Source organism: Silurus aristotelis, assembly GCF_946808225.1.
Source record: "Silurus aristotelis genome assembly, chromosome: 10".
NCBI lineage: Eukaryota > Metazoa > Chordata > Actinopteri > Siluriformes > Siluridae > Silurus > Silurus aristotelis.
The window spans coordinates 25,868,558-26,012,736 of NC_139583.1; the positions used below are offsets into that span (position 1 = coordinate 25,868,558).

Sequence of the window (144,179 nt, forward strand, 5' to 3'; positions counted from 1 at the left end):
TATTGGATTCTATTGGATTTGTACAAATTATCACCTGACATCATATAATCCTCATATAGTGTAACCCTAAAGAAAAAATAAAAGGGCAAACAAGATAAAAGGTAATATAATCCATGAAGATTTTTTTTTCTGGTCTATCCAGAATCTAGCCTCCATCTTTTCAATCTCCCCATTCCTTAAACCTTACCTCAGAATACATAGAGCTCACACAGATGTGTCAGCCTCATTTAAATATGTGTCCAAGTGGAGTGCATCTCCATCCAAACTGAAAAAGTACTTCTGTCTGCTGCTTGGCCAACCGGAATGGAACATCTCGGTTCTGTCTGGCTTTGGAGGACAAGGCTCGAAATATCTACCTTTTGTTTCCAGCAAGGTGAACAGAAATCTAATTACATTCACAGCATTCACACCTGGTGCCTGATTAAAGTTATATGGGGATTAAATTATGTTTGTAAGTTTTCTTACCTTAGTCCAACAGTGGCAGCTCCATGCCCAGAGAGAATGGTCAGCTTTCCTTAGTTTGGTTTGTCCTCTTATGTAATTCTTAAAGAGTATTTCTCTTCCAAATGGTATGTAGAGACCCCCTGCCTGTATCAAACAACAAAATTTGTCTTATCATTCTCCATAGCTGAGGTGGCCCTTTTTGTTTCTCCTGTTTAAAAATTCATTTGTTTCTCAACCCCCCCCCCCCTTTTTTTTTTAACTCACCTCACAATTTACTCTAATTGCCAGAAGGCACACTGTCGTCAGGTCATCTATTCTCTTTAGCCTTGAGAACTCTATTGCTCAGATCCCGACATGCAGCGAACAGCCAATTGACTTTCACACAAAACTTTGGGTCGTCCCATAAAAAAACACAAATTTTTTCCCAAGCAAAACATGCACATGAACACAGACAGAGTTGATAATTTATATTTATGGAAAGTTGCAGTTTAGTAGATAAGGCATTAGACTTTGGATGGAAAGGTCATGGTTTAAAATGTTAGCACCACCAAGCTGCCACTGGTGGACCCTTTAAACAAGGCTCTTAACCCAGTCAGCTCATTCTAACATATCAACTTTGAGGACAAAATGTTTACTTGCTGCCTAATACAGATGGTCCAAGAGTTACGATGGTTCAACTTAAGATTTTTAGATCTTACTATGACGATACGACAAAATTGTAACAATATTAAAAATTCCGCGCAACAGGCACAGGCGTACGGTGCACGATATTTTTGTATGTGTAGCTGGGATGAGCATATCTCTGGCCCTGTGAGATGCTTCACTCTTGCTAGCGGTAGACGGAGTAAAGTTGTCTCAGTGTGACTTTTTTCTGTTTCTAACTGTTGCAAACAGCCATTTCAGTGATAAAAGCGTGTCTTCCCAGCGCCAAGTATGCCTTCTGCTTGTAGTAAAAAAAAGAAGAAAAAAGTCCTAAGTTTAGAGCAGAAAATGTAAATTTTATTTCTCACAGGCATAGTACCATCTTCAACTTACGATATTTTTGACTTACGATGGGGTCATCGTAACGTATCTCTATTGTAAGTAGAGGACTACCTGTATATCCCACCTACTAACAGGTGCCATGATAAAAATCTAATCAATGTTACACTTTACCGCTCATAATGTCATAATGTTAAGCCTGGTCGGTGTATGTTATACAAAAAATTATAAATTGAAAAAGTTCCATGCACAACTAATAATAAGCATGAAGGATTAATATTTCTGTTAATAAAGAGCAGACTTTGTTTGTGTGTTTTTGATTATATTTCTCTTAATTTGATCAAATAGACATTTGAAATCTAGATATGTAAATTACTCTTCTTCTTCTTTCAGCTTCTCCCATTAGGGGTCGCCACAGCGAATCCTCCATCTCCATACCCCTGTCCCCTACATCTGCCTCTTTTACCCCAACTACTTGCATGTCTTCCCTCACCACATCCATAAACCTCCTTTAAGGTCTCCATCCTTAATATTCTCCTACCGATGGATACCTTAATTATTCAAATATAAATAATTGAAATTACTGCCTGTCTATAGTGCTCTACCAGGTTCCTGTAGAAACATAACTGTTTTTTTTTTTTTTTTTTGAGCTTTACTTATGCATTTGTAAAAGTCAAGGGATTAGTCATAAGCCTAAGATATGATCCTCTGCCTACCGAAAACACCAATCGGTTAGTCATATGGTCATAAAGTCTTTTAGTCATAAGCCAACATTTTTAACTGTAATCAGCATCAATACTGGCAGTGTGACATGATCTGTTATATAACACACAGCTGCGAGGTCAGAGGGACATGAACCAGTGGAACATTAAATGTTATGGTTTACAGTATGAAAGAAATATTAGAGCAGTGTATACCATCTGTCTACCATCTCTCTCTCTCTCTCTCTCTCTCTCTCTCTCTCTCTCTCTCTCTCTCTCTCTCTCTTTCCCTTTCATTTAGTCTCTTTTGTCTAAGTGGTCATTTGACATTTGCACCACAGAGATGTTTCCCTTCTTATTTCAAAACCATTTCATTTGTTCTCCAAACAATGGAGAGCTTGAAGCTTGTTGATTGTATGTTAATGCATAGGGACACGTGTACACCTGCTCATTTATCCCGTACAATGCATAAAACTATGCCAAGATTCAGGATTATGCTTAAAATGTCAAAAACCACAAGGATCCATATCCCAGCAGCTCCAGCATTTTACATAGCTTAGTCACATGCCACTGATTCCTTGCACCTGATTCCAATTCACAGCTGATTAGCACTCTTTTAGCAAATTTTGCTAATGCTCAGGTATATGTTTGTTTCTTTTGTTTGTTTGAACATTTTCTGCACTTGCATCCTCTTTACACCTTATCACATGATGCATGTTACTTATTGTTCATGAACACAAACATCTGAATAGCGAGATAAGATCATCCAATGCGAGGTGGTATCAAAAAGTTTGAAAACTAGCTTACAAGAAAGTACATCATTTAACTATGTTTGCACACAATTACCTTCAGAATAGTCCACTTGCACAGGAATACACCGATCCCAGCGTTCCTGCGACTTCCGGAATGTGTTCTGGAAGTCTTCGATTTGCCCTGGTGTCAAACCAGGAGCCAAATCTGGCGAGTAGGGTGGGTGTGGAAATGAGATCACGTTACTTCCGGCGACCAGAGGTCGGTGACAAAGTGCACAAGGGGTCAGAATAGTAGACGTGGTAACGCACATGGTCAGTCTAGCACCAGTTGCTCTCGAAGTACACAGTGTCTCTTTTGGCACATTGACTTATGAAGGTCAGTGCTCCCTGTGACTGTGCGTGCAGCTTTGAGCTGCCATCTCCCGGCGTGTTACAAAACTATTATTTTTGATAGTACTTTATATGTGTTGGTTCCGTATCAGAAAAACTGCTCGTCAAAAAAAGTAAAAAAACTGCTGATTTCCTAGGATTTTCACACACAACCATCTGTAGCGTTTACACAGAAAGGCTGCTTGCACACTGACATGAATTTCAATTAAAATAACCACTTATTATAGTCAAGCATCTCAGAACACAAAACATGCCAAACCTAGAAAAGACTAATAACTAAATCCCACCAATAACTGAAAAGAAAAGGAAAAATCCTGCAATGACTTCCTACTGCTTTTCACTGCCGGATGTATAATATATTTCATCTGATTTAAATATATTACACATAAACACATTACCTTGCTGTTCCAAGAAATAATATTTAATGAGATTACGCACTATTCATCTTCATTCCAAAGTTTCAATTCACTGCTAGCAGGTTGTAATTCTGTAGGTTCTGTAGGATCTTGTTTTATTTAAATATGTTTATCAGGCTTATTTTCTCTAAACCTAGGGTGATTCTTTTGTAGCATTTATCTTTAATCATAAACCATGCATATGAATTTATAAAAGGCGAAAAAAGGACGCTAGCGAGTAGCTAGCAAAAAAAAAAAAACTATCAAGTGTGTTCTATCCTTAATACTTAAAGTATTGTAAGGAGCAAAAGGGATAAAGTGCATAGCATTAGTGATGATAATGTTAAATATTTAAAAACCGTTCTGCCTTTTTAAGGGTTTTTTCTTTTCTGTATTATGATCCGCTGAATCAGGACTGGTGTACCAATAAAATGTTAATAAAATTCTAAAAAGTTGCAGTATGACCTGTGGCATGGACTAGTGAAACGGTTTTCTACTCTTATATCCAGATCCCTCCATGGTACAGAAACAAGATTAAATATGGGAGCCCTGAAGGTTTGAATATCCTTGCCGTCGAACTGCATCCAGAATAAAGCAGAGTCGAAAATGACAGGTAGATAATATATAAAAAAAAGAGTCAGAGTTTGGCTTACAGTTTAGTTCAGTTTTTAAATCTGGTCAGCTCTTTGCAGAATGTACTGTACATATTCTTCATGGAATTAGCTTGTAATGAAGAAGCGCTACTTCATAGGTCATAGGTTCACTAGGTTATATGCTATATGACAAATGTTTGTGGACACCTGACAGATTTGTATGTTACTTTTAAACATTCAGGTCTACATTTAGTCCTTATTTGCTGTTATAATAACCCACTTTTCTGGGAAAATGTTCCACTGGATTTTTGTCCATTTTCCATTAGTAATTTGATGTAGCATCTGGAATTTGATACAAAAGATAACAAAGCTAAGCCAAAGTTCGAAAGAAAGAAAGCAAGAAACAACCAAGCAAAAAAGAAAGAAAGAAAGATTGGTGCTTCATCACATTTACAGCACAATGATATTCTTTCTTTGCATATCCCAGCGAATGTAGGACACTGGGCTGACCACAGCGCCCCTGGGGCACAGAAGGTTAAGGGCCTTGCTTAAGGGCCCCAAGAGTGTCAGCTTGAACTCCAATCTAGCTAGTATTGATTGACTAGCCTAGCTTGTTATTGGGATTAGATTTCTTAGATTTACAAAAACAAGGTTATAGTAAGATTGGTAAAGAAGAACAAGTATTAAAAGAATTTGAGCAGCTACAACTAAAGTGGAACATCAAATCATGGAATATGAGAATCATCTAAAATTAGACGTTATAATTTTTAATTGTGTTGCAAAGATGGTAATGAAATAATCAGCAAATTGTAAAAATTATTTTCAATCAGCACATATTCAGGACTTCAGCCTCCATGTTTATTTTTTCTTAATTACAACCTGATCGGGACATAAAAAAAGTGTTCTTTTAAAAAGAGATTGCATTCGTAAATAATGATACAAAATATAAATGCACTCTATGTGAAAAAAATTAAAGTAGCAGGACACATGACATTTCTAGCCATATGTGCTTCTTCTACATAATGTTACCTTAAAGTTGGAAGCACACGGTTGTATAGGATGTATTTGGTTGCCATTGCATGATTTATTCCTTTACTTGAACTAGGAGACCGAAACCTGTTTCAGCATCACAATGTCCCTGTAGATCTTCTTAGAAGAGTGGGGTTGGAGAGGAAGATCTCGAATGGCCTGCTCTAAAGCTTTGACCTCAATCCTACTGAACACCATTGGAATAAAATGGAATGCTGACTCACCTCACCTACATCAGTACCTGACTTTACTAACATCTTTGTGGCTGAATGAGCACAAATCTCCACTCCAAAATCTAGTGGAACATCTTCCCAGAAGAGTGAAGGTTTAAATGAAGACTAATGTGGAATGTGATATACAAAAAGCACATTCAAATCATATGGTCAGGTGTCCACAAACTTTTGTCCATATAGTGTATAAACATAGTTCGCACTTAATATAACTAAAGATCTGCAAACCCTTTGATTTGCCATTTACATTTAATTTCATAGAATACGATGTTTGTAATAGTGCTTCCAGACAACGCTTAAGAAAAGGATTTCAGATATTTGGTGTCTTTGCTTTAATCTCTCCTACACGCCCAGCCTACGTAGCAACAGTTATTAGTCATTCCAGGTGGTTTATCCATTGATCTGTTATTTCTCTCTGCGTTTGGCTAGGCAGTATCTTGTGAGTGTATTCTGTATCTCTCCCCACACATACATCAGCGTGTACTCCATGTGCCGAGTAGTGGAGAGCAGTGACTAATGTGGGGATTGTATCAGTTTTTCCACAGTGCTGAGCCTGAATCTATTCTCACTCTTTCTCGCTCTCTCTCCCTCTCTCTTCCAGCTCTGCTAAACTTCATGCTCCCAGAATGGAGTTCTCATCCTCGAGGGGAGCGGCTGCATGGCATAATGTTTTTGTCTTGAGAATGAGTCCTCTCCCGCTGTGAGCAGGCTTGTGAGTGCGTATATGTAATGTGTGTATGTGTGTATGTGTGTGTGTCTGAGAGAGAGTGAGAGAGATAGAGAGAGGGAGCACCCATGCCCGAGACTATGGACATGGCCTACTGGCTTTGGGCTAACAGATATGAACCTGCAGCAGGGATGACAGGCACTGAGAAGGCCTTGATGAGCTTATGACTATGACTTCCTGCTGTCTGGGTGATGGGTAATGTGGCCCTATCCTTTAACAGACAGATGAGAGAGGAAAAAAAGGGCGAGAGAGAGAGAGAGAGAGAGAGAGAGAGAGATCTGGCAGATCAGCCTGATGACCCAACACAGTCTCTAGGAAAGAAACTAGGATCAGTGAAATACAAACAGCACAGTGGTGAACTACGGTGAGGCATTTCAGCACTACCAAGCTGCCGTTGCTGGGCCCTTGTTGCTTAAACCTCACCTGCTCAGTCTGTGACTGTGTCAAATCAAAGAAGAATTACTTCACTACCTATATTTAAGCTGGCCTATCAAGCATTAGAGACCCTAACCCTAGTGTGTCTATACAGAGTAATACTATAGTGCACAGTATTGAGTGGGAATATACAAACAGAAGTCAATACCTAGCCCCAGGCATTTAAATGAGCAAAACTCGCGTACAAACAGGGTTTTTAACCGCCAACCATTCCACCACTCTGTATGTCATAACAACCCACTTTGGCTTTGGTGACGGAGCGTCAATTCCAGACACAAGACAGGTGTGATGCCAGCATCTCTGGTGCGATTCTCTATAACCCACCAATGAATGACCTGCATTTAGAGAAAGCCAAGATGAAGGTAAGGCAACAGGGAAACTCTACCACTGTGGCAGGTAACATTTCACAATTGGGTTGGGTGTACTCTCAATAATAAGACATGGATTTTGACAAGCCAAGAGAGTTTTGGAGAGCTCCTTTGTTCTGGTGGGGTGGAAATTTGCAATAATGCTGTCTTGTCAGGTACTGGCAGAACTGTATCAAGTATATTCTAGTGGCCACAGATTTTAAAGCAAGCCCAGGATCTGCTGAAGAGATTATATGCCACAGTTGGCTAAGAAACATCTGTGGAACATGTTGGTTGTGATAAAGAAGTCTGGACTGACAATTTCAGTTTGTTGACAGTATGACCATCACCATGAAAAACAGAAGCACCAATGCCAAACACAATATTGCATTGGTGCCTTGCAGCCTCCAGATTCCTGGTTCATCCCTGAGCTTGGTGTTTTGATGTTTTAAAGTTAAAATGTTCTCCCTGTCTCCTTCTCTGTAATTCGATTGGGCATTGTAAGTTGCTCATTGAATAAGTATCTCAATGTGCATGTGTGTATGGTTCGCTGTAGGGTATCCCTGTGTATGAGGTCCTGCATTACAAACATTCTTCCAAGGCAAGACACTAGGTCTTCTGAGAATTAATGAAGATTAATAAATAATGCCACAAATACAAGCAAATACAAGCTTTTCACAGGCCATAATCCTATTTAACAAGAACCACATCGCCTTTCTTTACCCTGACATTTAAAACTTGCATTTAACAGCCCATTTCACTGTAATTATACACAACGATTGCGATGTACTGTACATTATTGTATACTGTATATATTATTTTGTCAATTAAGTTCTTTGGTGATGACTGCAGCACAAACACAAGTCATGAACCAACTGATGTTTACATCTAAGTAATTCTTTGTTTCAATAACATTCTCTTACACATTAGTTATTTGGTCTTACACCAAATTTGGTACATATACCAGGTCTTCTTATTTACCAAACATTAGGAGGTGGTAGTTAAGGTGTTAAGGCTCTGGGTTCACTGTCAAAAAGGTTTAGGGTTCAAGCCCTGGTATTGCCAAAGCTGTCACTCTTAGGGCCCTTTAGCAAGGCTCTTAACCTTCCTGACCCTGTGCTCTGCCCCTGCTTCCTGACGTTGCTGGGATTTGCAATGAAAGTGTTTTACTGTGCTGTAGAGTAAATGTGACAAGTATAAACCACCTTTCTTTTTCTTTCACAACAAATACCAGCCAGGTATAGTTAATGTACATGAAGCCACCCAACGTTATTTGTTGCTCATGTTAAATTCCTACCTTTGCATGCATGGGATTACAGACTCTCAATATTGTCTAGAGTTACTTTGGTTGACAGGGAAGGGAGGCTGTCCAGCAACAATGGACAAATCTTTCTCTTACTGGACATAGATGGAATTGTCATAATTTGAACTGACAAGACAGCACACACATTTTCTTTGCACATAGCATAGATTATGCCACCAAACCACCAGGGTTTAAAAACAGACAAAGGTCAAAGCAAAAAAAAACTGTCACGCTAGAAGAGAACAAGCAAACAAACTCTGAAGCTAGACACATGCGTGATTTCTTCTAATATAAATAAGACAAAATATATTGTCTTGATACATGTACAATACAGAGATTTTTTTCCTTTAGATATCCTGGTTGGTTAGAAAGTCAGGGTCAGATCATGCTGTCAGCCATGATATGGTTTCCCTGGAGCAAAGAGGGTTAAAGCCTTGCTAAAAAGTTGTACAGTGAGGCTTTGTGGTGCCAGAGCTTGAACTCATGATCTTCTGATCAGCACAAGTGAGTCACCACTGCCCTTTGTGTGTGTGCACAGACGAGATTAGAAACTACAGTGGAAGAGATTTTGACATGAAAGATTTGCTTTGTCTTACTGCACAGAAAGGTTCATATCTCCAAACTTAGCTTATCACTAGAAATTAATGTATAGACTTATTTCTGAATGCGTTTTAAAAGTAGTATGTCTTTTTAGGATAAAATTGTGTACAGTCTGTATTTCCTGATGACTCAGAATAAATTTAGCCAAAATGTGTCCAAAATAATTTCCTAAACTTAAGTTGAAACACAGTAAAAAACAGTTGTTGGTAAGCGAATGCCTGAAATTACACTATATTGCCAAAAGTTTGATGAATCCTGGTCAGAAGTTTGGTATGTGCTTTTTGAGCATCGCATTCCACATTTAATTCCAATTTGCTCTTATAATTCCTCCACTTTTCTGGGCAGATGTTTTACTATACCGTGTGTTTGTGTGAGCTTGTGGAAATTTGTGCTCATTTAGATAGTCTCACTTTGTTATTATGGGGTATGTAGATGTGAAGTGCTGTCAACCACATATGGCTGGTGTTTCAGTACTTTGTCCATATAGTGTATATTACACTTTCCTTAATGAAATGTTTGCTGTATTTCACTGTATCTTTATAAAATAAATCTTCCAAAATAGGAAATGAATAAATGGTGTAACATTCAAGAAATACAGCCTACTTTTGATGCACTCTTGACACTGTAGCATTGCTATTGACCATTGCTATTGACCAATGACAAAGTCCAAGAGGGACCTTCTTGACCTTTAAATGTATTAACATTAACATATGATTGAAACCACATTCTGTATTGAAAGCTAGCTGACTTTTTCACATCACATCTTTCATTTGAATTTAAATGTATTCCCTGCCTTATAAAGCTCAGCTACCACTGAACAAGTTACAAAATATTGATGGAAAATCCTTTATATATATATATATATATATATATATATATATATATATATATATATATATATATATATATATATATATATATTACACAGTTCCTATGTAAGCAATATTAGCTAATGCCTCATTGATAAGCTTTAAAAAAAAAAACACACAAAAGAAAGAAAAAAAAAAAACCTCTTAGAATTTGACCAGCTGTGGTGAAAGACAGGAAGAGGCTAAGAGAAAGAGAGAGAGGAGTGAAGGATGAGAGCAGTGCTGTGATGACCCACATTGGAGCAACTGGTTCTGAATACACAATGACGCATTTTGCCCTGTTAGCACCCCACTGGGGAAGCGAAAGGGGACTGGGGATGTGCAGTTAGTCGACTAGCGTGGCTGCTAATTCCACTCTGCAATTCTATTACACTTGTTTATGGCTGCTGGCAAACACTGCCACAACAATACTTCAGCACTTTAGCTCAGGAATAAAGGGTGTGTAATGTGTTAGCACTTTAGCTCTGGGAGGAAGTGTGTGTGTGTGTGTGTGTGTGTGTGTGTGTGTGTGTGTGTGTGTGTGTGAGAGAGAGAGAGAGATTCAGGACTGTACAACGAGACCGAGAGGGAGCGCAAAGGAAAGCGGATAGTGATTACATAGAGCTGGAAGGAACATGGAAATAAAGAGTGAGCGAGGTAGCAGGGGAGTTAAAAAAAGAGCGGAAAAGAGTAAGAGAAGAAAAGGATACACAACTACATGCACTTTCTTTTTTCCTTTTGACCGATCTTTCCTTTCTTTCTTTTTTAAATTTTTTAGACACAGACACAAACCTGAGGCACACCCTCGAGTGCCATACTGTAGGTGAAATTGAATAAAGGAGTACATTCATAATGCTGTGGCTGAGTGTATGAACATGAGCACTAAGGCCCCTGTCTTAATATAGATGGGTATAAACTTACAGATGACAAAAAGGTAATATATTTCATCTTTTGATTTCAGTATGGTAATTCTAGCGCATACTGTACATACAGTACATGTAGTACAGGAAATACAGCTGTATATGCAAATGAAGTGGAAATGGAAACAAAAGTGAATACAAATAAGGTGAAATTAATTTTTTTAGCCTTTTTTTTCATGTGATTGTTATAGTACTGATTCATTTTTTTTTTTAACATACATTATTTTAATCATTTAGCAGAAACCCATATCTAATGCAACATCTAAGCAATTGAGGAGCTCCTTCGAATAGTAGCGGAGCTGGGATTTGAACTCACAACCTTCTAATAAAAAGACAGCCATCTTAACCACTGAGCTGACACTTTCCTTAGGGGAGTGTTGCTAAAGACACAGTATATAAGGCAGCATTTACATCTCCAAAACTAAGACTTAAGACTAACCATATATTTAAAAGGCACTGTACCATTGAGTCATCTAGGTTGCCAGGGAAGTTATAGTTCTGTGGTTATGATGCTAGCCTTTGTATCGGAAGGTCATGAGTTTGAACCTCACAACCACAAAGCTATTCCTGCTGGGCCCCTAAATAAGACCCTTACCTCTTAAATGCTCAGTTGTACAGTATAAACAAGATAATGCCATAAAGGTTGTAGTAGTTTGCTCTGAATCATTCCCATCAATGAGACCTCATGATATAATGCATAGCTCAAGACTAATAGGTTTTATTGACAAGGTATTGATAGATTTTCCCTCTCCTATCTAATATCGAGCCATCACTGTGCATGAAAAGGAAAAAAAAGATCTAAAGAGATAGGTTGTAAAAAGAGCGAACTTGAATTGAAAGAGAGAGAGAGAGAGAGAGAGAGAGAGAGAGAGAGAGAGCACACATTTCTGTATTTACAGCTACATTCACACTGAATATGCAACATCTCAAGCTACAGTTCCTTAATCTTTCAGAATTTTACAGCATGATTATACAGGCTTATGTATAATCTATACACCACTCCAAATACACCATCAAACACGTGCGGTTTATTATTCGGCACTTTCATTTCCCATGATCAAACCCCTTTCTCCACATTTAACCCTCTAAAGCCCCTAGTAGCCATGAGCAGATCTAGATCTAATACCTATTCTGCTTTTTTGGTTATAGTTCTTGAGTTAGTTAGAGTTTATGATGCATAATATGGTTCACGCTGAGGCTTTGGGTTAAAAGAATGTACATGGTGTCACAGAATGCATCTGATCTTCCTGCACTTGTAATGAACACTGTTTTGGAGAACTGTTTGAACGCACTAGCTCAGTGGAGTATTTTGGATCAGAGGCGTTTTTACACCACAGTGCCACATGGTGTTATGTAGCAGAACAACAGTCTTAAAAAAATAATAATTAATTGATGCAGGTTCATTTACACTGAAAACCAGGGTTGTTTCTAGCCTTTTTGACACACTAAGCCACATTCCTATTGTCACCCCCCCAATGTCTCTGGCCTCAAATCGCAATGCTCCACCCCCACACCATACAATTAATTCACATACTTTCATAAAAAAAGGGTTACAAAGATTTATAATTGCAAAATTACCCGAATTCAAGTATGTGAACATACACTATAATAAACTCCAGCAGAAAAACAGGCTAATAATTTAAATGCAAAAATAGGATTAGTTTGACACAACAGTCTCTTGTTATCAGCTATTAAGTGTTATAAAATAATGCCTGTTCTCAGTTTTCAATTAAATAACTATGCATATCCAGGAAGTAACTGGTAACTTGAAGGACGTATAAAAAAAAAAAAAAAAAAAAATTGCATATTTGAGGGGGCAAGGGCAAGGGCTTTCTGCACTCTACTGTAGGCAACCGCCTAGTTAGCACATAATGCACAAATAGTGCTGCTGAAAACAAATATTTACACAGAAAACTTACATATGGCTCAGAAAATATTCAATTCATTATATTTATTATAAAAGTCGTATAAAAGAATGTATATGTTAAGCGCCTATAAGGTTTATCGCTAATAAAACCTTTCTTTCGGCTTCTCCCGTTAGGGGTCGCCACAGCGGATCATCCGCATGTTTGATTTGGCACGTTTTTACGCTGGATGCCCTTCCTAACGCAACCCTCCACAGTTATCCGGGGTTGGGACCGGCACTAAGAGTGGCCGGGGTTGGTTCCCTGACTGGGGATTGAACCCGGGCCACAGCGGTGAGAGCGCTGCATCCTAACCACTAGACCACCAGGGGACCTCACGGCTTATCCCTAATAATATCCCTAATAGACGACTGTGGCAAGGAAAAACTCTCTGAGATGGCATACGGAAGAAACCTTGAGAGGAACCAGTCTCAAAAAGAGAACCCTTACCTTATCTGCTTTAAAGCTGCTTTGGTACAATGTCCATCATTGTTGAATGTGCTAAACTGAACTAAATTGAGAACCTTATTTATAATAATAATAATAAAAACAATATGTGGTGTTGGAGTTAGATCCTTCAATTGACTACTGGACAATTCCAGACATGGGCTCTCTGTTTAAAGGTACGGTCAATAATCTGAGCAATTAGCTAAAGCTAGCTGTTTTGTGCATCCAGATTCAGATTGTCATTGAATCTGCTAAAACGAGAGATAAATTTTACCTAATGTTGGAGTGGTCTTTTTTTTTTTAAAGGCTGAGGTCACCTTTAAAGGTAAAAAAGTGCAGTATGTCCCTCCTCTTCTCTGTTTTTAGTGGTGGTTACACTTAACCAAGCATGATTGTTTGTGCCCCAAAGGCTTCATTTAATTGGCTGCTGGCAGTTAGAGTAAGAAAAAAAGCAGACAGACTGAAAGAGAGCTAAAGATTAGCAATGCAGCTGCAATGAAAACATCAACACTATTGATTCGTATTTTTTCAAAGAATTAACATGGCTGAAACACATTTCTGTGGATGCTTAGGGTGGGCTAAGTTTACAGGGGTTTGCATTTTCTGTAGTGTTTCTCTGGCAGTGCTAATGATGTCATGTTGTGCGAATCTGTTCACACCACACCATAGCTATCTGTATCTGCATGTGTTTAGTGTTCCATGCAGATGCAGCGATCGGATTATTTCGGAAGTGGAAAGTCGGCGATTGGAATGATATAATTTCAGCCTCTGTACAGTCAATCTACAAAAGGGGGCAACATTTTAGCCTGCTAAATGAGTTAAGTGGCATATGTTCTCCTCAACACATCATACCATATAGTCAGTGTTACAGATTTAACCATCAAATGTCTGTTTTAATAATGCCTTGAGAAAATATTTGTCTAGACACCCTAAACACATTTTAATGTAATTTGTGCTAGTTTGTTTACTGCGAATACTATGTGCAGCCCAATCAATTTGACATCTTGGGTAGAAACTAAAAGTCGAGCAATTTCAATGCTTTGTTTACTTCAGATTAAAGATTGGAATTCTGAGCTACACAAACCAAGACAAAGGTTTTTGGACACCTAAACATAAGATTTTATGTGCTTTTTTAGCATTTTATTCAACATTTAGCCCGTAATTTGCTCTTTTAATAACCTCCACTTTTCCGGGAAGATGCTCCACTACATTTAGGGATTTGAGCTCATTTGCCACAAGGGCATTAGTGAAGTCAAATGCTTGTGTAGGATGTCCTTGGGTGTGGTAGCATCACATTTTCTCTTCAGTTAAACTACAAGACCCAAACCTGTTTCAGCATTCCAAAGCAAGCTTCATGAAGATACGGTTTCCATGAATTGGAGTGAAAGATCCTGAGTTGCCTGTTCCAGAGCTCTGACCTCAACCCTATTGAACACCATTGGAATTAATTGAAATGTTTAGTACTTGATTTTGTGAGAAAATGAGCACAAATCTCTACAAACACACTCCAAAATCTAGTGGAACATCTGACAAGAAGAATGGAAAGATAAATGGGGACTAAATGTGGGATGGATGGTCAAAAAGCACATGGATCTCAGGGTCAGGTGTCCCCAAACCCTCGTCCATATATTGTAGATTGTAATTCCAGACTATCAATCTAAGTGAACGCCATCTTGAAACTTGGAATTTCTATGAATTCATGGAAACAGGTACATGTATGTAGAAAGAGAGAGAGAGAAATTGAAAGAGACAGAAAGAGAGAGAGGTGTAGAATACTGAATACGCACACCATAATTTTAGTTACATTGGCACCCTTTGGCGTGATAAAAAAACAAAAAAAACAACAACTGACATTTTGAGTACATATTAGATAGCAAACTGTGCCAATCAGGCTCGCTCAAAATGAATAATAAAGTGACTGCAATTGTCTGTAAATAAATAAAATAAAATAAAACCAGGATGTACATAAGCAGCAAGTCAAAGACTCTCCCAAGGACATCCGAACTCAATTTCTGTGTTTTGTTCAATAGCATTGCCTGAAAGAACCACATCTGTTCAACGTAGCTTAGCGCTATGAGTGAATAGGACTGATTTTTTCCTCTTCCTACACACATGAGAGTACGAGAGTGTGTGTAGATATCTTGCTCTCAAATGCACGCACTCACGCGCAAGCACACACACACACACACACACACACACACACACACACACACACACACCTACACATACACAGTCACGCACCCTTGCATTGGCTTAGAAAAGCTGATAGGCTTATTTCACAGAGTGCCAGAACAAAGCCACTGGGACACATTTCCCTTTGGTAATGGAGAATGAACCCTAGAGATAAATCTTTGTTGCTGATCAATAAAGCTTTAATTAACAGACATACAAACACAAAATATCCACAATGATTGTCTATGTGTAGGACACACATTTTCAACACAACAATAAAAAAATATATAGTGAAAGTACCCACAGATATAGTGTGTTGTGTATTACAAGACAATACTACATAACCTATATAATGTTGGTTATTTCCTTTTAACAGCAGATCCTGAAATCCTGAGCTTTCCACTTCTTACACTACGGCAAGGATTTTATTATTATTTTTTTTCTTACCTAGGTCATTATGTAACACTTTTTAACCATGTGTATTGTTGTGCAACATTTATAAAAAAATTTAGTTCCTTGTATTGCTTATGTTGTAGCATCTATAAACAACTATAAATTAAATATAATTTGTAATAAACTGTGTGGAATGTCTAAAAAAACTTAAAGTCTTGAAAATTATGAGTAATATCCATATTCCATGATGTAAAATGTGGCTTAAATTATATTGAATATTTAGGTCATAGATTATGTGGAATGTCCAGGTCTTAAATTATTGGAATATCCAGTTTTCGATTATGTGAAATGTCCAGTCTTAGATTATGTGGAAAGTCTGGGTTTTAGATTATTTAAAATGCTCAAGTCCAATTTTGTGTGAAATATCGGGGTTTTAGATTATGTGGAATGTCTGAGTTAGAGATTATGTGTAATAGGTCTTCAAATATATATATATAATGTTTGTTTATTAGATGATGTAGAATGTCTGAGCCTTAAATTACATGTAATGTCCAATCTTAAATTATGCGGAACTTTCAGGTCTTTATATTCAACTATGTGGAATGCTCTGTTGTTGGATTAAGTGAAATGTCCAGTCTTAGGTTATATGGAATGCCCGAGTCCCAGATCATGTGGAAAGTGTAGGTTTTAGATTATATGTAATATATGTTTTTTCGATTATATGTGGATGTCTATGTCTTAAATTATATATTTTCTTTCAGATAATTATTATAGTAGTAGTGGCTCATCCCAGCTTCACCATGTATATTAGGCATTCAACAGATTTTCATACAATCTTCATAGTCTACATAGTCCTTAACTTGACTCCATACATGAATTCCACCAGGATGGCAATTATTCCTGTATATATGTCTATTTGAAAGCCCATTGGGGAGGGAATCACGCTGCCCCACACTGTTTGTTGTATAAACATTTGTAATAGAAGATGATCTGTTGACGGAAGTTTTAGAATTGTCTTTGCCTTTATTATTTATTTTTTTTGTCATGCCATTATTCACGATTCATGTCATTCGGCTTCGCCATAATCTATAGTCATTGTGAATTGATTCAATTGTTTTGTCCATGGATGGCCAATAAGACGACTGTTGTATTATAACTCCAAAGTAAACTATGTGGTAGGAATAACTGACAGATTCACCAAAGAGCTTGAAAGTGTGTACTACAGTGGCTTGTCTTCTAGGTGGTTTGGATGTTATTATGCTAATATGGATAATATGATGTAAGGCATGAAAGAGAGCTTGTCATTTAAGATGTACCGAGATACAGATTGGGAATTCAGAATAATGGGAGGCAGGAAAAGAGGCAGAGAGATGGAGAAAGAGAGAGAGAGAAGGAATAAGAGAGGCTGAGCTCTCAACAGATACTGTTCGCCGCTGCTGTCTTTTTAAACTCTCTGGCTCCTCCCATCACGACTGGTGAAAGAAGGAGAGACAGAGAGAGAAAGAGAGCGAGAGTCATTTCTGGCAGTCACCTGAGCCACTCGATAAACTCCTGCTCCTAGCAACCCGCATCCGCCAGTGAGTGAGGGGGCGAGAGGAGGGGACTGAGGGAGAGTGTCGAGCAAGAGACAGGGAAAGAGAGAGGGGGAGAGAAAGAGAGAAAAAGAGGCGATGATTGTGTGTGATTGCATGTGTGTGTGAGCTACAGGGCTCACACATAAAGACAGAGGGACCATATCTTCTTCAGAACCAGGCTGTCGTCACGGACAAGGGGAGGCGTCGCCGTAGAGACGGAGGCAACGGCGGCAGCCTCAACACCCTGGATCAGCCGTCAACGCAGCAATACAAGCTTCCTGGAGGAAGGGATTCCCAGGCTTGTTCTTCTTGTGCCTTGTCGTCTTCTTCCTCTTCTTCTTCTTGCTAATGGATGGAAATTCTCCTGCTGGCTGGAAAGTCAGAGAGGTATGGGAGGGTGTAGAAAAGACACATTAAAAGAGAATGGAAGAAGGAAAGAGCATGAGCTTATGCGTGTGCATGTGTGCGAGTGTCAGAACAAGACAGAACAAGGTTGTCGGCAACAGTGCTGGCAGGATGAGGGGTAAAGCACTCCGTTACTGCCTCATTGGGAGCCAAAGACAAAATTAGTCTTCGCTGCTAACCAGTCCAGGGACCAAGTTCTCTGTCTTCACCTGCAGTCGTTGTCTTAGGTCACTATCTGTCTGAGGCCAGGGCAGTGTTTTGTTCTTTTATTTTATCCTTCAGTTTGCCAATCACAGTCCTTAAAAAAGTTAGTTGGAAAAGATAAACAGATACGTGAGATTGTGTAGGTGAAGGTATGGCAATGATAGATGGGTATATAGACCGGAGGGGCAAAAGAAAGAAAGCAAGAGGATGAACCATTCTCCTTCGTGTCTCCTTAGGTGCCATGTGACGAGTGAATGGTCCTCTCCTCTTAATCACCCTTGGGGAGCAGATATGGGATTTACCACCTCTGGCCACTTCTGAAAAAGAAAAAAGAAGGAAAGAAAGAAAGAAAACTGCATTTCTCCCCTGGGAAACAATTTCCATGTGGCCTGGATGCCATTCGCTTTCAAACGGAATTGAATCAAAAGCAATTTTCGTGAAAAAGCGTTTTTATTTATTTATTTATTTTTTTTAAGCAATTTGGAAAAGCCACGGTTCTATCACCATGAGGAGAGGCAATAGACTCGATTTGGGATCAAGGACATGTTAATGGTGCTCAAGGCTGGAGAGGCTGGATACACATGTCACTGTCCAAAAAGTCTTCATCGTACATGTCCTCCTAGGGCTGCCATTGTAAGTATAATTGTCGTTATGTCTTGCTGGTAATATGTAGATGAATACGGTTTTGCAAAAAGGCACACCTACACAGAGACAAGCATGCTATCCTTTCTTCGAACGAGGAAGGACACATCTGAATGATTTGGTTGAAATGGTTGCATGCTGTAAAGCCTGACTAGCTGTTTTATTTATTTATTTATTTTTTATGTAAGCTAACCTTGAATATGTCTGCCAGTTCTCTCTGTTTGGTTTAAACCCACACTCTGCTTAAAGAAGGTGTGCAAAGGACATCTTGGGAAATCTGGTCTACTGAAATCTGTTGCCTTTTCTTTCCCTTTTCAAAAAGATTTACAAAGCAGAGATCTTTGGCACATTTTTTTAAATCTTAAAAAAGCCTCTGCAGTTTATTGAAATCAAAATTAATCTCTGAAGCATTTTTTTTCTGGGCAGGATTTTGCATGGATGCAGGTGATAAAAAGGACCTTAGACAATCATAGAGCCTCTTCCTTGATTAGCAATATGAATTCTTTCAAACAACTAGACAGAAAGTAATGTCATTATATAGAAAATTGCAGCAGATGTCCATATATAATAAGTCACCCATCAGAAATAAATGCTGTAACCAAACTTTTTCCACATGACCCCATTTTTTTTGTCTTAGATTCCATGTACTTGGATCGCACCATTCAGGACTTATCTCGGATTTAAGACCTTTTATATGACCCCCATATTGTCCTCTCTACTATCCTCTTCCTGCGAAGCTCTTGGACGTCCCACAGTGCTGTGCAGGAGGAGGCTTGTGCCCAGGCCCCACCAGCTTTCCTGGCTCTGCGGGTGTTTTTAAAATGTTGGAGCCTGCCTGCGTGGCCCGAGCCCGAGATCGGATCAGTGATCGGATCAGTAGCACTGCGGCTCCTGGCGGCCCCAGACATGGGCCACGGCTCGGCCTGCCCCCGTGCTCAGCCCTCCGCCCACCCGCCCCTGCTCCGCCTGTGAAGGATGTCCAAGAGTCGAGCTCCTGCCCAGGAACCCTCTGAGATCCCCAGCCAGAGAGAGCGCATCCGCAGCCACATGAAGATGGTGATCGAGCAGCTGGAAGGCATTCTCATAGAGCTCAAAGATGTGGCCAAAGAGCTGCGGGAGGTAAGACTGCTTCCAAGTTGTAGGGGACTTTGGGAGTTTTCTGAGTAACATGGGGTTTGATTTTTAAGCTGCAAAATTGATGTGGCACTTATATACCCTTGTCCTAAGTATATGATTAGCTTAATCGAAGAATCTGGAAGTCGGATGCTTAAGGGCTTTGAGACTTTAGTCTATTTGGGCGAAACGGTTTTGGATTTTGGAGGCAGAACGTGAGGCTGAGAAATATGTGCAATAGAGGAGAGGGAGGTAGAGCACTGAGGTGTACTAGGTAGGATTTGGCCCAGCAATCGTTATGTAAGCACTTTGCTATCAGCTGGATTCCTACTGTATTCTACCAAGTGCCATGGAAACAAGATCAAAAGATTCCATTGTGCGTGTTTGTGTGTGCGTGTGTGTTTGTGTATCTGTATGTGTCGGATATAACTACAAATAAGTTGTGTGTATGTGTCAATGTTAGGCTTCAGCTGAATAAGAAAGTGAAAGTGTTACATGTGTGTGTACGTTCACGCATGATAGAAAGCGATAAGAAGATGAGAGAGTGTTTGTTTAGAGCTGTGATCGAGGTGCTAGAATAACATTAACGGCTAGAGGATGTTCGTATGGCTTATGTGAGAAGGAATAATGTGCATATTGAAGTCTCTTGTGGTGTACAAGACATAAAAAAATGAAAGGCAATGAGTCCTCCTGTGTGTGTGTGTGTGTGTGTGTGTGTGTGTGTGTGTGTGTGTAGGTGTTTGTCAGCTCCTTAGTCTATATGAAAAAGGAGACTAGTGTGTGCATGTCTGCATGGAATAACAAAGCAAGTCTGACCCTGAATGTCAGAATAAGATCTGCTTGTCCTAGACTCTGTCCTATCCTTCGCAGCAAGGGGCTGGAAACCTTAATAAAAACGACCCAAAGTTGAAAGAGAGAGTGTGTGTGTGTGTGTGTGTGTGTATGTATGTGACAGACAAAAAAAGGCAAACAGAGAGCCGCGGGGGAACACATTCTCAAAGATGTATCTCTATCTACAATTTCATTTTCAATTCATCACTCATTCTATCTCTGCGCCCCCGCTCGCTTGATCACCTGCAACACCTCTCTGTATTTGGCCTCATGTAGGATCCCCCCAGAGGCAGCCGGACCTGTACTCTGTCACGCTGATCCCCCTCTGCATCCCATCATCCCTTTTACAGGAGTGTGTCTCAGTCAAGAGAGAAAAAAAGGCCGCACTACGGCGCATTGTACAACGCCGCTTGCTCTCCAGACGCTAACGTGATTGATGATCATCGGAGGCAAGCGCTGCAAAGATCGCTAGCTCCAGCTATTTATAAACACCACAGCTAGCCACTGTCCTGCACATGCACCCACTTCCCATATGCATACACCACTATAAATAGATGCCGGCACATGAACAATAATTATGAAAAAAATAATAATTAAACAAAATTTTGCACGCTGAGAAACAGTTGACGAATACCACCTTCTGTCGTGGTGATGACATCGTAACATCATCCTGGTTGCAGTGATAGCCACGTGCTGATTTTTCAGAGCGTATTTTCTCATCCTGTGTAATATTGTTCCATAAAATCTCTAATCTTTTCTAATGCAAGATTGGGAATTAGATATATGGCAGGTGTCTGCCAAATTACTGATAAACGATTGTGTTAGATGGTATTGCTTGTATACATTTAACGATATACATGTGATGTGTCCATGAGGTAGCAGGTAAACCTCACTTGGGCTTCCCAGTTACGATATTGTCCATTTTAAAGACGTGTTGCTCGGTCGCTGGCCAAATATTGACCCGATGCCTGGCAGAACAGCATGACTGGATTGTTGTTGACCTAGATGTCCCATCAGACAATTAAATAAAAAGTAAGAAAAATATGTGTGTGTGTGTGTGTGTGTGTGTGTGTGTGTGTGTGTGTGTGTGTGTGTGTGTGTGTAGGAGAGAGCAAAAGTGCGAGAGAAGACTTATGCAACTCAGCCGGTAACTTACATAAAATAACACAAGCAGTTGGGAGTTACAGTAGTCATCAAGCCTGCCATTCTGGAAGAGTGTGCAATCTTACACATTGCAGAAATCTACTCGTATTGCTACTTTGCTAGCGCAACACACAGTACGAGAGCTTAATTTGGCCATTGCCTTTCAGCCACTTGCAACACAAATTTCTAAAGGTCACGACTGGATCTTCTATTATTATTCATTGCCTAGATGTAAAAAAACAAAAAAAAAACAAGCGCTTGCTAAATGAGTTCGGTATATTTGCTCAAGTAGTTCACCTAAACACAGTGGATTCACTGTTGTTGAATATTCTGGATTAATTGCAATTCTAAATTATATATACTAAAAGTATTGTGACACCTGACTTTCCCAGCCGTATGTATTTCTTCCCCAAATTGTTTGCACAATGTTGGAAGCATACAATTGTATAGGATGCCAGTGGATGCGGTAGCATTACATTTGCCCTTTACTTGAACTAGGAGACCCAAATCTGTTCCAGCATGGCAATACCACTGTGCATAAATCCAGCTCAATGAAGACACAGTGTACATGGGATGGAGTGGAAGATCTTGAATGGGCTGCTATAAAGTTAATAACCCCTAATTGGATAAATTGAAATACTGAATGCACCCCAGGTCTTTGCACCCTACATCAGTCCTTGACTTTACTAACACTCTTGCTGAATGAGCACAAATCACTAAAACAACACTACAAAATCTAGTGGAACATCTCAGATGACTGGATATAACTGCAATAACAACAAACTATGAAATGGGATGTACAAATAACACATAGAAATCTTATGGTCAATAGTGTAATGGTAAATAATGTAATAATACACCGACTAGACATAACATTATAAGCAGTGAAGTGAATCACACTGATTATCTCTTTATCATGGCACCAGTTTGTGGGTGGGGTATATTAGGCTACAAGTGAACATTTTGACCTTAAAGTTTGTGTTAAAAGCAGGAAAAATGGGCAAGCATAAGGATTTGAGGGAGTTTGACGAGGGCCAAAATGTGATGTCTAAACGACTGAGTAAGAGCATCTCCAAAACTGCAGCTCTTGTCAGCTTTTCCCAGTCTGCAGTGGTCAGTATCTATCAAAAGTGGTCTATGGTAGAAACAGTGGTAAACCGGTGACAGGGTCATGGGCAGCCAAGGATCACTGATGCATGTGGGGAGTGAAGGCTGGTCTGTGTGGTGTGATCCAACAGATGAGCTCTGTAGCTCAAATTGCTGAAGAAGTTAATGCTGTTAATGCTTGACAGGTTACAACTGTTTTAGCAGCAAAAGGTGCTCACAATTCTCTCTAGAGTCTTGTTATCCAAGACGATGCAGTTCCCAAACCAGGCAGTGATGTAGCTGCTAAGGATGCTCTCAATGGTCCCTCTGTAGAACATAGTTAGAATGAAGGAGGGAGATGGGCTTTCCTCAGACTTCTCAGGAAGTAGGGATGCTACTGGGCTTTCTTGGTGATGGAGCTGGTGTTGAGTGACCTGGTGAAGTTCTCTGCTAGATGAATACCAAGGAATTTTGTGCTCTTGAAGATCTACATGGAGAATCCATAAATGATCAGTGGAGAATGGCTGCTCTGTGCTCTCCTAAGGTCAGCAACCATCTCAATGGTTTTGTCAATGTTAAGAGACAGGATGTTGACACTTCACCAGGCAGTTAACTGTTTCACCTCCTCTTTGTATGCTGACTTGCCGTTCCTGCTGATGAGACCCACCACGATCGTGTCATCGGCAAACTTGATGATGTGATTTGAGCTGTGCATTGCTACACAGTCATGAGTCAGCAGAGTAAACAGCAGTGGGTTGAGCATACAGCCCTGAGGAGCCCCAGTGCTCAGTGTGGTGGTGCTGGAAATTCTGTTTCAGATTCAGACTGACAAGTTGTCTTATAGTTCTTGATCGCCAGGATGCCCTGTCACATGCGCCGGGTATTTCCACTGTCCTGGAAGTTGCAATATATTCTTTTGGTTGGAGCGTGTCATAATGGTCTTTGGGATGATCAAATCATCAATGCACTTGCTGATGTAGCTGGTCACTGATAATGTGAACTCCCCCAAGTTGATGGAATCGCCGTTGGTTGCAGCTTTTCTAAACATGTTCCAGTCAGTGCACTCAAAACAGTCCTGAAGAGCAGAGGTGACTCCTGCTGGCCAGGTTTTCACCTGTTTTAGAACCGGTTTAAAGCGTCTGACGAGTGGTCTGTATGCTGGAATTCTGTCCTGAGATTTGCATGGTTGAAATCTCCAGCGATAATAAACAGTCCGTCGGGATGAGTATTCTGCACATTGCTAATAGCCCCATAGAGTTCACACAGTGCCTCCTTAGCATTAGCGCTGGGGGGAATGTACACTCCGACAATGAAAGCAGTGGCAAATACCTGTGGTAAATGAAATGGCCTGCATCTTCATCATCTACAGTCACAAACTTCACTAGCAATACCTGGAGACAAGCACAAAGTTCTTGCACCTTTCCATGTTAATATAAACACACATGCCACCACTGTGTGTCTTACCGCACAGAGCTAGCCATCTAGCTGAATGGCAGATGATTGACCAAATGTGCTGGGTTTGATCTATATTTGATTTTAGCCAGCTAGCTAGATTTAGCCTCAGATATACACAATGCCTAAGGTAAAGCCCTTACATTTATCCCAGTGTAGGACACCTGAAGTGTGCTGTGCTGCGAGATTTTTACCAGACCTTATATCAAGCAAGCTAACATGAGCTGACTAGTTTGTTCTGTAGGCTATGTGCTATTTGTGACCTTTGAGAACGAGCTAAGGCATCAGCAATGCACCGGCACTGCTCTTGAAACAGGCATTCAGAGTGAGAGCCAACCCGCTGACAGTAGCTAAATAACAAGTTCCTGCTGATAGGGTTTGCTCTTTCATCTGCTATTCAGGAGCTTTGATGGTCACATTGATGTGCGCAATAAAAAAAGTTTTTTTCTTTTATTATTATTCTCAGGATACTTTTTCAGATCCTGAGGAGTTGAAAATATCTGAGTCATGTTCGCTTTGGGAGCCAGTTTTGAATCTGATTTTTTTATTTTTTTGTCGTGCCACTTTTTCTAGAGGAGAGGCACAAAATTCTACAGTCGCAGATGCTGTAGATTGAAACTTATCAGGGGCATACTGTGTACTTGTAAATCATTAGTCATTTGCAGGTGGATCTGCAGAAACATAAGCATTTATATTTACATTTACAGCATTTGGCAGATGCCCTTATCCAGAGTGACTTACATTTTGTCATTTCATACAACTGAGCAGATGAGGGATAAAGGCCTTGCTCAAGAGCCTAGCAGTGGCAGCTTGAACTCACAACCTTTCCATGAGAAGTCGATCATCTTAACCAGTGAGCTACTTTTTTTCATCTTCTACTTCTTCTTCTTCTTTCAGCCACTCCCATTAGGGGTCACCACAGCAGATCATCCATCTCCAAACCCCCCTTTTCTCTACATCTTTCAAACCAACTACCTGCATGTCCTCCCTCACCACATCCATAAACCTCCTCCTTGGTCTTTCTCTTTTCCTTCTTCCTGGTGACTCCATCCCCAGCATTCTCTGACCGATATACCCCATGTCCCTTCTCTGCACATGTCCAAACCATCTTAATCGAGCGTCTCTTATTTTGTCCCCAAAACGTCCTACATGCGCTGTCCGTTTCCCATAATCATCACAATTGTAATGTTTCTAATATTATCAAATGGACATGAATAAAGCAACGATGTCCATTTAACAGACATGACATTATGACATTATAACATGATGACTGGTGAAGTGATCACTAATTATCTCTTAATCTTGGCACTTGTTAGTAGGTGGGATATATTAGGTAGAACGTGAAGATTTTGTCCTCAAAGTTAAGGTGTTGGAAGCTGGAAAAATGGATAAGTGTAAGGATTTAAGTGAATTTGACATGGCCCAAATCTTGATATCTAGATGCTTTTGTCAGATTATCTCCAAAACTGTAGCTCTTGTGGACTTTTCCTGTTGTGCAGTGGTCAGTTTCTAACAAAAGGGGTCTAAGGAAGGAACAGTGGTGAACCGGTAACAGGGTCATAGGTGGCCAAGCCTCATTGATGCACGTGGGGGGTGAAGACTTGTCCGTGTGGTCTGATCCAACAAGTGAGCTCCTGTAGCTCAAATTGCTCAAAGATAATGTTGTTAATGCTCGACAGGTCAGAACTGTTTTATCAGCATAAAGGGGACCAACACAATATTAGGCAGATAGTCATAATGTAATGCCTGAACAGTGGTCATAAAGTTATGCCTGATCTGTGTAAATAAAAAAACGAAATATATAACCAACTAAATAAGTAACTAACTTAATAAAGTTTCATTTAATTTTCTCAATGTGAAAACAATCCCCCTTTGATGGTGCCTTACCTCAAACAAGCCCCAAAGCATTGCTTTAGCTACGATTATTTTCTTTTAATGGACTCCAGCACTGCATGAGATCTCTAACAAGAAATAGCCTCTTGTGGGTAAAGGAAAAGTAATTGTTGTCATTGCTACAACAAATATGCTCTCAAACAGGGGGGTTGGGGCTCGCAGTAGTTACAGGCAAATTGAACAATCAATACATTTTATTAACAAGTAAATAATGTGGTTCTTTTTTTTTTTCAATACTATAACGGTCACAGAGATGAACTCCCGGAGACTACGATGAAAAATTAATAATAATAATTTCAGCGGAATCAGAAATGAGTAAATGAAAGAGAATAAAAATACAAAACTTTGTATTCCCAGACACACCTACGACCAAACTTGTCCAGAAATAACACTTGTACAGACAATTGTGGCTCTTTGCTGTCTCATGGTAGAAAAAGGTTAAAGATCTGAGATACAACAATTTTCTGAAAGGTCAAACATTCCTGTCTGGTGATTCAGATTTAAGCAGTGCTCAGGCATATAAAATGTTTCAAAATAAGAGTCCGGGTAAAGATGGACATCTGCAGCTAGTTGCACTAACGTTTTATAGCATGTCAGGGGGTTTCTCTGTTGTGTTCAACTCTGCTTATGGACACCTGAGCATCAGATTTGTATAGGATTTGTAAGCATTTTGCTGTTACAATAACCTCCACTCTTCTGGGAAGATGTTCCACTAGACTTTGGAGTGTGGTTGAGGAGATTTGTGTTCATTTAGCCACAAGGGCATTAGTGAGATCAGGTACCAATATAGAGTGTTCCAGAGGTGCAGTCAGTGTTCCAGTTCATCTCATAGGTGTTCAATAGGCCGACCCATGTAAAACAAATCTTCATGGAGCTGGCTTTGTGCAAAGGGACAATTTCATGCTGGAACAGGTTTGGGTCTCCTAGTTCATGTGAAGGGAAAATTTAATGCTACTACATCCAAAGACACTCTGTGCGCCTTTATATTTAACAGTTTAAAGAACAAAATATTGCTAAAAAAAGTCAGGCATTTCTCAGTTCTTCAGCTGAAAAAATCAAATCAGTTTTAGGTCTTGATACAATCCAAAGAGATTTGTGCCAATAACAGAAAGCTGATTGGCTGTTGCATGTTGGTCTTTTTTGTAGTCATAATCCAGCAAATACATTTTCGATTAAAAAAAGATAGAACTACAACACCACGGAAACAAAAAACCACCCAACCCATTCGAAGGGCTGCCTGAGCATTTTGCTGTGCATTCGAGGTGGCGTTACATGGACGACGGAAAATTAAGAACTGTTTAAAATAATTTAAGACCTAGAACAGCGAACTTAAGACTTTTAGATTTTAACTTAAGAAAATTTAGATTTTCAAATTTGATATATGTTTTGATATTATGATATTAATGTTGGAACAACATCACTTGGTGCTATGGACCCTAAAAACAATCACAGTGTCCATTGTCATTACAAGCTATGCTCTGATACAGGATCTGAATTCATACCCTTTAAGCAGACTGTAAAACTCAAATTTTACTCACACTCCTTGCATCTTTTTAATTCTTTGTGCAAAACAATGGTTATTGGTGTAATTAGCAAACCCCAGTTTGTCAATGTGGAACATTTTCTTCTGTCATCAAACTACGGTGTAAATTTGCAGAGAAAATTGATAGTTTGTCCTTGTGCTTGGTTCAGTGCTCGCTCTATTGGTTTTGTATATAGATGTGTTTCCATCAGACATCTTTCTTGGTGATGGGAAGAATAAGAATTCTGACACTTTTTAAATGGTTTCTTTTTTTTTTAATGATAGTATGTTATACAGTACGTTGAAGGCTTAAATTGTACACTACAATAGATCAGTGGAAAATAAGAAATAGTCAATAGTCAATAGTTAGTTCTCTATATTTGGGCAATTGGAAAACGATGCCTCTGAGCTGACTAACAGGAGTTTATTTTTGTTCCTGGAATATCTAGTTTCATGGTCATAAGGAACTGCATGGTTGAATGCAAACCTGGTTAATATTGTATTCTCTATTGATGTTGTACTGTACCTGGACATCATGAACACCATGTATACACTGTTTTCTCCCCTGCCAGAAATGCGCATGAGCAGGTGCTTTTCACGTTATTTCAGGTATATGCAAATGGTTATGAGCTAATGAGTCAAACAATGAACTAGAACTATTAGTTTGAGTTTGTATTTGTCAATCTGAGTTTGAATTAGGATATGAATATAAATATTTGGAGCATTCTCAGACACTGACCTTTGCAGAAAAAGGGATACAACATAAATACTTACCTATTACATATGTAGCATAATGCATACTACATGCACCATAGATCATGAAATGATTTTAAGCTGTTTTATTTCCATCTTTGCATTAAAGCCCAGGCAGAACTGCACCACCAGGATTGATGTGTTCCGGTTCACACTGAGTGCCTGAGTGGTTCAATAAATGCTCCGTGATCGGAGACATGCCTTATTCAATACACGATCTTAATCAAGCAAAACGCTTGGACAGAAAACTGAACCCGTATGATGCACTGTATGATCGCAAAACAGGCAGTGTCCTCTGGAGCCAGTAAGATGAATGAGAGGAACAAATAAAAGTCAGAGGAGAAATGGGTGGCAGATAAAAAGAACCAGGGGAAAAAAAGTTCCACCTCAAGGAAGTCCATACGCAGCATGTGGCATGTTCTTGCAAACAAGAGACTGGGGGTGCATGCATCTGGAGTCGGATCACATAGCACCGTGGACCACATTCGGTCTGGGAAAGAGAAGAAGCGAGCAGCATCGAGGGGTGTGAGGATACAGGCAGACAGTGAAAGAATACCAAGTAGAAAGTCTTTCACCCCCTGTGTTTTACCCAGCAGAGGTGTTGCGCCTGGAGGGGGACTCAGCTCATGGCACACACAACATCTTAAACTCTGAATTAAAGGCTGCTGCTTTCTCTGTTATATGGTTTACTCTGTTATATCTTGCTTCCTCCGACTCCAGGGGTGGGGAGACAACTTGATCCTGAGTGCACGGACTGCATGTTCATTACTAGGAAAGCTAAAAAAGAATCACTATCCATTACAGTGCATGTATCCTTGATTCCAAGCTTCTGGAGTTCCATAAAATATCTGCTGTGCTGGAACTGAGTGAAAAGTAATCTTGCAATGTAATAGTATGCAGAAAAGAAAAAAAAAAAAAAAAAATGCACTCATGGCTCAAATCGTATTCCAATGTTAGCGCCACTAAAAATCCCATCTTTGGCCTCTACCAGAACTGAGTTAAAATGTTCTATCCAGAAAATATTTTCTTGTATTCGAGTTCACAGCCATTAGTAATTCACATTAACTGAAAATATATAAAATATACAGTGCATCTGGTTTTTTCAAGGATCCTCACCCAAGTTGGACTGAGAATTCCAGTATACTGTAAAATTTCACATTTTAGTTATTTTTATAGCACCTCTCTATATGGAGGTAAACTTGCAGACATTTTTACAACCTTCATGTTGTCGCACAACTAATATTGCATGTATTAAAAAAAAAAAAAAAATGTGAAAAAGGGTTGCCCTTTGGCTGAGGAGGTAGCTTTACCTTTTCATTCCCTGAGCTCAGGTTGCTTTCATAGTTGCTTTGAATTTCTTCTGGATATGGAACGACAGTTCATCAAGGCACTCACGGGTGGTTGTGAAATTAGATGGCCTAGAATTTGACATCTATCAATATCTTGATAATGATATTATCATGGTTGAGCGATGCAATACAAAAAGTTCCCTCAGAGATGGCTTTGTAAGACTGATGAGGCGCAAACCATCCAATCGACCTGAAGATATGAGGTGGTATCGAAATGTTTCGAGACTAACGCTGATAATTGGTGCTATTCTGACTATGTGTGTTGCCATGTCTATGATTTCATCATTAACAGCAAGTTAGAACAAAAAAGAATACATGAAATTCTGTTTGAAACTGTCTAAATCTGCCACAGAGACCTATGACGATATTGTATACGCTTGACATACGGCGAAGTTGCAACCAGTCGTTTGTGGTGTTTCTAGAGGCACGCATGCCTCAGGAGTGGAAGAACATCACTGGAAGACAACAAGAGATCAGGAAGACCTTCAACGAGCTCAACTCCTTAAAATGTCAAAACCATCTCGCAACGAGTGCATGATGATCGTCGGAAAACGATTCACATGATCTCACTTCCCCACCCACCCTACTTGCCAGATTTTCTCAAGAGGAAGATCCAGCTCAAAGCTTGGTGTGGAAACATCGCAGAAGGTGCTTGACACGCTTCGAAAAGAAGATTTTCAGGACATATTCCAGAAGTGGCAGGATTGCTGGAAGCGCTGTGTGTAAACTTAGACAAATATAGGACTTTCTTGTAAACAGAGCCAGTCCCAAAACTTATTGATATCACCTTATATACAGGTAGCATCATTAGTGGTTTGTCTGTAATGAGTTTGTAATGCTTTATTAGCATTATGCCATATGTGGTTCTTCTCTAAGCTGTTATCACAGAGCTGGAGGCACACAGTTGTACAAGATGTCCATGCATTTTCCCTTCAGTTGAACTGGGAGACCCAAACCTGTTACAGCATGACAATGCCCCTGTGCACAAAGCAATCTCCATGAAGATATGGTTTACATGGTTTGAAGTGTTTGAATCTTGAGTGTCCCATTATTAAGTTTTGATAATTAATAATTATATTTGTATTCATAAATTTAATTATTTCAACATAAAACTCCATAAAAACAATTCTCTATAAGTTGTTTGGTCTATCATGCTATCCACGAAAGGCCAGGAAAACCACGGTAAAGCGGGGAATTACTGTACTTTGTTTTTTTGTTAAGCATGCACCTTTTTTTCTCTTGTTTGTGTTGTTTACAATGATTCTTAGGTTGCCGATTTTGGATTGCATCGATGTTGAGATTTCCGTGACGCATTTTAGTATGTAAAAATGCCTACACTTGCTATTGCATTTGCCTTTTGCTGACTCCAGTAGTGTACATTTCTCAAGCAAACTAAGCACACATGTAACAAGACTTTTTATTGAATGATCTTTCAACAAGAGCAAGCTAGTGCACCTCAGATGGTGATTATCAACCACCAAATCACTAACTGCCATGACAGATGTAAGCCAGTTTCCCTTTGGTCCCATTCTCCATGTGCTATAGCTGTGTCCAAATCTGACTGCCTGCTTTGTTCCAAATGAGTGCTTCGTACTGTCTTTTCTTGTCTGTGATGGAGACTTAGTTGGTTTGAGATCAGGGAAAGGTTTTTTGCCACATGTAAAGTCTCATATGATGGAGTCAACAACAACAATAATAATAGTAATAATAATAAAAGAAAACATTAGTCCACTTGATCTTGTTACCTAAACATAATCTCTAAATTGTATATCGTTATCCAAATTGACCACAAAATTCATACTTGTCTGTGTAGAACTTTTTTTTTTAACCTCAAGCCACCTCTGTCTTTATATCTGTTACTTGTCCAGACCTATTTCTCTTTGTTCTTGTCCTCATTTCTTTGAAATTAAATTCTAAAATTAATGAGTGCAACCTCTGAATTGGGTGCATAAGCTGAAGTGGAAGAGTGTTCAGAGTGTACACTACAGCTATCGACTTGTAATGTATCGTAGGGTCCTTAAGTCCATTTGTATCAAACCCTGGTGTATTTGTCGTCTTGGTGTAGCTAGTATGGGAGAGTGACATGACATTGTGTGTTTTATGTGCAGCCTGGTACACTGTATACAGTATGTGTGTATACCTTATGTGCTGATGCTTTGCAGAAATGCAATATATCCTGGTTATAGCATATATACAAAGCATTGATCTTATTTGTGTAATTATCTAAATATTTACTCATCTCTCTTTTTTTTTACAGTAAAAAGTATGAAGCCAAACTAAATTATATTGCAAAAAAACACATTTTTTAATTCAAATTTAAATCAATTTTTTTCTTTGATTATGACTCTACTAACAAAAGGACATTTGTGAAACTGCCCTTAAAGGTGGTTACTATATTACTATACCTTAAACACATAGGTGAAAAGCAGCATATGTACTGTAACTGTAATAAATGAACATCAATTGTCACCCAGATGATTATGGGATTCCCTTTTGAGTCTGGTTCCTCACAAGGTTTATTCCTAATATCATCTGAGTAAGTTTTTCCTTGCTGAAGGTGCCCTCAGGTTTGCTCATTGGGAACAAATGTACAATTTTAGAGCTCAAATGTCTTGGCTCTATTGTTACTCATTCTTCTATACAACTTTATAACTTTTCTGTAAAGCTGCTTTGAGACAATGTCTATTGAAATGTGTATATTGTATGATTTCTTGATCAAGAAGAAGATAAACCCTTCTTTTTTTACTCTAACAGACAATACACGTGTAATATGTACATTCCCCTACTTTACTGATGTACCACATGTCAGCATTTCTGAGCTTGTTCTTCTCTCATATACTGATTGTCAAAAAGAGGATGTGTTAATTATGTTTTACAACAATCCTGCCATCACCATCAGCTGCTGGTCGATATTGACATTGACACTGACATAACGCCATTAAAGAAACACTTACACTGCATTTACAATGTGTTTTTATTCAAGGGAGGAAGTGTTGACAGTTCAGTCCAGCAGTACATCTAGAACTCACTCACATCTTTTTTAATAAGTGCATTCAGGAAGATCACATTATTCTTTTGGGAACACTAAAACTCATTTATCAATATTTGAGCAGAAATGTTTTCATAAGTCAAAGCTAACAAAAAAGAATCCTCCATATTTTTTGTGCTTTGGTAATGTATACACCGACCAGTCATAACATTTTGACCTTATAACATTATAACTGGCAAATTAAAAACACTGATTTTCATCTCTTCATCATGCACCTGTTAATGGAATATATTTGGCAGCAAGTTAACATTTTGTCCTTTAGAAAAAAATGGGCATTTGTAAGGATTTGTGTGAATTTGACAAGGGTTTGACTTTTCCAGCCATATGTGGTCCCCAACTCAGAATTCACTAGGAGGGACAGCCAATCGGATTATTTCTCTATTCTCATTAACATAATCAGAACAGAAGCCAAACGTTTTTTTTTCCTCAGCTTCCTCAAAGTTGGAATCGCACAAGTATAAGAACTTTGTCTTATACAAGTCTTTGGATGCATGAATTTTTTCTTTACTTGAACTAGGAAACCCAAACCTGTTCCAGTATGTTTCATCCAAGTTTGCAGAAATCGTTTACATGGGTTGGAGTGGAAGATCTTGAGTGGCCTGCTATAGAGCTCTAAACTCTGACCTCTACCCTAGTGAACACCTTTTGAGATGAATTGGAACACTGACTGCAATCCAGGCCTTCTCACTTCACCTGACTTTACTAACACCCTTGTGGCTGAATGAGCACACATCTTTACAAGTGCACTACAAAAACAGGTGAACATCCTCTCAGAAAAGTGGATATTATAATACAAGCAAATGGAGACAAATTGTCAAGTCAAGTCAAGTGAAGTTTATTTCTATTGCGCTTTTCACAACAGGCATTGTCTTAAAGCAGCGTTACAGAATTTAAGAGTTAAGGTGAACGATGTGTATTAATCCCTGATGAGCAGCCATGGCGACTGTGGCAAGGAAAAAATCCCTTGGATGTTATGAGGAAGAAACCTTGAAAAGGAACCAGACTCAAAAGGGGAACCTCATCCTCATTTGGGTGACATTAAGAGTGTGATTATAGTCTTTAAACAATACAGAACACTGGAGAGTGAGAACTAACATGATCACTGGAGTATAAGATTATAAGTAATGTCCTTTCTACAGTCTTATACAGTCATTTGTGGTTATAAAACTTAAAGCTACTGAGCAACTCATAAAATTGCTCAACATTTGCGATCATCAAAGATCCAACACAGTGTCCAAACTCCACATGAAGTGGAATCCAACTGACGCTGGTACATCTCTAGATGGTTCGGGAGGGGTTTGAGGGGTCGGCATCTACTTCTTTAAAAGACCACAATCTTCATAAGGTGGGACATGACTGGGGCGGGAGCAATTGTGAAATAGGATGTTCATAAAGCACATTTAAAATGTATGGTCAGGTTTCCACAAACTTTTGTCTAAACAGTTTATAGTAAGCATATATAAATGTTCATAATGTATGTACTGTAGATGTGATCTAGATATATGAGCGCAGCTCTTTTTTAGCCCTATTGATCTTCTAATGAGGCTTAGGTTTCTGTTCTGTGATGATAGTATAATATTCTCTCGCCAAGTACTGAGAAAGAGATTGTATAAGGCAATTACGTTCATTTATCATTCTAAAATAAGCACCCCATAAAAAAAAAATATATATATATATATATATATATATATATATATATAATAACTGGGTGTGCACAATGTAACAGATGGGTTCTTTGTACAGCCTGCACATTAAACTGTAGGACTGATGATGGCTAGAGTTCAATCGATTTTGAAGCCTGACCCAAGTGCTTCAAAGGAATGTGCTCTGTGCCCAGTGGCAATGTCAGAAAGCACAAATGACTTCACATAGCAGAACTGCTGGACTAATACTCGCAAAGCTTCGACTGCACAGCAACTAAAATGCAAACTTCCAGGCTAATCACATCAGGCTACCAAAATGAAGGTGACTCTCTTTATAGTATAGAACATACACTATATGGGCAAAAGTCCTGGGACACCTGACCTACCATATGTGGTTCTTCTCCAAATTGTTACCACAAAGCTGGAGGCCCACAATTGCATAATATGTGTTTAGATGCGGTATAATTAAATTTTACGTTCACTCGAATTTAAAAACCCAAACCTGTCATGACATGACATGACAATGCCCCTGTGTACAAAGCGAGCTCCATGAAGATATGGTTTATATGGTTCGGTGAGGAAGATCTTTAGTGGCCTGATATAGAGCTCTGAACACAAACGTTCACAAGCACAATCTAGTAGAACATCTTTCCAGAAGTTTATAGGGAATTCAAATAATAAATTGGGACAAAATGTGGAATTGGATGTTCAAAAAGTACCTTCCATAATTACAGTATGACTATGTATCCACAAACTTTTGGCAATATAGTGTATAAGAAGCTCTAGATATCACTCCATACTCAAACATTTCTACAAATGTTATCAGGCATTGTTACTTGCATGCAGCACATCCTCTAAACGAGTAAATACGTAGAAACCTCTATAATGCAACAACATGAAATCTTTTTTTTTATGTGTTTAATGCTAATTTGTTGGTTGGTACTTGTTTTATTATTATTATTCCAGTGAGAACTTGTCCAGTGAGCAGCTGTCTGCTGTGCTAATGAGACGCTGCTAGCGTAGTTAAACAGAATTTGAGAAAAGTCGCATAACGATCAGGTTTATTGGGTAGATCCTAACAACAAAATGCATATTTTCTCACCCAACATTTTCTAGCAATTCCATGTCAATGAGAAATTTGGTGTCGAAGTATTAGAGGCTTTGGTGCAGAGACATGCACTCCTTACAAACACTCTTCACCCACCTGCCATCTGGATAAAAAACATACAGAGGCATCAGGACCCTCATGAACAGACTGTGCAAGTTATTCAAATTCTCAGTACAAACTGATTGAACACACTCAAACCTGTTTAACCATGTTTAAATGTATAGGGTTTTTTTTTATTATATGGACATATTTTGCACAAACACACATTGGGTATACTGGCCAGTATTTAAATTGGCAGTGGTAAACAAATGTAATTTGTTACTGTTCTTAAGAAACTTCTTCTTGTGTCTAAAGTGTTTCCATTTGGGAAAACTTTTACTTTAATTTCACACATTTCAAAGTCAAATATCTTTCTTTTTACTCAACTACATTGAGTAAACTGCAAAACCAGTTGTTCCTTTTTATTAAGAAGTGGATAAAAACTTAACTGGTCAAGCAGCCAGCAAACAAGCAATCAGGATTGAGTGCAAACTTGTTTTGATTTCCTCTTGGTGGTATCTACTCAGCACGACAATACAGTTCAGCATCAGTTAAACAGAAAGCAGAACATTAAGAAAGCAGGAAATTATGGAAGAAACTTCAGACTCGAACTTGCCACAGCACCTGTTGCCAAGTATTTGAAAATAAGGTTGTGGGCTCATGATTATTTTAATAGATATCAATTAGTGTTTGACTCATTAATATCAATGTATTAATAGATTGTTGTGCTGAGAGTAACATTAGAGTCTTTTCACATAAACTGGGTTGATTAAGTTGAGTTTACTGATAAAAATAATAATAGGAACATTATAGCTATAATAAATCCTAAAAGGGGAATAAAAGTCAGTAGGAGTAAGACAGGGTACATGTGTGTGAATGAGAGGGAGGGCAGTGGAGGGGTGTGGTTACAGGGAGAAGAGGTGGTGAAGGTGGAGGAGTTCAGGTACCTGGGGTCAACAGTGCAAAGTAATGGAGAGTTAGGGAAGTGAAAAAAAGAGTGCAGGCAGGGTGGAGTGGGTGGAGAAGAGTGATAGCAGGAGTGATTTGTGATAAAAGGTTATCTGCAAGAGTGAAAGGGAAAGTTTATAGGACTGTGGTGAGACCTGCGATGTTGTCAAGTCCAGTTTATTTCTATCGCGTTTACAACAGACATTGTCTCAAAGCAGCTTTACAAAATTTAAGAGTTAAGGTGAATGATGTGTATTTATCCCTGATGAGCAGCCATGGCAACTGTGGCAAGAAAAAAACTCCCTTAGATGTTACGAGGAAGAAACCTTGAGAGAAACCAGACTCAAAAGGGGAACCCATCCTCATTTGGGTGACATCAAGAGTGTAATTATAAATCTTTAAACATTACAGAACACTGAAGAATGAGAACAAACATGATCACCAGAATGTAAGATTATGAGTAATGTTCTTTCTACTGTCTTATACAGTCATTTGAGTCATTTGAGTCACTTGAGTCATTTGAGTCACTGTTTGTATGGTTTACAGACAATGGCATTGAGTAAAAGACAGGAGGTGGAGCTGGAGGTAACAGAGCTGAAGATGTTGAGGTTTTGTTCGAGAGTGACAATGATGGACAGGATTAAAAATGAGTTTATTAGAGGGACAGTGCATGTAGGACGTTTTGGAGACATGGTGAGGGAGGCTAGATTGAGATGGTTTGGACATGTGCAGAGGATGGACATGGGGTAAATCGGTAAAAGAATGCTGAGGATGGAGCCACCAGGAAGGAGAAAAAGAGGAAAGCCCTAGAGGCGGTTTAGGGATGTGGTGAGGGAAGACATGCTGGTAGTTGGTTTGAAAGAGGCAGATGTAGAGTACAGGGGGGTATGGAGACGGATGATCTGCTGTGGCGACTCCTAATGGGAGAAGCCAAAAGAAGAAGAAGAATAGCCATAATAAATCATAGTTCTTTGGATACTTAAGTACATTTGAAGGCAAATACTTTTGTCTCCTATTCTTCTTTGCAAAATGTCTCAAGCTCCGTCAGGTTGGATGGGGAGCATCAACCATTTTCAGATCTCTCTCAAGTCTGGGCTCTGGCTGGGCCACTCAAGGTTGTTCACAGAGTCATCCCTTAGCTATTTCTTTGTTACCTTCTCTGTGTGCTAGGTTTGTTGTCTTGTTGGAAGATGAACAGTCGCTCCAGTCTGAGGTCCAGTTTGCTCCAGACATGACACTTGGCATTCAGGCCAAAGAGTTCAATCTTTGTTTCTCATGGTCTGAGAATCCTTCAGGTGCCTTTCAGCAAACTTCAGGTGGGCTGTCGTGCCTTTTACTGAGGAGTGGCTTCTGTCTGGCCACTCTACCATACAGGCCTGTTTGGTGGAGTGCTGCAGAGATGGTTGTTCTGTCTGGAAGGTTCTGCTCTCTCCACAAAGAAATGCTGGAGCTCTTTAACATGACTATCTGGTTCCTGCTTACTTTCCTGATTAAGGCCCTTCTCCCCTGATTGCTCAGTTTGGCCAGAAAGCGTCCTGGTGGTTCCAAACTTCTTCCATGTATGGACAATAAAGGCCACTGTGCACATTGGGACCTTCAATGCTGCAGAAATTATTCTGTACCCTCTGCAGATCTGTGCCTCAGTAAAATCCTGTCTTGGAGGTCTACAGACAACTTATTTAACTTCATGGCTTAGTTTGTGCTCGGACATGCAATGTTAACTGTGAAACTTCATATAGACAGGTGTGTGCCTTCACAAATTATGTCCAATCAACTATATTTACCACAGGTGGACCAAAGTTGAGTTGAGTTTTTTAAGCGTGTACAGATTAAAAGCGGAGAGAGCTAGTTTAAATACTAAAGTACTTCAGCATCGCTGCATCGCCTCATTCAATTATCAGCATAGCAGCGGTTGACAGAATTCAATACATTTAACCCATTGTGTAGATGTCCACAAGGTCTGTTTTGCCATAATTTCTCACAGAATTGAGCAAAAATAAGAAGGTTAAACACAAAACATTGCAAGGGCAGAACCTGTAAAAGTGAACACACTGTGCTGTGAATATTAACACTTTCACTAGCAAAACAGGAAGCTTGTTCAATAAAAACTGCAATACAATGCATCAGTCATGGCGTGATGCAATTTTTTTTAAATGGAATAAATAAGTTAAAAACAACAAAAATTTGATTTTCTAGGGAGGGGCGAAATGCAGGCAGCCATTTGGTAATAAGGTCAAAATGACATTCTCATGTAATAAAGTATGTATCACTGAGGTCAGTTTGATAAGTGGTTGAATATTTGTTTTATTTAGATTAGATTAGATTAGATTTGATTTGATTTGATTAGATTAGATTGAACTTTATTGTCATTGCGCAGAGTAGAAGTACAGAGCCAATGAAATGCAGTGTTCCATGTTTATGTTCCATGTTCTGGTTGAAGCATCCATATCCATTTCTAAATATGGAGTACGGCTTCAAAATCCTTTGTCAAGCTAAAATAGAAAATAATAAACTCTCAATTAAACTTGATGTATGCAAAAAATGTCCCTCTCTATATTCTAATTTCACACAATTTCTGCCTTTAGTGTTTTACGTGAATTAGTTCACCTCTTAATACCATCTTTATGAGGCCACGGCTATAGAAACCATCAATGTTCCAGAGAAATGCAGTAAAACAGAGTGCTGTATTACATACAGGTATCTCATACAGTGAGAACGAATGCCATTCCTAAAGAAAAAAAGCCAATTAACACAATTCAAACAAATCTCGTTTTACTGCAGCCACAGCTTAATATTAATATTAACCCCGTTAAATGACCTTCGTAAATGTTCGTTCATTTTTTGCATGCATTACGGTTTTCCTGGGACTGTGCAATGAAGACAAATTGTGTGTTTTTGTGCAAATTCTACAGTAAAATGGATCATGAAAAAGCTTAACTGTTTTCGCCAACCTTTCTTCGCAATCTGCGGCTTTTCTTGAAAAGTCCATCTTGTAAACATCTTTGTAAGTGTGCAATCAAATCATTTTCTTTTCCTCTGTCAGCCATTGTGGATTAAAAAAAACAGCTCAACAAATATATTTGAGCTTGTGCAGTTTACTTCAGATGAGGGTTGTGAGCTTTGACTAGTTTTTTGACTAATTAAATGAGGATACTTTTAATTGTGTACAATTAACATCTACAGCTTCTATCACAATATACTCCCTTACTATGAACCGCTAACTGGTAACATTACCTGTGAGATGGTTTGGAGGAATTGGAGGAAAACACCATGTTAAGAGTGATCAAGAAACTACAAGAGCTTCAAATTTCTTGCTTTTTGGCATGCAGGCCATAATGCCTAGCTTCACACTGGAAAAAAATCCACAGGATTAGCATTCTGTCTCTGCTTATCTCCTTCACCAAGACCATGTAGATCCACTCCACTGCAGCACATTTGTCCTGAACTCACAGGAAATAATGCTACAACGTGACCTGACTCGATGTAGCATTTTTGATTAAGTACAGATTCTCAAGAAATGACTCAACAGCCATGATTTGCTTCTGTATGTCATCAGATTTCCTTCTTAAACGGGAAGTCAGACATGCTGAAGTGCTTGAACGATTTAGATAATACCTAATAGTGTTTTTCATGTTCGAGATACAGTATACCACAAAGTAGCTTAGCGGCAATAGCTAAATATGTCATATATTAATTAATATATAAATATATCATTCTTAAGCTAAGTTTGACCATCAGAAGCTCTGATGAAGTCACTGAGTCATTACCAGATTGATAGATTTGAATGTTAGAAGTTTGGGCATTATATAAAGATGTTATGTTCTTGATAAGTCTGTTAAGCCAGTTTGGTTATTGTTACAATCAACTTGCACAAATTTAACTCAACCATGAGATGGTTGGAAAAGGGAATAACCTGCAGGAAGATGCCAGTGACCAATTGAAGATTTTTGTTTGCTTGCAAATTATCAGCTACTGAAGAGCAATCAAGCTCCCTATTCATACAATGCATATTTTAGAGAAGGATTCACCAAATATTTTTTTGTGTGGGACACATAATTTAACATTTTACAATTTTTACAATAATACTGGTAGTAATTGTGAAATTACTACTAGTATTATTGTAAAAATTGTAAAAGTTTTGAAATGATTTATTATGCCTCCAAATGCTAGATTAGTTTTTTATTTTCTTCTGCACCATACAGACAAATGAGCAATACTTTTCAAGAGATATATCGCCTAATAAAAGAGAATTAATTCTATGATAATGACATATTTTTAAATTAATTGCTATTGAAACCAAAACATTTACTTAGTTATGCATGTGCATTTAGTTTTTGGGGGAATCCAGCAAACAATTATGCTGCGTTATTAACTAGGGGTCGACCAATTAGCAAGGTTGTCTGCAAACAGTCCATGTTAAATAGTACTGCACTTAAAAAACAAAAAAAAACAAAAAACAGTATTGAATTGTGAAAATGTGCTAAAGAAATAAATATTTCATCAATAATTATATAATTAATAAATTATAACTAATACATGTAATATGGCACTCTCCGTGTGACATGCACTCTTCAAGCAGCACGCTGTCTCGTGCTCAAACAAACAGCACGTAGCGTCATTGATTCGCCTCTAAAGGCCGCTTTTGTAATTACAGTGGACCGGAGGCCGGAAAAACTATTGGTATTTATTTTTGCTTATAGCAGATAGTTCCAGCAATTAACTATCGATCTCTATTAATAACTAAAAGAAATTTAGGTCTAAAAGCCGACCTTTATTATTGAATACAGATATGATACGAGTAAAACACATTTAAAATTCCATTTTCAACACATGTCTCTGGCATTGTTTTGATAGGTGAGTCAATAAAAAATGAATATGAAACTATACTAAACTCATGAAACTAGTCAATATGAATATCTCCAAAATTCTATAGTAAAGTTATAAAAATATGATTATCTCTGATGATCTAATTTGATTTTAGGGACACAATAAAGCACTCAGCATGTGCTATTCTTTAGCACGGTTTCCTGATTGAGGTTGAAAATTACTGTGTTTGTGTCCAGTATCAAGGCGAATGTGCAGATTTTGTAGATTCTTGCAGCAATCTCTCTCCCAGCAAAGTGTTTGGGCCCCTAATAATAATGAATAATAGTCCATGATACATTCCAAATACTACTGACTGCACCATAAATGAGAAGACCTTTATGCTTGGTATTACAGCCAAGCATTTTCATTTATTATGATGTAACAAACCAAGGGTCATGGAAGCTATAATTAACATATTTATGTGTGTAGTTATACCCAAGATATAACTATCAGCTTAGCAGCATGTTTATATTATAATAAAATGCTGCTACATAGTGTTCAGAAACTTCTCAGGAGATGGATAATGTTGGTAGTATACTTTTCAAAAGTTTGTGGACATTAGGTTATAATGTACTTTTTGAGCATCTCGCATTCCACATTTAGTCCCAATTTGCTTTTAATTCCCTTCACTCTTCTGGGTAGATGTTCCACTAGATTTTGGAGTATGCTTGTAGAAATTTGTGTTCATCAACCACACGGGTGTTTGTAAAGGCAGGTACTGATATAGGTGAGGAGGCCTGGGGTGCAGTCAGTGTTCCAATTCATCTCAAAAGTGTTCAGTAGGGATGAGATCAGAGCTCTATAGCAGGCCACTTAAGATCTTCCTCTTCAAACCATGTAAAGCATATCTTCATGGAGCTCACTTTGTGCACAGGGGCATTGCCATGCTGGAACAAGTTTGGGTTTCCAAGTTCAAAATTGTATTATACAACATCCAAAGACATTCTATACAATTGTGTGCCTCCAGCTTTGTGGTTAGAGTTTGGAGAAGAACCACATATGGTAGGAAAGGTCAGGTGTCCCAATACATTTACATTTACATTTATGGCATTTGGCAGACGCCTTATCCAGAGTGACTTACAACTGAGCAGGGGCCCAGCAGTGACAGTTTGGTGGTGGTGGGTTTTGAACTTGTGACCTTCTAATCCAAAGTCCAAATACTTAACCACTGAGCTACCACCTCCTAAAACTTTTGTCCATATAATATGTCTCAACAATTGAGGAGCGAACAGCTTAAGGTTCTCTCGATGTTTTCTCCTCTGCCCGTCCTTACTTTGGAAGGGAGCATTGGATCTTGACAGCATGCGCACACAGGCTGTGATCAATTGCAGCAGTTGCACCGATGGGCGTGTTCAGGGAAAGATTCTACCTCATTTTTACGCTATGAATTAAACCACTGGACTGGACTTAATGGAGTGAAAAATGGCACTCTGACTTTTACATGAGTTAATTGTTTTTCAAGCATGCTTAACACAGAGTGGGGAAGGGATGCTTTTATCAGCGTCGAGTAGGATTGTGTTAAGGCTTGAATGCATGATGAGTTTTTGCAGAGCAATATTTTATTCATAAACGAATAAAAGAAATAAAAATACAGAAACACAGCAGTACACTGTTCTGCCTCGTGGATTATCAATGCAGATTCAAAGTCTAGATGCATATATATATATATATATATATATATATATATATATATATATATATATATATATATATATATATATATATATATATATATATATATATATATACTTGTAAAATACATTTATAGAATATTTGGGTGGACAAATCATGAGTAAATGAACTAGGCCATTGCTCAAGGGAAATATACAGTATAATGTTCTGCTCAGTATGTTTTGCGTCCTAGAAAGTGATAAGGATTAAAGTTGGTGTCTAATAAAATGACATACGGCTTGACAGTTTGCTAGTTAATGCATTTGTTATGAAGTGTATTCACCCTGGGTGTTTTTGAACGTCTGTCATCTTTGTTCACTGAGTAATTAAAGCCAGCCAGATCTCACCCCAATGTGTCATATGTGTAGTGCAACAGGTAGTGGGATTAGAAACGAGGCACATTAGTAACAACCAGTGTTGTGCTCGTTACTAAAAAATAGTAACTAGTTACAGTTACTCGTTACTTCATTTAAAAAGTAACTCCGTTACTTTGTTGATTACTTTCACCAAAAAGTAATGCGTTACTGTTAAAAGTAACTTTTTAGTTACTTTTTTAAAGAACCTTCTTGAATGTTCCCATTAATGCCCTTTTATGCGTTATGTTCTATACAAACACAAAACTGACTTAAACACAGTAATTTTTAAACACTATTTTATTAAAGTCAGAGCAAAGCTGAATATATCACAAGGATTTCTGAAATAAACAACAAAACAAGCTGAATAATATATTCACAATCAAAAACTAAAGTGGCTTCTGCTGTTGTGTTGAGCTCTTAAAAATGTTCCTTTCACAGCTTGAGTATGAAAAATATCCACAATGTAGAACAGAACACTGGGTTAGCTTCTAGCTACTAGCTCCTCAAGCATGGAGGTCCTGGAGCAGCTTCAACAGATTGGAGTTGCTGTTAATCGCAGTAGATACGAGCTTCGAACCAGAAAGACACAGCTTATATTTGACTTAAAGGTTTTTGTCTTTATACTCAACTAAAGTGAAATAATGAGCCTATTTTCACTTTGAGAAACTCGTCTTGCTCTCGCCTCGACTCGCCATTACTGCCGCACAGACCTGAATAAACGGAGACATGCCCACAGCGCGTCTTCTTCGTGTTTACAGTGGTTTATCCTCCAATCCTACAATGCGTCTTCTTCGTTTTTACAGTGGTTCATCCACCAATTCTACAATGCGTCTTCTTCCTGTTTACAGTGGTTCATCCACCAATCCTACAACGCGTTAGGCTGTAGTCTACACTTCAGCCGAAATTAATTCATTTAAAAAAGTAACGGGTAACACACCATACGGTAACGGTAACGGAGTTACTTTATTTTTTAAAAGTAACACGTTAAAGTATTAGTTACTGTAAAAAGTAACGCGTTACCGGTAACGCGGTCCAGGTAACGCATTACTGCCCAACACTGGTAACAACATTGAGGTGTGACATAAATGCTAGTAATAGGCACTATATCTAATGATTTGTCCATCCCTGGATAGTATGTCCCATAATGACATTCTTATTAGACTTATACAGTATTTTCATTTATTCATTTGTGTGTGATTCCCAGTGTTGGACAGTAAATGTCATTTGTTACTGTACTTAAGTAGCTTTTTTTACATATCTGTACTTTACTGAAGTGTTTCTATTTAAGGGAGACTTTTACTTTAACTTCACTTAATTTTGTGAAATCAGTCATTCGTTTTATTTATAGTGGATATAAAGGTAACTGGTCAACCGTGCAGTGTAGAGCGCATGCTCTGGTTTGAACTTGTTTTGATTGCCACTTGGCGGTATCTACTTAGCACGAACATACAGTTTAGCATCAGTTCAACAGCAAGCAGAGCATTTTAAAAGAAATAAATGAATAAAAGGGAAAAAGGAAGAAACTCCTGGCTCACAACAGACGTATCTTTTTTTAGTTGAAAAGAAGGTTTTGGGTTTAATAGGAACACTGTTGCCATAATAAATAATAGTACTTTAGATACTTAAGTGCATTTTTAAGGCAAATATTTTTGTACTTTTCCTCAAGTGAAAGTTTAAAGGGAGCACTTTCACTTTTACTGGAGTCATATTTTACCGAGTGTATCTCTACTTTAACTCAAGTGCATGGTTTGTGAACATCCACCATTGCTGATTCTAAGTCTCTACATCAGCAGACAGTGGCAACATATAAACTATCTTTCTGGGGCTTCATATGGTATTCATAAACCCTACCTAAATCCTTTATAAAGCAATAATGGAGTTAAAGGCTAATGTCAAAATGCCTGATGGGCCTATAAAAGACAATTAAAATAATGTTTTTTCTTTTTCATATACAGACAGTTGCATTTTATGGGTATTCTTTTAATACTTGAAGCTTAGAGACCTAATGTGTGCCATATTCCTCTTATTATTTATATAATTGACATGTTATATTCCTATATAAAGTTTGGAAATGTATCCAAACAAGGATTTGATGACTCTAGTTCACGGGCATTATGCTTTCAGTTGATACATTGCTTTGAAATGGTGAATTGGTTTTTAGTTTTTAATGCAGTTGATCCACAATTACTCCATTATATAGTTCAGATACAGAAATAAACTTAAAAAACAAGTACGATGACAGGATGAACATATTTAAATATTCATCATAATGTCATGGGTTAAAGATAATAACATCTAACATAATGCAGAATCGAGCAAATTGTCAAGCAGACATGAAAACAAATGGGTACTCATGCAAAGATTCTTGCAATACTTATAAAGGGGCCATAAACAGCTGACAAATAAAGTGCAAACCAGATTTATTGGTCCTGTAGTATGATTATCCTGAGAAAACCATCCAGACTCAGGGTTTATATAAGTAAATTCAGACTTAGAAACTTGTACATAAATAGGTGTTCTATGACCTGATAATTTTAATAGATATCAATCAGTGTTTGACTCATTATTATCATTCTATTAATAGATAGATTAGAATAGAAAAGAAAGTAAAAAGCAAGTAAAATTGGTGTCTTTTCACATAAACAAGTCGAGAATCTTGTGACAAAAATGATAATAGGAACATTATAGCTATAATAAATCATAGTTTATCTTAGTTTAATTTAAATATATTCAAAGGCAAATACTTTTGTCCTTTTACTTAAATGAAGTTTAAAAGAGAGCACTTTTACTGGAGTAATATTTTCCCAAGTGTATCTCTACTTTTATTTAAGTACATGGTTTGTGTACTTTGTCGAAGTTGAAGTCTAAAAGCTATTAAAAGTTGAAGCCTGCAAGTTTGGATTAGGAGTCTACTTCCTCTAAAGTCTTGGATTTGACTTGTAAGTTCTAGTATACAGTACAAGGTTTGTAGGATTTTACATCACACCAGAACATTGTTTAGCTAGTAGTTGTTTAGCCAGATTACATTAGTTGGTGAGTCAGAAAATCAAGATTGTTGATTACTAAAATAGATATGAATGATTTTTTATTTATTGATGGATTACAGGAACAAGGGGTAGTCATATATGTAAATTCAGGTTCACTTGAAAATGGCCCATTCAAAACAAACTAGACTCGCCATTCGGATAGGACATATCGATAGTAAGCTATGTAAAGAGTATGTGCAATAGCTTAGCTGCATTATTGGAAGATTTTGCATACACTTATCATAGTGTAACTTTTTCACCATTGAGTTGGTCTGTAAGCTTTATTTATTTCTTTCTTTTTCATTTTTGGCATCATTAAAATCATATCACATGTTTTGGGAGTAGAATCGGTTAATCAACATGTGCATGTGATTGTGTTTAGTGAAATTCAGCCAGCAATGTTTGTACATCTGGCATGGCTTTCAGTTTCACCCACAAAAAGTAAACAGCTTTACAAATGATTGATAAATCGGGCTCAATGTTACTGTCACCTTGCGAAGTGTTTACATGCCAGCTGGCTGTGTATACACAAATGTCAATCCTGAGGTGGGCAGCCTTCGTGCCTGTCTCTGTCCATGTCACAGATCTGGTGCTCGCATGTCTGCTTTGGGCAGGCAATGATGAAAAAGGTTGCCGAGCTGAGCATGGATTCATTATTCACGCTGCACTGTGGAAGGCGAAGGGACATGATGTGTCAGAGTCTCCTTTCGACTTGATGTATTTGCATTCTCCAGTGCTGAAGGGACCCAGAGGGGACAGCTTGACAAGATACCAGTTTATAAGAGGGTGTCTGAGCTTGCGATTCCTCCTCCTGCTCTGTTATGCCTTCTACTTAGATCAAGAGAACGACTTCTAAAATAACTAACCGAGTGTCGTGAGTACACCGATGACAACCATTCCAATCTGATCCTTAGCTCTAGAGCACGCACGGAGGCCGAGGCGGTATTTCAGAACACGCCCCAGTCCTGTTGCCCTCTGCTCTCAATGTTCTACCAGCACTGAATGTTCATTTCCAGGTGACAGGGCAGACGATGCTGGTTTTCCTCAGGGATCAACAGCCAAGGCTTGGAGCAGTTTATGGAGCATGCTGTGATTATTTACAGGCCACGCGCATTCTAGATCCATCTGAGTGACAAGAGAAGCGTATTTTGTCCTCAGCTCAACTCTGACGCAATTCGTCTGTCACCTCGGATGCTTGTCACCTTGCTTTGCCTTTGGTCCCGTGATCGTGTTGAGCTGCACTGCGCTGTGTCTCTCAAAGCTTATAATTTGCCAAGAAAAGATTAAGAATGGGACCAGGTTTGGTCTTTAGCTTTAAAACTTTCGAAAGCTGTAAGACAGAAACTATAAATGAGTAGCTACCCCCCTTATCATCTCTCATAAACCCTTTATCTTCTGACCCCAAAGATTTAGTCAAGCACTAATTTTGCATGCATGTCACACTCCCAAAAGGCAATTAAATGACTAATGGGCGAAGACATTAATTCCTGTGCTCATTGGACTCAGAGCCCAGTCTGACATATCTGTGAAAAGTGCCTTGTGTTAGCGATGGCCATAAAAACAATAGACTTGAGGTGAAGACTGAAGGTCGTTGGAATTTATGAATGTTGAAGGGGCAAGTATAGTGTTAAGGTTTAAGACACACACAATCCTTGATGGAAAATGATAAACCATACACAACTAAAGGGATTGTCCAGAGCTCATCTATTGCCTTTTCACCCAGCTTGAACTTCCATATTTTGTATTGTACTGCTACAACATAAGAGAAATAAGTGAGACTTCAACTTCAACTTCTGGGGAGATGTTTTACCAGATTTTGGAATTTGCTTATGGACATTTGTGTTGTTTAGCCACAAGGATATTAGTAAAGTCAGGTTCTGATGTGAGTAAGTTAAGGAGGCCTCGGGTGCAGTCAGTGTTCCAGTTCATCCCAAATGTCTCTGGTAGAGTTGAGATCAATGCTCTACAGCAGGCTACTCATGATCTTCTTCTATTTGATGACTGCAATCAATCGTGGTTTGTTGGCTGCGGTGACATTTGTGCTGACAGCTTCACAGCACGCTCAGGCTTGTTTTTGGGTTGCGCGTACACGTTACCTCCGTAGCTGACATTTGCACTCTTACGCATTTTGTTATGTCATTGCATTGGCTAATTAATGAAAGTTTTCCTTAACAAGCCCTGATGTGCACCACAACATTATCTCATAAGCGACCGCTATGTAAATTACAACCACATCTTTTTGTCTTGCTACTTAATATCACACCGCAAAGATCAATACGACCTCTGAGGTCTGTGCTATAATGAAACAGTCAAATTTAATTTGAGGTTAAATGTCAATATTTTATGGATCAATATGGTTTTTCTTTAATTGTATTTCTTGTATGCAAAAAGGTATTTGGACACCTGACCTTTCTAGCCATATGTTCTTCTCCAAACTGTTACCACAAAGCCAGGGACACGCAATTAGATATCTATGGATGAAGTAACATTCAATTTGCCCTTCACTTAAATTACAAGACTTAAACCTGTTCCAGCGAAAAATTGTCCTGTGCAAAAAGCCAGATCAATGAAGATATAGTTTACACGGGTTTGATACGGATCTTGGGTGGCCTGCTGTAAAGCTCTAACTTTAACCCTCTTGAAAACCTTTGGGATGAATTGGAACGCTGACTGCATCTAGTTTTCCTCACTCTGCAGCAGTACTTGACTTTACTACTACATGCTACAAAATCTAGTGGGACATCTTCCAAGAAGTATGAGAAGATAACAGCAAATAGGGCCTAAATATGGAACTGGATGTTCAAAAAGCACATACCAATGTGATGGTCAGGTGTCTACAAACTTTTTGATGTATCACTGGCATAACAAATTCTAATATGAGAAGATTTATTTACTATATAATTTGTTTTAAATTCATTCATACATTAAATTGGCAGTTTGTTTTAAGTTTTAAAAGTATCACACATAATAATATAATAAATATTAAAAATATATATATATATGATAAATCTTTTTTTTTTTTTTTTACTTCCTGTTGTGCAATAATTCATACAAAGAAAAAAAAAAGCACACTTTCTCCTTCATCTCATAAGCAACTTTGGGGCAAACCATCTTATATAAGTATATTTGTAAATAAAATGTTGAAAAATCCCTTCACAAAATGTTCCACATCCCAACAAAACACCAGTTTGCTTGACAAAATATAGTTTGAAAGGTCACAACAAAATTATAACTTTTATTTTATGAATATTACATCAGTAGCATTTCTAGCACATACACACTAAATGGTCTATTTTGCGTTATGGTTTCATTATGTTTTTCTGTGTTTTTCTTTATCACTCACGTGAAATTAAGGCCTGAATATCTGCCTCATCGTGGTGCACGGAAATCGGCAATGGCACAGAATTGTGCGGTACATCGAGAAGAGGTTGAAGGTCAGAAATGCATTTTGAAAGTCAAATTTGCCGTTTTCATCCTATTGTGCACCCGTGGCAGTGTCTCGTTCTTTCCAGGAACGGAGTCCAGGAATTAGAAAAGCACACATACTCACACATGCACACATCCAAAAGGACTGGAGGCATGTTCTTCCAGGATGTCACTGACCTCATGTGCACTTGCTGAGCCAAAAAGGAACCCTCTGAGGACTTTGCTGAGTATATCAGCAGTTAGTTAGACTGTTGTACTTGCACTTATACTCTGCATACACAGCCAGTCCTTTGTGTCCGATCAAAGAATCCACTCTTCTACTAAAGATAGCGTTTGGGTAAATGCTGGCTGTCGTTATTAAAACATCAGCATGTATGGAATCATCAGAGTAAAAGAAACGTTTAAAATGAAGGATCCAGTGAATTCTGAATTATTTTTTTTTATACAACTTTAACTGTAAAGCTGCTTTAAGACAATGTTTGTTGTCATGTTCTTTCAGCTGCTCTCGTTAGGGGTCTCTACAGTGGATCATCCATCGCCATGCCAACCTGTCCTCTCCATGTGCCTCTTTCAACCAACCACCTGCATGTCCACATACATAAACCTCCTCTATGGCCTTTCTCTTTACCTCCTGCCAGGCTTCCCCATCCTCAGCCTTCTTCTACTGATATATCCCATGTCCCTCCTCTGCACATGACCAAACCATCTCAATCTCACCTCGTCTTTAAAACATCCTACCTGCTCGGTCCCTCTAATAAATTTGATTTGTATTTTAGGAAATAAAACCTTACAAATAAACAGTTTTTTCTTTTTACTTACTTGGTATTGAGGACTAGTGCATCTATGAACCTACATTCAATATGATAAAATACTCAAGTACTGTTCAAAGACTTTTACTCATGTTATATTAGAATTGGTGACTTGTAATGAAGTAGGTTTTGCAGTAAGGTATCTTTAGTTTTACTCGAGTATGATTTTCAGGTCATTTTTACACCTTAGATTTACATACGTGAAGACCACTGAACTAATTATGTGAATAATGTTATTCTAATAAATGTGAATACGTCTGCACTGACAACGTTTCTATTGTTTTACTTTATTTAGCAAATGTTAGGCTCTCATACACCTACACACATTAATATTAGGGTCTTTTTTTATGTGCATTTATGGCTCAATAATCCTAGTTAAATTCATTTGTGAATACGTATCCAAGCCACTGGAACAAATAGATTGATTCGATCCAACATGAGCAAGCAAGAGATGGCATAACGACAGTAACGAGACACAAAAGAGAAAACCTGTCCACGTAGGCACGTGTGCATAATGAATGATGCTGCGCTACAAACCTATTGATCAGTTATTAACTTATAACATGCTCGGACAACCTGATGAGTCACTGGATTTGCAGGAGGCCATGATGACCCAGATGGTGAAAGTTGATTTCTAAAAAAGGACTCTAATTTGTCAAACTGAGTTACCACTAAAGCCCACGCATGTAAGTTAGAAGTGTCTTGCGGATGGAGCTCTGCTTTTAAATAAAGCATCTTTCCTTTGCACACAGCCATGTTGAGAATGCATCTCCATCTCTACCGCCCTTTTTTTTTTTTTTGCTTTGCTTTACCACTAATTAATGCTTCAGGCTGAGGAAAACAAAATGTGTCTCGGTGTGACACTCCGGCGTGCGGTCTCGAGTTGTTAAAGGTGCACCTGCAGGAAATTTCACACTATGAGATGATTTAGTCAAACTGGGCATGCAGGGGACAGCCAGACACCTGGGAGAGAGTGAAGCCAGGAGGGAAAAAAAAGAATGAACGAACGAACGAACACTGTAGGAAGTGCACTCAGGTGCAGAGTTGCGATTGTAACAAAAATACGATTTTTTTGTTGATTTTGTTAAAATAGGACAAACCTAGGAAATACTGTAGTATTAAAATTAAATAAAAAATTTAGGTTTTTTATTTTTAATACTCAGTAAAAGTAGAAAGTAGCCAACAGTTACTTAAGTACAGTAACAAAGTACATTTATTCAAATATTTTACACCACTGAAAATAAGTCTCTCTCTCTCTCTCTCTCTCTCTCTCTCTCTCTCTCTCTCTCTCTCCATCCCCCTCCTCCTTAACCCCACCCCCTTCCAAACATCAACCTTGACAGCTTTCTGACTGCGACACATTATGCAGATTATACAAGTTATAAAGTAAAGGATTATCGTCTCTGCTATTATCATATGACTGCAATATCATGTGATATAATATCACTCCATCTAAACTTCTACATTTGCGTTTTAATTTTTTTCTAAATCAATACCACTGATTATACACTGTACATGTTACTACAGTGTAACGGATGTGTAACGCATGCGCTACGCAAATCAGTCATGTATCAAGTTCAACTGTGGCTCATTTAATCACTGAAGTGTACTTAGCTGTGTAGCACAGGATGAATACATTCATATGGAATTTCTGTCTAACTATATACATTTTAATGCCACAACTTAATGACTAACACAATATCTATACTTTTGATATTTTTTAGTATATACATATTTAAAAAAAAATACACAACACACAACATTTTTAAGTGCAGAACTTTTAAAGGGAAACAAAGAGAAAATTATATTAAAGGATCGAATTAAATTATGTTAAAAAAGTATATGAACTGAATGTGTTTGAGTACAATTTAAAAAAGTTTTACCTTAAAATAGCTCCTGTTTATTGATTTTATCTGCATTTAATGTTTTTTACACACACAAATACCCAATATAATCAACGGCAATAGAAGACAAGATATTAGTTTATTACTTTGGATGGAGTCGTCTTTAACTGTAGACCACTGTGTGATTTCACATCAACATCCTAAAGATCCATGAAGTTACTGAGCAACTTCATCCTCATCTCGGTGGCACCGGGATGAGGATGGGCTCCATCTTGTTTGTGGTTCCTGTCAAGGTTTCTTTCTAATGCCATCTCAGGAGTTATGCCACAGTCGCTACTGGCTCACTTATTGGAGAACAACATTAAATTATATGGTACAAACTTATAGGCACTTAACTTATACATTCTTTTATACCACTTTATTTCTGTAAAGCTGCTTTGACCATTGATCATGTCTATATATAAATATTAAAAATCATCAATCTTGACTCGACTGGTCACTGTTCATCTTTCATTCATTTTCTCCCGCTTATCCGTAATTCGGGTCGCGGGGGCAGCAGTCTAAGCAGGCCCCCGCCTTCGACTGTTGCCCAATCCTCACAGCACCGTCTCTTACGGTCCCTCCTGCAGGTGGTGAGCCCACGGGAAGGCGGCCCCACATCACGCCGACGTCACGGACCTTGATATTTCCCTCGTAAGGGACCCCCGGAGCATAGAGGGTTAAGGGCCTTGCTCAAGGGCCCAAGAGTGGCAGCCTGGCGATACCGGGGCTTGAACCCCAGACCTTCCGATCGGCAACCCAGCGCCTTAACCGCTGGAGCCACCACTCCCCCCTGTTCATCTTCTACTGAAATAATCATTGATTAATCACTGATTTATTCATTCAACTTTGTTGTGTAGGTGAAATTTACCATTTTCGAAAATGGTAACATTGTTCGGTTGCCATTTCCAGACTGGACACGCCTAGTTTGTCATGTTTTAAAAAAAAAAAAATTATGCATGTTCCTTAAGTTTATATACCACAAACTAGGTAAAAGGCAAAAACACACACGAATTGGACAATGAATGACTAAAAGAAAGCAAATTTGACATTTTTGGCTTTGGTCTTATTGTATAAAAACAGTGTGTAAAGCTGTTACTTAAGCTAATGAAGGATTTTTCAATGCTAATAAACCATATCATCTGTACATTTATATATTTGTTTGAAATCTTCATTCTGTTAAACGACCCATTTTGTTACATATAAACAAAAGGAACATAGACATCGTCTTCTAAAAATGATAAAAAAGTTGTGTAAATGCAGAACCAAGCTGCAGTTTGACATTATAATAATCTAGAAAGTATTTTTGGTAAACATATTAAAATGCAAATTCCTTTTTCTGGTTTGTATTAATGCTCACATCATCAGTTCTTACATTATGCTTGCTTATACAGTTTATATTTAAAGAAATTACATTATCATTAATATGACATAAGACCGAAAGCCTACCATAGTGGTGTCATATCATCTCACTAGACTGAGCTCATGGTTTAATTGACAGGCAGAGGTGACGGCCTGAAGGATCCCTAAAGTGGCGTTTCTATTAGGGTGTCATAGGCCGTTCATGGCATTCAGAGGGAGCAGGAGGGGAGTTAGATCGAGGTATAACTTCAACGAGGTGTGGCAGCATGAGGCAATAGCGGCTGCGAGTCGTGCAATCTCCAAGCTGCTGTTTGTAACATCTAATCCATCATGTAAAATAATAATGCAGTGCTAAAAGGATTTGGCTTTTTGCATAATTCATACAGGATGAAAGCATTTAACAACTGCTGAACTGTCTCAGTCTTGAAAAAGTGTGTGTTTTAGCCCTTAAAAACATTGTTTTAGCCCTGATCACCTGTAACACAAACGTAAAGCTAAGAATCATGAAAAAAAGGAAATATATATATATATATTCTATAAAAAAAAAAAAAAATAAATAAATAAATATAAATATATATATATATATATATATATATATATATATATATATATATATATATATATATATATATATATATTTATTTATTTTTTTATTTTTTTTATTTTTTTTTTATAGAATTTTAATAATAAAAAAATAAAAGAATAAAAGTAATATTATTTTTATATCAATCACAAATATATACACACACACACATATATATATATGTGGAATGGGATGTTCACCTATAAATCTTATGTCTATATAGTGTATCTGTTTAAAAAATCTCTTTAATATCCTTAATATCTTAATGATTTTTCCCCCAAAATTTTTTTATTTCGTATCTTATCACCCATAATAGTTATTTATTACCTTCCCCACATAATTACCAAGTTAAAACCTAGAACCCAGGAGCCTGGAGACACTTGTTTTATTATTATATCACCAATGCTACAGTATAATTAAAGCTCTGAATAGTAAAAAAATGACAAATCCAATATTGCACAAGTAATAATAAGTGCTCGAGTAAATAGCGAACACAACGCGTTTTAGATTTAAGCACTGCATGACAGCCAGCCTTCTCTTTTCTTGGTGTAGCATTAACCCCTTCAGCAGTTGACTGTAAAATACTCAAGGCCACCCTCGGATAAAAAATATTTGAGCAACGGCATCCTTTGGAGAGGAGAGTGATCACTACCTCTGAGCCTGTAGTGAGGGTTGTGAGTTTCTGAATCATGTGCTTGAAAGCTTTATTGTTCTTTATTTTGAGATATAGAAGAATAGAAAAAGCTCTAGTAGTTAGATAGTAGCTAAATAGTTAAGACAAAAGCATAATTGCGCTGATGGGATCATGTCTGTACATGAGGCTAGTAGATAAAACATGGATTGAAATAGTGGATTTTGTTTTATAATAGAAAACAACACAGTGGAAGTACTTTATAAGAAATCTGTCAAGAGTGTTTTCTGCTTTGGGAAGACTGGCAGACATCTTGAAATTCATGGAAGCTGGATTTCAGACGTTTCGGCTCTCCAAGGCGAAGCTGATTCACGCTAACTGACAGAACAGCGTCAGGGGTAGTGGCTAACAGATTTCTCAATAGTCAAAAACAAAACGACAGGCACGTCACGACAGCTTGATCACACCACACATCAGCACGTCAACACGTTGAATGCTGTTTTATGACACTGATGGGTAAATAAGTGATCTTCCTGGGGTGTGTTGGGGGGGTGTATGTGTTTTGTGGGGCACATTGAAGAGACAATTAAATTTCCAGGCAAGAATCTGAGCTTTATTGCCTACCTGCCTGTCTAGTGTGGCTGAAATAAATAAATTAAAATCTCTAAATTGGTTACAAAGGTAGTGATTATCGTTTAGATCTCACACGTGTGATTCACACTGCCTTTCCAGCGAGTAATCGCGGTGCTCTGATTTAACTGCGCACTGCTGCTATCATTTAAATAGACTGACTGTGTCCCAGTTTGTAGTGTGGGTCTCTGTGTGTGTGTGTGTGTGTGTGTGTGTGTGTGTGTGTGTGTGTGTGTGTGTGTGTGTGTGTGTGTGTGTGCACGCACAAGCTGATAAGAGCTGTGTGAAGGTGTTGATTAATGTTCTTATTCTAATGCATTATCGTTTCTATAGTAACACTTATACAAGGACTCTTACGGCATTCGGAACATTTTTGCAAACGTTTTTTTTCAAAGGAGTCTCCAGTGTCAACACTTTGTAACAATCAGTGGAGATTTTGTTTTGTTGGTTTACATTTTTCCTTACTTTTGTAATGATCATAATGACAGAAGACTTCCTTAGTGGTTTCCTAGTAGAAACCCTCAGTTTTTTTCATATTAGCTAAAAAAAAAAAAGACACTGATGAAAAAAGGAAATGACTTTTTTATTAGATCGAATGTTGCATGATACATTTTTGATTGATTGGCATTGATACCGGATGATGGTTTGCGAGTCTTTATCACATTTGTCACATTATCATAAAATCATTATGAACAAAATCATAATCTATATATGATTATACATTTACATATACATTTAAATAAATGCGTTATATACCCACGTTCAGCACGACAATGCCCCTTCGCACAAAGCCAAGGTTTATTTTCAAGTCAAGTCAAGTCAAGTCAAGTCAAGTCAAGTTTATTTGTATAGCGCTTTTCACAACAGACATTGTCTCAAAGCAGCTTTACACAAATCAACAGTGAAGGTGAATGGTGTGAATTTGTCCCTGATGAGCAGCCCTGGCGACTGTGGCAAGGAAAAACTCCCTTAGATGTTATGAGGAAGAAACCTTGAGAGGAACCAGACTCAAAAGGGAAACCCATCCTCATTTGGGTGACATCAAGAGTTTGATAATAAATCTTTCAACAATACAGAACACTGGAGAGTGAGAACTAACATGATTACTGGAGTATAAGATTATAAGTGATGTTCTTTCTGCAGTCTTATACAGTCTATATGGTTAGTGGTTAAAGCCCAGTTTTAGCTCATGTCTTTCTCTTTCTCTCTTTTTATTAGCAAATTTTGTTTCGCTAAATAATATACTGTAATTTGTTGAATTATCAACTCTTGTAAGCAATGTTCTTACTTCGTTTTTTCCTGACATACTGCATTTATAATTTTCGTATACGGATACTTATCTCCTTAATAATTGGATTATTTATTTTATCAAGGGTACTTTGATTGATTTTTAATCCTTCTACTTTCACAAAAACACCCTCAAGCCGCAGTCACACTACACTTTTCTGCTTAAATAACAAATAGTGGAGCGTTGAAACACAATCGTAGTGCGAAGAACATTTCCACTTCACTGTACAACAAAGTTATATATAGCTATATTTTTTTGACCTGTCTGACCTGTCAATTCATATCACATGAAAACATGTGAGTGATAGAAAATCGATATGTCATAGCATAAAAGCTCTCTGGTTTGCGGTGTCACTGCAAACACAAAACCAATTGTATATTTTAACATTGTCATATTTTGTTACTTCAAGTCTCTGATTTTTCGCCTGTCGAATGTCTAGTGTGTATGCAGCCTTATGAGATTTTCTTCCTGTTCCTCTAGAGCTCCTTAAAGTCTTTAGTTGTCCCTCTGGGGAACACTGTTGCTGAATGAGCAACAATATCCACAAGCAGACTCTAAAATTGAGTTCAACATCTTCCCAAAACAATGGAGGTTATAAACAAATGAGGATGAATTACTGAATGGTCAAAAAGCACCTACAAATCTTATGAAACTTTTGTCCACATAGTGAGATATAAGAACACTTGATATGAGATGCTTTAACCGTGTTTCAGTGGAAATAGCATCAACACTTGTAAGCATGGTGTGCATTTCAGGATTTTCTCATGAGCCAATGTTAGAGTTTCTACCACAACATATAAACAAAAAGTCTAGGTCAGTGCAATTCATAATGTACTCTTTTTCATTTTTTTGTTCTAGGATGTACGTACTTATTCCATAAATCATTGAAAAACGTTTTATCATATAAACTCTTATATAATATATATAACGATCAGACATAACATTAGGACCACCTGCCTGGTATGAACATTTTTTAGTAATTTGAGCTACAGGAGCTCGTCCGTTGGATCGGATCACACAGACCAGCCTTTGATGCCCACCTGCATCAATTAATATTTGCTGCCCATGAACCTGTCGCTGGTTACTTATGATAAATACTGACCACTGCAGCCCAGAAGCACCCCACAAGAGCTGCTGTTTTGGAGATGCCTTGACAAAGTTGTCTAGCTATCACAATTTGGTCCTTGTAAAACTCACTGGAATCCTTACGCTTGCTCATTTTTCCCTCCTTCCAACATGTCAACTTTGAGGACAAAATATTTACTTGCTGCCTAATAAGTCCCACGTGATAAAGAGATAGTATGTGTGTGTGTGTGTATATACTGTATATGTATATATACTAATACTAATATATACCAGGACCATATAGGGACAATGGAGGACAATCCAGGAATCATTAGTACAGATTTGTTTGTTCTTTTTTTGACGGCTCCACACGCTCAGCCGGTCAGGCATTCTGCTACAGCATCGTGCCACTGGACTTGTTTTCATTGGCTATATTTAGAGTGGCCTGCTCCTCTGCAGATAGAATACTAATGAGTGCTGTGTGAAGCCAGAGCCAGAGTGGATAGCAAGTGGCAGACTCATCTTTCTGCACCGTTAAGCTCATGCATACACACACACACACACACACACACACACACACACACACACACACACACACACACACACACACACACACAACTTGAGTGCACTATAATCTCCCAGCCCAATAATGTTCACTTCCCATAATAAATTCTCCAATATGGTTGGGAGAATGAAACAGGGGCTCTAGTGGGGTTTCCATCCACCTGTCTCATTGCAAATTTTGCCCCGATCTACAAACGAGTGGAGGAGGGAATGCCTGGAAAAGGAACGCCTGAGAAAAGGGATAAACATTGCAGAAACGGTTATGTGCTCGGCTGACTTGGGATATCGATCAACCCTTATAGAGACGACGCTATAAACGGTGATGAACACATATTTTCAAAAACTCAGTGAGCCAGACGAAATGTTTTCCGCGCATGTTAAATGCGTTCTTTCTGGGCTCTCCATGGATACGGCTAACATCAGGTACTAATTTGCTCAACCGCAAACGGTGTGTAGGAAGCTTTAGATGTAAGCACAGGAAATGGTAGCAGTCCGTGAATCAGAGGAAATTTAGTTGTTAACTTAATTAACTGCTAGGAACGTAGTGCTACTGGGTATGGCACAGTACAACACCTTGAGATATAATGTAATAGTGTATGTGATGTTTAATATAAAACGAATAATAATAAAACATACCGATATAGTAAAATAAATGAATACTATTTACAGAATTAAAGCATACTTGCTATGAGGGATCTGAATACACTGGAAAATATATTGCTCTTAAAACTAAAGTCACACAACAACAATCAATATTGTATAAATTAAAGCATCGGGAAAGTGGTTCAAATGAGGGCTCGGGTCAACCAGGATAAATTACTGCGCCTGTCTTCAATAACATTAGCTAGCATTCACTAATATAATTATCAAGTCCTGACAAAAAGCCATTTAGGTTTTGACAACTCCCTAGTCTATATAATCTTTTTAGTTCTATAGAACGTTCATATAACCTGACCTCACCCAAGAATGTTGATTAACATGACATCATGATATATCATTCAATATACAACCACTGTGGCACACTGCGTAATGTCAGTAAAAATAGAATGCAGTAATTTATAAATCTCATAAACCCATTTTTTTTTTTTATTACACTAAAACCTATCAAATATTTAAACTGAAAAATGAACTATTTTAAGGAAAAATATATATAATTTTGAATTTGATAACTGCAACCTGTCTCAATAAAAGTCTGGAAAAACTAAGTGTTATTAAAATAAACAGATGGAGAAAGATTTTGCAACTAATGAGGTTAATTAGCAGCAGGTCAGTAAAATGATTAGGTATAAATAGTGTATCTTAGTGATGCAGAGTCTCTCAGAATTAAAGATGGACAGAGCTTCAATAATCAACAGTGTCTACAAATTGTGGAACAATTTCAGAGTAATGGTCCTTAACATAAAATTGCAAAACAGGTAAATATATTATCATTTACAGTACATAATATCTTTAAAAATCTTGAGGAATCTGGAGAAATTTCTGTGCACTAGGAATTAGGGTGAAAATCAATATTAGATGCTTGTGATCTTCTGGCCTTCAGGTGGCACTGCATTTAAAACAGTCATGATTCTGTAATAGAAATCACTGCATGGGCTGATTATCACCTCCAGAAATCATTAGCTGTGAACACAGTTTTCGACAAATACAGTAACATCTTTATCGTGCAAAAAAAGATCGTTTTTTTTATTTAATTTAATTTAATTTTTATTTTTTTTTATGTTTTCCACTTTGCTTTAGTACATTTTAAATGAGCTTTGGCCTATAAAGGATAGGGGCGTTTCTGGATGACTATTTAAACTGAAAAGTTAGTAAAAGTAAGACGATGATACTTAAACCATGATAAAATCCCAACTAAAGATGAACATTTGGAGGAATGAACATTTCAAAAACAACGATTCTTCAAAGGTTCCTTCAACAGTTCTTAGACTAGTGCCCTTTGTAAGATTGTATTCAAATCCCTTATTCTCAACTCATATCCACCAGCTCCATGACTAGTATGAAGGAGGTCAAGGAAAGTCAAGATCAAGTCAAAATGAAATTTTGCTGAGTTCATCAGAGGCTTTATTCTAATATTATACCAGAAGATATTTGCTCAGTTTTGTTAGAAATCTGTCGAATCATAGAACATACAGTATGTACACTCTATAGTCAAAGGTTTTTGACCTGTTTTTTGAGCATGTCTATCCAGATTTAGTCCCTGTTTGCTGTTATAATAAGCACCACTCTTCTGGGAAGATGTTCCACTAGATTTTGGAGTGTGACTGAGAAGTTTTGTTTATTAAGCCACAAGAGATTTATTGAGATTAGGCACTGCTATTGAGTGAGGTCTGGGGTTCAATCTGCATTCTAGTTCACCCAATTGTAGCACTGAGGTCAGGGCTTTGTGCAACACACATGAGTTGGCTTTACAGTTACACTGTCATGCTGGAACATTATTTTTGCTTCCTTAGTTGCAAACCAGTGAAGTGAAATTGTGCTGTTAAAGCATAGAAAGACACCCACAGTTGTGTGCTTCTAACTTCGTTGCAACATTTTTAGGAAAGAAGCACATAGTGTGGATACAGAACTATATTTGGATATAAAGCTGTGTCATGTGGAAGGCTGGTTCAGTGTATTTATCTTTTCTTCAGATAGCACAACTTCTCACAACGTTTACACTTTCAGCCTACCTCAGCTGTTCATGTCCAAAGTCTGGTTTATCTCTTGTCTCCCCAACTATCTCTCTCTCTCTCTCTCTCTCTCTCTCTCTCTCTCTCTCTCTCTCTCTCTCTCTCTCTCTCTCTCTCTCTCTCTCTCTCTCTCTCTCTCTCTCTCTCTCTCTCTCTCTCTCTCTCTCTCTCTCTCTCTCTCTCTCTCTCTCTCTCTCAGACAAAGGAAAATAGATACCAAAAACTAGAATTAAGATGAAGATATCAATGCACCTGCATGACTGATGCTGTGTCCAGGCATGCTTCAGCATGAAGATATATAGAAATATAGGGAAGATTGTGTTGATGTTGGTGGTATTTATTATATATTATATAATATATAATATATATTTATAACAGTCTAAATTAAGACTGGTGTATGTGCTATACAAAACATTGATGACCTATAAAAAAAGTAATGGTGGGAGTTTTCTGTGAGGAAAAAGTTTCAGTATTTTCTTATACAAGTCTCTAATGGATGTATTTGTAACACCCAAATGGTTTTTCTTCTCTCTCTGACTCTCTCTGGTTTTCTCAGTGAGTTAATAACTGATCACAGCTGCTATTACATACTTCAGGTACTTGTTTCAAAGACATAAGATTAACCATAACTCTAAATGGATCAAATATTTGATTTGGTGTCTAATAAGAATTCAAATAAAAACACAAACAGTGTGTTTTTGTTGGTGGTATAAGATATGAGGAATAATACACTTCAGGATTTTCCTTATATCTTTAAATTATGTCATAAGCTGCTTGGATATTCTCATAGTAAGAACTTCATTGAATAGGTTAACTGATTGTTTCCTGTACATATAACTATAAACTTATTTATCTTAAAAGTAGTAATAATAGTAGTAGTAGTATCTGATATCAGCCCACCCTACCGTTGTTTCTTATGTGAAGCATGTACCACAGTGTATCCACAGTGTAAGGGCTGGTGTAGGAGTAGAAAATATGGGAGTGTGACTCAGGGGTGGCTTCTGCATAGTTGGAATTAGACAAATATAGCCCAACATTTCCTGTATGAGACTATAAATGCCTGTCTTTTGTAGTCATTTTGAATAATTCAGCCTGAAATTTACTTTAATTCACAAAAATCGATGGTAGTATAGCATTACATCAACAATATAGCATTTTTCACCTAAATTAAATAGTATACATTCTTAAATAATGAAATAATATTAAATAATCTTAAATAATATTATCGCCACTGGTTATAGAATATTATTCATTGGCTTCTTGTGCATAAGAAAACCTTCAGACTCCTAAAGTTAACTATGCAATCTGCGTAAAACTTTGGACAGATAACCATCATAGCCATATGTGATTGTTGAACATTTCTTTCTAGATTTAGTGTGTTGGAGTGTGTCTGAGGGAATTTGTGTTCATTCAACCACAAGAGATTTATTGAGATCAGTCACTGATATTGAGTGAGGTTTGGGTTCAATTTGCATTCCAGTTAGTCCCACTGTAGCATAGCATTGAGGTCAAGGCTTTGTGCAAGACAGTCAAATTTGGATACCTAGCTCCTGCTTTGTGCACAGGGATATTGTCATGCTGGAACAGGTTGTGCTCCATTAGTTATAAACTATATATAGATACAAGGGGTACTCAATTAAACCAAGACTGCACTTATTTTACATACTACATTGCTACATTTTTGACACATATCACATCGTTTAACTAATTCCTGGAAAGATTTGGTATAGAAAAATTTCAAGACTGCTGTGAGACATCATTTTTGACGTACTGTGCTTGAAATCTTCTGTAGATATCTTACACCTTTGTTCACAAGAATCTTCACCACCAAATGCTGTTCCATGCACGCACTAACACTGTTATCTGGCATCTTGATTTACAGTCTTTGGACAGTCTTCTCGACATGTGCGCCACCTATCTGTAATAGGACATGTTAGCCACTTACTACTGGATGTAGTACCGTCACGCTAACACCCATAAATATATATATTTTATATAAAATATATTATAGACATCTATATAAATACATAAATAGCCAAAATTGTGTGAAGCCCAGATTGATCGTCTACAGTAAAATTTAAACTCGACCCCAGTGATTAATGCACTTAGTTTAAGAATTTTGATAAGAATTCAGGCCAACTCATGTGTAAAGTCTAAAATAGTCAAGATTAGCCTGGGGTTCAAGTTAGTTCTGTAGTTACCATTTTTCATATGAAAAAAATAAATAAATAAATAAAGTAAAATCACATACATGGATTATTCAAAGTGCCCACAAATCATTTAGGCAGCACTGGTTTTAGTTTCAGAGACAGCGTTCAGCAACTTCAGTGCTCCGGGATACAGATCAAACTGGTTTGCACAAAAACAGAGGGTTGGTCAAAGACAAATCGAAATCAAAGGGTGAGAAAAGAGAAAGGGATAAAAAAGAGGCAGGGGTGGTAAAAAAAATCAAAGACGAGGCGAAGAAAGTTGAAGGATATTGAAGGATGACCAGGATAAAGAGAAATCCAGATATAACCCTGGCATGAGAGCTAGCAGAAAGGACAATGAATTTGAAAACAGAGTGGAGAAAGAGCGAGATTCAGATGAGTCGGAGGGAGTGAGTGAGGGAATAAGGACGAGAAAAGGGAGTGTCCAGGTGCTTTATCATCTTGAGCGACAAGCACGGCGGTCATGCAACGTATGGCGGCGTGTTCCTGTGTTTGAGTGTGTGTGTGTGTGTGTGTGTGTGAGTGTGTTGTGTTTGTGCATGTATGTGCACATTGGAGTAACATCATCAGCGGTCAACTCGCTGTCTGGTCAAGACCTATTCATTCTCCAACATCTGGCCTGCATCCAGGTTCCAGCTCCAGTACTGTCCCTGCTCCCTCCACTACATGTTCCTGTGTTGTGTTATGATCATGTGGATGGTGATTAAGAAAAGGTCACTGAAATTCCTCCTCATACCTCCAGCTGAGCACATGCCAGCTTTCACGGCAGCCTGCTTGGCCATATGGATGTTAGCTGGCAGGGATTTACTTACCTCGAACGGAAGCTGCTTTATTCGAAACATCTGGCTTTAATTGTATCGAACTCGTCCGATTGTGACCTTCTCTGTAAGCTACAAAGTCTTGCTAGTGCAAGGAAAGACACGAGCCAACTTGCATCAATTGTCATGATGTCAAGGTTAAAGCAAGGTGCAAGTTTATGTCTTATACACTATAGGGGCAAATGTTTTGTGGACACCTCACCATAACATTGATATGTACTATTTCAGCATCCCATTTTACACTTAGTCCCTATTTGCTATTACAATAACCTTCATTCTTCTGGGAAGATGTTACACTAGATTTTGGAATGTTCTAGTGGATATTTGTGCTCATTCAGTTACAAGGGTGTTAGTAAAGTCAAGGTCTGTTGTAGGGTGAGGAAGCCTGATTCCAATTCATCTCAAAAGTGTTCAATAAGGTTGAGGTCAGAGATCGATAGCAGGCCACTCAAGATCTTTCACTCCAACCCATGTGAGTAAAAAACAGTTGGTTTGTGAGCTTTTATTTCCTAAAACAGAATTTCAATTGTTTTTTATATAATAATAATTATATTATATTATTCTCAACCTAATTTTCATACTTTTTAGTTATGCTATAATTTGAATATACTTATACTTTACACTTATTTTATGTTTATCATTATATTCTATTTCTATTCTTTAAGTTTACATGTTGGACAGTTGTAAAAAAGCATACCACTACATGTCGTGCTCTATATCAATGTATATGTGACAAATACAATTTGAATTTTAATTTTGAATCAACACAACAGCCTCTTTAACATGTCAGTCGGACAAGTCAGTCAAAAAAAAAGACAAAGTAGTAAAGCAGTCTTTTAAAAAGGTATCTTTAATTAGCAAATAAAAATACAGTATTGTTATAAAGTATAAGAGTCATTAGTATTCATCAGACAAACAAAATTCCAATAAATCATTTTAGATAAAGTCAATATTTACTTTATCTATATTTATAAAAATGAAAAATGTATCAAATATTTGGAGCTAACTGACTGATTGCTAATTGTAGTTGGTTATTGTTAATGTCAATTCAAATATAAGTATAAAGGGAATGTATGTAAATAAAATTTTGTAAATGTTGCATATATCTTTAATACTCTGCAAAACTAGAAAGTAGCCAAAGATTTACTTAAGTACAGTAACAAAGTACATTTACTCAAATACTTTACACCACTGGATCAAGGTGCAATTTACTTGCGGCCATTGTGAATGATTGTTATTGGTTTTGTTCTGCACACTCAGGTCGATCACCAATACACCCTCGCTCTAAAAAAATACATAAATAATAAAAAAATGTAGGTATAGTTTAAATTGTGTGTTTCAATCCAGCTCAATGTTAAATGTGATATGTTCAATAAACACAATAATCTATGAAATGGATATGTTGATATCTAAGTGAATAAGTTGTAAAAGTGCATATTTACTGGGACTACATCCATAAAATCTAACTGAACATTTCATTGAAAATTTCACGACATGCCTAATAATCATCGCCTCACACATTACAAATCCGAACAACCTCAATATAAGTTATAAAGGAAAATAAATATAAATTGTCTGACCAGTCAGCTTTTTGAATTTATCCCCACTGTGATATAAATCTAAATAATTATAAAAAAAATAATAAAAAAAATGTAATATATCTGTAATAATTCAAAGGCAAAAAATTTTTCAAAAATTTAATGAAGTCGTAATGGTTTAGCAGTTTCCTGTCTCCTAAAGCATTCTTGGAATCTAAGTCTACAGAGCAGAAAAGCACCTTTTAAAGCATTTACTGCACTGCAGTGTGGAAAATTGTGGAAACACTCCGAGCTACTGGGCAATCTTTCAGTGGTTAAGGTAAGAACCCCGAAGTGTGCTCTAAATGAATAAAAGAAAGGCTCCTTGTCACATGCTATTAATGGAGAGCAAAATGGAGTGTTCCAACCTGCAACATTAATACAAGAAAAAAAGAAAAACAGGGTGCCTATTAAAGTGAAGCACAAACACAAGCAAGGATTGCACCTTGGTGTGCATCATCAAACCATTTCGCGATGAATTATGTAATTTTTTTTAAATCTAATGTCCGCTCCTACTGAGCGCCCTCTTTTCCTCAGCGTTCCTCTTCTCCGGAACATGGAGAATCTAACAACTTTTGCATAACACAACACAAGTAATTTCCTAATGCGGCAGCAGATTGGAATATCTGCCGCTCCTCACTCCTGAACACCAAATAATCATCTGGGGATTTATGTTTGGGGGAAGGGGAGGGGGTTTGGAGAGGGCTTGTATTACATTAATTGCACATACTGGCAATAGGGCAAGGAGAATAACTTACAGAAATGGATTTCACCTCGTTCTCGTGTTATTAAAAAATATACGCCCTAGACTCGAACACATTTTGCTCATCTGTCCTCGTGTGTAATATATTTCGAATTAACATGCGAAAAGGCGGCACTGCGATGCACACTGAGCCTGGATGCGCATGCACAGGAGTGTTTAAATATTACTAGGTGTCCTCCAGGGCAGGGAAATCATTCAGCATGTTTGAGGAATTGCATGACTCAAAGGGACAAAGATAATGGAAAAGCCCATGTGTGCATGTCCTGCTGTTGTACATGTTATTTAGTGGAATTACAGACTGCATTTCAAGAGACTTTACAGCCTGACACACCTCTGAAGGTCGTGGGAAGGTCGGTTTATACGAGCGCCATTTTTCATGTGAGTATGACTGATGACTGGCCATAAACCAATATACAATAAACTTTCTATACTACAGTATATATATATATATATATATATATATATATATATATATATATATATATATATATATACACATGCACATGTGGTGTGCACCAAATGCAATCCTCATTTCACATGTAAAATATAGTTCAAATCTGAGTTCCTCAGGAACATATTAATATAAAGTACAAATATCAAGTTTGTTAAATCTTGTCAGTGTGGCTACTCGATCCGTACCAGAACCATGATTTCTAATGTGCATGTGCGAAAACTCTGCATTTTGTTCTGCAAAATGCACATGCGCAAAATTGCTGCCACTTCCTGCCATAGCCAACGTTTCGCCGGGAGGTGGTGGCTCAGTGGTAGAGGCATTGGACTTTGGATCGAAAGGTCACAGGTTCGAATCCCACCAACACCGAGCTGCCACTGCTGGGCCCTTGAGCAAGGCCCTTAACCCTCTACTGCTCAGTTGTAAGTCGCTCTGGATAAGGGCGTCTGCCAAATACCGTAAATATCAAATATATAAATATCATGGACAGTCTATAAGTAGGGATTGTTTTGTGTTTTTATTTATAGCTAAAATAAAGGAAAACCATATACAGATCGTCCCCGAGTTACGATGGTTCGACGATGGTTTGTCTTACCATTCATAATATTTTTTGATCTTACGATGACGATACGACAAAATTGTACAAATCTAAAAAATTTTACGCAACAGCCACAGGCAGCAGCGTACGATGTACGATACATTAGACATGTAGCTGGGATGAGCGTATCTCCTGCCCTGTGAGATGTCCTATTCTTGCTAGCCGTCGACGGAGTAAAGTTGTCATTTTAGTGATAAAAGCGTGTCTTTCAAGCGCCAAGTATGCCTTCTGCTTGTAATGAAAAGAAGAAGAGGAAAGCCATCAGTTCAGAGCAGAAAATTAAAATTAAAATCAGCATGAAGCAGAAAAGACTGTCACAGTCATTGTACCATCTGCAGCCTACGAATTCTTTTGACTTACGATGTAAGTGGAGGACCACCTGTATACACTCCACTCCAGGGCAAAACAATAATTACATTATTAAATAAATAAATAAAGATGTCAAAATATGAAGCTTTTAATAGTCTTAACAATGATTCATTGTTTTGGAAATTAAACAAATACACTCCTGAGACCATACAGTATATGGAAGTATAGTAAAAAAAAATCATACGCTTGATACAGGGGTTCAGCAGTGGAACGTTAGGAGTGATTAATCATAATTTGACTTGTATTCCTTAGCTTCAGAAAGGTGTTTTTAAAGAAGAACAGAGAAGAGAGAAATACACCTGTAACATAGTTAAGCATGGTGGATGAGTTGGCATGGTGTAGAGAGCATTTTCCACTAGTAAGCTGCTTCAATGTGGAATGTCAATTAAAGCTTGAAAATGCAGAAATCTTGCTTTTCTTATGATTGACATGTTTGTATGAAAAAGGTTTTATATTTCCAAAAAGATACAATTTCCCTTACCTTATTCCCCAAAGCTGGCTTGTGAACATATCAATTTGTCTTCAGAGTCTGGGTTTGACCACTATAATCAATAATCTTTTTTTTTTCTTCTGCACCCAACTAAACCATCATGATGCCTTTCTTCTGGATTTAGTTCTCTCCACTCATTGCAACTAAGTTAGGGTTCCACATAAACAGCCTAAAGATCCATGAAGTGACAGTTTAGGGTTAACCTCAAGAAAAATCAAGATGGATTTGGACTGTATTTAATATAAGCAGTCTGCTACAATGATTTAGGGCTGCACCTGCCAGCTTGAACACACTAAAGTGTCCATCAGTGAACAGCTAATAGTCTCAACTATAATGAATAAACATTTGGTACCACCTAGATGAGCATTGGTTCCCTTTTGAGTCTGGTTCCTCTCTCTAGTTTCTTCCTTATACCATCTAAGGAAGTTTTTCCACTTTCGCCACTGGCTTTCACCAAGGGGTATAAACATATAGTAAATATGTTACTATGGTAATATGTATGTAGAAATAAAATGCAATAAAATGATATATTTAAATTTTATGAAAAACAAACTACTTATGAACTGTTTTAAGTCTAACAATCTGTCTGTACTGTATGTTCACCCATAAGGCTCATTTTAAATAAGCTAAAGCTAAATGCTAACTCATACTTATGCAGTTTATCTACATGTTTACTTCTTGCCCATTTCCTGACCAATGATTTGTTGTTACAATCATTAAAAGCACAATATTTTGCCATTTTGGGTCTGTCTTATATTTCTTTTGCCCAGGAGTGTACATCTTGCAGCATTCAAAGAAACCCATTCTTCCAGAATGAGTCTTTTCTCCCGTGGCAGCAGTAATCACAAGGCTTATGAAACACGCTCATACAGGTGCTCGCCTCTCGCAAAAGCTGAGCCAGGAAGAAAGCAGCACTTCCCCAGCAGTGGGTGACTCACACAGGTCTAATTTAGCCTGTATTAACTACACATCCAGCATTTACACAGGGATAAATGTCTCATCCAGAAAGGGAGCCCTTCATCACAACAACAAATAGCAAGTGATACAGAAGCAGGTAAGCTGGGGAGTTTCTGTGAATCGTTCCACTGAGATGCCTGTGCGCTTATCGCTCCACAGGTGTTTACAGAGGAGTGGAAGTCTCAATTCTTCATTGGATACATGTAGCGTGTCTCCTGTAATCGAAATACAATTACAATACATTTGTAGCTTATAGTAAAAAATCAGTTGCTGACTAAAATTGAGGTTTCTTTTGGGTCTTTTTTCTTTTAATAACATTAGGGGTCGCCACAGCGGATCATCCGTCTCAATGCCCCCCTGTCCTCTACATCTGCCTCTTTCAAATCAACTACCTGTATGTCTTTCCTCACCACAACTATAAACCTCCTCTTTGGCCTTCTTCTTTCTTCTCCTTCCTGGCATCTCCATCCTCAGCATTCTCTTACCAATATACCCCATGTCCCTCCTCTACACATGTCCAAACCATCTCAATCAGGCCTCCCTCACCTTGTCTCCAAAACGTCCTAGATGCGCTGTCCCGCTAATTAACTTGTTTCCAATACTGTCCATCCTCGTCACTCCCAACGAAAACCTTGACACCTTTAGCTCTGCTACCTCCAGGTCCACCTCCTGTCTTTTACTCAATGCCACTGTCTCTAAACCATACAACATCTCAGGTCTCACCACAGTCCTATAAACTTTCCCTTTCTCTCTTGCAAATACTTTTCTATGACAAATCACTCCTGCTATCACTCTTCTCCACCCTGCCTACACTCTTTTCTTCACTTCTCTAACACACTCTTCATTGCTTTGCACTGTTGACCCAAGGTACCTGAACTCCTCCACCTTCTCCTCCTCTTCTCCCTGCAACTGCACCCCTCCACTGCCCTCCCTCTCATTCACACACATGTACTCTGTTTTACTCCTACTGACTTTCATTCCCCTTTTCTCCAGCATGTACCTCCACCTATCCAGGCTCTCCTCAACCCGTTCCCTACTCTCCCCACAAATCACAATATCATCCACAAAAATTATAGTCATTGGAAACTCCTCTCTAAACTTGTCTGTCAACCTGTCCATCACCACTGAAAACAGGAAAGGGCTCAGAGTCGATCCTTGATACAATCCCACTTTTTTCTGTTATTAAAACTGTTTTCTAACTAACGTTTGAACAAAAAGGTTCTAATAAAAAATTGACCAGACAATAATAATAACTCTACATCAATCCATAAAAATCTATGAAAAATATATTAAATATATTAAAAATATATTAAATAAATCGGAAGGAGAAAAAATTTATTGAATATGTTAGAAAAAAGCAGTACACCAAGACCAGGCAAGGCTGAAGACGATTTCACTAAGCATTTTCTACCTGTGCAAATTGGGATCAGCTGGGTTAGTTCATGTTGATGGTAGGTTAGAAAAAATGCTTACTTTGCTGCTTTGAGACAATGTCTGTTGTGAAAAGCGCTATACAAATAAACTTGACTTGACTTGACTTACCTACCTCTGAATGCAAGTATCTCATGATGGGAAGAATCAAAGACCTTTACCAAAACATTTTGAAATTAATGGATGTTTTACTGTATATAACAAATATGATTACTGATGAATTTCTGGAATCTGAAAGTCAAAAAACTAGGCCAAGATGCAAGAAACATTCAGAAAGAATACCTGAAAGATATTTGTCACAGAGACAGTGCACTCCACCACCATGACCTCTATGTAGGCTTAGTTAAGTCTGGGGTCCCCACATTTTTTTCTTTTGAGGGCCACATAATTTTTCTTTCTTTAACGGTGGCCGGGTGGGTCTGTAACAGAAAATGACATAGAGTGACTGCCAGTATTACTGTGGCTATAGTGCTGAGTTCAAGCAACTGGCCTGTTTGCACTATATTTAATATAGGTATGAGACTAGGATTAGTATTTATGTGTCATATCTCCCAGCAGATGCAGAGGCAAAAACTGCATTTTTGTAAAAACATGTCATTTGGCATGATCTTTTCATATTTGTTTCTGGACTTCCTTGAGAGCTGCCATGGGAACGATTCGCAGTTGTTTGTCCTAAGTGCAAGCCAGGGTCGAACGAAACCACACTGCAATTAAATGAACTGACAGTAGATTTCATTGATGTGCCTGAGGAACTGGGACTGGACCAGAGCTTGATATAGGGCAATGACATGCTTTAAGTTTTAATATCTGGCAAAAAACAAATCATGGGTCTATCACAATGCCATGAAGTATATGTTTATCTTTTTGTTGTTATTTAAAATTAAACAAGGAGTGGGTGTGGCTTAAACTTATTTTCTTTTTTTTCCCCCTTTTCCTTTACATCACTTTCCTTTCCTTTCCTTTCCTTACCTTACCTTACCTTTCCTTTCCTTTCCTTTCCTTTCCTTTCCTTTCCTTTCCTTTCCTTTCCTTTCCTTACATTTCCTTTCCTTTCCTTACATTTCCTTTCCTTTCCTTTCCTTTCCTTACCATACCATACCATACTATACCATACCATACCATACCATACCATACCATACCATACCATACCATACCATACCTTAACTATCTTTACAAAATGCCTACAAAAAAGACATACTTTTTTTGTGATCTCGACATAAAGAGTTGTTTTCTCGTGATCACAACTTAATTTTATCAACATTACAAAAGTTTTTTCTCATTGCACGATTTAATTTTCAATAATGATTAATTTTACTAAGTTATGGACTTTATCTCTGCAGTGATAGAGAGGTTCACCTGACAAAAATAGAGGAAGCCTTTTGTTATGTCTAGATCATGAGAAAATTAAGTGTTGATCCCGAAAAAACAAGAAAAAAAGAATTTTTATAATGCATGGCCTCTTAGGACTTCCATAAAATTCAGTTTCTTTTCCAGGTAAAAATGACACCATTTCCCTATTATTAATACATTATCTAGCCATTAACATTACATCTGACTGAAAGGTCTTTATTTTAAAAAGCATATAAGTATAAAATCATATATATACTTTCTACACATTGTTCTATATAGAGTGTTTAACAGTGCAGGGTACAGTAGCTTCAATTTTCAGAAGGCAGATTTACAGAATTTAATACTATATAGTTTCAAAAAAAGATTAAACCGTTAACAAGGGAACAATTATGCAGTTATTAAAACGGTAAATTTCACTTTTTAATACAGAGCGATTGTAATTTAGTGTGTTGTACTTGTAGAAGGTGGTACAGTGATGCAGTTTCTAGAATTGTTTCATCACAGCTGCAGGGTAAGCAGTGTTTTGCATCTTTTCCTTGTGTCTATGTAGGTTTCCTTCTGGGATTCCTAGTTTCCTCCTATTAACATAGTGTATCATGTAGGTGAATTGGTGATTATAAATTCGCCCTAGGTTGTCTCTGGATTGGTCACTGGTTCATGTTCAAGAGCTTACTGAAGAATCCAAAATGAATTTAGATTCCCAGAAGCTTATTTGGAATAGGTAAGGGATTGACGGCTTCCTTAAATTGGATTTAGTTTAGTTTAGGATGATTTCTGCTACTGAAACAACCTCAATTCCAGAGGTTGTTTCAGCATCTAGAGATGGTTAAGCTGATGAATTTAGTTTCCATTATATTTAATCAAATAAATTTTTTTGTATCGCGCTTTAACAATGGACATTGTCTCAAAGCAGCGTTACACAGATAATGTGTTAATAAAGAGTGAATAAGATGTTCTTTATAAGTGTACGAATGTCCTTAATAAGCTAGTCGGTGGCAACTCTGGCAAGGGAAAAACTCCCAGAGATGGCATAAGGAAGAAACCTTGAAAGGAATCAGACTCAAGAGGGAATCCATCCTCATCTGTGTGGCAACGAATGTCCATTTATTACAGTTAAACATTGTTGAGGTGTGCAGTGATGGTAATCAAATACAACTTGTAGTCTTGAGTCAGTGTAGAAGACTTTTGACATTAAATGCAGTCCATATCCTCCTCAAAAGCTCCTGTGTTGTGTAGTAATTTCATGGATCCCCAGGCCGATGTGAAACCATGTGAAACCATCCCCAGCTGCATAGAGTGGCCTTGAATCAAAGAGAACCTCATCCAGAGGCATGCCAGACAAAGTGGGCAGATCCAAGAAAAGGGAAAAGACAAACACACTGGTCACTGGTACCTCAGGAGCATGTTTAACTCGACCGAGAGAGAGGGTGACAGTGAGGCAGAAATATGGGTTATTAAGTGTCCTTATTGCTGTATAAAAGTTAAGGTTGGGACTCTGGCAAAACTCGCTATGCCAGCTTAATTAGAATGGAGAGCCAGAAGGTAACACAGACATAAGGGATCTCTGGGATAAGAGACGGCCCACCACACCTCTGTCAACAAACTTGAGTGAACACATGAGAGTGAGAGGAAGACAGCATATAAATATCCCAGTTCACCAAACACTCAATAACAATGATCCCTACAGATCTGCTTCTTTACCTAAGAAATACCTACTGACAAAATAAATAAACTTGGTGATGTTTTCTAGATCTAGTAAGGACTATTGCTGCCGTATATAGTACAGCCAGACATTAAAGCGTTACAATAGTCTTATTTAGATGTAACAAAAGCATGAACTAGTTTACTTCATCCTGTAATGACATCAGATTTCTAATATGAGCAATATTTCTGAGGTGAAAAAAAGGCTATCCTGGTTATGTTATTCAAAACACCTCGAAAGAAAGGTCTAGAGTAAATAATCACACCAAGGTTTTTGACTGCTGTACATGCTGAAAAAAAAGACCATACAGAGATGGTCCCAGTAAAAGTACTTCCATCTTATTCAAGTTAAGCAAAAAGGAAGTAATCAAGCATCCACTGTCTTATGTCTTTTACACACTCCTCAACATTGTTAAGCTGATCTCTCTCATCTGGTTTCGCTAAAACATACAACTGTGTATCTTTAGCATAGCAATAGAAGCTAATAACATGTTTATTTATAATTTCACCCAGAGGCAGCATATATAAAGAGAAAAGCAGTGGGCCAAAGACAAATCCTTGCGGAACACCGAACTTTACCTCAGAGAGTGTGGAGACCTTACCATTTAAATCAACAAACTGATAAGGATCAGTCAAATAACATTTTCAAGTGATATGATTTACAGAGACTCTCCTGGTACAAAAAAACAGGTTTGGGCAAACACACAAAATAATACCCAAAAGTAGCAGTTTCTTATCTTATCTCTTTATTTTGCTTGGCAAAATGGCAGACATCACGGAGGTTGCTGGGACCTGCTTGTGTCCAGATTTCTCTTCAGGAGGTGTACGCACGCACATCTGGTTAATGTCTGGTGATTAAATTGGCAAATCGACTTCCTTTTTTTTTTTCTGTTAAATTTGGCTGTGTGTTTTGGCTCAGTGTCCTGCTTCATGGTGGAGTCTTTCCAAATAAAACTGGGTGCATTTTTCTGTAAATTGTTAGAATCTTTCTGTAGATTTCTGACTTCTTTCTATTATCATTTTACATCTTACACTACTTACATCATCAGTAAAGATCATTTAGCCTGTTCCAGAAATAGTCATGCTAGCACTGGCAATGGTAGTATTCCACTGTGCTTGACAAATACTATATTTACTTTGAATTATGAGCAGATCCTTTCTGTTTTGGCCTTTTTATTACATTGTTAAAGGCTAATATTGGTTTCAAAATGTATGTGGCCATTCTCTGAAGTTCTAGCATTCTAATCTTTACTGCTGATTAGCGGTATGTATCAAGTGTTATGGCTTCTATCTTTCTTTTTTTAAATAGTGGATTAGGATGCCCTAATTCTTGCCCTTCTTGCTACAGATATCACAGACTCTCGTTTTAGGGTTTTACTTCAAAGCTGTCCGAATTTCTTTGTTAATTTCCTTTGGCTGACCTGTATGATGTCTGGATTTGTTTCTATTTTTTAGGACATTGCGAGTTGTTGAATCAGCTTTTTACACCCTTAATCACGCTTCAATATTCAATATTCAATATTATATATATATATATATATATATATATATATATATATATATATATATATATATATATATATATATATATATATATATAGATGAGATGATAGTAGACTTTAGGCAACACCCCTCAACACTTTTCCTCACAATATCCAACAGGCCTGTGTCTTTTGTGGAGACCTTCAAGTTTCTGGGAACTACCATTTCCCAAGACCTGAATTGGAGTACAACATAAACGTTATTCTCAAAAGGACCCAGCAGAGAATGTACTTTCTATGCCAATTAAGGAAGCATGGTCTGCTACAGGAGCTGTTGATACAGTTCTACACTGCCGACATTGGATCAGTCCTGTGCACATCCATCACCATCTGATTTGGAGCAGCAACAAAACAGGACAGGAACAGACTGCAGCAAACAATAAAAACAGCAGAATAAATCATTGGTGCTCCCCTGCTCGCTCTCCAGGACTATACAAGAACCAGGATACGGATAGAAAAAATCGCTTCTGACCCTTCACACCCTGGACACAACTTTTTTCAACTCCTCCCTTCTGGCATGTGCTACAGAACTTGTTCACCAAAACTGCCAGATACAGGAACAGTTTCTTTCCCCAGGCAATCACCCTCATTAACAACTGACCTTAATTATATGCCCTGTTTCATATCTATAAGTACTGCATTATCAGATCAGTCACACATCACATCAACCCCATATGCTACACACTATTGCTGCTGTATATTGTACAGAATTCCTAAAGTAAACTCTTTATCTTATGTGACAAACAATATTGCTATTTGCACTACCGTGCACTCTTACACTGTACGTACATTACTGATCTTTCATGTTCTCCGTATATTGGGTTCTTATTAAATCTGTATTGTCTCATGTAGTCTGTATTTCTTGTGTAGTCTATGCTAAATGTATAGTGTTATTTATGTATGTACTTTTGATAGTCACCAGCAGCTGGAAGCAAATTCCTTGTATGTGTCAACACACTTGGCCAGTAAACCTGATTTCTGATACTGAAAAGAACTGGCTTTGCTGGTCCAATACTCTAGAAGAAGGTAGATAATAAATCCTGTGAAAAACTGCCAGCACTCATTTGGAATGTTCTCGGTTGGTGATTTCCGAGTTGTTTTGTGTGCACCACACAACCAACGAGCCATCTGTAGAGATGTCATTGCGGCTGATGGGTTCTCCGAGGAAGGTGTCACCTGTACAGATTTGACAGAAACGTCAGGAGTAACAGGTGGAGGTGTGTTTATTTGGTGTACAGTTTTTGAGTTCTTTATGCTATCGTGATTATTAAAGCACTCGACAGAGGAAGAGACAAGGGGATAGAACGGCAGACGTAGTCACAGATACAGACATAGACACAGACGCATGAAATCACATAAACACCCAGACACACACACATAGACATGCTAGACACATCCAAGTGATAGTGGCACTTTCTCCATTGAGCTAGACATCAGTGGCACAGAGAGCATAATGAGAATAAGGACAGTGTCAACAGACTGAGAAGATGGCGTGAAAAATGGAATCGCATGTGGCGGAGGAGAAAAGAGTGATAGAGAGTGAGAATGCAGGAAGCATGGGGAGAGACAGGGACATGTACAGAGATAGAGAGACATGGGGAGAATAAACTATAGAGAGAGGGAGAGAGAAAGAGAGGACAGTAAGGAGTTAGCCTGTAAATCCATAGTTTTTTTCAGACAGAGAAGCAGAATAGAAGTGACAATGGCTTCAAGGGCTGGACCACTATAGGCGGAATACAGGAGATGCAAGAGTAAGAGAGATATAGACATACAGACAAAGAGTGAGAGAGAGAGAGAGAGAGAGAGAGAGAGAGAGAGAGAGAGAGAGAGAGAGAGAGAGAGAGAGAGAGAGCGAGAGCGAGAGAAAGAGAGAGAGAGAGAGAGAGAGAGAGAGAGAGAGAGAGAAACACAAAAAGAGCGAGAACTGGAGAAATAAATAAAGAATGTGTCATGCAGTGGGAGGAGGAGGCATGCAGGCTGAAGCTGTCAGGAGTGTGCTGCTGTCTGCAGATTAGAATCAGGAGCTATTTAAAGCAGTCCAGCACACACACACACACACACACACACACACACACACACACACACACACACAGAGAACAATACATGGTCAAACATAGACACATACAGATGTATACAGTTCAGTACATTTATGGTTTATATACAGTGGATACTGTCTCAGTGTTCACTTGAATTAGAACATGTGCATGTTCTTATCTTTATTCATCCAATTGCTATACAGTACTATACATAAAATCAAGCGGATGCTGGTGAAGAGCTTCTGAATTGGACGACCAAAAAATTATTGAATGCACTCCAGGTTAATAAAAGAGGTCATAGGTGAAAGCTCCTGTAATTTAACTACCCACTTTTTACAGCAGTGTTGAGCAGAAAAGCAAGAATCAGAACGGGTGCAGGCTCAACAGCGATCAAACTAATGTCAGTTGTTCTTCGACAGTATACACCATAGTAATAGAAACTATCATTATAATAGAGAAACGCAGTATAACAGAGCGCTGCATTACAGACAAGTATCCCATGCAGTGAGAATGAATGGCATTATTAAAGCAAAAAACCCAATAAACACAATTCAACAAGTCTTGTTTCACTGTACCCACACCTGCACTGCCTGCATCCATCATCTTTAGCAGAAGCATAGATATTAACCTCACAAAATGATATTGTTTTTTGCATTTTTTGTTTTGAACTGTTCATTCATCATTCTCATTGATGCACGTGCGGAGCGAAGGCTGGCCAGTGTGGTCCGATCCAGCAGACGATCACCTGTGGCTCAAATTGCTGAAGAAGTTCATGCTGTTAATGCTCAATGGGTCAGAACTGTTTTGGCAGCAAAGGGGGGGACCAACACAATATTAGTCAGGTGGTCATAATGTTATGCCTAATTGGTGTATATTGCTTAACTGTATATTGTTAAAACAAAGACTTTGGTCCCATGTAGATCAAACAATTACAAATACAACATAAAAACGTGTTAAATTCAAGATTCAAGATTTTTATTAGTCACAAACATCGTTATATACTAAATACTACTTGTATTGAAATGTAAAATATATGTGGCACAATGTGGCACACTATGAATTTATAATTATAATTATCATTCATATTTTAAATTTTTTACTGCACCTGGGTGGCTAGTAAGCAGAAATTACCCAACTATGACTTCCTGTTTCACAGGGGTACGATTATGAGGTAACACACATGATAGTGTAAGTGGAGGGCATTGTAGGTTATGGCAGCTATGTACAAAGAGTCCTTCCATAATTAGGTAAATGTACTGCAGTTATCAAACAGTACTGCTTTCTGATGCTCACACATTTCAGTTCAGCTTTAAAGTGTGTGTGTGTGTGTGTGTGTGTGTGTGTGTGTGTGTGTGTGTGTGTGTGTGTGTGTGTGTGTGTGTGAGTGTGTGTGTGGGTGTGTGTGTGTGGTTGAATCTGAATTCATTTAGAAGAAAAAGAAGTGCGGTGTGGTGAGTCTGTCTTTTCCCCTCTCTCTGGGACTCTGTTTTAACTCCCCTCTTGGCTCCAACTGAGCTTTTGGTGATCCCTTGTGATGTCATCATCTTCCTCACACGGAGAGGGGCAAGATGGAGGCAGTGGTGCGTAACCGGAACCCTGCTGCGAAACTCTCAAAGCTTCAATCTCTACTTTCTCTTCCTTGCTCATCCTTTCTTTATTCCCCCTCTTATATTTACCATCTTTCTGGCCACACTGATCTCCTAATCTCCCTGTGCTCATGTATCTTTCTCACCTTCTTTTCCCTCTCTTTCTCTTTCTCTTTCTCTCTCTTTCACTCTCTTATCACTCATCCTTTATCTCATTCTCTCTTCTCCTTGCCCCCCCCTCCATCTGTCTCTTACCTCAATTTGCTATCTTGATTCTCTACAATCGCACTCTTTGCCTCACATCACCTCCCTCCAACTTTTCAAGGGCCACAGGCCCCGCCCACTCATTGACTCATCTAAAACGCGTCACTTATCGTGCTCCCTCTATGCACTTCTTTGTTGTTTTTTTATCGCCAGCCGTCTGCAATGAGAATTTTCCCATGAGGTTTGGTGAGAAAACCTTGATCCCCTACGCTGTATCCCAGCTCAGGAGGGATGCATGCAAACTCCCGGGACGATATGCTAAGCAGCACAGAAAGCTTGAGAATCTTTCAGGGGTTGATTCGGTGCAGTGTCTGAGTGCCAAAAAGTGCCAAAAGTTTGTGGACACCTGGTCATAAGTATGTGCTTTTTGAGCATCGCATTCCACATTTAGTTCCAATTTTCTCCTATTATTCCATCCACCCTTTTTCAAAGATGTTCCACTAGATTTTAGAGTGTGCTTGTAGACATTTGTGTTCGTCAGCTACAATTGTGTTAATAAAGTCAAGCACTGATGTACTGTAGGTGAGGAGGCCTGGGGTGCAGTCAGCATTCTAATTCATCCTAAAGGTGTTCAGTAGGGATGAGATCAGAGCGCTATAGCAGGCCACTCAAGATCTTCCTCTCTTCAAACCATGTAAAGCAGATCTTCAAGAAGCCCACTTTGTGCACAAGGGCATTGCAATGCTGGAACAGGTTCTAGTTTACAAGTTCAAGTGAACGCAAACGTTTGTTATACCGCACCCAAAGACATTCTAAACAATTGTGTGTCTCCATCTTTGGCAGGAAAGATCAGGTTTCCCAATACTTTTGTCCATATAGTGTATTTTTCAAAGTGGGATTTTGGTTTTAAAATTTTTTAATTTTAAATTCAATAAAAAATGTGAATGTTTTTTTTTATTCTGTGAATTGGGAAATGTTGCTTATAACACTGAAAAAAAAATAGTCAATTTGTACTTTGTAATGACTGCTTTTGTAATTTGTTTATTATTTTTATATTCTCATATATAAATGTTAGCTTGAACCAAATGATTGGATATACACCTTCTTTGTCATTGCACTGTATTCCTATACACTATGCACTGTAGTCCTATATGTAGGTCTATGAGCCTTATGTAGCACTTTAATACTATATTTACATATACGGCGATACTGGGGCTTGACCCCCCAACTTTCCAATTCCAAGACATACATTCATTTTATTTTGACCATGTTGGTGTTTATCCACATATTGCCTTCTTTTCTGCTCAATATGCAGCTCATAATTTAAATGTTATACCTGGGGCGTTTATCACATACTGTTACCACCGACTGGGCTGGCATGCTTGTATGAGCGTTTTCAAATCGTATTTTCTTTATTTTCTTGATTGAGATTTTTTCAAATAAAAATGCTGCATATGCTTTTAAAGTGTTAAAAATGTGTGCTTTTTTTAATATCTTTATCAACATTTAGTACTTTTTTATTGTCACATTACAATACATTAATCCATGATGCCAACAATAGATCATGCACTTATTTGTCAAATATGCTGATAAGCACATGGGGTTCACATAGTTCTTACTATATTAGTCTAAATACGCCAGCAGTTAATCAGTATATTCGCAGACATAGATCCAGAGAACCTGCTTACTAGCAAGAAAGTAATGTGAAATGCTCAGCTTGTAAAGCAAAGAAGCCAGAAGTGGCACGATCCATAGAATCATGACACTAATGGCCAGTTTATGGGCTGTAAAGCACCGAGCATACTGTCAGCAGCAAGGAAAGAAACCCTGACAACAACGTGTTATTCTCTGTATTTTAAAGGTAGTTAATTGAGGATCTGCTTGACAAGTAATCAACGTTATGTCTTCGAACTTGAAGCTGATGTCCAAACTGCAAACCAGAAAATGATGATTACATGGTAACTGCACTTCTTGAGGTAATTTATTGGTGCGGTAATGGACAGGGGTTTATCCATTTAAAATATCTGTAGTAAATTTACTAATATTTAAACTGTCAAACGGGTTCAAATTAATGTCATTTCAGCTATTTTGAGTAAAAAGTAAATAAATCACATGGTGCAGTTGAATGCCGAAATCTGATTGGTGAGAAAGTTAGGATTTATAGCAACAGACTTCATCCACCATGTGGAGGAGTGGTGTATATTAACATGCTCATTTTAATATGGTATTAGTTCTATAGTAAAAACTTATAGAGTAACTTTAACATGACAAGATTATTTTTAGATGTGACCATTAAATCACTAACAGAAGCTTGCTTGTTTTTTTTTTTGTTTGTTTTTTTTTTTTTTTTTTGGAAGCAGCATAAATGTATCGATACATATACAGTATACAGTTTAATTGTTTTTTAATTGTTGAGGAATAACAGTAATACATTCTTTTTTTACGTTTCTTGGATCTTCTCAATGATAGTTTTGGCCCTGGCATTGAAAGCTGCATCAATACAATTTTGTTACTATAAATATATAAATAAAACATAAAACTCACTATGTCGAGTATGACTTTGAGTCGTTAAAAATAAATGTTAAAAATTGTATAGTTCCAGTGTTTAAGATAATATCAGAATCATCTTTATTGCCAAGTATCGTGGGTTGCATGTACAAGGAGTCTGTCATGGTGTGCTGGTGCTATAATAACACGAAAATCTATAACAACTTGGAAAATATAATAATAAAATAATAAACAAAGATAAAAACATAGACATTAACTTATTCTATAAGTAATATTCACATAATTAGCTTTTAAATTGTAGGTGCATTCTAAATGCATTAACCAATCCAAGAGAGAGAAAGATGGAGATTAACAGAGACATACCTAGCATACCAGGACTGGTCACTCTCTAAGGAAGTCTGTCCAGAAAATTGTCTAAAAAAAAAAAACACTAAACGGTTGTTTGGGATGAATTGGGATGTTTCCTTCGTTTGCATTGCTCCTGTCAGTGTTTAACGCCTCTGCTGACTTCCGAATCCTGATAGCTGAAGGCCAGCTGCATTTTGTAAAGTGGCTTGAAAATGAATGAAACATATTTAGTGTGTGCTCTCAATCAATAAAAATCCATAAGCCACAATTATGACAGTATTAAAATCGGTTAGGAATAAACCACTTTGGGAATTTTTTTTAAAATAACAGGACCCCTGAAAATGTCCCATAGTGGTTTATTCCTTACCGATTAAACTACTGGCATGATGGTGCTTATGGGTTTATATTAAGTGAGAGCACACATGATATATATTTCCTTCATTTTCAAAATACTTTTAAAAGTATTATAAGTTGTGCTACACAATGGGACAAAAGTATTGTTACACCTGACATTTCCAGCCATATGTGGTTCTTCTCCAAACTGTTACCACAATGTTGGAGGCACTTAATTGTATAGGATGTTTTTGGGTGTCGTAGCATTACATTTTCCCTTTACTTGAACTAGGAGACCCGTTGGAACGCTGACTGCACCTCACGCCTCCTCACTGTAAATCCGTACCTGACTTTACTAACATTGTTGTGGCTGAATGAGCTAAAATCTACACAAGAACACACCATAATCCAGTGGAACATCTTCAGTGGAGGTTGTTATAACAGCAAATTGGGACAAAATGTGGAATAGGATGCTCAGAAATCACATACTGTACCAATTTTATGATCATGTGGCCACAAACTTTTGTCCTTATAGTAAATAGGCATTTGGTTTCCAAATTTTATTTGGTAAAAGCTCCAACATTTTATCTCTTTACATGTACAGTATGTAATAAAAGAGAAACAAATTAGTTCCTGTTATTGCTTATGTTATAGTAGCTGTAAACTATCATACCTGCATGTTTCTTTCTTTCTTTCTTTCTTTCTTTCTTTCTTTCTTTCTTTCTTTCTTTCTTTCTTTCTTTCTTTCTTACTTTCTTTCTTTCTTTCTTTCTTTCTTTCTTTCTTTCTTTCTTTCTTCCTTCCTTCCTTCCTTCCTTCCTTCCTTCCTTCCTTCCTTCCTTCCTTCCTTCCTTTACCACAAACACAACTCAACACGAAACCGCAAATCACAGTTCTATATCCCTTTCCCATTACAAAACTCTTACCTGGGATACTCTGTCTATAAATATTATGATAATAATATTATGATATATAATATATATAGTATATTTAATGTTATTAATAAATAACAATTATATGTTCCAAAAAAAAAAACCCTATACATAAAACATTTTTATAATGAATCGGAACAAGCGCATGACGATAAACCTGTAATATGTAGAAACCGTTTTACATAAAAATAAATCAACATCCGACCAATCAGCGTTAAGAATTCAGCATGGCTGTGCTATAAATCCTAATCAAGCACTCATGACGTTATATAAGTGAATTTCTTAAACAGTAAATTCATATGTTTTGCTGACTGTTTCTGTTTTATGATCTGACCTGACCCATTCCACATAATAATCAGAGTGTGAACTGAGGTTCTAGAGGCCTTGACATCAAAAGAGCCATATAAAAAAATAATGAAAGAAGAAAAATAAATAAATAAAAAATTGTAGCAGCCATGCCTCCCAAAACAGCCTGAGCAGCTCTGTGAATATAAAAATAAATTGCATAAATTGTTTCTCCCTGGGCTTCGGTATTTCCACTTTGCTATGGTCGAGCTGGCTATGTTTGTTGGGTAATGATATATGGAACTTAAAATGGCACAATAAAACTGAATGGGAAAGGGGTGCCATTAAAATGGCACTGTAGGCCAAGGGAATAAAAAGAAAATGCTGAGAAATGCCAGAGTCCAATTGATCCACTGGCCTAAACTGGACACAAAAAGAGAGAGGGGAGAATAACTGACTAAAAAAAAAAAGAAAGAGAGTACAAGAGAAAGAGCTTTGCAGAGTCTCTGTAGTCATTATTCTATTTTAAGGGTATGCTTTGCACTTGAACTGTGGCTAGAATATGAATATGTTATTCCATAACGAAAGCTTGTTAAACTTTGGGAAAATCACATAAAATGTTATTAAATTCGATTCGATTTATTTTTTAATTATATTCTCTGGTACCGGACTGACCAGCGAACTCTCGGCAAATAAGAAAGTGTTTGCCATACCCTCTAAACATTGCATAATCCGCTGTTGATTTGCTCCTTAATGTTCAGGGATTTGGGATTTTCTGATTACCTGAGCAAAAAAAAAAAAAAAAAATACTTTTGCTGTACTGCATGCGTTATACGTTTCTTTTTTTGCATCGTGGCCTCGAGCTGCTTAGCTACAGAGTTTGCATATTTATGGCCAAACACAACCTTTTCCTCAACATATTGTAAGGTCTAAACCTGATTAATTAGTTTCTATTTCAGCCTCTGCAAGTTTTACACCGGTCCCTGGACACATCATGCAAATCCTGGCTTCCTTTCTTAAAGGAGATGGGCTGGGATTAAAGGAGATATATGAGAAAATATGTGAAATGTTTTACAGTGTTTAATAGTTTATCAAAATAGAAATGTCTATAGAAATGACATATTTGGAGAATTTTTTTTTTTTTTAATTTAACATGAATAGTTTATAATAATACATGCATTATTATTTATTACAATTGTTTATTATGGTATAGTATTAAACCCCAAAGGTGTAGAAAGTATTTAAAAAAATCATACTTTCATTTAAAGTAACTTACTGCAAATATGATTTAAACACTACTAGAGTATTTTACTCATATTGAACGTTAGCTCAGAGATGAACTAATCGTCGACACCAATGCACATATTAGTGAAAAGCCAAAAACACTTGATTTGTAAGGTTTTATTTCCTAAAATCCGAATCACATTGTACACCTCAACACTGGATTAAACATCAACACACGAGACTCTTCGAGTCGGTAAAAAAATTCAAAGGAAAAAGTAGTGAATTAACCTTCCAAAAAAGGTTTCTTTAATTAACAAATAAAATTACAGTATCATGGCACAAAGTAGAAGATAAATAAAATATCACGTCTTCTGCTAAATAAACAAGCCATGGCAGATAAAGCTGCTAATCTAATTGCTAAAGTTCATTGTCAATTAAAATAAAGTGGAGTAAAAAGTACATCTACTGAATCATTAATGTAGTTGAGTAAAGAGTTGCTTATGTTTTTGATACTCAGTAAAGTAGCGAAAACATGACATATGTACAGTAGTGAAGAACATTTACTCAAATACTTTACACCACTGTGAAACCCCCACTCAAGTCCCTAGCATTGCTTAACTTGACCCAGGATCTCCCAGGATACACCCTTCTTTGCACTAACACCCAGGTAGTAAGCTGAACTTCCTTGAAGGCCCGAATTGCTGAAGAACTTTTTGTGTTCTGAATATTGAAAAGAAAAATGCAACTTATACTCTACATGTAAACTAAATTCTCTCAGTTTGTGTTGACCTGATGTTTGACTGTTTATATCTCTGTCCTATTTGTAATCTTGGATGTGGTAGTATTGAGTTTTCCCTTCAATGAAACTGATCCAAATCTGTTCCAGCATGACAATGCCCCTGTACACAAAGCCATCTCCATGAAGAAATGGTCTGAACACCTTTGGTGATTATTGAACTTGCCCTTGTGACTGATTAAACAAAATCTCCATAACCACACTTCATAATCTTATTATTTACTTATTATAACAGAAAACAGGGACTAAATGTGGAATGGGATGGTTAAAAAAAATCTAATGTTCAAGTGTCCACAAACCTTAGTCCATGCAGTATGTTCATAAGTGTAGCTGCTAAATTCTGATACTTAACCTTCTACCCGAGAATAAACTGTTGATGGCTGTAGAGTTTCTCATTTGTTGAGCACAAGCTCATTCATTTTGCATTAGTTCTGATTCAGTCACTGCCTCCGGTTGTGTAAATGTAAAGGAGCATAAGAGGTTAATGTGATTTTTTTATTTATTTTATTTTTTGTCAGATCGTTTGCAGGCTTAAACAAAGTGCAAGAGTGCAGAGAATTTTTTATGCCATTCCATAAAATACTTTATTCAACAACAGTTCATAAATCTGATCAGTCTGTAGAGAGGGTGGTAAGGGAATGAGTGTTTATAGCTGCTATAACCTACCTCAGAAGAGGAACTTGTTTAGCATAATTGGAACCTTGGTCTAGGAATAAAACAAAGCATTATAATTATCTAACAGCACATCCTGCTTCGAGTAAAGATGCGTAACGCCAGCCTGTCGTTGATTATTTTTCTTTAAAAGCACTCCCATAGTCTTTTAATTTTGGTTAACACATGAAACCACCTCCATTTTGACCACTGGCAGGCCTTTAGTGGTGAGACAATCCACCTCTAAATACCATCATTATGACAACATGGCCATAGAAACTATCAATGTTTTAGAAAAATGCAGTATAACAAAGGGTTGCATCACAAAATGGTATCTCATGCAGTAAGAGTTAATGTCATTACTAAAGCAAGAAACCCATTAATCCCAATTCAACAAGTCTCCTTTCAATGCAGCCACAGCTGCACCACCCACATGCATCATCTCTAGCAGAAGCATCGATATTAACTTAAGAAAGAAATGAATCAATGTATTTTGTGCATTTTATCTGTGCACCAGGTAGTTTTCGAGATTTTAAATGAAGGCACATTGTGTCTTTTGTGTTCATTCGACAGGAAAGAAAACGCAAAAGTATAAATGGTTCATGAAGAAGCTTTACGATTGTGTTTTTTCTTTTCCGAAATTCAACATTTATATATATATATATATATATATATATATATATATATATATATATATATATATATATATATATATATATATATATATATATATATATATATATGTATATATCCACTTGTAAATGTCCTTTTAAGTGTATTTCCAAACAAATTCATTTCTCCTCTGTCAGCCAAAATGGAATGATAAAAACTTTACAGCTTTTATCATCCACACGAACGTATTTGTACTTGTGCATTTTGCTACAGATGTGGTTTGAGAGCTCAGATGTGTTTGGACGCCTTTTAGGGAGTTTGATTGGTTAAAGCAACAGCTTTGATAACGTTGAGTTTATGTTGAAGGCCTTATGGCAGATTCCTTTGACCCTGGCAACATGTGATGTGACTGCTGAAATCTGATTGGATCGAGACTCTAAATACACTAAGGAAATGGTATAAAACATTAAAGAAATAGTATAAAATGAAGTAGGTAGATAATAATTTGATACATATTCATGGACAAAAATTATATAAAAAAAAATGTACTGTTAGTCAGTGACTCTGAGTTTAGTTTCTTCCAAATAAACTTCTATTACATAAAGCACATCTGCATGAATCTGTTACTGTATTAATCTGTGCTCTGAGCTTTTTGTTCTAGCAGATGGTTTGATGTGAACTCTGACAACTGGTGTGTAACACGTTTTACATGACGTGACATGATTTGAAATCTGGACATCAATATTCAGGCAGCAAAGCTCCAGATGTTAATGTTTGGCTTAGGAAAGGAGTTAGTGTTCATAGTTTTCAGGCAAAATTCATCTCTATTTATCTTTATTTTTCTGATTTTATGTAACAGCATCAAAAAATGATAAAACCACAGCAGCTAATCTTAAAAGCAGTTCTTGACCTACCTCCTTTTTTCTCTCACTCTCTCCCAATGTCAATCTCTCTTACTGGGAAATTTGCAGGAGGTTTTAAAAGCTGATGAATGTGTCAGGGGAAAGGAAATGCATGCAAATTCATTAGTGAGAATGAGGTCTTATTAAGTCTTTCCTTACACACTACCTCAACTTGCTTCCAATTTTCCTCGCTACACAGCAGGAATTGGAGAAAAGTGCAGTAAATGCTGTCAAACACCCAGACAGGCCAGTCAATTTGCCTGTAATGTATAATTTAGTTTCTCTTTTTTTAAGGCTATCATTAAAATGCATAAATAAAATTGAGTTGTTATCTTCAAACATAAAAACAAATGCAAAATGAGTGGCTAAGGGAACTTCGTCTGGCCAGTCCTGTGTACTATCATCGATTACAATGATTTTTGCTTTTTAATTTCAGTATGGGAAAAAATCACAGTTACAATTCTGCTCTAGGTGCTAGTCACTAATGTTAGCATTAGCATTTATTTTTTTAGATCGATTACCCCATATCAATGAGGTCCTGATCTCAGGACATTAAATATACTGTACCTACCAATTGATTATTCCCGAATTGGATTATAAAATTATATATAACCTATGCATGCATGCGCACAGTGAAGTTTTGTATTTATTTAAACCTCTGCTCATGTTTTGCAAGAGATGACATTTGCTGCTTTATCACTTTAGCGAGCACTGACAAGATAAGCGAAAGATGCATCAGAGAACGACGGTTATTTGATCTGCTCTGAATTCAGACTACATACGTTGGAAGATTTATAGGAAAAGAAGAACATCTTATAAGATATTCCTGTAATGTATTAATAGAACACATATACACAATACTACTGTCAATCATCTGGGTCCAGCAAGGTCGAATATGGTTCTTTTCTGATCAAATTTTAAATTAGGGTTGCACAAGTTTTTATTTATTTTTTCCACAATTCTGACATATTATCGAAAATTATTTTGCAGGAATTGCCAGCATGCTTGATGCTAAATGTGGATTAATTACTTGAGTCAATGAACTTACAACATACATGCCATATGCTCAGGAGCATCATAAAGTTTATATCATCATTTACACCAGAATCAACACATTATTCCATTGTATTTGTCTTTAAACACACTCACACACACACACACACACACACACACACACACACACACACACACACACACACACACACACACACAAACACACACACACACACACACACACACACACACACACACACACAACCACACACACACTCTCTCAGATTTTTGAACATCTCGTTTCACATTTAGTGACCATTTACTGTTATAACAACCTCCACTCTTCTAGGAAGATGCGCTACTGGATTTTGGAGTGTACTTGTGGAGATCTGTGCTCATTCAACCAAGGGTGTTAGTAAAGTTAGGTACTGATGTAGGTGAGGTAAGAAGGCCTAGGGTACAGTCAGTGTTCCACTTCATCGTCTTGAACATTCAGCAGAAAAGAACATTCATTCAGTCCTGCTGTAACTATCCATCTCGTAAATCGTGGTAGCAAACTGATCTGTTTCAAACTCTGTGTAAAACCAACAGTGAGCATTTGATTGAATTTGTAGCTCCGTTTTCATGTATACATGTGAAGCTTCAGAAATACAGATCGCAAGCCTTTTATTTCTCAACCAGGGTTCATGACTCAAGGTTCAGGACTCTCCTCCCACACACACACACACACACACACACACACACACACACACACACACACACACACACACACAGTGTTCGTTTACTGGGAGTGGGAGAAAAACTCACAGAAACTGAGTCATTTTTATGGTGTTGGTGTGAATGTGATATGAACCTTTGTACTGATTAAGATAAAAATGGACAATTTTTTTTTTTTAGTTCTTTGTTTCTTTGCCATGTTTGGAATGTAATACAATACAGAACTCGATACAGATGTGCTATTTATTATTATTATTATTAATATTATTATTATTATCATTATTATTATTATTATTATTATTATTATTATTTATTATTTCTTCTTCTTTTTCTTTTTCTTCTTCCTCTTCATATTATTATTATTATTATTATTATTATTATTATTATTATTATTATTATTATTATTATTATTATACAGTGAAACTGGCCAATAATAAAATAAATAATAATAATAACTATATTATCATCAATATTATTATTTAAATCAGCTGTGTGTTTGTTTATTTTGTATTATTATTATTTTATTATTTTATTATTATTCATTCTTTTTTTTTTTTTTTTGGTTTGTAAGTTTATCCTGTTTGCAAAATTGAACCCAGATATAACTGCATTCCAGACATACATCTCCTTCTAACATCTTTTATTCTTTTAACTTCTAATACTTAACCCTCTGGAGTCTAAGTGTTTTTGGCCTCTTGAGAGATTTTGACATGCTCTTACATTTGGTTCTTTTTAGTTGCTTTTAAAATATATTATTGACAAAAGACTTATTACACTGTATTCAGCACAAACTGGGCTACCATAATATGTAAACAACTTATATGGTTTATGCGTGGTTTTTGAAAAAGCAAAAAAAAAAAACCTCACTGAAATAAGGCCACAAAACCGATAGTAACCATGTTTTCCCAAGACTTTTTGAGAACAGATCTTCTAATGTAGGGTTTTTTTTTTATCTTGTTAATATTGTCTACATCCTGCATATACAGTATACAGGATATATACCATTTGTAAACGTGAGAGTGATCACCACTTCATAACTGATACACATTCATGTGATTGAAGTTGGATTGATGTTTGTAACTATATTTTCACGATGACCTTCTTAGGCTTTCAGCGTCGACTTGACGTGTAACCTACTTTAAACCTCCTGCAGGTTCGGAGTTATGTAAAAAGATTTCGACACTCACTACCATCTGCATACTTCCATTAATAACTAGCAAACCCACATCCTGAAATAGACAAACCCATATCTAAAGATAGCTTTACCCATATCTATAGCAGTGGCCCACATATAATAACTGTTCAAGTCCTCAAACACTTCTAGAGTCCAGGGAAATGGAGGAAAAATAATAGCCTGTTTTGACAAGCAATTAAGAGTAGCACAATCCACAGACTGTGGATCAGACACTTGGTACAAACCCACACTGCACAATCCAGCTGATGCCCCGATGCCCATTACACACTAACGTTCTGATGCTGTCTTTGATTAGCTGACTATCGAGAGGCCTGTTAACACGCTCATCAAAATGGTGTTGTTGTTGGGTTTTTTTTGCTGTTTGGACCAATGTCTTGGCTGAAGAGCTGATGAAAAAGAAGGAGGTGCGTTCTTAATGAACCCCCTGGCCGCTACCCCCTGTGTATGACATTATAATTAGCTGCTAATGCTCAAAAGGAGGACTTCAAACACCCAATTTATTTATACTGTACAAAAGCCAAGTGCGAGTGACATGTTTAACCAGTCTTAGATCAGTCTTCTTTACATGTGCTATTAGAAGCATCTGTTTCACTCTCTCTCTCTCTGTTACTGCTCGGATAGACACTTATGGAGAGTGTGGCCATCTAAAACTCATCAGAAAATGATTGAAATAAACACAATAGAAGTTCACACTTTCTAGAAAAAGCATCCATAATCAACTAAAGACCTACTCCACATTTTGCACCAGCAGTAATGGAGTATCCCTGCAGTTTAGGAAAATATAGAGGATGATGAATTCCCCTCAGTGGGGTATAATAAACAGTACTGAGGAAGAGTCAACAGAGTCCGCTTTGCTTGGGCGAAAACAAAACTAAATTGAGCAGAGAAAAGCCCAAACTACAGGGATACAGGATGAGTGAACGTCGCTCAGATGTTGTTTATAGGAAAATCAGCATGGGGATTAAAAATGTTCACCTTAGTCATAGACACGTTTCTAATTGTTATCACAGGATGCTAAGGTTTCTGTCAGGTTCAGGGAGAAAAATCACACTAGAAGCTTGATATATAAATAAGCATGAAAACTTTGCTCGACAAACTTTCTTTGAACGTCTTCTGGGACAAGACGTGACGTTGAAGACGTCTCTTGGAGAAAAAGGTGAAGTGTGCTCCTCCTACAGAGCTTCTTCAAGAAGAAATGTGATTAGGTTTGATAAAAGATGCTCGAATCATGACTTTAGTCTCAGAAATAAAAAGCACAGATCAGATGCATTTTTTTCTATTTTATTTTATTTATTTGTTTATTTGTTCATTTATTTGTTATTCCATCCATCCATCCATCCATCCATCCATCCATCCATCCATCCATCCATCCATCCATCCATCCATCCCTTTCTTTCTTTCTTTCTTTCTTTCTTTCTTTCTTTCTTTCTTTCTTTCTTTCTTTCTTTCTTTCTTTCTTCCTTCCTTCCTTCCTTCCTTCCTTTCTTTCTTTCTTTCTTTCTTTCTTTCTTTCTTTCTTTCTTTCTTTCTTTCTTTCTTTCTTTCTTTCTTTCTTTCTTTTCTTCCATCAACAAATGTCCCATATTTAAATAAATGAAGTTTCCTCTATCGGGAATATCAAAAAATGTATTTAAAATGATGGCCTTATTTAGCTTGTTACATATACTCTTTGATCTTGTATATTTTTGAGTTTGAATGATGGGTTAAAAGATGGACAATGATCCCGAAAACTATTAAATAAAAAATAAAATGTTTTTAATTTTGTTGTGGCTTTATTATTATTATTATTATTATTATTATTATTATTATTATTAGTATTAGTATTAGTATTAGTATTATTATTATTATTATTATTATTTGAATAGAAAAACAATGGACATATTTTTAAGTTAGTTAGTTAGTAGTTAGTTAGTCGGTTAGATGCCTTAAACTGTGGTCAATTTGTCAGGTTTATTGCACAAGACTGCAAAACCCATAAGCCACTTTACCATGTCACATGATCTTTGCACCTGATTCACATTCACTCATAATTAGCACTTGTATGAAGATTCACTTAACACCACACTCAGTGTCTCTATTTCCCCATGCTTCATGGCTCACACTTCAGGTTATAGTGTTTGTCTTTATTGGTTTTATTTTTTTTTTTTCTTTATTTTGAGTGTTTCACTCAAGCATTACATTTCTCATCACTTGAAATAGAAGATCCAAACCTGTTCCAGCATGACAATGCATTTGTCCACAAAGTCAGATCCATGAAGATGTAGTTCACATGAGTCGGAGTGGAAGATTTCCTGCTGTACAACTCAAACCTCAACCCTATTAAACACCTTTGGGATGAATGTGAACACTGACTGCACCCCAGGCCTCCTCACCTCATCTACATCAGTACCGGTCTTTATTAACACCCTTGTGGCTGAATGAGCACAAAATCTCCACACGCACACTTCCAAATCTAGTGGAACGTCTTGTGAAGGTTATTCTAACAGCAATGTATAACGAGATTCATATGTAGTTAAAAAAATATGAATTTTATAGTGAGGTGTTCACAACGTTTTGTTTATATAGGAAATATCTCAATCATAATGTTTGATCATTTTTAAGTAGACAATAACATTTTATGGATTTTGCTCACTCTGTAATCTACTCACATTCATATTGTAAGTTGATTGGATCGACGTCAGCCTCTGCCTCGTCACCTGAGGTATGAATCAGTCACAGAGTTTAAACACAAATCTCATCGCTGTCTCTTCACTTCACTGATCTCTGTTCCTACATCAGTAGGGAAATAAACGCTGATTCATTTAGACACTTGCATTCTCTTGCGTCAGTTTTGTAGTAAAATGTCTTTTGATAGAAATCACTCTGAACCAGTTTATCCATTTTTAGTCATTGAAATTGTTTGAAATGTCTATTAATATTATTGCTCATGTTCAGGTAGGTAAAAAAGATTGTTTTATCGAAAGCCTGGCATCTTTTTTCATTTGTTGTAAAACTAATAAAAATTTAAATTTAAATCCCAGCGCAAAGCAGTGTAAACTAAAATTGGAAACCCTCCAATGGCAGAAAACTTCAAATTACAGCTTGACCTTTTGACTGCTAGAAAGAGATTACAATGGAGTCTCCTTCCAAAAAAGCGATTGTGTGTGAAGGTGTTAATATAAAAAGTCTAATGTTAAGTTACTTGAAATCTTCTGCTTAGATAATAATCCAATAAAAGTAAAAGTACCATAATTTCCGGACTATAAAGCGCACCCAAATATAGGGTTAGTCTATATATAGTCTTGTATCTAAACAGTAGCCTACCAAGAAAGTCATTGTTCACTGTCTTCCTACTTCCTTTTACAACTATTTCTCTCGGGAGTTTTTCTTTTGCCATCGTCGTGCGTAAAAAAAAAAAAGTTTTTTCTCCCGATGCCGTGCAGCTCAGAACACAGGTGAGGTGCGTTTTTTCATTTCCGTTCGGAAATTTCATTTGTCTAATGTTATGGGTCTTAGTTTTTTGGCTTGAAGTGTGTGAAACTGGTAAAAACCCAGGAAAAATTCATAAATATGTTGTTTAACTTTGTTGTTTAAGCCGCGGGGTTCAAATCGTGGGAAAAAAGTAGCGGCTTATAGTCCGAAAAATACGGTACTCCTTTTACAATTTGGGTTGAGTAAACGCCCTTTTTATATACATTTTAGCACAATGAAATTTGTTCTTTGCATATCCCAGCGATGTTAAGAAGCTGGGGTCAGCCATAATACAGCACCTCTAGAGCACAGAGTGTTAAGGGTTTTACTCAAGGGCCCCAAAAGGGGCAGCGTGGCAATCTGGACTTAAATCCCCGACCTTCCGATCAGTAACCCACAAAGCCTTAACCACTGAGTTACAACTTCTTTAGAATTTGTGATTGACTGGATCAAAAGTACTGATCTATAAAAACTATATTTGAAAAAATTGTCACTGTTCAGAATGAATCAGAATCAGAATACTTGATTGATCCCAGGGAAATTGGGAAATTGTTTGGTTCAAATCAAATCAAATTTTATTTGTCACTTCAAATCAAGTTGCAGTTGCTCACATAAAAAAAATGTGCATATTCAGTGAAATGAAATGTGCAGCAGAAGTGAAAACAGATGGCAGAAAAGTTAAACTACAAGTAATTGTACATGTAACAATTATTATTATTATTATTATTATTATTATTATTATTATTATTATTATTATTATTATTATTATTTTGTGTTCTATTCTCCTGCACATCAAACCTTTTTTATGGTTTTCTACACAGGGTGAGAGAACCCTTACTTCTCACATTTTTTTACCAGAACCATATGGTTACTCTTGTTCTCTTACTTCAATGAAGAGTGGGATGGAATGATTTACTGAAATGTGGTAAAGTAAAATATTATACATGAAAATGGACTTTAAATCAAAGAAATCTCATTGACAGTATATATTATTGCTTTCAGTTGAACAGGCTCCTCCCTGCTTCACTTCACAGACTCTCAGCAAACCCTAGAAGTGTGTGGCCATGATGTGTATATGGTATATGGTATAGTGGCTATTGTTTAAGGAGCACTGGTGGGTTGCGTTCACGGATCGCTGCTGCCAGTGCCATTTTGCAGGCGTCCTGGTCAGAGTGTCAAGTGTCACTCTCGGTTACAGCAGCCTGCATTCGGCCCAAACGGTGGAAAGAGGCCGCCTCCACTCTGACCTGCAATTACCCGACCCAATCTTTGCAGATGAAGCTCAGCTGGAGTCACATTCACACCACTACACACATACACATACCCATACACATACACACAGCACAGCATGGACAGGGTGGTACTGTTTACTGCACAGAGAGATACCATAAACCTTTCACATCTTGTATTATCAATAGTCCAAAAAAAAAAAAATGTGACTTTCATTTATTCTTAAATTAATCATTCAAATTCAAATCCATTCTAAAAAGCGCTATACAAATAAAATTGAATTGAATCAAGTAAGGCATCAATTGTGAGATGCCTTACTCTCGCCAGGGGTCTGCAGAGTTTAGTTTCTCTGTATTAGAACATATAAATTTTTGTGTTTTTTCGTGTTTCAAAGGACAATTTTAGCTCTTGTCTCTCTTATTTTTATCGATGTTGTCGGACACTGAAGCAGAGACGCTTCTTACCGCTCGTTTCGTCCTGCTCAGCTCTCCACTCGTCCACATTCCTCTCCTACCTACAAATATCCTGTAAAGTTTATACAGTACTTTAGTGTAAATTGCTCTGTTTTGCTAAATTATGTACTGCAATTTGTTAGTCATTAAATATCAATAATTTGGACCATACTGATCACAATTCTTTGAGAGACTGGTGTTGGCTTATCTGAAGGACATCACTGGACCACCCCAGTTTGCTTACTGAGTAAACATTTCTGTGGATGATGCGGTGAACATAGGGCTGCACTTCATACTGCAACATCGGAACAAACCAAGGCCTAATGTGAGGATCTTGTTCATGGACTTGAGTTCAGCCTTCAATACCATCATTCCAACACTCCTCCAGACCAAACTAACCCAGTTCTCTTTTCCTAGCCTTATCTGTCAATGGATCACCAACTTTCTGACAGATAGGCAACAGCTAGTGGGAATAGGGAAATTCATGTCAAACAGCCGTACTATCAGCATGGGTGCCCCCCAGGGATGTGTCCTCTCCCCACTGCTTTATTTACCTTTACACCAACAACTGCACCTCTTAAGACCCCTCTGTTAAGCTTCTAAAGTTTGCAGATGACACTACAGTCATCGGCTTCATTGATGACGGTGATGAGTCCGCACACTGAAGCAAGGTTCAGCAGTTGGCTGTCTGGTGCAGTCATAACAACCTGGAGCTTAACTCACTTAAAACAGTGGAGATGATTGTGGATTGCAGGAAAAAAAACCCTGCACTCCCCCCACTCACCATCATAGAAGCACTGTGGCAGCAGTCGACCTATTCAGGTTCCTGGGCACCACCATCTCAGGGCCTGAAGTGGGACAATCACATCAACTCCATTGTTAAAAAGGACCAACAGAGTATGTATTTCATTTGGCAACTGAGGAAGTTCAACCTGCCAAAGGAGCTGCTCAAACAGTTCTACTCATCCATCATTGAGTATGTCCTGTGCACTTTGTTAACCGTCTGGTTTGGCTTAGCTACACAATCAGACATCAGAAGACTACAGAGGAAGGTTCAACTAGAAGCTTCTGTCACCAAAGCAAATTCCTTGTGTAAACCAAGTGCATACATACTTGGCAATAAAGCTCTGAATCTTTTTCTTTGGAAAAAGGCTGAAGTCTGCAGGAGCCAAATCTGGCTAGTGGGGTGGGGGAGGAAGTGAAATCATGTTGTTTCAGACGAGAAACTCACCTGCGAGGAGAGCGAGGAGACAGGGTGTGCACGTGTTCAGAATAGCAGACGTGGTAATGCACATGGTCAGAATAGCAACAGTTGCACAGCTCCGGATTTAAACTGGATGATGTCATTTGGCACACTGACTTATAAAGGTCAGTGCTCCCTGTGACTGTGCGTAGTGATAAGTTTTTCCCTAATGAGCACGCTAGTGCTGACAGTGGCTAGATAAAACTCCCTGAAATGATCTGAGGAAGAACCTTTAAAGGAAACCAGACTGAAATAGGAAGCATGTCCTCATCTGGGTGACACCAAATGCCAATTCATCATATTATTTCATCACTGTTTCAACAATGGACATTTAAGTGTTTGGGGTAATTGCAGCCCTAAACCATTGTAGCAAATTGTTCATATTAATTACAGCCGAAATCCATCTTTATGGTTCGTAAGCGGAACCATCCACAGTAATCTCACACATCTTTAGGCTGTTCATGTGGAACCATCCTCAGCTGTAGCGAGTGGGTTTTCAATTGATGAGAACTCCTTGCAAAAAGTAGGGCATCAGGATGGATTTGGTAGTTTAGAAAAGCTGACGGCGATGTCTGCTTATCTTAGTTTACATTCGTCTACCTTTAAAATAGTCAACAGTCTGTTCTAATTTGATATCAGATGACTTGAATATTAGTATTTCTTTGTTTCATTTCTTGCCAGGCTTCCCATGTGGCCTGAAAGCTTTTTTTATTTAGCCTGGTGCCATATAATTTAGTTTAAACTGTATCTACATACATCTAAGGAAGATAAGGAGAGTTTTTTTTTCACCTTTGAATAATCCAGCTGCAATCTCCACCATTTTTGGGGATGGGGCCAACAAAAGGATGTGATTTTTATTCTATAGACTGCAATTACAGTTGCAGGTCCTCGTTGTGTTTCTTCTATTTAAAACACACTGTGTCCCTTCACTAATGACTTGTTCCTGATGTGTTCATTCATCCTTTTTGCACTTAGGCAATGTGTTTACCCAATAATTTACTCCATAGCCTACTCGCTCAGTGTGGCTCATAAGTAGAAAAAAAAAAAAAAAGCTCAGGAATTTCATCTCATTGTAGCTCTGTTAAGCCCATCTGTGACCTAGAAAGCTTTAGCATCCGCCTTAAGCTCCTGGCACTGTTATCTAGCTGAATTGCTGGTGGAACTGCAGGCTACGTTATAGCACAGGGTGCGGGCGTGAAGCTCAATGCATGTTCATTTGTGTAATTTGGATTTATATTGGGGTAAAAACACTGTACTTTGACATCATTTCAATGCTGAGTTGGGTTTTTTTAGAGCAGGAGGAACTGCTGTTATGTCGACGGCTGTAGAAATTTGGCGCAATCTACAGTGTTTTAGAAAAACGTGATTGCTGGTGGTCCTCATTTGTTTTTGTGCTGTTCGAGTAGATTATGATAATGTTATTAAAATGGAGCTTTATCTTGACTGACAGTTCACTTGTTCCTGGCAAAATGCGTTATTATATTATGGTAGTAATTACTGTTAAAAATAGGGTGAGTCAGGACGGACCAGATGAAGAGGAAATTAGGTCAACGTTTTGATTGACAAAGGATTTTGAAATAATTTTTTAAAATGCCAGCATTTGGACCTAGTCAATTTCACTGATTAAATTAAATCCCTTTTCTGGTGGTGGTGGAAGAGGGGAATTGTATCTTGCTAACAAACCTGCCAAATACTGTATCACCAATTCATAAAACAAAAACTTGTTCATGTTTCATGCTCTAGGCCAGGGGTTATCAATTAGAGAACTGTGTTCTGGGTATGGACCAAGTAAAAAGTATATCAGTGGGTGGGGTCCAGTGTTTAAGATGGTTCATCTTACAAATCGATCTTTCAGTGACAATAACGATGTGACCAAAATTGTATATGTGAAAATAGGCAAACGTAGCAGCGTGTCCACATGCCCACTGGCACATACATACTGTACACTATATTGCCAAAAGATTCTGGACACTAGGTCATAAGTATATGCTTTTTGAGCCTCACATTCCACATTTAGTCCAAATTTTCTCTTATAATTTTCTCCACTCTTCTGAGAAGATGTTCCACTGGATTTTGTAGTGTGCTTGTGGACATTTGTGTTCATCAGCCACAATCAGGTACTTATGTAGGTGAGGAGGCCTGGGGTGCAGTCAGTGTTCACATTTATCCCAAAAAATGTTCAGTAGGGATGAGATCAGAGCTCTAGAGCAGGCCACTCAAGATCTTCCTCCCCAAACAATGTAAACTATATCTGCATGGTGCACAGCACCATTGCCATGCTGGAACAGGTTTTTGTTTCGAAGTCCAAGTGAACGAAAAATTTTATTATATCGCATCAAAAGACGTCCTGTACAAGTGTGTGCCTCCAGCTTTGTGGTAACCGTTTGGAGAATAACCACATATGGAAGGAAAGGTCAGGTGTCTAAATACTTTTGTCCAAATAGTTCTAGACCCAGTTCTAATTCAGCTAATAAAGTAGATCAGCTGTTTCATACTGATCAGGTAATGTTGATCCCAAATTCATGTGGGTTTCCTCCAGGGTTCCTTTGTTTCCTTACACTTGAAAATTGCTCCAGGTTTTAATGTGTGTCCATAGTGCCTAATGAATAAGGACTGTTCCACATTTTTCATTACATTGGCTTCTTTATGGTCATCTAAAACATGCTTAGATGCATCAAGTAGAACTCTTTTTGGTTTGTCAATCTGTGAGACGCTTACCAACACCATGAACTTACGTAGAGTAAAAAATGTTGTTTCTTCAAGTTTTACATTGTCTTGTGATGCAAGAATTATAAAGAATGGTTCGATCCTTGTATCTTGAACGAAGCTTGTGCTAGCCTTCATTCTGGGTGGAGAGAGAGTTGGCTAGAGGATAGGATTTTACCTGAACAGAATTAGACTAACTGAAACATCTTGAAGTTTTGGGCAGGCATTAGTTAAAAAAAGGGAAAAGGTGAAGGTGAGAGTAAAAAATAAAACATACCCACATAAAAAGTGTTTTATTTATAGCCATAAACAAACATGTCTTCCTTTCCACCTGACTGGAATTTAAACCTGCTCAGGCTAACATATGCTGCCAAAGAAAAACTATCAATAGCACTCCATACGCAACAATAAAGCAATCGTTTCCACAAGGTATAGAGCTTTTCTCTGCCTGGCAACTGACAACCAAATAATTCCCTGGTGTTGTTTTTTTGTTTGTCTTTTAACGGTTATACTGTGTGTATGTGCATAAACCGTATTTAAAGCACATTGAGTGATTATAGACTCAGAGAGACAAGCGCACAGCGACCATTTATCTGTTAAATCAGTCAGAAAATCACTGATTTAACACATCGTGCAGAAGTCAGCGATCAGAGATACATTGTGCCTTTTACATCTGTACTGTGGTATAGGCAGGACCTTCGGATATTGTAATTGCTTCTTTAAAAGCACTTTCTCTGGAAACAAATCGTGGACTTTATTTCTTTCATTTATATGCAATAATCTTTCCATAAGTCAAAAGAATAATATTCCAAATGAAAAATTGCAAGGACACATATATGAAACTTTATTTAACAACGTTTGTGCATTATTCCTAGTTACTGTAGGGCCTTCATACAGTAACTAGGAATAATATAGTCCTTTATGGAATTGGGATGCTTTCAGAAAAGTGTAGCATCTATAGCAAGTATGTAGAAATGTAATATATACCCATGTATTTCATTAATTTAAAACAAACATTATGCTTGATATCAAAATACAAAGCAGAAAACATATAAAGTACCAAAAATACATACAAAATATTTGAATAAAAAAGTGAGGAAACTTTAGAACTTACTTTAGAAACCTACATTGGAATGTAGTCTCCTTTGTTGTTGTACCTTTGGAGAACATCCAAAAAAAATTTAAGTATAACCCTATAACATTTATAAGTAAATATGAGCCCGTAATGAACCCTATTCTAAGTTCATATTTCGATCTTCATACCAAACTGATCACAGGTGACTTTCATGACTTTTTCCTCATTATCTTTCAACCAATTAAGGAAGTGTATTCAATTTGTTACAATTCACAATACACACAATCATTTTTAATGATTCTTGCTGAAATGGAGAGGTGCTGGATTGAAGCATTGGATATACAACTTCCTAAAGACATAAGAAGTTTCCTTGTTTGGACAGAAACCGTTTTGGGTCTTGGGTGAAACCTTTTTTAGTTTTGTTCATAGGACTAGAAACTGGGAAAGAAGCGAGAAGGAAATGATACCAGAGTGTAATAGTCCCAGTTCCAGATTCTTTCTATTTGAGATTGACACTGTGCTACTTATGTTGATTCTTTTGTAAGTTTTTTTTATTCGCCCTTTTTGCACTTAGCATTTGATGAATAATATGCAAGCCAAAAAAGACAAAATGAGACAAAACTACAGCAACAACAAAAAACCTTGGTGTTATTGCACCACATCTGACACTGATGAAAACTCATCATATGTTAACCAGATACAAGGCATCTAAATATTATATAACAGACAAAATGCATAATTACCAATTTCCTGAGCTATGTGATCCAAAACTGCTCAGTGATCTCTTCCTTTTTTCTCATGTCAGGTGGTGGGTCAGATCGACAAGCTCACAGCAGACTTCGACTTCGACCCAGAGCCAGACGAATGGACAGTGGCGACAGCGAGCAGCACATCGAGTAGTGAACGTGGCCTCACTGAGGCATTCAGACTCGACTTTCTCAGCCACGATGTGCTTTCAGACGCCTGGGATTTCTGCGGCTACCGCAAAATGGCTCGGGAAGAAGACGACTTACTGGAAGAGGAAGAGCCAGGGAGCTCGGCCTCGGCCACACCTACGCCCACTGTCAACACATATTCGCAGATGAACGGTGGCCTCCCAATCCCCAATGGACCTCTGATGGTCACTCCAGACTCTTCCAGTGAGGAGGCATCGAGTTCCACGCACAGTCAAAAAACATCACGCACCTCGGGGACGAGAGAACGAGTTCGCTTCAGCGATAAGGTCCTCTACCACGCGCTATGTTGCGACGATGACGATGAAGAAGATGAACCAGAGGAGGAGGACGGAGGAGAGGATGATGACAAAGTGGACTGCGGGATGCCAGACACAGACAGCGAGCCAAGTCCTTTGGCGTCTTCACCTGTCCCTCCTCTCTCCTCTTCCTCCAAATGCTCAACCACTCTTCACAAATGGCGGGAAACCTCTTCGGCCGGACCATCGCCCGTTAAGATGGCTATGCTAGGGCCACACACTCTGCCTAGAAAGGGTCCATTAAAACCGGGCAGCCGAAAAAAACTGCTGCGCAACAGCAGCACTCAGACAGTCTCAGACAAAAGCACGCAAACAGTATTGCCATACGTCCCAGCGAAACAGAAAAGCAAAGAGCCCTAAGGAGACCTTCAACCGAAAGAGCAAAGCAAACTGAAAGAATATTTGAGTGACTGTATATTATTTAATATCAAACACATAGATACTAGATTAAAACACAAATTAATAAAATGAATTACTAAATAAAATAAATAATATATGGGAAAACAGTCTGACTTTGAAGTCATTCTACAGCTCGAGCACGTACACAGTGGTGCACTTCATGGTGCCAGTTTTTGTGGGAAGCATCATATATTTTCATACAATTATTTTATAATTAATATATACTGTATAAAGGTTCTCTATGCACAATAAGTAGCTGGAGTCCTGCTTAAACATATTATATATATTTATATATATATAAAAGCATATTTAAAGTTGGGTTATATATCTCTAATGAGAAATTTGACCCCAAAGTGTGCGTATTGATTACGATTACAAAGTCACAATAATGAAGAGGAGGGGGGCTATTTTTTTTATCCAGAACTGCAGGTAGTAATATTACAATGAGGACTACTTATGCAGTATAATATTCATGGCACTATACTAAATTCCTGTAAAAAGCTTATTTGAATGCACTTTCCTATTCGTATAGCATCACATTTGTTAAGTTTTTGTTCATGTTTATCCAATGTTCTGCATTTATAACCTTTAATACACTGACCAGGCATAACTTTATGACCACCGATCAGGCAGAACATTATGACAACCTGCCTAATATTGTGTTGGACCCCCTTTTGCTGCCAAAACAATCATGACCTTTTGAGCATTAACAGCATGAACTTCTTCTGCAGTTTGAGCTACAGGAGCTCGTCTGTTGGCTCGGACCACTCGGGCCAGCCTTCGCTCTCCATGTGCAACAATGATCATCGGCCGCCCATGAAACTGTCCCCGGTTCATCACTGTTCCTTCCTTGGACCACTTTTGATAGATACTGGCCACTGCAGACCAGGAACATCCCACAAGGCTTGTAGTTTTGGAGACGCTCTGACCCACTCATCTAGAGATAACAAATTGGCCCTTGTCAAACTCCTTACGCTTTCGAATTTTTAATGCTTCTAACACTTCAACATTAAGGAGAAATGGTGCACTTGCTGCCTAATATTTCTTACCAACTAACAGGTGCCATGATAAGAAGATAATCAGTGTTACTAATTTAATTGGTCATAAAGTTATAATGTCATAATTTTATGCCTGATCGGTGTAATTAAAAGTATGATATTGTTAAATTTTCATTTTCTAGAATTTCTAGAATTTTTACAGGCAAGTGCTTGTTTTCTAAAGCGGTAATACGGATGTTAATGAATTACCCAATTTTGACCAATTCCACTTAAGAGATGTATGGTGACCTTCAGGATGCAAATTGCATGCAAGTAATTTCAATTATTCCACCGGGCAACCTAGGCAATCAACTTTAGTACGGATCTTCTGCAGAAATATTAAGATGCTTAAAAAAATATTGTCTCAGTACATGAGCAATACTGCACAACTCATTCCTATACATATCTGTTTTGATTTTATGTCATTATTTGCCCTCACCTCACAACTACAGTATATCATGGTGTCATGGGTATTATGAATACACTGCAGTATGTTATCCTGGGCACTAATATGAGAAAAGGAAGCTGACCTTAAACCATGGTTGTTGTCCTTGATTTTTTATAAAGCATTCCTGTATAACACTTCATCTGCAGCTGAGTTTGAAAGTGGATCGAGCAAAGAAACACAATTTTTTTTTCGAGTGTGCTTCCTCTCCTCTTTGACATTTAGCCATCAACACCACCGCCACCAGCAGCACCACCCTCCCTCTCCATGAACTTGTAGGCCAAGGTTGTTGGGGGCGACAACTTAAAACCCAGAGCACAAAGCTGAGATGCAAAAGGTTATGTCTCTCCATTTGGAGGCCCGGTAGGGAGTTGAGACTCAATAGTACTGTGTTTTATTCACAGGGATGATGCCAATAGGGTCCGATCGATAACGTTGGTTCAAGGCCCAGCGAGTGGGCTTCTACACTGTGTGCTCAGAGATTCTATAACAAAACCTACATCTCCACCAGAGAGCTTGGTATTTAATCTATGAGGGGTAAACGATCTGGAAGTGAGAAATAGTGGGTTAGTGAGAAACAGGACGAAGGGGGAGAGAACGAGAGACTGTAGAATAGTATAAATGAAGGGCAATGTAACCATTTAAAGGAACAGATTGGTCTTAATTACCCCCAAACATGATAATTTGCTTTCCAAATCACCTAGTGCTGGCTCATCTCCCAGGGGAATGGGCAATGCACTAGGCTCCTCTGTCAAGTTGTGTCCTAACATTCGAGGCAATCAAAATTATTTTTACCTAAATCATTAGTGAAAATTTTGGAAAAATGCCCACCAAAAGGATTTCCAATGAAATCCATGGCTTATCAATTGGAACTCTAAGTGAAGTAATTTGTCTCGTTGGGTTATGGCTCGTGTGGTCGGGTCTATAAGCTCTAGAGCCTTTTAGGGACTCACTTGATGTGCACATGGCAGCCATAAACTAATTAAATGCCATATGACAACCATTAAATTGCAACTATTAAAGCTTAAAATTCATTAAAGGTTATCTAAAATGCACAACACAAGTTCGGTATACTTTTCTTTGATATAATACGATGTTGTTTATAGTGAAAACCCAAAAGGAACACCACAGTAATCAAACTCCAATAAGAAACTCATAAAAAATCAATTGGTTTGTGAAGTAATTCTTGTAATGTAGCACGAATCCCTATTAAAAAATCGTATATTCCATGGGCACAGATTGAACGCTCAATTGGCTTCCGTCTGAATATTTATTCAATTTCTATGAAAATCTATATGGGGATCATATGATACTTATCCATAAGGGTCTAATCATTATTCCAGGAAAATATTCATTGCATTTTTGTTGTTGTTTGTTTGTTTGTTGTTGTTTGTTCACAGCAAAACCAAATGCAAATACATCATTATACAAATGATATTTTATTCACATTAGAAGGGGGGAGGCAAATAATATGTCACGAGTTCAATATTTAATTCATCGTTAGTAACTTTTGTTTAGATTGTAGGTGAGAACCAATTAAATTAGCATACAACAACCAGAAAACTAATCACACACTGCATAAGTGCTGTACACAAATCTTGATTTTGTTATGAATAACAAATATTTGTTTGTCAGGGCGAGAACATGCTGACAGTCTTTACATATTCATCTTTGCATATTCACCTTTTTTTTTATGTAAAGTATAAAAGTCCTAAGAGGCCATACATTATAATATACAAATATGTACATTACAATGTACATACAATATATTTTTCTTTCTTGTTTTCTTGTGATCACGACCTCGACATAAATCATTTCCTCACGATTATTTTTTCACGACTTTCACAATTTTATAATCCCAACATAATAAGATATATTCTCCTGATCAAAAATAGTTTTCTTATAATCTCAATATGAAAAAAAAAAATTCTCATGCCGTAATTGTATCACGATAAGATCTCGAGAATTTTTTAACATTTTATATTAATACCAAAAGTACATTTAAAAAATATGGGTTTGATTTTTACATTATGGGAGAGTGGTGTATCAGAGAAGAACCTGAAAAAAATGAAAAAAAAAAATGGTAGGCCTGTTGTTAAGATTCTGTATTAACATGAGGTTTTCTATTCCTGTTTTATGGTTATTGAAATGGTGACACTAATGTACAGAAAAATGAAGCCCTGATGACGAGAAAAAAATGTAATGTCAAAATCACAAGAAAATGAAGTAATGATCACAAGAAAAAACTACAGTCTCACCCCACATCCTCACATATCGACGTTGCCTTGGATGGCGTAGACATCCGACGCAGAAGGGAGCCCCTTTGCGTCGCTTTTCAACGTAGATGGCCGTCCTATACACTTCAATGCAAATCCTGCGTCGCTTTTCAACGTAGATGCCCGTCCAATACACTTCGATGCAAATCCCTCATCTTCGGATTAGGGTTAAGGGTTTGGGTTAGGGTTAGGGTTAGGGTTAGGGTTAGGGTTAGGGTTAGGGTTAGGGTTAGGGTTAGGTTTAGGGTTTGGGTTAGGGTTTGGGTTAGGGTTAGGGTTAGGGTTTGGGTTAGGGTTAGGGTTAGGTTTAGGGTTCGGGTCATCTTCGGATTTGGACGCGGCCGGGGGACAACCAACGAATCGGTCGTATGTAGTGGACATTTCGTAACATTATTATTATTTATTAAATATAGTATAAATAATCCGATACACTTATTATTATAAATAATAATAATAATAAATAATAAGTGTGTATTAATATAAATAATAATTATTATAAATAATAAGTGATTAATTGTATAGGACGGCCATCTCCGTTGAAAAGCGACGCAAAGGGGCTCCCTTCTGCGACGGATATCTACGCCATCCGAGGCAACGTCGATATGTGATGATGTGGGGTGAGACTGGCCTGGAAAAAACTTATGTGGAGATCATGAGAAAATGAATAATAAAAAAAGAAATATATGTAAAATGCATGGCCTCTTAGGACTTATGTTACATTGTAAAATGGCTCATTATAAAAAAACAGCCACGCTCACCTCAAATTCTTATTAAACAATATATTTCCTATGTTTTTTTTCCTGATTTCAGAGAAAACACCTTTTTTTTTACTTTTTACTTTTATTACTGCACAAAAATGAAGAACCGTTTTTGGAAGTTTCTTATAAAAATCAATAGCTTTTTACAACTGACTAAATCAAAGTAAGTTCATTTAAACCACTACTGAGATTTGTATAAAAGATATCCATGTGATAATGTACTTCCATCTTTCCAGTCTGAATATTACAGGTTATTAGTGAACCAACAGTTTAACATGAAGACATTCGATGAGTTTGTTGTGCAATCTAACATTGTCTAGAGCATGCAATTTCCTCAACAGAGTCAATATGCTTGATTCGCATTGTTTATGCGGTCAAGGTAACACAAATTCTTGATAATCTTTGAATGCAGACCTGAGTAGAGCTGCCACACTGGTCGACATTTTGCTTACATTTCCATTTGTCTTGCACGTTTAATTCCGGAGACACTCAGGGAGAAGGGTGCATCGAATAACAATCGAAAAAAATCACACCCAGCTGTTCTGCCTGTCATTTCTTCAGCTAGATTGAGGACCAACAGGTCAGCAGACACATTAACATGAACAAACAAAGCAGCGGCACTGGCGCGCAGAATGCGCATCAATCACCATGAATGGAAACACGGCCAGGCTCTAAAAGCCATGCTTTGGCCACTCGTTACGCCCAGCCATGATTTATTTATCGATTGATTTTGTTTTGTTTTTAACCTTGCCTATTTAAAAAAAAAATAAATAAATAAATTTGAGAGGTTATTTAGCCAATTAAAACATATAATGAAGTGCAGGTTGGTGGTGCAAACCTATTGGAAAGTGCAATCCAAGAGACAGGAAGTAATAAGCCTTCCAGCTTTGAGAGCTCGGGAGAAGGTTGAAGAATATTATTAACTAGCAAGGAGAAATAATAAATAAATAAAACAGAATGTTCAGAATTTAAGATTCCACTGCTTCAAGGCCAACATTACCTTCTATCATTATTGGTGCAATATGTAGCTGCTTTTTTTAAGCTTGTTCTTATTTGAAATAAAAAAATAAATACATATGTGATCTTGGGCAAAAATGCAGACATCATTTCGAAATCCAACCCTCCATTTACATCATCCTTGGCCTTCATCAATAGCAGAAAACGATACAGTAAAGTGTAGGCTACAATAACTTGAATACATTTTGAACAGAAAGTGTATACAGTATATACTAAGAATGCATTTCCAAGCAAGTCACATAGTAACACTGTGAGCAAACTATAAGGGATTGAACTAGCCAATACCCACCATAAGCACAAACATTCTCTGAAATCAAATACCTCTTTTGATCCAATGAAAAGTATTTGAAATGAACCTCAGTTGTTCGGTGTGCAAGCCCTGAACCACATATTGAGAGAAAAATATTATCAGATGGCATTATTTGGACATTTCTCATTTTAAAATATGATATTATTAATCACAATATTAAATCTCATTAATCAAATAATCGTATTATTAAATTTTTTTTTTATTTTAGGTTAATATTTCATTTTTTGTGACTTAAATGTTAGAGTTATCGTTATTGACTTGCTAGCGCATTTTCCTTTTCTTCTTATTTCAGCTTAATATTTCACATTCTCACATAGAATAGATGAAGGGTGTTTTCTATTTACATGTATGTACCAATATAAGTGTATCGAGTGCTGATTGGCCAATGTACTGTACATAGACTTTTTTTGTGTACTTATTTTAAAGGAAACAATTATTTATTTGTTTGTCTGTTTGTTTATAATATCTATCTATCTATCTATCTATCTATCTATCTATCTATCTATCTATCTATCTATCTATCTATCTATCTATCTATCTATCTATCTATCTATCTATCTATCTATCTAATCTTTTTTTTTTTTTTTCAAAAAGGACATTTTTTAATTTAGACTTTTAAATGTAAAATTGTTCTACTTGTTTCCACCGCACAAAGTTTAGAAACCAAACTTTTAAATACAAAAAAAGAAACTTTTCATCTCTTTAAATACATTTCAGTTCATCTGCTCATACAGTTCAGAGTGCACAGAGTTAACCTGGATGTACAAGTAAGCTATTCCATAGCGTATTCTCTGCTTGTGCACCAGATGTCTACTCTGGAAACTTCTTCTGGTTTTTATTTAAAAAAAAAGATAAAAATAGGACCAGCATATGGAGAAATACATTTTCAGTGACCAAAATGTTCTTATATTGCAGGACCTGATAAATCTTGCTGATTTATCGTTCTACTTTACTGTCACTATTTTGCTATTCTCAAAAAGTACACAGTGATCTACGTTAGCAGAGTTTGTGCATCTGGCACTAATGGCTAGCTTTTCTTTATCCATTGTTGATACACATTTAGTTTGTTATAGATAGTTTATTAATTAGTTTTTTTAATCGGCAAAAGAAATTAAATGGAGAAATGAGGGTTCTTTTTAATAGTTAAAAAGTCTCTTGAATATCATTTGCATATTTTTTTCTATTAAAAAGTATATATATATATATATATATATATATATATATATATATATATATATATATATATATATAATGAACAATAAAATTTTTTTTTATTATATAATAAGTACATTCAAACAGTCAAAATGACACTCGTGACCATTATCGAATTCCTAATCTGAGAGCTGTACCTAAAAATCATATCTGAGTAAAAGTATAGATAACTAACTGCAAAACTTACTCTAAAAGTCTTTAGAATGACTTTAATAACAATAAAGTATTTGAGTCATATTGACTGTAGGCTCAAAGATGCACTAATCCTTAACACCAAGACACGTGTTAATGAAAAGCCTCAGACAGCTGATCTGTGAGGTTTTATTTCCTAAAATCTAAACTAAATTGTTCACCTCAACACTGCATTAACCATCCACACAACAGCCTTTTCAACATGCCAGAGTGAAACACAGATCAAGCAAGTCCTTAAAATCTAAGTAGTAAAACAATCTTTTAATAAGGTTTCTTCAATTAGCAAATACAATTACAGTATAATGTGACAAAGTAAAAGAACCATTAATATTCACTGGACAAATAAAAGTAAAGTAGATAATTTTAGATAAAGTAGAAGCAAATATTTAGAGCTGACTGTGATTTCAGACACCTCTCAGTCTATTTTTATTCAACGGCCACAAAAGCTGTTTCTCAAATTTTTTGGAATTTATTCGAGCTTTTTTCGGAAGTTCCCTGGTGGTCTAGTGGTTAGGATGCGGCGCTCTCAACGCTGTGGCCCAGGTTAGGTTCCCTGACCGGGGATCGAACCTGGGCCACAGTGTTGAGAGCGCCCCCAGCTGTTAGGGTTGCACAAGCCAGTGCACTCTCAGTGCCGGTCCCAAGCCCCGGATAAATGGGGAGGGTTGAATTAGGAAGGGCATCCAGCGTAAAAACGTGCCAAATCAAACATGTGGATGGTCCGCTGTGGCGACCCCTAATAGGAGAAGCTGAAAGAAAGTTTTTATTCGAGCTCTTTTCGGACTGAAAATGAGGCCAGCAGTGCTAAAATGTCCCTCATAGGAAGTAGATGTGGGTCGGGGATTCATTCATTTTCTCCCGCTTATCTGTAATTCAGGTCGCGGGGGCAGCAGTCTAAGCAGGCCCCCGCCTTCGACTGCTGCCCAATCCTCACAGCACCGTCCCTTACGGTCCCTCCTGCAGTTGGTGAGCCCACGGGAAGGCGGCCCCACGTCACTCCGACATCACGGACCTTGATATTTCCCTCGTAAGGGACCCCCGGAGCATAGAGGGTTAAGGGCCTTGCTAAAGGGCCCAAGAGTGGCAGCTTGGCGATACCAGGGCTTGAACCCCAGACCTTCCGATCGGCAACCCAGCGCCTTAACCGCTGGAGCCACCACTCTGGGTAGGGGATGTTGAGCCTTAATTACATCTTTAACAGAGGTGCAAAATGTAATTGGTAGCGCTCATTGTTGCTTAAAATATAATGGATTAAAAAGCACATCTATTCAGTCTAAAATGTAGTTGAGTAGAGAGTAAAAGTTGCTTATCTCTTTGATACTCCAGATAAAACCAGAAAGTAGCCAAAAGATTGCTTAAGTACAGTAACGAAGTACATTTACTCAAATACTTTACACCACCGCCTACTCCTATTCCTACAATCAGGAGACAAAACCTTGATCAATAACAATAAATAAATAATGAATAAATATCACTCATGAGACATACTGTGTACTCATGTGGGAACAAAATTGCATAAGCCTGGAAATATGGAAAACAGCATACAGAATAAGAATTCGTTACGTTCAAGAATTAGTGCTAGTGATGGATTGCTGGCTTAAATAACAAGTCAGAATGAGATAATATGATGAAATGATTAAATAATCGATCACATTTATTGCTTTTTTTTTATAATGAATGCAATAATTCAGAACTGGTGGATTAAAGCGTCTGTAGTCCAGCATTGGTACAAAGCAATAAATAATAAGAGCAATAAATAATTTCTAAAAGATAAATCCAGAATAAAAGTTATATGGTGCAACTACTAACAGAAAAAGTGTAAAAGTATGATGCAATGATTTTTAGTAGCTTAGCATCTGATTTTGAAAACTATTTCTGTTGGCTTTTAGACAACTAGGCACACTTAATTTAGCCACTGTTTCAGGATTTCCAGAGCATTTTTCTGGTAACACTGGGCAAATAAATCCACTATGTATGTGCATATATAAACTAAGAGTTGTTTAAGAACAGCTAATCCACCAATGTGCATGAAGAAATCCTTCACACAGACAGTACCTTGAACGTCAGTGTTTTTAGTTTTCGCTGCTTCACATTAAGAGATAAGATAAGATAAGATAAACCTTTATTCGTCCCACAGCGGGGAAATTTCTTTGTTACAGCAGCATGAAAAAATAAATGCAAATATATAAAAGAATAGACTAATAGACATACTATAGTATACAAGTATATACACAACACAATGTATAAATACAAATGAGGAAAAAGTACGTATTGCAGGTAGTATTGCACACAGGTAATATTGCACGTATTGCAGGCAATATTGCAATAGGTATAATATTGAAACCACAGGTATTATTATTACACAGTGAAACACTAATAACTAGTAAGTTATCCCAGTTGTATAGTATATTTTAATTCAGCTTTCTTTTGAAAAAAGCTTTCCACTTGCATATCTACTTGTATATATACAGCTTGAGATAAAAAGAAATCAGCCCCAGCTAAAAAGACGTTGGGGTTCGAATTGAAAAGCCTACTTAACACCTTTGGGATGAATTGGAATGCTGACTGCACCCAGACCTTCTCAACTCACCTACATCAGTACCTGACTTTACTAACACACCTGTTATGATTTGATGAGCACACGTTTTTTTTCCACAACCCACATTTCTAAATCTGGTGGAACATCTTACCAGAAGATATAGGGACTAAATGGGGATTAATTGTAGAATGGGATTTTCTAAAAAAAATGATACCAGGTTTTTTATTATGGTCAGGTGTCGACAAATTTGAGTCTGAATTGTGTATTGTGAATTGAGTTCAATCCAGTTTGAAAAAATCCAGTTTGAAATGAAATGAAGGTATAATACAGTTTTAACAATGAGATACAGGCACAATGGACTTATAATGGATGTAAAGTGGATCTCATTTGGGTGGCGATATAAAGCATATGCTTATTAAAATGCTATTTTGTTTTTACATTATTATCATATGCTAATCAGAGAGAACCCAAAGGAAATGGCTGCATTGTAAACAGCCCCTTGATTGATGGAAACAAAGCACTGTTTATGTGTTCAGATCGCGTTTAACGAAAACGACAATAATCTTTAACGCACGTGAAAGTGGCACGTTCCACTTTGCCGTTTCCTGTCCCCTATAACACTATAACACTAAAAGCAATGGCGCTCGCATTTCCGGGACACGTTTCAGTTTGTGCGTAATTGCACCCAGTCCGAATGAATTTTTTTTGGTTTTCTACTCCAGTACATTGGATTTCAAATGAAACAATACCTGTGTGGTTAAAGTGCTGAATGTCAGCTTTAATGTCAGCATTGTTTCATTTTGAATTCAGTGCACCAGAGCACCAAGCCAAAAGAACAAAAATGTTGTCACTGTCCAATTACATAGAGAGTGTGCCGCATGTGTTATCAGTGTCTGAAATGGCTCTCGGGAGTCAGCGCAGCCTCCATCAGACGCTCGCCGAATGATAGAGGCACATGTCACGGAGACATTAGAGGTCACTCCTCTACTGAATTGTGGAAAATGGATGACAGGTGTGTGTTTTGCTTGGCGAATGGGACTCTGTGAAGCAGAGAGCTCAGTACAGTCACACTGATTACTATGGATTGGCTGGCTCGCCATCGCTACTCAGGCTTGATTTGTTTCATCTCTGTCATTTATGTCCTGCCGCATCCAGAACAAACTATTTCTCTTCTTTTTTTTTTTTTTTTTTTTTTTTACTCTATTGGACGGACCATGGAAATGTCTCACGTAAGAACACTCTGATGTTATATTTAAACAGAACAGACATCATAGAGTCAGGGTTTGGACCTCTGGGTGGATTTGATGAAAGTGCAATTTAGAAATTGTCCAGTGTTTTTGTGGTGTGTTTGAAAAAGACAAAGAGTTCTTACAATTTATTTGCATTCCAATCGCAAGTAATTTTTTTTTCATTTATGAGTAATAAATACAAACTTTTTTCTTTTTTTTTTTCAAACAATATGTGTAAAGCAATACTGTTTTTTTTTTTTTTTTTACATAAACTTTTGCTTGAAAATATTTTACAACCTTTTAGATGTAATAATGTTCTGGATATTATTCATAGGCTCTAAAAGACTAACAGGTCTTTTGAGTGGATCTTGAAAGCAGCTACTGTAATTCACTAGAGGGTGTTTGAATGTCTCAGCAAATTATGTTAGACACAGGTCAGTGCAATGACAAGTATGAATCAGTGATGGCCTTTAATCACATTCTGTTTCAAGAAATCCCCTGTGTGAGGGCAGATTTCTGATCTGTCTCGAGCGGTTGTTTTGTAAAAGATCAGTCTGCTGTTTAAAAATGCTATTAAGTGGTTGTCTGGTTTATAAGTGTTTAGAAGGGTTTTTGTCCTATTGTGAGTTGATTTGGTAATCATCAGGCATGTTATAAACTTATTATCCTTGGCTTTTTAAATGCTAATATACAACAACAGTGACCATGAGGAGGGTGGAGCTAAACTCTAGATATCCGAAGAGGTGGTAGCTCATTTGTTAAGATGTTGCATTACTGATTGGAAGGTCAAGGGTTCAATCCTAATGCTAAGATGCCACTATTGGGCCCTTAAGCAAGGCCCTTAATCCTCTGTGCTTTGTACCATATCATGGCTGACCCTGCACTCTTACCCCAGGGTCTGGACAAGACTGGAATATGTTATGAAAGAAATTTCACTGTGCTGCTATGTTTATGTGACATATAAAGCCGATTCTATTTTTCTACAATGATATAAAACCGAGACTTACTGTATAGTTTTTCCATTAGGAATTATTATTAGATCTGTGAGCAACCTTAAAAAACAACTTAAGCTTTAGATATGTTCATGTACCTTGTATTCCATTGTGCTCTTGAGATTGGTGTTCCAAGGAGCTACAGTTGGTTCCTCTTGAGGCGAGATTATTGAGGTTTAATCAGTTAACTAAAATATAACTAATACTGTATATAACTAACCAGTTCTACTTTAGTATTACCTAAAATTTGTTGACACAAAGACAGCCACCACGGTTCAACCAAATTAAATAAAATCATTGACATAAAATAAAAAATAAAAGTAAACTAAAAATTATCAAAGAAACAAGTTCACAATATTGGGCCACTGCAATGTACGAAACTGTCAATGTTAAGCCTTAGCCAAAGAAGTTAATAAGTAAGTCATTTACACTTAAGAACCTGTGCATTATTATAATATTAGTGATTTATCTTTTAGTTGAAACTACTTTGAGTGATGTTTATATAAGAAATAATAAACTAAAGGGGTGCCTTTTTATACAAATAATACAGAAATAAACTTGTAATCCATAAAGGAATGAAACCTTCATCCTTCATAGCAAATTTTCTGATATTTTGGTATGTGATAGCTCAGTGTTTATGGCTTTGAGTTCCTGATAGGAAGGTTGGGTGTTCAAGCCCCAGCACTGCCAAGCTGCCACTGTTTGGTCCTTGAGCAAAGCCCTGAACTGTTGGCCCATTAACAAGGTCCTTTACCCTCCATTGCCTCGTTGTATAAATGTATTATATGAAAGATCTGGATAAGGGCATCTGTGAAATGCTGTAAATGTAAAATGTATGCAAAAATGTAACCACCATTTATCATTGATCTATCTATCTATCTATCTATCTATCTATCTATCTATCTATCTATCTATCTATCTATCTATCTATCTATCTATCTATCTATCTATCTATCTATCTATCTATCTATCTATCTATACAGTGTTATATATATATAGGTGGTTATGCTACAGGCAGAACCACAGTTCAGGTACTGTTACATATAATTCATTCACACCTCCTGACCAATCACATTCAAGTATCCAACCGAATGAAAATAATCGGGAGCCGGCCGATTGGAATTCAACAGCGCTATGACTTAAATCACAGCAAATGTGTACAACTGAGCCACAGGTAAGCATGAAAGGAAAGGAAGTGCTATGTTGTTACTCGCAGAGGGAGTTCTGCACAAGGCTATATTCAACATCACTCAAATTTTCAATGGGCTTTGTGAGTGATTCATGAACAGCCTCAGTCCAGGTACTGATAAGACCTTCAGAGGAATGACGAGGAGACAAGGTAGGCACTGTGGTCGCATCACTAATGCTGGACTTTAAGTCTCTTTTCAAGGATTGGGTGTCAGGGTCTGGATTAAAAAACAAATACTTAAACTATACTTATTCTATCTGAAATATGTGTTTCTTAATGTTGAATTTTTTTCTAAAGTTTAGATTTAAATGAAAAGCCAAAGTGCTTTGTATTGTATGATAATGAAGATTTTTTTGTTTGTAGACACCTAAACATAAGATTCTTATGTGCTTTTTGAACAGATGTTCCACTAGATTATAAAAGTGTGCTTGTCCTCATTCAGCTACAAGGATGTTAGTAAAGACAGATACTGATCTAGGATGAAGTGAGAAGGTCTGGGGTGCAATCAGGGTTTCAATTTATCCCAAAGGTGTTCAGTAGGGTTGAGGTCAGAGCTCTATAGCAGGCCACTCAAGATCTTCTGCTCCATCCCATTTAAATCTTTATTAAACTTACTTTGTGCACAGTATTAGCATCTCAAAACAGGTTTGGATCGTCTGGTTGAAGTGAAAGGAAAATTTCATGCCACATCCAAAGACATCCTGTAAAGTTATGTGTCTTCTAGTTTGTTGTAAGAGTTTAAAGAAGAACTACATATGGCTAGTAAGGTCAGGTTCACCGATTTGTTTGTCCATATAGTGTACCTTATATTACTATTAATAAATGGAACAAATGAAACTAAATAGAAAATATCACAAAAGGTATAAACAAAACTATAAACTGCACTTGCACAATAAAGTCCTGGAGTGATGAAGCTAAGGCTGATAAACTGTGAGTGTTGGGATAATCAGAATATTTGCTAACAATATTTCCTTGGGTGTATATTTAATTACAACAAAAAAGAAAAGGTCATGCAAACAGACACAGAAACATGTACCTATACTGGCAATGTTTACATCTTTAATCTATAGAATTATAGCAAAATATAATTATTATATATTCTAGAAAACTTTGATGTATGAAAAAAATGGTATGAAAAGATAAGGTTTTAATGATGACAGAAAGAAGTCTATATTAATGTCAAGCAATAATAAGAATGAAATCATTGCATTTTTTTTGTAGAGATTACTGTACAAACAAACCTTGATTTTTTCTGAATTTTGCTCAGCCTTGATTATAATGAAAACTGTGCAAGTACACAGCTACATACGGGGATTAATAACACATATTCCTAGCATTATTACCCTGGTGGTCTAGTGGTTAGGATGCGGCGCTCTCACCGCTGTGTCCCGGGTTCGATCCCCGGTCAGGGAACCAACCCCAGCCATTAGGATTGCACAAGCCTTAGTGCCGGTCCCAAGCCCGGATAAATGGGGAGGGTTGCGTTAGGAAGGGCATCCAGCGTGAAAACGTGCCAAATCAAACATGCGGATGGTCTGCTGTGGCGCCCCCTAACGGGAGAAATTTTTTTTTAATTCCAAGCATTATTACAGGACTACCGCAATGGTCATTTTAGAGTAAACTGTTATCATTTATGATTCTGATTTTTATTTATGTGTTAGTTTGTTTGTTTGTTTTATAATGACATGTTAAAGCAGAAATACAAACACCAAAAAAAACTAATGACATAAAATGTGCAATAGAACTGTAGGTTTGTAGGTTTACATTATCAACTCCATAAGCACAGTAGCCAAAGTAGTCAAAATACAAAGTGTAAGTCACAGAGATTTTGCACTAATTTATAAAAAAATCAACAAGTTGCAACAAAATATAAAGTTGCAACAATGATGTGCAAAACCATTTATTTCTTTCAGAGCATTGCACTCTTATAGTGGTCCTTTCAGAATCAAGGTTGGAAACACACAATTTGTATTCAATCTCATTGTTTACTGTAACATTATAATTTGCATTCACTAGAACTTAGAGGTTTGAACCTGCTTCTGTCTGAAAATACCTCTACACAAAGTAAGCTCCATGAATACATGGTGTGTTAAGTTTCGAGTGAAAATATTGTCCTGCACAAACATTTTTGGCATGAGATCAAATGCCAACCAAACCCCAGACCTTCTCACCTGATATCAGTAGATAATGCATTTTATCTGAATGATCACAAATCTCCACAGCCATGCTCCAAAATCTTTCAGACAGGCTTCCCAGAAAAGAGTGGAGGTTATTACTTATATACACATAGCAAACACAAATGTCCTGGACTGGAAAAGGTCAGGTAAATGTTATTACCATATCATTAATACTTATTTACTGGATGATTCAGTAGCGATTGAAGTGTATTGCTGTGTATGTCAAAAAACAGAAAGAAGAATTAATAGCTGTACCAAAAGGCTCATACTGGTTGTTGTGAGATGAATCAGAAATGCGTCAGAAACTTGTGAATTTTGCTAGGACCTAAAAACCCCCAGTGGCCACACCTTATTAAAAATTCAACCACCTCAGCTGCTTCATAGACTTGAACTCATAAGGTGACACTTTAATTTTTTTACTATTACTATTCCTATATATTTTGACTTAAGTACTTGCTTTTAAAGGTATAAAAACTGATCTGTGAGAAATCAAATTAATAATAAATGTATTCAGTGTTTCTTTCTCCTGCCTATCAGACCTTTACAAGGAGAGAGTTTTCTATAGTTACAGACACACAGTGGGGTTACCATGGTGGTCCCTTTGTGTAAAAAAAAATGAGAGCGGCTTCTCATTTAATGCAACGTATGCAAAAAGGTTAAGGAAAAAAAGAAAAATTACACATTAAAATGCAAGTGAAGTCAAAGTTCCCCACATGAAAATACTCAAATAAAGTACAAATACATGTAAAATGAACTAATGTACAAAACTGTAAAGGCACTTCAGTACCGTCCACCACTGGAAGCCACATTCAAGGTGAAAGCAAAAAAATGGGCGTTTGGTTTTACAAAAGCAATCGAAACTGACCATCTTTTCTTACACAAGCATTTTCTCGACGACACTTTTTCCTTCTGACACTTCGTTGAAGTTAATGACCACAAATGCACTGAGACAGTTTATTTCGGATGGCGTATATCGACGTCGCGCTGCACGGCGATACCTTTTGACAGTTAAATATGTAGCTTTCTTCGGGAACATATAAATTAATTTCTGTCTTCCGTAGCTGTGTTCACCCAAGACATTACAGCATATGCAATCGTTTTCTCATCTTATTTTTATTGCACGAATATGACAGACGTTAGTTTAGTTTCCCTCCAGTCAGATAAATATTCAAAACGAAGTCATCCTGATGTGTAATGATATGGGGAAATGGGAGATGCTGGTTAAGTTGCTGGATTTATGAACAGGAGGTTCAAATCCCAGCGCCACCAAACTACACTGTATTATACAAAATATACTGTAGATGGTATAATTGTAAGTCGGTCTGGATAAGAGTGTCTGCCAAATGACAAACATATAAATCTGCTATCATTAAAAAAAATTCAATTTTTATTATATTTTTTTTCATATGTACATTATACAAACCAAAATATTGGGACACCGGACTTTTCCATCCATTTGAGGTCCTTCCACAAACATGTTGGGGGCATCCAATTGAACAGGGTGTCTTTGGATACAGTAGCATGAAATTTTTACCTCATTTGAACTAGGAGACCCAAACCTGTTCCAGCATGACAATACTTGACTTTTCTAACACTCTAACACCCTTGTGGCTGAATCAGCACTCCATAATCTACTGGAACATCTTCCCAGAAGAATGAAGGTTAACAGAAAATAGGTCCAAAATTGGAATGGGATTGATATTACAAAAATATGAATTTTATGGTCAAAAATTGTTAATATGGATGTATCTAAATAATAAGATTTAATCATTTTTAAGTAGATAATTAAATTTTATGGATTTTTTTCATATATATTTTTTTTATTTATATTCATACTGTAATCTACTTATGGGTGAATTGTAAATTGATCAGATCGACATCATCCTCTGTCTGGTCACCTGAGGTGTGAATCAGTCACAGAGTTTAAAGGCTCATTGCTGTCTCCACTGATCTCTCTTCATACATCAGTCGGGAAATAAATGCTGATTCATTCAGAGACTTGCATTCTCTTGCATCAGTTTTATAGTAAAATGTATTTTGATCAAAAAGAAATATATATATATATATATATATATATATATATATATATATATATATATATATTGCCACATATAAATGCAGCAAATGTAAATGTGTATATATATATATATATATATATATATATATATATATATATATATATATATATATATATATATATATATATATATATATACAGTACAGACCAAAAGTTTGGACACACCTTCTCATTCAAAGAGTTTTCTTTATTTTCATGACTATGAAAATTGTAGATTCACACTGAAGGCATCAAAACTATGAATTAACACATGTGGAATTATATACATAACAAAAAGTGTGAAACAACTGAAAAATGTCAGTTTTGCTTTTGCCTTTTGCTTTGATTACTGCTTTGCACACTCTTGGCATTCTCTTGATGAGCTTCAAGAGGTAGTCACCTGAAATGGTCTTCCAACAGTCTTGAAGGAGTTCCCCGAGAGATGCTTGGCACTTGTTGGCCCTTTTGCCTTCACTCTGCGGTCCAGCTCACCCCTAAACCATCTCGATTGGGTTCAGGTCCGGTGACTGTGGAGGCCAGATCATCTGGCGCAGCACCTCATCACTCTCCTTCTTGGTCAAATAGCCCTTGATGCCTTCAGTGTGACTCTACAATTTTCATAGTCATGAAAATGAAGAAAACTCTTTGAATGAGAAGGTGTGTCCAAACTTTTGGTCTGTACTGTGTATATATATATATATATATATATACACACACACATAAACAGTGAAACCTCAATAGTTGGCAACTTTCCATTTGGAGCCGTACTTTTAAAGATTAACTCATGATAAATCTGATAGTTCCTGAGAAGCCGCGAGTGGCTCAAAAGTTCGAAACAAAGTAAAATGTTTAAAAAAATATTTTATAATTTAATTATTTATTTAAAGTAGTAAATAAAACATTTATGACAAGTAAATTCACAATTTTTGTTGAGTTTACAGTACAGTACATGTACAATTCCCCTTGATCTTAAGGAGAGAGTCAAAACCTCGCAATTTTTTGGTTACTTGCGAGGGGTCATAGAACTTGAGTATCGAGGTTGCACTGTGTGTATATATATATATATATATATATATATATATATATATATATATATATATATATATATATATATATATATATATGCCCACAAACTTCTGGCTATATAGTGTATGAGAAGTTCTTACATGTCAATCAGTAGCATCCTAAAGGTGTGTTTACAGTAATCAGTGCATCAAATTATGATGAGAGGGTCTAAGGCAACAGACTTAAGACACTACTTCATAGCTCCATGTCCTGGGTTTTTTCAATCCTAAGCTTGCTTTACTGGATTTTATCTCAAATTTCTTCAAGAAGATTGACTGTAAAGCTCTGTGAATATTTGTGTACATTTTCATCCCATCCAGTGTTCCCACAATAAACACTGAATCCACCATGGCCCAGACAAGGATAAAGAATTTACTGAGAATAAATGAATAAAACATTGAATTAGCGAGCAATCTCAGCGGCAACATTAAGTAAATTCACTTAACATTATTGCAGGGCAAGAAACCAACAACAATAACAACAGCGGTGATGTGATCTACTTAAAGGCTGAGATCTAATTATTTAACTTACGCAACATGCAGAAATACTTTGCAACAACAACAACAAGGAAAGATGAAGCACTTATTTACAAGACCCTCTACAGGATGGGAAACAATCTGAGTTGAATGAGCTTGAATGGAGGTGTAAGTGTAACTAGTCGCTCTTCGGTTTATCTGTTGGTGTAGTTTATCACCTTATATGGACATATATGGACATTTATGAAGCCCAATGAAGAATGGCATTTCGAAATCTAGAAAATGTGGCCTTTTTGTATTTTTTTTTTCCCACAATGAATTAATAAAGCATGCATTTAACAATTTACAAAAGGCTTTTTTCCCCTACTTATAATGGTTCACATTTTGCTGTTAATTAACTGACAGGTTTAAGGGAAATGTTTTTTCAGCATGAACCTAGCAAATTTAACATAATGCTATTAGCACACAAACATTACAAAATACAAAATAAATGAATTCATTAGCTTTCAATCTAGAATTTAGGTAAAGGATTTGTACCTGCAAAATTGTATTTCATGCATTTTGAGTTATTTACACTGTTAAAGTATCGGATGCTAATTCTAAACATGGCTAAATTTAAAAAAAAACTATTTGGACCTATGATGGAGTATTTCTTTGCCAAATACACTCCTTCTGGGTCATAAATTTTTGTGACGTCATGAATGGTGAAATTCCTTGTATGGGCATTTCTGGAAGCAGAGCAGATAAACCACAGGACCCAGAGATAGAGAACAAGAGCACACCCATCACTGTTCTTCATTCGGTTACTGAGGTTTTAAGTAGCGCTATACAAGACTTGCTCGAAAAGATCGTCTGCAAAGAAATCCATTTTTAAATGTGAAGGAAGAAGAACCTTGTTGAATACTTACCATATAGACACGTGTTGCTGATGTTGTTCTTGATGTTCAAATTCAGACTCAGTATCCGATTCTGGATGAAATATGTACGTCTGGATCTGATTGTTAACAGTCGATGCTTTAAGACTAAAAAGTTATTGTTCTGCTTTATTAATAATGTTACAGCTACACAAATGCTCTGCATGCTCGTGACTCTTTAACTCCGCCCACAACACGCCTCTAGAAGTTTGGCTGTTTTCGAAGAAAAGCTGGATCTTTCTTTTGTAAATCTGATCAAACTAAAGACTTCGGATTATTAAGGATGCAATACTACTTTATAGTTACGCAAGAAATTCATGAGATTAAACTGAAACTGTGTGTGTGTGTGTGTGTGTGTGTGTGTGTGTGTGTGTGTGTGTGTGTGTGTGTTTGTGCGTGTTTGTTATGTCCTCTTTAACTGTTTTTTCCCTTCTTTTGAACTTCCTGCTAAACCTGTAACTTGGCCTTAAATATTCCATATATGTTCAGATAACAGTCTTGAGTGAATATTTTAGGGCTAACAGCAGGCCACGTTAAATGGTTTCTGTTGGAGCTGTTATTCATTCATTCCAGGATCACATGTCACATAGATGTGGTGGGGGAATTTTATTTATTAATTTCTTTAACAATTTTCAAGTGGTTTGCTGATTTTAAAATGTGAAATCAGTGACACACAAAAACGGCAATCGTGGAACCACTGTGAGAGTTAAAGAATGTTTAACATGCTTTAAAAAAAAAAAAAAGGTGCAAAGCATTCCATTGATTTTTATCTTCTCTTGCTTTTCACATTTAGCATTATTGTGGTTTGAAGAGTGACAGGTTTTAAATGAAGCCCTTACAAGGCAACTATAAATGCCATTATGAGTACTTGCGCTCTACACTAAGTTGACAGCGTCTCACAAAACTAATTGTTTCAGAGGCCTTGACCTGCCATGCTACAACCACCACCATCCAGAGAGGCTAACGAAAGAAATTTCACCAGCTTTAATTTCACCTTTGCTCCCCTGGAGTTTAATTAATTCATGCAATTATGGCTTTAATTGGACATATTTACTAGTTTTGTAGATTCCTGGCAGCACCGAGGGTCATAAGCCTGTCAGGGGTTCTCCTTGTGTCGTTTTTTTGCTCGGCACTGTGTCACAAATACATCGAAGCAGTGATCGTTCTCAAATGAGAGTAATTAGTCAAATGTCATGTCCCATTCCCACCTCTCTCCATGGCTTACTGGCATAGTAGCTTAGAGGTAAAGCTAAAAGATTAATAGCTGTGGAATTTCATTAAGTCGTTTGCTTGGGGAGTGCGAAAATACGGAGAGAAAGTAATTAAACTTCAGCCATTTGCCTTAAGAGACCTTAACATGATCCATAGCAGCAGATTTTTTTTAACCTTTTTGTATTGCTGCTGACTGACAAAGAATTCTGATAGCACTTATAAAATACAAATGAGTTAACTAGGCTAATGAGTGAAAGTAATGTGATGATAAAATGGTCAATAACCAGCACTCTTGGTAATGTGGGAAATTTACCAAGACTGCTGGGGAGCGAATTAAAGAATAGCAGTAATTTGGTGGTTTTGATTATTTGTACTCAGAGTTGTAGGCAAACAAACTTAGAAATGTGGCAAAAAAGAACACTCGAGCAGCCAAGAAGGAAATCCAAAAAACAAGAAAACAGATGGAATTACACATAGCACATGCATTACATCATTAAAAAAAAGACTAGTATTATTATTAAGAGGATGATACTTTTAGTAATTTTATAGTGTTTGATTTTTTTTTTTTCATTTATAAAAATGTTTCTGTAAAAAAAAAAATAATAAAAAATTATATTCAATTAAATGTATTATGCTAAAAGAGACCTGATAAATTAAGCTGTTAAATACTGTAAATGAAAGTAGTTTAAAAAGATTAATTTTTATTTATTTATTCACAATTTACCCCTACGAGTTTATAAAAAGCACAGGTAGGACTTCTTGTATTTTATATATATATATATTTATTTATTTTTCATTATTATTTATTTGTTTTTCATATACTGTAGCTAGAGGCTAAAATACTCCATAATTTCTGGTCTTAAAAAAAATAACATAATTCTACACTACAACAGGTCTATTTTTATTTACATATATTTGAAATATATTTTGAAACTATATATTCATAATTAAATTATAATGGTAAGAAACCATGAAATGTCAAGTTTCAAATGCATGGCATGGCAGCATGGCAACTCCCCTGTGCACAAAGGCAGCTCCATGAAGATATGGTTTACTAGGTTATAGTGGAAGATCTTGAGTGGCCTGGTATAGAGCTCTGACCGCAACCCTATTAAACACCTTTGGGATTAATTGGAACACTGAACACTGCACCTCTGACCTCCTCACCTCACCAACATCAGTACCAAACTTAACTAACACCCTTGTGGCTGAAGGAGCACAAATCTCCATAACCACACTCCAAAGTCTAGTAGAACATCTTCCCAGAAGATTGGGGATTATTATAACAGCAAATGGGGCTCATAAGTCTTATAGTCAGGCGTAATTGGGATCAGCATTTTATAGGAAATAAACCATATAAATAGAACTATCTCTTGCCCCAGTAAAATCAACCTCCTCTTTCCCCTCATCCACATCTATGATCTCAATTACCAACTCTATACTTCACATCATCCATTTGATTTGCAAGTGACTCTAGTCGCTCAAAAAGCTCTCTTCAGGCTCTCCTTTCGCAGGTGTGTGGCGTCTCCAGTATATGTTTTTTACACTCACACCATGCTTGAGATGATGGTTTATTGGCCAATTCGAAAGTACTTCACCTCTGTTCATAAAAGGACGTGCCAAGAGTCTGTCATTGTGAGGAACTGGAAAGCTTAAAATGAACTTTAAAGCCACGCTGCGAGCAGTCCTTTAGAAAAACCTCGAGACCACAAATCTTTAGGACTATAATAAAGGGGACAGGGCACTTTATTCTAATTTTATTCTACTGCGCCAGATTTATATATGATAATAGCTCCCTAAAATGCATAATGCTCGCTTAGCAGTTCTCCTTCATGTTTTGACATATGGATAGTTTTTTTATAATTGTAAAATATGCATCCCTTGAGGGTTTTTTTTGTGTGTGTGTGTGTTATACTTTATTATACAACACATCACATGCTGTTGAATTCTGACACTTGATTGGTCTGACAGCGTTGATGCATTTTTTATCACTCTGATAGCAGTTCCGACAGGTAATTCACATCACAAGATTACGTTAATACACTCGTGCTCATACATTACGCTTCTGTAGTAAAAGCATACACGAGGGCTTGAAAAGAGGAGGCTGCACATCTAAGGATTAAAAGCGGTGTGTAATTCAAGTAGGTCAAGTCAAGTAGGCATTTATTGTCCTTTCAGCCATCTATAGTAGAATACACAGTGAAACAATGCAACTTTTTTCTTGGACCAAGAGGCTGCATGAATTAACAGCAATTAACGCAAGATATAACGAAAATTAACTAAGGCTACATCTACACTAAACTTTCTTTCGGCTTTTCTCGTTAGGGGTCGCCACAGCGGATCCTCCGCATGTTTGATTTGGCACATGTTTTTACGCTGGATGCCCTTCCTAACGCAACCCTCCCCAATTTATCCGGGCTTGGGACCGGCACTGAAAGTGGCTGGGGTTGGTTCCCTAACCAGCGTCGAACCCGGGCTGCAGCGGTGAGAACGCCGCATCCTAACCACTAGACCACCAGGGAACCTTAAGGCTATATCTACACTAATCTGAATAAATTTAAAAAAGGTGTTTTCGTCTAAAAACTTTTCCCAAGAGCGGATTCCCAATGAAACAACTAAAAATGCTCACATCCCTGTACTGTGCATTAGCAAAACGTCAGGCGATCCGTCCTGCGTTATTTCCGCCTGCCGTTTGTTTACTTTTGGGTTTCTATGAATCGTCACGGCAATGACTAAAAACGTGTCTTGTTTTCAAAAGCCTCCGTTTTCACGGCCCACATTGCGCACAAAAACTGGGTTTTCAAATGTATCCACTCTGGAGAGCGTTTTCAAAATGCTACCTTTTCATTGACTGAAAACGCCGTCTCAGTGTAGACAGAAGGCCAAAACAGAGAGAGGGAAATATGCGTATTCGAATGAAAACATTCGCAAACAACACAAGACAATAAACACAACAACAGCATAGCACCGAACAGGACAGTAGATGTGTGTTAATGGAAACAAATTTCCACTACAATTTCCCCTACAATGGAAACAATTTGTTCTTTTGAGTGCGTGTGTGTGTGTGTGTGTGCGTGTGTGTCACTTTAATCACTTTGTGTTGATTAGTTAAATGTCTTATGGAAGGAAACTGCTTCACAGTCGAGATGCGAGGGGTCGGATGCTTCAGTACCTTTTTCCAGACACCAGAAGGGTGAAGTGTGGGTGTAAAGGATGTGTGTGGTCAGCCATAATGCTATTGGCTCTGCAGATGCAGCATGTGGTGTAAATGACCACAATGGAGGCAAGAAAGACCTTGATGATCTTCTCAAATGTACTAAAAGTGAAGAAGAATGTTTACTGAACATCTGGGGTCTGCCAGTTTTCGACAGTTTTGCATTTTGCAGATTGCACGTCATGTTTGTGTTGGGAAGGTGAATAGAAAGAGAGAGAGATAAAGAAAGACACAGAGATATAATGAGAAGGTTTGACTGGCAAGAAAAGGTTTCTAGTTGCTTTATCATAACTATCCATAATATTAAATGTACCTATACATGGATTTCTTTAGAAAAATGCTTAAAAAATTTTTGGAGTGCTATAAGACTACAGGATGTGTTGTTACAGGGGACAAAAATGGCTCCCTGATTCCCAGCGATGAAATATTTACCCACAATGCACCCCATTGTGTTTTATTCCTTACCTATAGGTTTTACTGAGGTGATCAGGCCACTAGACTCTATTGTTTGGCAGCATTTGGAGCGACTTCTACTTGGCAGGATGGAAGAATACATTTCTGCTTAATTAATCCCATTCCTTACTTGAGGTATTAAAAAGCAATGGTCTGTTTAACAACTTTCCGCGATGCTAAATGGGCAATTAGTCACAGCCTAATCATTTTTCATACGTTTTATGGATACGTTTAAATCGGTCCTAGCCTCTGTGGTGGAATTTCTCCCAGTTGCTTTTATCTCCTATCCGCATTTCCATCCCCCTTTTCTCTTAGCATTGTACCATTGCTTGAGCTGCTTCATCACTACGGACACCGCGGAGTGTGAACGCAGCATGATCCTCAGCTTCGGATCTCTCGGATAGTAACGCAGCACTAGGTGTTCATTACCGGGTGTGATTGATAGAAAATCTGAGGCTTCCAGCTTCCATTCTCAGCAAAGCAGCATGATATCCAGACGGGAGGTCTGACTATTAGAGTAACCTAATTAAAGAGGAGACAAAATAAAAGCTGTGGCTAATGCTAAATGGAGCTAATATGTGCAAACGATCGCTTTAGGATGTTCGGCATAGCTAGGGAAGCAGTTAGTTGCTGGAGAGCAAGGTGAGGGAGGAGAAAAAGCATGTTTTGCTTGTTTATTTGTATTGTTTTTTTCACTCGTGCTGTAATTGCTTCTCTCACTCATTCCCTGACTCATGGAGGGAGGATTATAAAAACAACAAAAAAGTTTTTAGCTTGAGGTAGTAAGAATATACCATTAGCATGCGTCATTAGAAGCTGTCTGCCTTATTATCTTATTTTATTCTTTTTATAATAATAATAATAATAAGTCAAAGATTTTTTTAACTATTATTATTATTATTATTAATCTTATTTTATTATTTCTAGGTCTGTCAATCAATTCAAATATTTCTTCGCAACTTAATCGCACATTTTTATCTGTTCCATGTGTAACTTAAATTTATACTTTTTAAGTTTTTAATATACTAATCAACATGGGCATGGACAAAAATTGGAGGTTTTACGCAAATATATGTTTATTGGTATTATTATTTTTAGATTATATTAAACATTATTGTCATTGTGCAAAGTACATTTACAGAGCTAATGATATGCAATTAGCATCTAACTAGAAGTGCATAAGTGGCCTATTAACAATAAATAACAGTGAGATAAATATGGTATAAGGTTCATATATACAGGGATGAGGTGATGAATGTTCAGAAGATGCATTAGGTAATAATATATGGTTATATACTTTATAGTAATATACAATATACTGTGCAAACGACACACGTCAGAAGATAAAATACCCAAATGAAATATTGTTATTTACAAGTATAAATGTATGTATAATACAGTATATACAGTATAAATACGGGTGGAATGTACAGCAGTGCAAATGTTATGGGTGGTGCAAAAAAAAATTGTAGTGCATAAACAGTGCAAAATACACATAAAGGACAACAAAGAAAGAATGTCGTGAACAAATGTGTGTTGCGTTGAATGTTTTCATTTGGATTTTTCGAATCAATTTTTGCGTAATTAAAACAGAGATGCACACTGCATTAGTCGCACGTTAATAAAAAATAAGTGCCTTAAAATGAATTTTTTACTTCTAAACTAAAATGAACTCGCTAATAATGCATTCATTCTGACATCTCTAGCTATTATTATTATTGCAGTTTTTTGTTTATTAATGTATTCGTTGATTTGTTTTTTATGCATAGTCCTGCTGAAATTATTTACAACATCCACAATCTAATATGATATTTGTAAGTTGCCGTTGGCTTGATAACTTTGGTTTATTAGTGAATACAATACAAAGGTTTGTGAACACCTGACCACGAGTAAAATTGTGAGTCACACTAAAAAAGGACTCCTATCAAATTCTGGAAATGTTCATCTTGAATGAATGAATGTCTGTGGTCCTCTAGCCTGCAGCTGAAGTTTTTTTTTTATTTTTATGAATGAATGAATGAATAAATGACTGAATGAATGAGTGAAACGAATACAGAAAAAAAATCCTAAATTCATACATTTGTAAAGCAAGAACATGCAGCCGCCCTTTAGTAACTTAACTCTCCTCTGCTCAATTGTAATTCAACTGTGCTGTAATGTATATGTGACAATATGTAAGATTTTCACACACTGCTAAAACTTTTATCAAAAAATTTGCTCCAGGTAAGTCAAGATATTATGCAATCTGAGATCTCCAGTTTGCAGATTTCATGACCAAAAAATGATCTTTGACCATTATAATTTGAAAATGTACATATAATTAGCTTTTTAGGTACATACAGTAATTGTGACACAAAAGCCACCACATTTCTTTAGGAACTGTAGGAGAAATGAATAAATATATTAACAAATAAATAAGAGACGGATAGTCTGCCACTGATATATTTCAACAGCTACAACAAGCCCAGGCTATAAATAAAAGCAATTAAATCCAATTGCATGTCTTTAGAGCCAATTGAAATATCCATCTGCAAAATTAGAATATCCTGCACGCGCGCCACCATGCAAAGCAGTCGTAATAGGCTCCTCTCTCCTAATGTGTTTTGTTTTCTCATCTAATACGCTGATCATTTGCCAACTCTTTTACACATGACTCTTTTGTCCTTCACAATCCTGCAATTAGGTTTGAGAAATGAGACATATTTACTGCGCCTTCCTCATCATTCCTTTCTCGCTCCTCCTCTTCATTCTTTTTGGGTCAAAAGTGAAAAATGTAAACACAAAACATACAGGGTTTCTAAATGTCTATGGATTTCCGATGTTCATATCTGGTTATGTAAAACTTAGTAAATCCATGGGGTATAATATATTCTCCACTTTTCATGATGGATGTGATTTGGTGACTCCAGTTGCAAAGTAATTAACGAATCCAATTAGTCCAAAAGCTCGCTTTTCATCAAATTCACTGCGGCCGTGATTAGAAAGGTAAGTACTATAATCAGAGTTAATTGACACCCAGGTGGAATTCCTGATTAATGTTGAATGCTCTTTCCAATATAGTCGGGATTGATTGCTTTGAGAGATGAAAAGTGATGCATGTGTGCTGCGGAACACCTGAAAATAGACACGTTGCAGCACTTTTTTTTTGTTCGTAGCTCGTAGTGATGACTTCTGTATGAGGTGTTTTTTAATTCCCGAAAGCTGTCCGTTTTGAAAAGATGCTTTGAATGAAAGCCAGATTTGAAGATATCACTGCTTGGATTGTATCCTGCCTCAATTGTAAGTCTCTGGATAAAAGTGGCAGCCAAATTAATAAATGTAATATAAAACTTATTCACGCAATCCCTTTTCATTTTTATTTGGCAAGTAAAAGGTGATTAACTGATTTTGTAGCTCTCGGTCAGTCAGATACTGTATATAATGTTTTCTTATACTCACAGTGAAAAGGCCAATAACAAATACAGCAATTGGCAGATTTCCAGTTGCACCTGGCACAATCCAATGCTTTTTTTTTTTTACAGAAATTGTTACAAAATGCAGTATCTAAACGTTCTTAACCAGAGCTGAAGTGTTCTGGCTTTGTGCACAGAGGCATTGACATGCTGGAACAGGTATTGGGTCTCCTAATTTAAGTGAAGGAAAAATTTATTAATCTCAATGGACTGTTCAGAAGATCATCTTACACATGTAATTCTATGTACATGGAAAATCCTGTTTGAATAGAAGTTCAAATTTCATTGGTTAATTGGTTTGTTTTTACACAGTACATGATGTCCAGCATGTTACCTCCTCCTGGTGGATTCAGATCTCTTGGTCTTCTGGTATCTATCACTACTCATTTTCTTCATGGCTCACTAAGCATTTCTTGGATCGTTTTTCTGATACTCAAAAACACTAATGGTCATTCAGTGACAGTAAAGCTGTCTACATCTATCAGCTTAAAAATACCAAATCAATAAAGTGCATCATCTATATGAAGCCTGTAATCTTTGTGGCTTGGGTTTCACATGCATTACCATTAAGAAATGGCAGTTGAGTGTAAATGTTTGATTTACTTAGAATGAGGAATGCATTAAAAAAAAGTTGGAAAAGTAGCAAAACAATTATGGTTTGGTTAAACATTACAGAGTAACAAAAATGGTTAATTATGCAAGAAACAAACTAGAATGATATCAGATATCATTTTTCTTTTTTTTATGTCATCATTTTCCCCAATTTCAAGTCTTATTCATACACTGTGAGAGTATTGTATACATACTCTTGACTATAATATGGGTTCATTGTATTCTACAAAGATATTGATATTTCTCACATCTTTTGCTCATCTTCAATGACAGCTTCATCCTGGTGAGGGTCATGCTGGACGTCATCACAGGGCTCCATGCATGTAAATTTACACTCTCATTCACACTTTCTAGCAATTTAGTGTCAGTTAATCAACCATTTTTTTATACGTTGATGCAAACCGAAAACCCTGCAGAAATCCCGTATGGACACGCTGCAAGTGAGAAGTCTTTCTCTTTTATGAATTTGTCACTTCGGATGATCGCTTGCATGCTGTGGATCGAGTCCAAACACAAATCCGAGTGCGGCGTGTAGATTAAGTGAACTTTGTAAAGTGCTCCCTCACCACACGCTCTGGTCATGTGGTTTTTCCGTACGTCATCGGCACAGGCCAGCCATCTGGATACTGCCAGGAAGGAACAAAAGAACTGATGAAGAAGAGAGACATTCAAACAGAGTGAGAGTAAAGAAAAAAAAGGAAGCAGCCTCTCGGTAGGAAACACTGTACGTGACAGAACCTTTGAGATTCAGGTTCCTTTAATGACCTGAGAAATTCCTCTCCTGCAATCAAGTTTTAAATCACATGATAAACAGAAGTTCCTTCCATGAAGTTCAGCAATTATAAGCCTATTACTATTTCACTATTACTACTATATTAGTATTCAAATGTGTCCTTGAGAAATTATTCACATCTCCTGCAGCTACTGAAAGCCTCATATCCAACTCAGAACATATAGATTATATATTTTGCATGAAGGCTGTAGGCGAGATTAGGAATGTCACTCCAGGGATTGCGCTTAATGTACAAATTATTCTGCTGCTCTATGTTCCATCACCAGGACTGACATTATAGCCAGGCCGATGGCATAGAGCGCCATTATAAGCTTTAGTACTTTTTGATTCAACAGCCAGCCGTGCACACCTTCACACACGCTTCATGCACTGGACCTCCATTACGAAAGGTGACACTTGGGATAGAAGTGGATAAAAATGTTATTCAAAATGAACATGTAATGTGTTCTAAACAAATACAAATACTGCATGCTGCTGTCTATGTATTTATTTATTTGTTAGTTTGTTTAGTATTCGCATTATTTTATATTGACATCCAGACTAGAGGATTCCAGAGAGAGAGAGAGAGAGAGAGAGAGAGAGAGAGAGAGAGAGAGAGAGAGAGAGAGAGAGAGAGAGAGAGAGAAATACACACACACACACACACACACACACACACACACACACATTGCTTGGAGACATTTAAGATTCAAGATGAACAATATTTGCATTTATGACATTTGGCCTTATTCAGAGAGACTCTTATTCAGTGCCTTGCCCAGGGGCCGAGGGGTAAAATCATTGTGGTGCTGGGATTTACACTTATGACCGTCTGCTCAGGAGTCCAATATCTTAACCAGTGAGTGAAAGTGTTCCAATAACAAACGCAGAGGTCAAGCTTTCATAATGTTGTTGATACATATACTGTGTTTTGTAAGGGGGTTTAAATAAAAGAATTTAAAAATAAATAAAGAAATAAAGAAATAAAAATTATATATATATATATATATATATATATATATAAATAAATAATGGGGTTTTTTTGTTTGTTTTTTTCGCAAAATCCTCGTGCTTTTAATTAACTTAGAGAAAATCCTTAATGGTTCTTTTTTTATCTCTATTATCACAAGGCAAATCCCTTCAGCAGCTGAGAAGCATGTATAATTTTAAGAAAATGGGTCTTGATGCCTCGTATCATCCACCTTTTGTTTCCCCATAAGCCACGACTAAATAAGCAAATAATTAAAGATGCCAGAAGTACGGTGGCCTGGCGGTGCAAAAAAAGCTCGGAAATGATAAATGTCAGAAAGATGCACGTAAAACAAGTTTGGTAAACAAACCTTTCAGGCATGGGTGAAGAATTCTCAGAGCAACAAAACAAGGTGAATAACTAACGCGGGTTTATGGAAAGAAGAGTTGAGTACGAAATATTCAAAGGCAAAGACAAATGACTAAAAGTGCTGTGTTTTAGCTCAGATTGCATTCTGCTGTGGACCAGATTTCGATGTTTTGTATATGCCCATCTATTAAGATGGCAGTTTTTAGTAATATACAGCAAGATGTAAAATGGTCCCAATACTTATTTGTTTACTAGCATGGCCTCAATTCCTATAAATTTTATATGAGATTGGATTTTCAGTACCAGACAGTAGATGGAATCCAATTTTTTTTTCAAGGAATTTAACATGCCGGACATGTACTGCTTCCATATCCAGGATTGTATGTGGTTATTCTGATAATAAATTTACAAATAAAAGCATATAAAATAAAGATGACACATTTTAATCATGGTTAAATTGTCCCTCAAAACATATTTCCTATTCTACATAAGTAATTTATTTATTTCTCATAATTTTGGTGTCTGGTCAGTACACACTCGCACATGCACATGCACATGCACATGCACAAACACACACACACACACACACACACACACACACACACACACACACACACACTATGAAGGACATTGTTGCGAAGTCTATGCTCTGTTTGTTTCATGCACCAGTCTTTACTAAGCCTTGTTGTTGTTTGTTCTGTTTTGATTGAAGTTTCTGATATTTATTTCTGATCTTTTTCCATTTGTTGATCTCGTGACCTAGTGCTTGTTTTGACCTGGACCTATCAAATTGCTCTCTGTCACACCATTGAAGCGAATTACACTGATTTTTGTCTTCATCATGGCACCTGTTAGTAGGTGGGGGGATTTATTATTTAGGCAGCAAGTGAAAATTTTGCCCTCAAAGTTGACGTGTAAAAAGCTGAAAAAATGGGCAAGCGTAAGGATTTGAGCAAGTTTGACAAGGGCCAAATTGTGATGGCTAGATGTCTGGGTCAGAGCATCTCCAAAACTGCAGCTCTTGTGGGCTGTTCCTTGTCTGCAGTGGTCAGTATGTATCAAAATTAGTCAAAGAAAGGAACAGTGGTGAACTGGCAACAGGGTCATGAGCAGCCAAGGCAAAGGCCGGCCCTTGTAGTCCAATAGTCGAGCTATGATCAGGGCTGTTTTGGCAGCAAAAGGGGGACTGAGACAATATTAGGCAGGTGGCTATAGCGTTATGCCTGATTGATGGCTATAAAGTTATGCCGGACCTGTGCACAGTATAACAGACTTTCTAATTCTTAGTTTATGAAACTGATTTACATATTTTATTCATTTACTGATGTCATTTTGGGGGTTTCTTTGCGATTACTGGTAGATCTTAGCCAGCCAGAAAACCCATTTCCACCATCAACCACTGTGGCTTTCCAATATGGCCGCCAAGGACTTTACCTTCGAAACTGAATCTCCTAGCTGACTGATACTCAAGAGTGTAGCTCTTATAGTCTACACTAATGTACTTTACACAGGCTTCAACGAAAGACACGTTACACACGGTGTAACGGGTGAAATTGGTTGCGCTTCCTTTTAGGTGCATAGCGGTATTTTGGGAAAAGACCGGCACAGCATTTTTCCGGTGGTACTGCGTGTGTTCAAGACGAGGATTATGTCCTTATTATTTTCTGATGCTTATTTCTAAGTTTCTTTGACTAACCCTTAACGCTGTTGCCAAGAAAAAAAAAAAAGCACGAGTTTTGGAAACCTGTCTGAACAGTAGCTGACCAAGAAAGTCATTGTTCACTGTTTTCCTCCTTCCTTTCACAACTATTTCTTTCAGGAGTTTATCTTTTGGCATCATCGTTATTAAGTTTTTTCTCCCGATGCCGTGCAGCTCAGAACACAGGTGAGCTGCGTTTTTTGTTTCCGTTCGGAAATTTCATCGGTCTAATGTTATGTCGCTCAGTTTTTTGGATTGAAGTTTGTGAAACCGGGAAAAACCCAGGAAAAATTCATAAATTAGCCGCTTCGTTGTTTAAGCCGCGGGGTTTAAAACGTAGGAAAAAAGTAGCGGCTTATAGTCCGGAAAATACGGTAGTACAAAAACATGACAATGCACAGTGTAGTACTACGATTTTTGTATCACAGTAACAAGTACAGCATTCAGCTTATTAGAGTAGACTGATTACAATACGTTTCTGGCAACAGTACACCATATGACTGTATAATTATTCAAAAAGTGTGTTTTGAAGCTGAATTACAGCCAATTATGCAATCGGTGAAGTATTCTCACTATTCTGCTGATCAACATCCCTGAGCTGAGTCACGTATAAATGCAAAGAAGGCTAAGATAGAAATTAAATTCAAGGTCGCTGTCAGTGCTCGTAATGATAACAAATGAAGATGAAGTGGTATTTCTGCTGCAATATAGAAACGGGGTGAGAAGCCTTGAGAAAAAAATGGATGAAGTACATAAAACAAAGTCCGCAAGAGTGAGTCATATCTTGGACTGGACTACTCTCCACCTCGGGAGTCAATGAAAGTTAGCGCTAATGTTACCGCCGTGGTTTACCTTAAGTGGCTCTAAGATTTCACATGCTGAGGTGGATGGAGAAATCTGAAAGATAATGTTTTTGCTGTGCCAGAAAGAACAATCCAAAAAGATAGGAGTATCGAGTTTCAAGCAGGGCAACTTGTAGATTGTAGGACCTGTAACTGTTCTAACACAAGCAAGTTAACATACAGCCCTATATACTGTACGCAGTATGAGTGCCATTTCATATAAAAAGCAAGGATATGCAGATGCAAGTGCACAAATTCTACCTGAAAAAATTGCAATCATTAATAACTAACCCAAAAAACAAAATAACAATGAAGCCTGAGCATCAAGAACACAAGGATTGTGTACAATGATAACAGCCATGGAAAACAAATGTGAGATAAATAGTGTTAACGTCCAATGTCTGTCAAAAGTTTCATTACATGACTTCTCAGTGCCATGTTTCGAATGCCTGATACTTTTAAATTCACTTTTCCATTTATGGCATTTAGCAGACGCCCTTGTCCAGAGCGACGTACAAAAGTGCTTTGAGTCTCTAGCAATGAATAAATCTACACTGGTATGCCAGATTACAAACTTAATATAAATATAACTCTTGAATTCTACAAAGCAAACTTGGAAAGTGCTAATTTAATATAATCATAATATAGTCAGGGACTCCGCTGTACGGACATCTAGTGGAAGTTCATTCCATCCGCCAGAACAGAGAAGAGCATTGAAGTATACTAACCTCTCATTCTGAGAGAAGAAGGTACCAGACGAGCAGTGCTGGAGGATCTCAGACAGCATGGTGCAGTGCAAGATGTGATGAGGTCTCTGAGGTAGGATGTTGCTGGTCCATTTTTGGCCTTGTAGGCAAGCATTAGTGTTTTGAAACTGATATGTGCAGCCACTGGAAGCCAGTGAAGGAAGCGCAGCAGTGGGGTGGTGTGGCTGATAGTAATATGTCTGGATTTAAGGTTCAGTTTATTTACCTCAATTATAAATAAGGATCCCCCTTGTCATCCCATGTATCAAATGGTGTAATATAGTGTGTGAATGTATTTTCAGTGCACAGTTATGGGCACATCATTTAGGTATAATCCTGCTTCATGCTTAGGATTTCCAGGATAGACACTGGATTCAACACCACCATGATCACAGTAACGTGGCTACTGAAGATGAATGAACAAACATGTAGGTTTGAGTTCGTTTGCAGTGATGTTTTCAATTTGACTTCCATGTTCATATATATTTTCCGCAAAAAAGCACACCTTGCATGGAGAAAAAAAGGTGTGTGTAGAGAAATGTTTGACATCATGGTGATCAAAGTGCATATGCCAATTCACAACCTAAACCCCTTGATCCCAGACACAGGGGCAGACATAATCACTGCCACCCCACTGGCCACCGAGCTAGTATTTGCATTTAAAAAAAGACAAACATTTTTCAAATACTGATCTAGGAGAACCTCAATCATATCTATACAATGTACGACTATGTTTGGACCTCTAACCTCTTGCAACGTTCACTGGTATTCATGATAGGCATCATAAAAAATTATTTTGATTCGTTTAAAGATAACTGTAAGTTCGGTGCGTTTTTTTTCGATTCCCTGTGTTAACAGAAGCTAATTTATTAAATATCAATTAAAAAAATTAATATTGTAGCAATTGCACATTATACAGCATTGTGATTTGGGCACCGACATTGCTTTCAAAAAAGTATTTTAAAGTTGGATCAGTGCCATGTTTGTGTGCATAATGATATTTTCTGTGCCACCCCAGAGTTACTGCTGGCCCCTTCCTGTCCCCTTCTATCAACAATCTCTGCTTCTGCCAATGCCCAGACAGACACATACACAAAGAATTCCAAAAAATTCAAAAGCTATGACAAGTGATTAAACATGGCTCTAATCATTCTCTCTAATTTAATCACTTTATTTAGGTCATGTTCGCCGCCACTCTGAAAACACCTTTTGGGTACTCTTTTTAAGCACTTAATACCATCATGTTCACACTTAGACCAGTAATGAATGGGACAGTGACACCTTATTAACTACTGTGATCTTAGACCATGTGGTGAAGGCAGCTGTTGAGATGCTCAGTATGCAAATGTGTAGGGAAAGAAAACCTGGTGTTAGAATATACTTAATAGGTAAAGTAATCCTTTGATGTGGAACTGCTAAGGAATAAAACACTTAAGGGCATGTTGTTATAGAGAAATAGTCAACTACTGGGATGAGGTTTGATGCATTTTTACTACTCTAAAAAACTTTCTTTTGGCTTCTCCCATTAGGGGTCACCACAGCGGACCATCCGCATGTTTGATTTGGCACATGTTCTAATGCAACCCCTTCCCATGTATCTGGACTTGGAACCGGCACTAAGGTTTGTGCAACCCTAATGGCTGTGGTTGGTTCTCTGACCAGGGATCGAACCCGGGCCGCAGCGATGAGAGCGCCGTATCCTAACCACTAGACCACCAGGGAGCATTTTTACTACTCTGAAGTTGATTATTTTTTATAACAGCATATTTTATGTTTTTTTTTTTTTTTTTTTTTTTATACCATGGCAATTTGAAAATTACAACAAATTTGTATTCAATATTGAATGATTATGATCAAAGTAACAATCGTTTTTATCCAGTTATAACTATGATTAATGTTGTATAACATCCTAGAGACAACTTTGTTTCACTTATGAATTAGTTATCACTTATGCAATGATGGCTATGAATACTTGTTTCCCTAAACCAGTCTCTTTTTTTTGTCTCTTGATGTTATTTAGATAAAAAAAAATTACTGCATGGATAGTTACCAAGAAAACACTCAATTGTGAAACATTTCAAGTAAAGAAAAACCTACTGACTGTTACAAAGCACTCATACAGGAGACTTCTCCCATAAATAATAAATAAACATGTCCTTACCATATAAAGTAATTCTATTTTTTGTCTGTATTAGTCTAAGTTCAAGTCAAGAATCATGGCTTGGATATAACCAGACTACAGTAGCTTGTGGTTTAAACAAAAGGTTAACACTGAAGACCTGAAGAAATTCCAAAAATACACTAATGGCAGGACAGAGACAAAATCTAGTCTTCTGACCAATAAGGATTAACAATACTGTGGTATAAAATTCTGTATACAATTTTTTCAATCCTTTCTCTAAATAACATTGATTGGAATACGATTGTTGTTACCTCTTGTCATAGCTTAGGGTTCTTCTTGTGCCAGGCCGTGTAACATCATACCTAAAAATAAATAGTGTTGTATTTTTTAAACGTTAGGAAATGTAAAAGCTTCTTCACTCCGGCGTTTTGTGGCGATCAATCTTCTTGTGAAACGCAACACCAATTTCTAGTCCACTCCTCTGTGTCAGTTGAAATACTGTACCAAATATAGCCAGTCCAATCCCAAACGTGTGGCAGTGTACAACACCATGGAATGAGAGCATTGATGATTTACAACCAGCTTCTCTATGAACACACTGACCCTGAAAAAAAACAACATTGGATCAGACCGGTGTCTGCATTGTTCCATTAGCCAGGCCTTCTTTTCTGCTCTGCATCTCTTGTGCTTGGAGCGAGGATATTACCGAGCTTGTTCGGTATAGTGGAGTGGCGTGAGCTGTGCTTGTGCTAAATGGATTCTTTGTGATAACCTTTGAATTGCTACCCCACCAAAATAAACACAAATGTCAATCTGAGCTCACCTACAATGGCAGCGAGCAACGTAAGCCTCTTTCTCCCTGAGTGAGGAATCGCTTCTTAATGCTTTCAATTTCTCTCAGCGTCTGACACAAAAAGGATCATAGCCAACGCCGACAATGAACTTCAGAGCGGATTTGGCTGATGTCATACCAACAGCTAAACTTTTCAACGTGAAGCAACGTTATCTTTCACGTCACGGAAATGTTTATTGCATGTAATTAGCTGAAGAGGCTGCAAATGTGGCTCGCTGCCCATTTAAAAATCAATGCCATTTAAAACATACTAGACGGTTCATTCAAATCCATGCACGTGATTTGTAGTGATTAAACTGGGTAATCAAGAAGCATCAATGTCCAGTATTATGTGTCATTCATAAGACTTCAGTAGGATGGACAAGACTCTGTATTTTATTTCTAAATTGCTTGTGCACTAAAACCTTTCTCAGATAAAAAAAAAAAGGAAGGAGAAAAAAAAACAGATTTAGCAAAAATCCATCTTTTCCAGGCTTGCACTGGGAGACATTTTATACTAGCTAGCTAGCCAGCCGGACGGACGGACGGACGGACAGACAGACAGACAGACAGACAGACAGACAGACAGACAGACAGACAGACAGACAGACAGACAGACAGACAGACAGACAGACGATAAGCAATGAGTGGAATAAAGAAATGATTTGCCAGATCCTGTGTTTACATGCAACTAATTTTGACTCAGTGCTGGGGCTGTGTCAGATTTCCTACAAATATGGCCGCCATGCGCCATAACCACACACACACATACACACACACACACACACACACACACACACACACACACACACACACACACACACACCTACACACACAGAGTATATGCACATTACATACATACACATACTCCAACATTTACACTAAGCTTCTAAAGAGACACACACCCACACACACACACACACACACACACACACACACACACACAATAATGCTGGATACATAAAGAACTTTCATTCACTTTCTTTTTGCAAAGTAATCGCTTATTATTGTTATTATTGTGTATGATTTCCTGATTTTGATCTTAGTTTGAGTTCCCTGTCTTTGATTCTGCAGCATGCTAGCTCCTGTTGTTTGCTTATCATCTAACCCATTGCTTGTTATTAACCTTGATCTTGATCTTGGTCTTTAAATTTTGGATTGGTTTGCCTTTGTGTCATTAAACTCCTTAAACTGCACTTACATCTGTTTGAGCTCTCATTTGCGTGACTGGATGGGTTTCGGGCATTTTGAAAAAACTTTTAACACTTTACCCATTGCGTTATTTAGATTTTTTGAACATTATTGAAACATATGATCATACGCTATTTACTCGAGGCACTTCCAAAGCACAACATAGTAAAATTCACCTTCACATGTAGTTTTTTATTCTACGTTTGTATATTCATGATGTAATTAAATATTTGGCAAATTTAGATGTTGCTTATTATGAAATGGTATTTTGCTGCTTAAAAGTCCAAATGGTTTTCCTTTATGTGCTCTAGATTTCTTCCAAAACAAGCCAGGAGAAATGGAAATGCTGAAGTGCCCTAGATCACGAATGTTCATGGTGCCCTGTGATAGATTGGCGTCTTATCCAGGGTGTATTCCTTAATTGTACCTAGTGTAAAAATAAAGCAGTTGCTGAAGATGAATGATTTTAATGAAACATTCTCAATTTTAATACAGATCATAATGTCACCCTAAATCTTTATAGCCTATAAATAGTAACAAGAATTAATGACTTTAAGTATCATTCATAGAATAATTACAGCACATCAAATAAATCGAACTTATATTCTGAAATCTGGATAATACCTAACTAATAGCTCATTTCTGTGTTTATAACTACCTTTTAGACAGAATTGACTTATATTCATTAATTTATTCTTTCAATATGAGTTATATGTTTCTGTCAGACAAAGCATACTGTATCACAACCACAATCGGTGATCATTTAATTTACAGTCTTCCCTTTGTGCATAACAGAGCCAATATCCTGAAGCCTATGCTTTCTGTTACTAGCAATGAGTTTATTCATTTTATTGAAGTTTCCTCTATAGTTTCTCAGACACAACTTCAGTTTTTGGGAAAAAGTGCAGCGTTTTACACTTTTTCTTTAACTCAGCTTCAGATTCTAGGAACCAGTGTGAGGTTTTTAGTAAACAGATAGTTTAACTATTTGTTCTGGCGAATAGCAGGGGTCTTGATGAATCAGAAATATGTGTATTATTAATAGATGGCTTTAAATAATTATACATTTTACAAGAACACTAAAATATATTGTGTAGCATTGAGTAAAAAATAACTGTCATAATTCACTCTGGCAGAATTCTGGAAAAATCCTCAAACCCACATTAGAGTTTCAATTTCATTTTATTTCTGGATTTTGGAAATAACGCAAATTTCAATTTATTTTGTTGACACTAATTTCATTAACACGCTAATACAGTGTGCATTTCTGTTGGACCATTTATTATTGAAAAATATAAATAAATTAATAAATAAATAAATAAATAAATAAATAAATAAATAAATAAATATAAAAGCTGAAAGTAAAACCTTCAACGCAACACACACTCAATCACGACGTCCTTTCTTTACTCCGATATAAAAAATTATAAACATCCAGTTTACATTTGTTTTAAACATAAAAAAAACCACAAAATCCGCCATGATGCTCATATCCGGCAATTTAAACCGTCCGTGTTGAAACATAGAAAAAATTCAGTTTGGTGCCCTGATGATTTACGTAATTGAAAACACCATAATTGTGTTTATGCTCTAGGTTGTGTATGATTTCAATAATAACAAACATACATTTGCATTAAGAATTAATATTTGTCGATGCCCATGTTGATTAGAGTATAAAAAACTTATTATTTAAAAAGTATTAATTTATAGCACATTTGGAACAGATAAAAATGAAAATGTGCGATTAAGTTGCAATTAATCGTGATGAAATATTTTTTATATATACACATATATATATATATATATATATATAGTAATATTAGAATCAGAGAGTGAGAAGAGCGCTTAAACTCTCTTTACTGTAAAATATGTAAATTATTTACTAAAATGAATTTATAACCAGATTTGACAGAAAACTAATTATTTCCCATAAATGACAAATAGGTCAGGTGATTTACCTTCAATGACTATTGAAGGTAAATAAGATTAGAAAGGTTCATTTTCGTATAAATAGGCATGCACTGGAATACTTTTTTCCCCAGCAATAACTTTATGTACTTCTGATTGAGATACATGCAAAAGTGAAAAAATATTTGACTTTAACCTGTAGTTCTTTTTGTAAAACAAGTAGAAAATGACAACATTTTCCCAAATGAAGCATTTCCTCAGGCTGCCACACATATATCAAACATATCTGAAGGAATATCAATAGAAATACAGTACCACAAATGTGCTTTAGGGATTTTGGTCAGAGCAAATAAATCTTTCATCCTTGTTCTTCCTTGTTTTATTCATCTTTGTCTACATACAGAATCTATACCTATGCTTATTCTCGTTTATGACTTTTAAAATAAATGACTGTGTTGACAGCTACTCTGATTTTCATCATTCTCATCACTTTTCTGTGCAGGCTACTTTGACAGGTATAAAATATTCAAAAGCCAGGATTCTGGCAAAGACAGCATTGATTGTGTCTTACAAGATGATGTATGGCTGCGTATTATGATTTATTCATTAGCAAACATATCGTAGATGTAGTGGACTCCAAAGCGTCACTCCTTAAGGCTACATTCAGCAACAGTGTTGAGTAAATCTCAACACATGCATGCACATACATATGGGTATACACACATATGTATATATATATATATATATATACACAGTTTAAATCCATACTTTTTGTTTATTGTACACCTCGGTGGCTTCATTAAACTTTTACTCATGCAACACTGTGTGGAATTAGCTTGCTTTTAGGCAAAGAAGCCTGATCAATTTACGCTGAGGAGCACTGTACGGAAAGTCGATAGGACATATTGTGTACGATGCCAGATATGATGCGGTTCCCTGAAGGAGGAAACTTATATATTATCAAGGCTGAATCCTGATGCAAGCAAAAGAGAGGCATTAAGTAGGAAGAATTAACCGCAACAAACAAGGCCCTTAGTGCAATGCTTAGGTTTTAAATGGAATCAATTTCCTATAATGAGTTGAAAAAATAATTGGCAGAAGCAATATTTTCGGCTGATATCAGCTTTTTGCATCCATATCGAATGTTAGCTTTTGCATATTGACTCGACGGATAATTCGTTTACAGCCTACGTTGGCACATGAAAAGCCAATGCAATATAAAGTACAACAAAACAGCCCACGAGGATATTATATTTGACCACAGAAAAACAACTAGATCAAGACTTTTGCTGTTTTCCACTTACCTAAGAAAGTGGGAAGTT

General features: G+C 37.2%; 1 protein-coding gene across 1 annotated transcript; it reads left to right on the top strand.

The window, feature by feature from the left end:
• Positions 1 to 17,096: 17,096 nt before the first annotated feature.
• On the top strand, positions 17,097 to 102,686 carry insyn1 (inhibitory synaptic factor 1). Its single transcript, XM_083553130.1, has 4 exons — positions 17,097 to 17,572; positions 18,031 to 18,427; positions 19,074 to 19,555; positions 101,734 to 102,686. Exons 3-4 carry the CDS (start codon positions 19,412 to 19,414, stop codon positions 102,538 to 102,540), a joined length of 951 nt encoding a protein of 316 aa, XP_083409256.1. The 5' UTR covers positions 17,097 to 17,572; positions 18,031 to 18,427; positions 19,074 to 19,411; the 3' UTR covers positions 102,541 to 102,686.
• Positions 102,687 to 144,179: the final 41,493 nt, after the last annotated feature.

What these genes read in the sequence shown, in the direction of transcription:
- insyn1 (XM_083553130.1), top strand. Translation starts at nt 19,412, where the DNA reads ATGTCCAAGAGTCGAGCTCCTGCCCAGGAACCCTCTGAGATCCCCAGC. An exon ending in TGGCCAAAGAGCTGCGGGAG is followed by an intron (nt 19,556 to 101,733) that starts GTAAGACTGCTT and finishes TTCTCATGTCAG; the next exon opens with GTGGTGGGTCAGATCGACAA.